Raw genomic sequence first — 144,179 nt, 5'->3', positions numbered from 1 at the left:
GCTGTGCCTTCATTTGCTGTGACAAGTGATCCTCAGATTTCTGGCAGCAGAAGTTGTCAGCTCTCCAGTATTGCAGCTTTTTAGGTCTTAGGGCTATCAGGCTGTCAATGCCGTGGGCTGCTGACCTAACAGCATTGTCAGCAGATGTCCCCACTGAATCCCTCCCCATCCTTGTGACTTCCTAACACATTTTCCTTTGGCTTCAGGATGCTTAACAGAGCTGCAGAACACTTCCCCAAATAACAAGGGTAACAATGACAGCAACAATAGCAGCAGAAGGAGAAAAGACTCATGCAATCAGTCAGGGAGGAAATTAGGACACTGAGGTTGGGAACTAGGGGTAAGGGGGAATGCTGCAACTGACAGGAAAATAGATTGAGTTTGAAAAGATTTTTTAGGTCTGTATACAAGAGGACTCAAGAAGATCCCACCTGAGGCTGTCTGTGAGCTCACCTTCTGAGATGGCTTCATTGTCAGCATGAGACAATGCTTTTTGAAAACAAGACAGCACATGCACAGGAAATCCATAGTTACCCAGTCAGGTGAAATCAGGCTTAGAGAAAAAAACCACATATTTCCTAGACCATCCAAAAGAGTTGCTTCAGCTTAGATGTAAGCCAGAACAATGTAGGTGCAAAAAAAAAAAAAAATAGAGTAAAACTGACCTGCCGTAGAACTGCAGTAGACTGATTGGTTAACTATAAGCCAAATTTCAGTTTCTCCAGGAGACACATCTGTAATCTTTATGTGTCACAGGTGGAAGTATGGGGATTTCTGAAAAACATTATTTGGGGATTATTTTAAGCTTTTTCTTTCCAAGTTGTAGTAGCTTGGCCCCTGCCTGGACAAGAAATAAAAAATGGTGCTTTCAGAGGATTTTTTTTCACCGCTGAGATTTGATCTGTCTCCAACAGCATGCCATGAATAAAGTCAGCTAGCAGCATGATCATCTGGAAACAGGACATCAGAATTATTTTTTTCCACTCTGGTAATGACTTGGGATTAGACCCTGAATAAATTATTGTATCCCTCTGAGCAGGTTTCCCAGAGAGACTGTGGATTTCCCATCCCTGCAGGTTTCCAAGGCAAGGCTGAATGGGGCTCTGAGCAACCCATTCTAGTGGAAGGTGTCCCTGCTCATGGAAGGGGGTTGGAACACAATGATCTCTAAGGTCCTTTCCAACTCCAACCATTTTGTGATTCTATAATTTCATTCTTCTTATCTTCTTTCATTTTCTATTTTGCTGTGTGAGTAACAAAGTCGTGGTAGCTCCAAGAATTTACAGCAGGTCTGGCTTTGATCTGAGATCCAGATTACTGCAGCATAGCTAGACCAGAGCACCTATGCTTGCTCTAGGTCTTGCATCACCCTGTTCTTATATGCTTCAGTGTTACTCATGATGGAGGGGTTTCAGACTACACACAAGCGCTGAATTTTTCTTTTTTACCCAATATACCCTCATCATCTAATAGAGTCTTTTCCAGGGAGTGAAAGCAAAAATTCTCCACTAGCTTCCTAAGGTTCCTAGGTTTTTTTTTCTCCAATGGTTCCTAGGTTTTCACTGCTGATTTATGCACAAGGTGCCTGGTCAATGCTCAGTAGGCTTTTTGGCATTTTAGTAGATGAAATTGGAATCATCTGATCCCTGTCTGTGCTTTTAATTCCCAATCTGTCTCTTTGGTTACATCCTGATTAATGAAATAAACAGGACCAGAACAGCACAGGACTGGAGCCCCAGCATTGTTTGAAATACAAACTTCTATTTTCCTGCATTCTCCACCCTCACAGAAAATGGTCAGGCTGGTCCAGGGAGCAGTGTGAACCAAGAAGCAATTTGGATGTGTTTTGGAGAAGGGAATTCAGCCCCACATACACAATCTGCAGTGTGCCAGCTCTCTCCATGGCCAGTTTGTTAGCAGAGACAACAAACTTCCATACTTCACCTGGCTTGAATTCTGAATTGCATTCTTAAAGCATTCTAGGAATGCTGGTGCCTAATTCTGACAGCCATAAAAGATTTCCCCTTTTCCCATCTGATGAGAAAGGCCTTCTTGGAACTCACATTTGGGACTAAAAAACCGTTCAAGAAATGATCTGCAATTCCTAATAACAAGGGACAAATGACTAGTGCACTTTCCATAGAAATTTTTGTCTCAGTTCCTCTAAGCATGTCTGAAAAAATCCCTTGGTTTCCCTATGAGATCTCTCCTGTCATGAAATGGAGGCTGTCACAGAAAGAACCTTAAGGAAAACTTGATGCAAAAGCAAAATACAATTATTGCTGAACAGCTTTTAGATTTTACATCAAAATCTTGGATTTTTATAAAAAAAGGTGAGAGTCAGGATCACCACACAGCTTAACACAGAAAATATTTGCACTGGCTTTACACCTGTGCGTCTCCACTCAGTTCTGCTGATCTACTTACAGAAACAAGAAAGAAGATTCTGGCCTAGAGAATCAAACATCAAAAACAAAAATAGGGGGAAAATTTGCATTTTGTTTTTCACTGTCCCAACTTTGTTCTTAATAAAACTTTGTACTATAAAAGCACAATAAATACAGAGAGCATATTAGAAATGCTTCTCCATATCAGGAAATTATGTTCTTAAAGCAATTTTGGATTCCCACCTGTCTTTACAATGGAGCACTAAATAACTTGTTTGTGCTGAATCTATTGTACAAACTATTAAAAAGCCACTAATTCCAAATTACATACTAAAATATGAAGTGATTTTAGGAACTAAGAACAGATAAGAGGAAAAAAATTATGTTTTTCTCTGAAACAATCTTAAAGCCTTTACTGACACTCATTTTATTTTCTCTACTGATTTTATTGAGACAATTTTCATAGGTTCTCTTTTTTGCCAGGTTTCAGTATTTCATGGCAGTTGTCTATCTGATGTTGACATAATGATAGGATTTGATACGACCCCCAACACGTAAAGGAAGTGTTTTGGAAGCAATAGCTGCCAACACTTTAAATAGACATGCACTCCTGATATATTACACCTTTCTTGTATGGGAGCAAAATATGATGTGAGGTGAGCCACCAAAATCTTTGCCTTGTTTTCCCTTGAATAAAGTTCTCAAGGGGGCAAATGGCTTTTTCTCTCTTTCCTTTGTGTTTATTTATGCATTTTTCCTGTGCTACCATAGCATTACAGGCAGCAGGTGTTACAGCACAGCTGTAAAGGGTTCCAGTGAGGGCACACAGGAAGTTTTGGGGTGATGCAGAGCAGCAGGGCCTCTGGCCAGACAAAGGAGAAGCCATATGTGCAGTGCAATCTTCCAGCTCCTGTTCCTAATGGTCTTCTGTCCTCATGGAACACAAGAAAAGTATGTGACTGAACAGGGAACTAAAACAAAGATGTTCAAATCAATCCTTCATGTTCCAAAAGCAAGAGGAAGCAGCCTCAAAATGTTTTTTTATTGGATATTAGGAATTTTTTTCACTGAAAGTGTTGTCAAGCATTGGAAGAGGCTGCCCATAGCAGTGGTGGAGTCACCATTCCTGGGGATGTCTAAAAGATGTGAAGATGTGTCACTGAGGGACATGGTTTAGTGGTGGGCTTGGCAGTGCCGTGCTGATGGTTGGAATTTAGGGGACTTTGGGACTCCAACCAAATGATTCTGTGATTCCATGACATGGGCTCTTAAGGACTGACCCAATTCTAATCCTTCGCCTTCTCTGCAGCAGAGAGGAATCCTTTGAGGAAAGGAGACTTCTGAGGAAATAACAAAGACATTCCTGAATACCCCTGGACTATGCTATGTCAGAGAAGTCCCCAAGTACTGAGCAAAATTTTGAACATTGTTCCAATTATAAACTGTGGATGCTGCTTCATCAGCGTCCACAGAAGCTTTAGTTTTAGGAAGACACGAAGATACATATTCCTAAGGGCAGCAGTTAGGACCATTTTATGGGGTGTGACTTATACTCTGACACTTCAGTTCTGTGCCATTCACTGCAATGAGGTCAGCAGCTAAACTACTTCTGTCGATTTGACTCAAAATCTACATAAGTACAACAATTAAAACCAGCACACCAATATCTAATTATTCCCTTATGTTCACTTTTGAGACATAAAGATCACATTTTTCCACATTCTTCCACTAGCCCAAGCTGCACTTGGGTGTCTAAAGAGCTGCTAACAAGTAGTTTATGCTACCTTTGCAGAGGCCTTGGCCAAGGCCAGAGGTTTTGGCTCCACCAAAACAAGATTTGCAACTTGGAAAACAAGGATATCTGGAGAAAACATTTAGGCCTTTTTTCTTTTAAGGAAGTAAAAGCTCTTTCCAGAAAGCCATCATTTCCTTGTTCCTACTGACTGTAACATTAGGGAGCTGTCTGAATACTAGTTATAGTGTTATTCATAATAACTGGTTTCCATTTAAGACCCTAACACAGCTCAGCTGATCAAACCAGCTATTACTGCACATCAGCTCAATGTCTATGGCAATGTTTTCTATTTGGGTGTCAGAGCTTCTCCTCCTGATTAACACATCATACTTCAGGTCACTTTTATAAAACAGGGAAAATACAGTTATGCCCATTTTGTGCACAGGAGGTGAGCACAGAAACACTGCAATGACTTACATGCAAAGTCTGTGCCCCAGATGTGAATCACACTCCAGAATCTAAATTGCAACACTACTGTAATTTCCTTTCCTATTCCATTAAATGAAATTTGCCTAAACTAATGTACCAGCAGATGCTCTGTGCACAAGGGTAGTGCTGCATCAAAGCTTTCCCCTCTGCCAGCCACAGAGTATGAAAGGCCAAGGAGTCACCTGAGCTAACTTGAGTGATCTGTGCTATAGATGTGCACTATGTCTGATCATGACAGTGCCATTTGAGATCTCCTAGAGTCTCACAATCTGCCTTTTAGCATCTGGTTTTGAAGACTGTCAGTCTGTGAAGTACTGTCTCACTTCAGACTTGCTTGTTCAGACACCTCAAGCCATCTCACGTGGCACTAGAAATCTGTTTGTAGGCAAACAAATTGAGATCCAGCTCGCATCCAGCCAGCCCCAGTGCCTTTAGTTGGTGCAGAGTCACACAAGGGAACAATGCCTCTCTTTCCCACCTGGCTAGTCCTGTCCCTTTTAAAGCCATTGCCCACTCTTTGCATGGTCAGCAATTTCCTACTCCAGTAATCTTTGAATGTTTCTCCTTGCATTGCTATAAAGGTAATCCCCAATGAGTTAAAAAACCTCATTTCTATGATTTTATGAGAGGCCATTTGAAGGAGGTCAGGAGAAGGAGTCCTCTTGTTTATTATTAGTAACTGTCAATTTAATTTTTCACATGCTTTACCTCCTTTAGCAGCTCTTGCCTTAAGTTTAAGGCAGCTGCTCTGGGATGTGTTCAGCTGTATGAATTATAACCTGACTTGGAGCAGGAGGTTTAAGTACACAAAGTGAGTCACTAGATTGATGGCTTATTTGATCAGCAGTGCAGTCAGGGTCCTTGCTGTGCTGCAAACCTGGCTGCACAGTCAATACTGCAGCATCCCTGGCTGGCAGGAGGATTCAGGGTCAGTAGCTGCACTATAATAAAATCTGCATCACTGTGAGCTGGTGTCTCATATCTTGCCTATCCCTTCCCCTCAGCTGCATTTCTTTGTTCATATACGAAGTCCAGGTATGGAGTCTTCCTTCTTGTCCCCCATTCTTCTGCTCAAGCCAGTCTGTCCCCTGTCAGCTGCAAAAATTCCCGTGGCCTCCTGTCTCCAACTGGCTGACCAAGAACAAGTTTTCTGCTGCACTGCTCCGTTTTCACAGGAGTGAATTTAACCTCCAAGAATGTCCCTGAGCTTGAACATAATGGACAGTGAAAATATCACCAGTGAGAGCTGGTCTACTTCTATTGATTTGTTTGGTTTTTGATGAAAGAAAACTGTCTGAAAAAGTTATGTCCTTTCTGTTTTTCAAACGGTAAAACTTACTGTTCAAAAAAAAAAAAGACACTGGATCACAAGGACAGCTCAGCTATCAAGAAAACCATGGTGCCTCAAGGGAAAGTGAATAGAGGTGAGGACACCAACCTGAGGAAGAGTGAAAAACTCTGGACTATCTTTTTAAGATTCACCACAGCAGCTTAGATAGACATAATTCAATGTCAAGCCTGAAAGGAGGAGGTTGTGGTGATATGAGTGTCACTCTCTTTTCCCAGGTAACAACTGACAGGATGAGAGGAAATGGCCTCAAGTTTTCCCAGGGTTTTTTCCCCTCAAGTTTTAGCTTAGATATTAGGAAAAAAACATTCATGGAAAGGGTTGTTAAGAACTGGAACAAACTGTCCTGGATGCAGTGGAGCCACCATCCCTGGCTGTGTTAAAGCTACTTGGGTTTGGCCCGTGAGGATGTGGTGTAGTGGTGAACATGGTGGTGGTGCTGGTTGATGATTGGACTCAATGATCTTAGAGGTTTTTTCCCACCTTAATGATTCTGTGCTTCTATGAATTATCTCTGGACTGCAATAATTTAAGTGCTTGTTAGAATGAAATATTTGGATGTGAGGTGGATGGACTTGAAAAGCAAAGTTTCATTTCTACTCTGCCAAGTTCACTCCAAAGGTCTGTTCTCTGGCCTCCAAGAGCCCTGATCCCACCAGCAGATTTTGTGGGAAGGCAACATTGACCTCTCCAGAGGGAGATGTGGGTAGGAAGCACTTAAACCAACTGAACACCTCAAGTCCATGGGATCACAGGATATACAAATTCGGGTGTTGGGGGTTGGCTGATGCCATTGCCAAGACCCTTTTCACTGTTTTTGAAAGGCCCAGGGGAGTGGTGGAATCACTGTACATGTGGCACCTGGGGACAAGGTTCAGTGATGGACTTGGCAGTGCTGGGTTAATGGTTGGACTCAGTGATCTTGAACAATTTGGAGTGGTGGTGTTTGTATCTTCTGTGAGTGATGGAGAGATGCTTTCTTGGGCACTGCTGAACTGCCTGAACTTGGGAAGTGGTGAATGAATTCCTTGTTCTGCTTTGCTTGTGTGCATGGCTTTTGCTTTACTTATTAATGTGTCCTTATCTCAACCCACGACTTTTCTCACTTTTACTCTTCTGTTTCTCTTTCCCATCCCACAGGGAGCAGGGGAGGACTGGAGAGAGTGGTTGTGTGCTACCTAGTTGCCTACTGGGGTTAAACCACGACAGTATTATATAAAACACATAATTATATTATATTAATATGGTTATTTTTGTACAACTGACAGTGTATTTGTTATGAATACCTCACATGTACTGTGTTCTATATATGTTGCATGAAGTGCACAGCAGTTCATATGCAGACACTACAGCAAAGGTTTTTATAGATATCTACAAATGTGTTTATGGAGTTGGCTATTACATAAAACCACCAGCAACAGCTTCTTGGGGAACCCAGTTCTGTCATTGCATGTTAGGGAATATCTAAAAACTGCATGGAGCTCCTCAGGAGACACCAGCCTTGTGCTGCCTCCTTCCTGCTCCCTGATTAGATTCAGACAAGAGGCAGGGGCTCAGAGAGGGCTCTGCTGAGGCTGAGGAAATTTGAATTGGCAGGAGAGTTCAGATGTCACCAGTCCTGAATGCCACCTAAAAAAAGTCATGGGAATGAGATTTCAGAGCCAGACACCTCAGTCTCATTTATTCCTTGTGCTAGTTGTCTGCATCTGTGCCCAGATCAAGCCCCCAGGCTGGGAAGATGACAGACAGTTTCATTCTTAAATCTTCCATACCTATACTGTTCAGGACCAGTCCCATGATCTCTTTCCAGGCTGCACTTTTCCAGCCACTCAAATATTACTTTACAGCCATATTTTGAGTCAATTCTCACTCAGCAGCTTCTTGTGGAGCTTGGTGATGTCATTGGATGAGGTATCTCTATCCACAAATAAAGTACTATTGGTTTGTACCACACCTCTTCAGAATCACTGGAATCTGTCCCACTTGCTAATGCAGAACAGAGAGGTCTGAGTAACAGGAAAACACTCTTAATATCACAGATCACTTCTTCATGGGGCAATTTGTCAGAAACAGTTGTGAAGGTTGTGATCCACATTCACTCCTGCAAGATCACAGCAAGGGAGAGTACAAAAGAGTAATTTCTGGAATAAGGAGCAGGTAAAGGGTGAAAAGAGCAGGATAAGCAATTCTCAGAAGCTCTTTGGAAAAATATAAACAATCTGGTAGAGGGGGAGGAGGTGTGGGAGTTGAGCAGAAGAAAATTAAAAGGATAATTAGAAGAGAAAAAAAAATGCATTGCTGAGAACATTTTAGCTGGTGAAGCCAGGGACTTCAGATGAATTCACAGCAGACAGATGGTAAAAAGGGGGAAAAAAACACCAGCCAACAGCACACCCTATAATCAGTTCCTTACCATGAATATTAGGGAGATTTACTTAGGGATAGGGAATAAGGAGCTGGCAGCCTTAACACACAATTATTTTGTTTTGTATCTTTGCAACGGAGCAAGAGGGATCAGAGCAACTAGAAACAAAAGCCAGAGCCCTGGTTTGTTGTGGGGTGTGAGCTGGAACACTCAAATAACCCTCACCATCCACCTATACTGATATTTTAGCTACAGGTTTCATATTCCCGTATGATTGCAGTTGGGATTCTCTTTTTTCCTTGGACACAAATATCTCTGGGCACCTGAAGATTTAATTGATGAACAAATGGCTAAATAGAGAAGTCTTTATCCCATATCAATAATCAATGTATGCTAAAGAAAAAAAAAAGTGGAATTCAAGAAAAAAAATATAACCAACTCAAACACGTCAATCCCCCATACTCTGATACCATCAAATAACAGAAGCCATGATAAGCAAAACAGGAAAGAAGGAAAATCATCTCCCCAGTGACTAAGAAAGCACAGATTTTCCCAAAGCAAGAAGGTGAAGGACACAGTTTTGAAAGCTGCTCTCACTGCAATACACCCTCATGGCATAGGGCAGAGACCAAGAAAGCAAAATTGCTTTGACTCAGAACCCCAAATGCTGTCTTGCTCTGGATGCAAAAATAACCCACACAAACCTGCTTGGAGGTCCCTTCACAGTAATTCTCCAGAGCCCTGGCTCTATGTCTCAGCCCTTTGGGGGCAGATGGGGTGTCCCCATGACATAATCTTTGACAGAAATGCTTCCCTTTGGGTTGTTTCTCTTTTTTTAGTAGCTAAACTGAGATGCTGTACAGAGTACCAGCTTTCTTGAGGGATATGCTTACAGAGGTGACTTGTTACTCCTGTCCAGTCTAAAACTGGGCTCAACCTATTCCCAAGATGACAAGAACCCTCATGCAGACATGGAGAGGCCTTAAAATTATGAAACTTTTCATTAGAAAAACCATTTCCCACTGAAATTACTAGCATAACTCCCATTGATTCAATTAAGGGAAGAACCACAGTGTTTATAGCCCCCAAACCTGCTCAAAGATGAGGACATCTGACTCATGGGGATAGTAACCAGAGGCAAGATATTCACACACTTGATTTTTCATGGAATCATAACTCAGGAGACCAATTGAGACCAAATTGATTTTAAATAGAGAAGCATTTTTATGTAAGGCCAAAGCTTTCAGATAATTTTGCTGATTTCGATAATAATTTAAATTTGCACTCTCACATTAATTTGGGATATCTCTGTTTTTAACAGAGATATTTCTGAAAGTTAAAGGAAATTAAATGGGAATGAAACTAAAAAAGACCACAACCTTTGTGATTCCTCTAGTGGAGTCTCTCTAATGGAGATGATTTGATTTCGAAGCGTTGCAATTTGCATGTTTTCAGTTCATGCCTGGTTGGAAACAGGTTATAGTTTGTGTGGTTAGGTTTGGTTTCTTTTGTTTCTGCTGAGGTACTAAAAACTGTATAAAACAAAAAAAGAAAAGGATTTTCACAAGCACACGTGTCAAAGACAGGTGGGAGATCAGGAGGGAGTTTTCCATCCCAACCATGGATATCCCACATTTCCCCTCACTCCATGTGGTGCTGCCCATGAGCTGTGAATCTCTGGACACAATCCTGGCTACAAAGACCACCAGCTCCAGGAGAGAGCTGCAGCTCCTCAGCCCTGGCCAGGGGGGCAAACAGAGACCGGGAAGGCTCTCCCAAGACCATCTTTGCATACAAAGCCCATGTTGTCCATAGGTTTCCCAGAGTCCCTCAGAAGCAGCTTTCCAGCCTTCTCACCCACTCCAGGACAGCAGTTCCACCATGCAATGGGCTGCATTAAACATCAGCAGCTGTGGGAAGTTTCATATAACATCTTTGACCACATTCTCTCCAAACCTCTTTCTCTCCCAGCTGTTGGATGCTCCAAGACTCTTTTTGCATGGCCCAATGTTATGAATAAAATGGCTTGGAGGACCTGAAACTGAAAGAAATGTCAGATGATGGTAGCTAACACTGCTTCACTGGAAGGACAAACCTCCTTTCAGAAGAATTTCTAAAGAATAAAAGTCTCCATTTCACCCTGGCACAAGGCCTGGCTTTGCAACAGCCATTTCCATATTTCAGTTGTTTCTTCTCAGAGGCTGTGATTCCTTGATAGATTGGAACTTGCATCACTTCATCTCCCACTTAACTAATTTGATGAGGAAAATGGAACTGCTGTGGTGGCAATTTAAGCATATTAAAGGAAAAAGTTAATCCAAAATTTTGATTCGCCAAATTTAAAGTCCATTTCCATTCCATTTAATAACTTCAGCCTCTCTTAGTTCATCTGTACTTATCTTTAAGTCTGCATGGCTGGGTGGCATTAGAAATAAGAAGATTATTCATAGTAGGGTGCTCTGCCTATGAACTTTTTCTTAGCTCTCAGTAGAGATAAAGAATATTTGCTCAACTGTATATCATTTCATAATCACATGGGTGGTCGGCTCTTCTGTTCTTATAAAATCATATCTCACACCATCAGCCACAGACCTTTCAAAAAATACCAAAAAGGGTATAATTAATTCAAAGAGAGTAATCATTAAAGTATGAGCATAGTCAGAGACATGCTTTTTCATTTCCCTCCAGGCACACGTGAATTATGAGATCCGAGTCACAGCTCTTGTAAGGGAGTAGATTTGTGGAGAGAAGGAACTTGCTGCATGAATTCTCACCTTTCCTCTGCAAATCCATGCACAAAGCTTTTGGGTCTGAGGGCCTGAATCATGATGTGCTTCACCACACCATGGAAGAGAAGGTGAGGAAGGGAGCCCAAGGGAAAAGCTCTGTAAGGACTGGCACTGGCAGGGCTGGCAGGGAGCAGGCTGGGAGGCTTCCTTGGGCTGGCAGCAGGTGCTTCAGCTCTGGAGGTTTTAAGGAGTGACTGGAGAGGGGAGGGGAAAGCGAGAGAAAAAACTTCCACACAATCCTGTAGCATCTGGTGCTTCCTGGCCTGTGGAGTCAAGGAGAGAGAGCGGAGCCCTTGGAGCCGGCGTGGGAGCAGGTGGGGGAAGGTGCTGCTGTTATTTGCAGCAGACGTTCCTTAGCAACAACCTGGAGCAGATGGAGGGCTGGGTACCACTGAGCAGAGCCTCCAGCAGCAGCCCCTCAGCCTCCTCAGCCTCTCCCATGCAGGGGGAGTTCAGGCAGCACAGCAAATTCTACCCGAGAGCTTTTCTCCAGACAAAAGGAGGGGGTAAGGAGATCACTTTGACTCACACCAGTTTGAAACCTAAAGATATGTGAGCAAATTTCATTAAATAAGTTTGATAAATACCAACAATATTGTTGTAATTATATAGCAGTTGCTACATATACACATGCATATATAAATACAAACATATCCTGGTACTATAGCTGAGTAACTTGGATTTCCAGGAACGCTAAGAAATCTCAGCGTTAAATTTAAAGAACATAAATGTGTTTACAAATGTCTTTAGGTTATACTAACCACACTTGATTAAAAAAAAAAAAAAATACAGGTCTTAATCTGTATCTGAAGTAAAAGGAAGATGTCAGGCCCTAATCTGTCTGAAGTAAAATACAAAGTGATAATCCACAGTTAAAAAGGTTATTTGAAAATGGACAGTTCACAGATGCAGAGGATTTCAGAGAAAGTCTGCATTGACATATGGATGTATTACCAAATTAAAGAAAACAGGAACTTTGTGTGGAATAACTAATTAATCTTGTACATGGAGAATGTGGAGAATTATCAAAGTTGAACATAGCTAACAGCAGAGGTGGGGCCTCCTGCAGAGTGTCCACAAAGCTATAAAAAATGCCACCAACTTCTGCATGCATCCCTCTTTTTCTCCAAAATCAGGTGTGAAGAATTGAGCACTCTGATATCCTCCATTATGATATTGCCCATGTAAATATTGTCCTATCATTAAAGGAAAAGGAATTCTACTGTTTGTGTTTGATCTGCCTACATGCCCTTGAGGTTTGGCTGTAATCTGCATGCAAAAGCAAGGGGGAACAAAAGAGCAAAAGCCATAAAATTTCATGATCAATAAAGAGCCATATTGTCTCTAGGGGGAAAGACAAAACTTCTTTTTTCAGAGTCTGTACATAACAAGTACCAGTATTTCTTGTGTCTTCTCAGGGCTAGGATGTTTGAAACACACCTGTGGCCATATTAGAATTATGTTGGTAAAACTCATGCCTTCAATTCCTCTTTTCTATTAATATCACCATCAACAAAAGTCTGATAGATTAATTGATTTATCTTCCTTGATTACCTTGATTAATCAGGACCTAGATGAACCTTTTAAAGCTGTAGGAAGTGCTCTGGAGCCAGCAAAAGAAGATAAACACTTGATTATGTATTCTGGTGAGTCAAGCTCACCCATATGGGATCTCATCTCCATTTCCCTTCTGCTAATCTACCTCTTAGCAACATTTTAGCAATTCCTGTGGGTGATACATCAGTGAACAGAAACTGGAAAATGGCAGATGAGTCCAAACTTCCTTCCATTAAAGACAATGGATGCTTTATCCCATTAACACCAAGGACACCAGTCTGAGCAATAATGGTATTTAATATTATTTCTTTGGCAATGGCTGGACAAAAGGAGAAGAATTCCTTTTTTTTTTTCCCTACTGCAGAAGTAGGGAAAAAAATTAGCAGATTAAAAAGAATGTAATCAAAGCAAGGCTGAAGTTTCCACCTTATCAGAATTTAGGAATTATCCAAAATTATGCAATTTTGAGGAGATTGTTAATTTTCCAGGTTTCTCATAGGTACCCTACAAGTACATTTAATTCTAACCTTTCAGCCCACTTCCTTGTCTACTATCTTACCAAATTTTCTGATAATTCCCAGTTTCCTGACAGCTCACCTGCCAGATAGGACAGGATCTGAGCATGGAGCTGCATCATGGATGCTCAAGAGGCAAAACTCCCTGGTCTGATAGCTACCAGACCACCATGCTCTCAGGCTTTCCAAAGTTTCCACAGCTCCAGAGTCAGGGCTCAATACCCTGTCACAGGTAATTTTCAATTGTTATTTTTCCCCTTGAGAAGCAGTAAAACAAAATTTCAGGATATCAGATCTCAGGTGACTGACTTCCCTACTCAGATCCCTCCAAAACCTGGGGGCAGGGTGAACCAGCTTTTGCACACAGGCATCATTTTGTTGTGGGTGTTGCCAGACAAGTGTCATCTCTTGGTCTCATATGTGGTCATTTCCTAAATTCCAATTACTGCCCTATCCGGTCCATTTCTATACAGTGCAAAGTGGGCTGGACTAAACCAGGGGGTGTTGTGTCTGTGTGTGTGTGTGTGTAATTTATTTATTTGTTTGTTTATTCAGCCCTGTAACAGTTACAGAGATTTCACAGGCTGAATTGCAGCTCTCAGGTGAAATGGCCCCACTCTGTAGCCAACAGGCACCACTGAGAGGGGAGCCCCTGCACAGGCCTGGCAGCATCCATCACCTGATTGTGCTGAGCCTGTGCAAACTCCCACTGAGCTCTCTGTGGACTGAAAAACAGTGGCTTTAGCATCTCACTAGATACTATTCCTAGCTGCCTTAATGTGAAATAAGTTTGATTTTAACTGTAGGAAGGTCCAGGTAGGGATTTGCAGTACTTTTGTTATGTTGATTGATATCACTCCTTTTCTTAAACAGTAACTGCAAGTACTGCAAGAAGGCAGGTAAGGGTAAGATGAGGCAAAAAAAGAGCAGTATTATTGTTAGTATTGTTAGCAGCAGTGTTATTACTGTTGCTGTAATATGAGCATATTTTTCAGTTGCAATCTTTCTCCAACCAGTAGCAGCAATTACAAGATGCTATCTTTCAGCAATCTGCTCTAGTGGAAGGTCCTTGCCCATGGTAATGGGCTTGGAACTTGGTGATATTTTAAGGTTCCTTCCAATCCAAACCATTCTGTGATTCTATGATCTTCTTAGCCATTATAAGGCAATAGTTCTCAAAATGCAGTATGGGCAGGAGCTGAAATTAGTAGGCAATCCCATACATGACATCCTTGCCTCACAGCTGCTGCCAGCATGTCCATTTTCTTTATATTTAATTAAGTAATTTAAAATAGCTTCTCCCACTCCTTTTCACACACACAAAGCAAAAGACATTATTGATATTTCCAGTGTTGTATCCTTTATTACTTTATCCTCCATCAGGGCTGATTCTTTTACCTGCTAGGAGAGCCAGCTTCACATTTTGTAGAATATCTCTCTTTTATGCAAAGCATTAGCAAGAATGACATTTCAGAACCAATCCTGAGAAAAGGACATTGCAAAGTGTCTTCATGGTGAGATAAATTCAGTGTAGCATGAATAAAAAAAATTTCCAATGCATTTACATTCTGATTGCATACCTAGATGGAAATCTAGATAGCTTGTTTCAATTGTCACTCTGCTGGGTTCAATACCATGGAAATTAGAAAGAAGTTCTGCTTTTCAGGACCTCCTGTACTGTATCTTGTAGAACAAATCTGAATATGCCTATGACCAGAGCAGAGAAATTTGATTGTGACATTTGTTTTTATAGGTTGTCTCACTTTTCATACTACACTGACTTCTCCAGGCTTCAGTTCAACAAGCTATGTCACTTGACTGCAGAATAATTAGTTTGAAATACATTGGGTTTTTTTCTTTATTTCTGTTTGGGTTTGAGTTTTGGGGGGTTTTGGTGTTTTTTGTTTGGGTTTTTTGGTTTTTTTTTTTTTATATTTGTATGAGCCTTTTTATAAAGGAGGCACATCTTGTAGAATTTACTGGAGTCTTATTGTTAGTCTAACAAAAATTATTATTATTATTATTATTATTATTATTATTATTATTATTATTATTATTATTACTGCTACTTCTATTTTCCACTCATAAAACTAATAACTTGGGAAACAGCTCCTTACTTTGTCTTGTGAAGATTCATCCTATTATAGTAATTCCATTTTTCTGGCTAATCCCTAAAGACAAAGAGGAAATTTCCCTGCCAATAATGAAGGTATTAAGTAGCAAGTGACGCATTTCTGGTGCAATCATTGAAATTGTCACCAAGCACACAGATGGTGACCCAGGGGACATGAGAACCTTGATGCAAATTTCTCAAATCCACCCTTAGGTTTACTTTTATTTCAATATGGTTCAGATATTACACAATGACCCAGGATACAGATACAGTGCTGAGGCTTAAAGGAACAATTGCAGAACAAACTTTTACATGTAACTCTGATTTAGAGGGAGGAAAGACTATAGTCTCAAAAATGCTCTTTAAAAAAGGCTTTCAAAGACAATAAAACCTAAGATGGAAGGGGTATCCTGATATTGCATAGTTATTTCATTCCATTTTGCTTTTGACACTGAAAAATACCATGGTATGAAACCCACTGTCTCTCATACTCCTAAGGATATTTTAAAATAGCTGTCTTTTTGTGTGCCTTCGCAGCATTTCTTTCAGTATACCTTTTCCCTTATTTTTAATTTTAAAATTTGTCTACTATTAAATATTTTAGCTGTACTGTCTCACTCTTATTTAAATTCTCCTGGCACTTTGGAAGAACTCCTTCCTGCAGGAGTCAGAGGCAGCTTTCACTCTAGATTGCCTTAAAATTCCCCAGTGACAGCTCTCCCTCTCCTTGTTTACCTTCCTGGAATTAATGTAATGCCACCTTCATGGTACAGGGGCAGATAGCAGCCTTCCCCTAAATTCTTGTGTATGGGCATCATCTCTTGAGCAAGGTAGAGAACGGGACCTTGGTGAAGCCAGCACACAGAGACTGGGGGATAAATTATCTGAAACTTTGCAGTCAGTTTGTGGGGTAGTCTAAAAGAGCATTGCACTAAACAAGGTTTTGCCATCATTGGCTTGTCAGGATAGCAGCACAGCTGTAGGTCCAGCTGTGTTCTGGACAATTTACACATGTAAATTGAGTCAACCCATCACTTCTGTTCCCTCATTCCCTTTCCTTAAAGCAAAACTCCATGCCCTTGTCCAAGCCTCCACCATCAAGAACACAAAGCTGTGTCTTCATGAACATCATGCAGACATCACTCCTAACCCAATGCTTTCTCCATCTGCACCTGCATCACCAACCTGTGTCTTATCAACATTAATGACCTTAGGCAGAGGCACACATGTCCTCAGCTCAGACACATCTCTAAAGAAACCACTAGGTGCAGCTGCCTTTCTCCTTCTGCATTTGCTTGAGCGCCGTCAACAGCACACTCTCCATGCTTGATAAACTCTGGAATAAACTATTCCATTCTTCTCAACTGCCTGTCTGTCTGTCTCTTCAGTAGCAATAAGGTCATTCTTAAAAATAAAGAAATACAAATTCTTTTTAGTAGAAGGAAATGACCTTTATTTTTTGCATGTCTAAGTAAGCTGCATTAAAATAAGATTAAGACTGTGACAGGAGATAACCAAAGATGGTAAATTTAGGCTGACGCTTTGTCCTTACCTTGGACTGTTCAACAAGAAAGTGTACAGTAAAAACAAAGATTTGGCCTTAGATTATTTTGGGATATGTCATTGTCTATGTCTTTAATATATTTTCAGGTACTTCTTGAGCAGCCTGCTGTAGGGAACAGAATCACTGGGAAGTCAGGAGTGCTGTGAGACCAGCACTGGGGGTCTGAGTCCCTCAGGACTGGATGCTATAAAGTTAAATCACAGCAACAGAGTCCCTGCCAGACAACTCTGAAGTTAAATGCCAGAAGGGATACAACAGATGAGTCATTCAGGCAGAGAGGGAGGGATAAGAAGAAAAGGCACTGGCTAAATGGATCTGATAACAAAAAGAATGAAGGCCAAAAGAAAAAGGCTTGTGAGTCCTGACAGGGCAGTTTCTCACAAAGGTGGGAGTTATGGGAAAGCACCAGTGAGCCTGAGGAAGAGTCCAAGACAAACATGAATGTGGGGCTGCTTCTGTTACACACCTACAACAGTCTTTTGGATGACTGTAAGTTTTAGAGTCTATCTAGTTTGAAGCAAAGTGTTCTGAGATTAAAATCATACAGCAAAAATTGCAAAATATAAAATGCAAAACCACATCAAGTTAGACTTGGGACACTTGGGGAACAAATTCTCACACTGATAAGTCAAGGCTGCTTTCCAACCAGGCAACCAATGAAGGCTCTACCCCAAAACTGCTTCCAGTGAAGTCGAAACTGAACACCTGGGTAGAAGTGGAAAACCAAGAAAACAAAGACAAAAATCCAGGTTGCAGAGGGGGTGGCTTCATAGTGTCAAATTCTTTGTAGGGCTCATGATGAGGATGGACTTTGAGGGTATTTAAGGAGGATAAGGCCATGAATTTTGCCATTTGTTATGGGAAACAAATGGCATTAAGGGAGAGGGCAACTAGTGGAAGCTGGCAGATCGTGGGTGGAGCAGAGGCAGGAGCTGACTCTGTGATACTGATTGAAAGAGGCTGGGGAGATAGTTCAGTTCAGTTCATTTGGTTCAGTTCAGGCAAATAGGTGCTTTGTTTTGGTTTTCTTGTAATAAGAAAAGAGACTCCTGAGGGAAGCACAGAGCGACGTCATGGTGGGATGATGTGGGCTCAGTAGGCTGGGAGATCACTCCTGACAGCAGTGACTTACACGGAGAAGAGGAAGCTCAGCTTGTACAGGGCAGGGTGACAGGCACGCTTCTTGCTTATGAAAACAAGAGCTGATCAAAAGCTGGGCAGGAATGTCAGAGTGGCTACAAAAGCCTTTAATTTGGGAAAGAGTGAGGCTTAAATTTGAACACTGCTAAGGAAATGAAAGTTCAACAGAACCTTGGGATTATCTGCAGGAAATAATTTCAGATTATGATTTTAGGCAGCAACATTAATAAGAGCAGGAGATGGACACGGAGCAGAAATTGAGAAGGAAAATAACTTTTTAAAATGTTTGCTTATGTTTTCTTTTCCTTTTTTATTTGAAGATATGTGAGATAAAAGAGTAGATAGGTCAAGGTAAATAGGTAAACACTTGCAAGATGGGAGAGTCACTGAGGCAAGAAAAGACAGAGTAGGGAAGTGGTTAAACTTTTCTATTGGTGGAAGGAACCTAAATTTAAATTACAAAATTTCTTTATGCTGTGATGAAATACATAGAGGAAGACCCAAGTTAGTGTAATCCCCAAGGAAACTCAACTTCAGCTATACGTTAGGCACCAAATGATCCATATGGAGGGGCATGGTATGGATTCTCCATCCATAGAAACACACTTAATTAGAAAAATTATGTTGTCATGAGAGCCAGAGCGGACTGTTCACCACACACATTTCACTGCTCACATCAGCACTTACTAGACCAATACTCAACTACTTAAAATATTCCTCAATTTCATTTTTGTATTGGTTCCTTTCTGATGTATATTTTATTCCTTTTAAATCAGAGAAGAGAGCTAACTGAAGCACACAAAAAAACCCCTGCAGCTAATGTTTTTAATCACAGTTTTCTGGGAATGCTGACCAGTAATCATGAGTTATTCAGGGTTTTCATTATTCTTCATGACTTCAACACAGTGTCATTGATGTCTTACTAACCGAATTGTGCTTGTTTCCTTATGCAGAATGAATCCTGACTGAAGAGTCAATGTTCCTGGTACAAATTTACAAAACACATCAGAATTTCCTCCCAGCATCAATAAGAAAAAATAATACTGATTGGTCTTTAGGACTGAGTTTCTTTCCAATCCTATTTTGAACATGGGAGAAATTTTGCTATTCTGAGCAGATGGTTTATTAAAGTCAGGAGGTAACTTCTTACATTTTGACAGTGTAAAAAGTTACCACTAGTTTAAAATTGTAACTGTAAACCCCACCTCATTGTAGATATATTCCATTGTGAGAATTAGCACATAAAGTCTTATGCAATACCTTATTTTTATTTATTTTTCTATTTTAACCAGAAAGTTTCACCAGTGGGGGCTTTTTTCCATCCATTCAGGCCCAGCTCCAGTTTCAAGGTAAAAAGTCGGGAAATATTGTATCACTGTGCAAATAAATATCAAAACAAAGCAGTAGTTCAGCATGACAAGACAACTTATCAGTGCCCAGCTGGGATGCCAAGAGGAAAATCAAAGCAAGCACTGGTGTCTGTAGGGTCCTGCACAAGATGACAAATGTACACAGTGATCTCAAGAGAAAGGAGGATGAGCTCAGGAAGAGTGTAATGAGCAGTGCTCTGTCTCTGGGAGTCAGCAGCACCAGGAGCAACTGCGGTTCCAGTAAAGCTCTGCTGCCTAAAACATTTTTATATTGAGCTGTTGCTAATCAATAGCAAGGAGAACTCCTGTTGCTGTGTATTCCACAGGAAAGACACCACAAAGGCCTCCTATGACAGGTTCATGGCTGACAGGGGCCTTGGAGACCCTTCTGAGAGCCAGCAAGGAAGGGCAGGACTGCCAGGCTGGGATCATCCATGGTGCCTTCCCTGCCAAGGAGAGTCTGCATCTTCTGCAGTCTCATGGCAAACAACCCCATTTCCAGTGGGAAAGGCGTATTTGAGGGGGGCCTGGTTCCATCATAGGGTGACTCCTAAGGGAGTTGCTGAGGGTCTGACACATGGTTAGGATGTGATTTCAGTTAAAAAGGGCAGTGAGATGGAGTGAAGAGGAGAGAGGGGCAGGGATCAGTACAGGTTGGTGTGGGTCACCTGTCCCCTTCCTCCTGAGCTATGCTGGTGCCATGAGGTGCCTGTCACAGTGCAAACAACAGACAGGAACTGTCACATATTCCCTCTAAAAGGTGTGTCTGATACACTCTCAGGAAAACATGTACCAAGTTTCGCAGCTGATCATCAAAAGGGAGAGGTTCCAGTGCTGACTGACCCCAGAAAAGGGCAGGGGAAGTGAGAAAGGAGGTTGTACCTGGCAGATAGCTGAGTTTTTCATCCCCAGCTATGTAGCAGGATAACATTAGCTCCTGTGATTGAATGGAGGCCTCTACATAGATATCAATAAATAAATCAAAACCACAAACATGAAAGCTGGGAGTGTTTAATTCAGGCTTGACTGTAACTTTCTTCTCTACACCAGGACTGGACCACTGTGAGATATAAAGAAGCATTGACTCTATTAGGTTTGAGCTATTTACCATATTAATCATAATCCAGCTCACCTTTCAAAAAGTAAATAACATATTTAAGATTATCAGACTCAGTTTTGAGCAACATTTTTCTTATTAAACAAGCACACAGGACTGGCAAAAATCAATAGGAGAGTTAGAGTAGCCTCCCTGTAGAGGGTGTTTGTTATCTCCCATAAGTCACAGTAAAAGATGACAAAGCTGCCACATCATCAGGAAAAGTAATTTTACAGGATTCAGGTGGGTTCAAGTTTCCATCTTCTCCCTGTAATCCAGTGAATCATGTGTTTCCACCAGCTAAATGAACCTGCAAGCCTGTCAGACACAGGTGGCCACAGAGCTCAGTGTGCTGATTTCCATTTCCTAAGCCGTCTTTCCTTAACTTTCCTCTTTAGCAATAAAGAATGGAACTCTAATTCTTCATGGGCAATTCAGATTGGTGTGATTGGGTGGGTGTAACAGCCCCCAGCTGCAGGTGGCTGGCTGACCACATCCATATGGGGAGAGGAGTGGAGAGAATCCTCATTTCAGCTGGCAAGAGGAAACTTGAAAGATGTCCAACACATTCGTCAGCCAGGTGACACAGCTGACTTCCCTCACTGTCCCTGTCACCTCAAATAACTGGAAATGGCCATGTAGAGTGAGTGAAATTGCTATAGTTTAGACTAAAATTATCATGAATAAAAAAAGTTTCCAGATAGTCTGATTTTTCTGTGCAGTTTCAAAAGTGTGAAACTCTAAAATTAAGAACTGACAGTAAGATGTTTTAGGGAAGGGATGTTTTTGTTGTTTATTTATTTGTTCTTTGTTAAGGAGGGGTTTAGTTTCTTCCAAAGTGGAAGTTAAATTCTTGTTTGGTATGTAAGAGCTATTATTCATTTGTATTACCATAAAGCATTAGATCTTGCAGCTGTAGTGGGAGGATCATCTGGAAAAAGATGAGGTAAGTAGCCACTACAGATAAATGTTTCTAATGCAAAGGAAAGGTGGTAAAAGCAGAGGATTAATCAAAAGGCCCGTGGTTTTAGAGCAGTTTTGTTTCAGGGAAAGGACCCTTATGTTTGACCTCTAGATAGTAAATTGCTTTTAGTGGAAGCTACTGCCAATTGGTGAAAACAAACCTATATATGTAGAGATGTTAAGGACACTGGAAACAATAATAACAGCATTAAAAAGTAAATATGTGGCTTTGCATTTCTACCTGTTGCAGTACCAATCTCAGACAGAGGAAAGACACTAATTTTCATTGTCCTCCACTCTTTAGCTACTTCCTGAGTAGAATAAAACTGTTCTACCAAGGACTTTCAAACTTCACAGTTTGCTTCTGTTACCCAGATTAATGGGCCATCATTTTCTGTGTTTGTCTCATTACCTTTGTTATTTCTGACTTGAAGTGTAGCTCCTGATGATCAATAGGGCTTCTAATATGCACAAACTCACACTATTAGCAGTACTAAGTCACGTACAGGACTCACAGCTGAGAGTTCACTTTGTTAGCTTTGTTCTCCAGGCAGTTTCATAACCTTTCCCTGTCCTCTGCATATATTTTGATAACTAGTATTGAGTGGCTCTCCAAAGTGAATACTGTACCCTGTATAATGAAATTAATCAATAATACCTGCTATCCTTGATATTACATTCTGGGGACATTGAATTGTACATCTCTGGAGCACAGAGTTGCTTTTACAATGTTTTAATATTAATAGTGGGTTGAATTTAAAAACTATTTTTGTTCCATTTTAATGAGAGAATAATTTCTCCTCATTTGATGTAAAAGAGAACTGCACATTCCATGAAAAGAAAATTTTTTGCAGGATCTTTCTAATTCTGATGTGAAATTCTAGGTTTTGCTGCAAATTTCCTGTCAACCACTGCAGCTGGGATATTTACAATCAGGTTAAGATCATTCCAAGCCATCACCAACTTTTGGTGTCAAGGCCACAACATCTGTATAAATGTGTAGTTGATGCACACCACAGGAAGGCTTTCACTGCCCAAAATCCCTATTCAAGGGAGTATGTGGTCACCTGAAAAAGTGATATGTGGAGCTGTAACCATGGGAAAGGAGCTACCTCCAGGCCTTCTGAGAGAAGGAAAGGACTTGGCATGAAAACATCTGCCATCTGATTAGTTAGAAAATCCCCAAGGAACTACTTGAATACCCCAAAAAATCAACCTAGATACAGCCACATATGATTGTTTAACAAAGACATAATTCCTGCCTCTCTTTCCTCCTTCCTTTTGATTAAGGAAGACAATGAGTCATGGTTGCCTCTTTGTAGCCCACTCTGAATTTGTCTACAACCAGCAGATACAGACAATGGCTACTTTTCTGAGGTGTCAAAAGTAAAAGTTTCTACCTTGGGCTATACTACTGGCTCTGAGCCTCTCACAGAGCATCTGTTGGGAGCTCTGCACTGGGTGAAGGGATAGTATCTAGTTCTTCAGTTCAGTACTCAACCATGCTCAGCAAGAATTCCTCATTTCCATCCCCATATTCTCTTTCTTATCCATCACATAACACCTCATTGCTGCCACAAGCCACGTTCTGGGCAGTGGAGCCCTTTCACTGCTTAGTCCTGATTCATCTGTGGAGCAGGTCCCATACACAGATGCAATATGTGCATTTATTTGTACAATCAATGGCTGGAATGAACAGCACCAATTCAGCTGTCACAGAAAGTTATAGTGATTCCCAATATATATGTTATACATCTATAAAAAAACACATAGTTTGGGGCTTTTGTTTTTTTTTTTTTTTTTGTTTTTTTTTTTTAAGTCAGTAATCGTGATTCTTTCCAGATAAAGAGGAAAAGGGGGAATCCAAACCTGCTTTTGAGTTACAATATGGCTAGATAATTATACTACATGTGTCTGGGATCATTCCTTGGCATAGATTTTCCTCTATCTGTACTGTTAAACTCTCCCAACCTTGGAAACAGGGTGGGCATCCAAACTGGTTTCTGGGAATGGTCCTGGGTCTGTGCTGACTCCCTGGCTGTGTCCAGGATTCGTTTGGGAGAGTGCCAGCTGGATGGGGCCAAAATCATAGCAGGAGCCATTTAACAGGACATTCTATCAAGCTCCCATTGCTGGGAACGTTCCCTGGTGCCATTCAATTAACCAGGATAGATGTGGTCCAAAAGTCTAAAGTAATTACCATGAAAAGAGACAGTAATTCAGTGACGGTGTTCCATGGCCATATGCTGGCATCTTTGGAGCCTGGGGAGGAAACGAAAACACCTTAAGGAGAGCTTTGCCAAATGAGAGCTCCAGATGACAATTGCAATAGGGGAAAAAAATATTAGGCGTTGACAAAGTGTGAGCAGAGTGAAAATCAACAAGAGAAGAACAGATGAGCCCATAGAAATAGGGCATGATAAAACTGCCCTCCCTTTGCTTCCAGGGTATTTCAATAGAAAGGAAACATGGTGAAGAACCAAAGAAGCAAAATACTCAATTATTTACAAAGTTGTGCTGTTTCATTTATAAAAATACTCTATAAATGCTGTGTTTGCTTTACTGTAGGGAAGAGTTAACCACAGCCTGTTCCACAGGGAGAGCCCAAATCAGCTTTCATTTAAACCAGATTTCAAACTCTGGTATCCTGGACACAGTGATGTGAGGAACATTTACAAGAAACAAAAGCACTTTGTCAAGTCTTAGGATGAGCAAGCATGCCATGTACATGCTGGAGCCTTGTAAAATTCAAACTTTCCCAATGAAAATGCAATTTTAAATGATAATTTCCTCCTCGAGTTGGACTGAAGAGGTTGAAAAATTATATGTGTTTTAGAAATATCAACTAGTCTTCCCCTGGCACAGATTTAAAAATGGGGTAAGTGAGATGAATAATCTAGTTGTACATGAGAGGAGACTGCACTGTGATACTTCATTTTACTACTGACCTCAGAACATTTTTTGTCAGACCTCCAGGGCTAGCAAATATTTGGATCATGGGAAGCTACTGCATCAGCAAGGAGATAAACTACTACTGCAAAGGCCATTTCTTGCACTGTGGCTCTGCACAGTATCAACTACTGGATGTACTTTGAATAAAGCCTCCAAAGGTGAATAAGGAGAGTAAAATCCCTCCTTGTTTTCTGGACCACCAGCTGGGTATGATAAATGTCTCTTCCTACTCTTGTTAAATGGAAAATATTTATCTACTGAACACCTCCAACTAAGCATGTCAGTGAAAAGAGGAAAGGAAAATGTACACATAGCACAAAAAACTAACCTGGTTGCATCTCAATAAGTTGTCTTTTATCTGGAAAAATACAACATTTTCTTGATACAACTGCATATCAGAAAGGCCTCATTCCCACTTGTAAGAAGACATTGTCATAACATGATGTATCCACCCTGCTAGCTTTTACCAACTTCCATCCACTAAATAGTGGGAGATGGATAAAGGTCAATTGGTAGCTGAGATAATTGAGTTTAATCATGAGCCACCTAAGTGAGGGAAGACATTACCACCTGGCATTATATAGTAAGTACATTAAACTGACTCTTCTCTGGCCTATAAAGGTCATTGTACATTGTATAGCAAAGGTTGTGCTGTGAAAATGCTAATTGATTTTTAATACTGGCTGCTGACTTTCCTGTAGAGGGTGTCAAGTGCCTCTTGGGAGTACTTACTGACACTCATTGCAAATTCAATCATCATTGTCATCCCATGCCAGCAAAAACAAATGGATTTTTGAGGTCCAGTCCAGCAAAGCTGGGAAAGGACTAGGTGACTCTGTGTCATGGTTTCAAACCAGGACACTCTGTCCCTGAATGACTAAAACACCTCTGTCCAACTTGGGTAATATGTTTGAATCTCTCATCCTGAAAGAAAGATAATCCTGTCCTCTTGCCCATGGGATTTGGAGATGGAAAGGGCAGGCTATCACCATTCACAGAACAGGTCTTGGTACCAGGTCTACAGGGGCTTAAGTGATTAATTTGTATTTCAACGGACTTAATTAAGAGTTAAATACAGAATCAATACTGAAAATATATCACCAATCCAGAACAAGTCCTGAGGAGGACTCTGAGGTGTTCAGGGCTGAAATGCCCCAGCGGAGACGCTGAGGGATGGGCTCAGCATGGAGAGGAGGTGGCCTTGGGGGACCTCACAGCAGCTGCCATGGCAAGGTCCTCAGGAAGGTGGAGCCAGGCTTTTCCCTGTGGTGCATGGTGGGAGGATATCAGAGTCTCACACTGAATGGAAAGAGGTTTTTTCCCTATGATGATGACCAGGCAGTGGAGCAGATTGCCCAGCTACATCGTGCCTTCTCATCTTTAGAGCTTTTCAAGCTCAAATTGATTAAACAGAGCCATGTTACAGGATCCCATAGCTGACCTTGTTTAGAGAAGGAAGTTCAAAAGAGGTCTCTTGGGGTCCCATTAAACCTGAACCCCTGTTGAGCCCATAAAATGGGCACATTGGTGCTGGATACTCCATTTGTGTGAGACACCTGGGAGAATGGACAGGTGGGAATATTCTTCATTCTCCACACTCAGCACACACAGCAACCAGTATGAGCCAGGTGATCTTTCAGCACAAAGCTCAAACACCTCTGAAAGGGGATACTACATGGTAATACTTTGCCTTCAGAAATTTCTTCAGTTCCAAAATGAATTCTGGAAGTCTGATCATCATTTGTATTAGATCACTACTATGTAGGAGCAACAACAATCTGTGACAGCAGGGAGACAGAAGTTAATGATGAAACCACTTTAACAAAAAAACAAACCACAGAAACCAACCAACAAAATCCAACCAACCAACCCCAACCAACCCCAGAAAAATCACCTCACTTCAAAAAGCAAAACTTCCCTATTTCATAACTGTGTATTTCTAGAAAAAAAAACAGCTCCAGAGCCTCTTTAAATGGCACCTCCAGTAATTAAGCCAACATTATCATTTATGCAGACCTTGTCACAGCTTTGGACAAATGCTCAAAATTAGGAAAAAGAAAAAACTACAACAAAAGAAAAAACCCAAACAACAAAAGCAGATGAAAAAGCCCTACCAGGGCTTAAAAGGAACAGGTGAAAACAAAATTTATTCCCAGTGCAATCCGAGCTCCTTTTGTCAGATTTAAAGAATTTCATCCAATTTCCCCATTAATCAGCTGATGAAGCAGACCCACATTCTGACATGCAGCATAAGATAATGTCAACATTATTCACAAACTGCTATGTTACGGTGACAGCCTAATGTTTATTATGATCAAATTACTGTCATTTTATTAAAAAGACCAAAAGCTCTGGCTTTGCTAAGCAGAGCTCCCAGTCCCAGCAGAGCAGTGGAGCTGCTCCCTCTTTCCCTGTGCTGTTGACTGTGATGGAGCACAGCATTTGCATCTGTCTGCACAGGCAACTCTGTGAACATGCTGGCTAATGAACAGGGCAGGGAATTTTACACTCCAAGACATCTTTTATCTGAATATCACCCTCTGGTTTTTGATAGTTTTTTGTTTGGAGGTTTTGACCTTGTTTGGTTTTTTTTCCCCCTGAAGCCTTCCTATGTATTATCCCAACAGTTTATTCTCCTAATAGCTATCCTCCCTGTGGTGTTTGTGTTGTTGGGGACAGATTCTACTTGACTTCCTCAGACCTTCTCTGCTGTGTCAGTTCTGGCACTTGTGAAGTGACATGCTATGAAATTTTAGAAAAGATGTCACTGTGTCACCTTCTAGAGTTGCATCTCCTAGTCAAACAGAATGTAATATTCTCATCACCCACACCTACAAAAGTGTAAAATAAAAATACTTGGTGGCAGTTCTGGGCTAATTCACTCCACAGGAGTGAAAGCATGCAAACACCCTAATATTTATTTTGGCATTGTTAACAAGAGCTGGAAGCTAGAGACTAAAAAACTTCAACCTTAAAGTCAGTGATGATACCCTAGAAATAATATTCTTAAAAGCTGGAATAAGCACAGTAATTACACAAGGAAAAGAAGGACATGTCTTCTGTGTTTTTTTTAAACAAGGTTTGAGATCCTTTTATCCAGCTTTGGAAAGAATTGTTGAATTTGCATTTTTTGAGGGGGAAAAGAAATTTGAGCCTATTCTACTGGATGAATACAAGCACCGGCAGCAGGACTGGAATTCCTTGTGCTGCACTCAGTGCAATCATAGCACAGTAATTTAGCTAAGGCTTAATAATTTCTTGCAGTTCAAGTTAATGTTATCAGATTAGCACTTATAATTTCCAGAAGGATTTCATTACATTCATAAAATACGAAGGAAAAGCGCATCAAATTCAGGTAATCTGTGCCCCACTTGGTGTGGCCCTTCCCTCCAGTTTGCTTGATGAGCAAACTGCAGTTACTGTTGGTTCAAATGGGAGTAAGAATGACCATTTCAACTTTTGTAACAGAGGAAATAAATGCAGGATGTGTCTCTCTGTACATATGGCAGGAATACACATTCATTAGCATGTCCCATAGCAACATAGGTATTGTGAGAGGTGGGAAATAGGATGGAAGTGCTGAGGGATAAAAGCAATTGGCTTTGTTTGTCACTGTTAAATCATCCCAGATAAAATACCCCAAGCCAAGCTCAGTGTCCAAACCAGGCACCACCTCACTGAGTTTTAGCAGCTGATTTCCAGATATGAAACTGGACATTTGTGGAATCCACCATTGTGAACAAGAATCAAAGGAAACTTTTTTAGATACCTACATGGGAAACTCCTGCCTCCTTTCACCACTTCTTACAGCCTGTTCAGCTCTTTGCCCAGAGAAGTTGTGGATGAACCATCCCTGGAAATGTCCAAGGCCAGGGTGGATGGGGCTTGGAGCAACCTGGGATAGTGGAAAGTGTCCCTGGCCATGGCAGGGGGGGTGGAATGAGATGGTGTTTAAGGTACCTTGCAATCCAAACATTTTTATGATTCTATGAATCAGAGAATCTCATATTAAACTGAATTACTTTTAATTAACCTATTTAAATGTATGTCTTTGCTTCATTTGGATTTGTTATCTGACATCCATCATTTAGGGAAGCACTCCAACTCATCATCCAACCCAGTCGTGACCATGACTTGTCCTATTCATGAGACACAACCCTTCTACCATGTCAAATTCTTATTATACATTGTGGACATTCTTTCAACCCTCTACTTTAAAAAAGGTAAAATTGCTGAAATGAAGGCGAGCTATGGAGCTTGCACAGCAGGAAAGTGAATTTCATATATGCACAGAGAATCTTTGTGTGAAGACTATTTTTAGGTGAGCTGTACACAAAGACCAATCCTGAGGGTTTGGAAAAATTAGCATCCTTGAATTTTGCAGGAGCTATTTCTAAGCTTAGCTTGGCTAGTCCTGAAAACCAGAAACAGCTCATGACTAGACTTTTCTCTGTGACAGGAAGGAGCTTGCACACCACACATGGCTAATTTGAACGAGCTGCATTGAGGTCACTTCACAGTCCTCATTCTGTGTTATGTGAATTTGCCAAGATGATACATCTTCCTTCTTTAAAGAAAAATATGTACTTGGTGTTTGGATGTGTTTTGTGGTTTGTTTGTTTCTTTGGATGGTTGGTTGGTTGGGTTTTTAACATCTTTTTTGCATAATAGATTGTTTACTTATTATCTAATTTTACCAAAACACTTATGTCAGATCTTCTGGTATAAATGGAGGAAGTCAGCTGAAAAACTACAGTAGGAATAAACACAAACTCAAATTAAATATAACTCATCCCAAGAACAGGCAGAAGGAGCACATCTTGTAAGATTTTAAGGCTATTTTTTTTTGTTTCAAACACAAATGACCTCTAGCACACTGATATTTAATTACAACTATTTACTCTGATTTGGTAAGCCTAAAAGACTTTCTGTTTCTTTTTTGTGTGGGGGGAGGTGAAAAGAAGTAATCATCTGCAAGGATATAATAATTTAAGGTTGCATCCTTACCAATATGGGATTTTAAATCTGCAGATGTTTGAAAAAGATTTTAAAGTCAAATAAGGTAGAAGATTAGGAGCTCTTTACTCCCAGGGAATTTCACATGCTTGAAGAACAGCAATTGCTTTGTCTTCTGCTGAAATGCCACTCTCTCTGGGGTAAAGAGAAGCAGCTGTGTAATAACACATAGTGATGCCACACAGGAACTTGACAGGAAAGGAAAAATTGCACGTGAAAGCACAGCAGCACTAGGAACTTCTCTAGACAAACAGTGCAGTCATTACCCTTTCAGATTTTTGGGACAGAGATGGAAATTAGGCTTCCTGTAGCACAGGGCCTTTGAACACTCCTCTGTGGCAAAGTCTGAAGTCTGATATCTTATTTGAAGCCTGGCAGCCACCACCTCACAGGGCCCTTTGCTCTGATGCTGCTGCTGCTGCAAGTGCTGTTCTGATGTCACAACAGCATAAACAAATTCACTCACAAGCAATCTCTTGGTTACAGACACAGTTTGCTGGTGCAAATGTCTTTGGCTGCTTTCAAAAGGGGGTGGTGGAAAACAAGGAAAAGAAAAAAGGAAGAAAAAATACAGAAAAAAAAAAACCCTGAAAAAATGGAAAGGCAGCAATCCAAATACAAATCAAAAGCTATACCACCTACTGAGTCAACAGGAAACTGAAATGAGATAATAAATACCTGGCTCTGGATGAATATTAGATGTGCATCGATGTGCTTTACTCACTTATTAAGGAGGAAAGTGCAGGATGAAAATTAACACTTTTGCTGGATATCTAAGAGACAAATAACAAGCTTCACCAGAGGCTTAGGAGGTGGAGATGGATTTCCCCATAAAAGGATTTAGCTACACCTAATTAAAGCATTTGTAAATGTAAAAGGCTCCCAGAGAAGGAGCACTGAGGCAGTTCTTGTGGGGCTCACAAATCAGTGCTCTAACCAGGAGGAGGGGAGGTGATCTGACAGTCACCAGGGTTTGGCACAAATAGCCTGAGCAGCCTGGGTGGGAGGAGTGTGGCACACTGAGCTAACCTACAGGCCTGGGCAGGGCAGTAGGAATCACTGGAAGGTTGGAAAATTGAGGCAGAAAACATTCACCCAGCACTGCCAGGTCCAGAACCAAACCATGTCCCCACAGTCACACATTTTCTGAGCACCTCCAAGGACGGGGATTCCATCACTTCCCTGCGCAGACTGTTCCAATGCTTGACCACCAGGGAAGAAAATTTTCCTAATATCCACTTAAGGTTTGAGTAAAAGATGGAGACACAGCTGAGCAGATGTTGTCAAGTCCCACTGGGGACCTGATCTGTATACCCAAAAATTGCCAGCCACGTCCAGTAATTTGTGATTCAGTTCTGCTCTTCCCATTCACTGCATAGGGACACAGGGTGCAACAACCCAAACAAATGAGACATTCAAACCATCAGGCTGGAAACTTCCATGGCAAGCAATGCTTATCAACCTCAATTAACACTGTGATGGTGATTGCTGAGTGACCACTCCCTACCCACATCTCCACACACAAATGAGACTTTCATTATATTTTCTTCCCTGACCATTTAGGAAGAAGACTAAAAGAGTAGCTTAATGGGCAGGAAAGGAAATGAAATCTTGTGATTTCAATGGAGATCAGCTGGACAAGGTTTGGGCCATTTCTGTGCATTTCATGTCACCTCATTCACTTTTCTTGTTTTTGCTTTTTTTTCAGCATTTTCTCTTGTCATTTTGGAGAATTTAATTTCTTCCATTACTACACCTGCCTTTTTGTTTACCTTTCTTGCCTGACTTTGGGAATTCAATGGTAATAATTTTGGCAAGTTTCTGTCCTTTCCACTGCTTTTCATTCTGTCTCAGTCCATTTGGTTGTAGTCACTCAATTTGCTTTCTTTTTTTCTCAATTGCATTTGATTTGATCATATCTTTTTTCCAGAGTGTTTATTATACTTTTCTTATTTTCAAGATTTCTATTCCTTTCAGCCCTGATTTGCAAATATGTACCTTATTAAAAAATTTTGAAATTAGCCTAAAGGTCAGCGACTTGTGCTCTGATGATTAGCTGTCTAAATCAAAGCTGTAAATCTTTCCAGCCTGTCTCCATTCTAACTAAATATAGTGTGGCCAGGGAATTAAAATTCTAATTTTTCTTTTGAAATATACTGATACATCATGAGGCATACCCTAATTTTTAATTTTGGGCTTTTTAAATTTTAATGCCTCTTACATGGAGCTAGTAGGAAAAAGACATTCACAGATAAATGTACTAATGCAGAGTTGTGTTCTGCTCACTAGACCTGAAATACTCACTAGGTGCTGAGAAGAAAATAAATAATATATTGAAGTCTGCTAGATATTCTGATGCTTTAATACTGAGAAGCTCCCTGAAAAATAATTGCCTGCATATTTTATGAAAATTTTGCCTTGTTCTCTAGATGTACCTGTAGTAGAACAAAAGATCTGCAGGGATAATTAATCTGTAGCACTGTTCCTCAAGCACCATCTGATTAACAGTATTTCCACTTGCACAGTCCTTCACTGGAATGAGCAGAACAAGGTTTCAGCAGCGAAGGACAATAACAGGCCTGGTGGGGAAGTAGCACAAGGAAATAAACACTTTCCTGCTGACATATGTAAACTTAGATATGTAAGCTTAGATATGCTGATCACTGTAAACTTATTTCTAATCAGCTCACTTAAAGTCTCTGTTTGCACAGTACAGAAGACAGAGCAGGGAGCACCAACTTCATATTTAGTGTGTTTACTCATTATTAAATTATTTTTTAACTCTATTAACAACTGCAATTATTTCAAAAGCCATTTCCCTCAGTCAGTAAGGAGGTGTGAGATAACCTGAGGCAAACAAATGAGGCTCTCAGCCTAGGAGCAGAGTTCCTGATGTTTCCCAGGGTAACCAAATCCCACCTAGCACTGTTCCCCCCTCTCTTCAATGGCTTTATACCACAACTGTCTATAAAGGAGCCTAGAACAGCTACAGGCCAGCCTTAGGGTCACATTATCTGGGTCTGACACACCTGAAACACATAGACCTCAACAGACACTGACGCTATGCAGAGGCTTCCAAACTATTGAATAAAAGTTGTAATGGCCCTAAGGCCTGCTGGCTGAGCGAGAAGTAAAGATTTGCAAACATCTCTATTTTACCTTGATGGATTTGAGAAGAAAAAGTAACAGCAGGAAAGCATGCAGAGTACTTTTAACCTCCTTCTCATGCATTTTTTTACAGAAGTGGAAGAAGGAAGAACCTGCATCAGTTTGGGCTCCTCTCAAGTACCTACATTTGGGTGTTGGGTAAATGCCGACTAGTACACTGTCCTGAAAGAAAGTCATCCTTTAAAAAGATTCATTTTTTAAAAAGAAATTTTGAAATAATTTATTTTAAAGTTAAACAGTAACTCTGTTCCTGATCCTTTTTCTTCTGCAGACCCATGTTTTTCTGGGAAAATTTCAACTTCCAAGGAATATTTTACTAATGCTAAACTTCAGGCTTGCTTCAGCTCTTTTTCTGTATAGTGCAAAAATTATCTACCTGCATCACCACTCCCTTAACAGAACAGTGTTTGAAAGTTAGTGAATTCCTTAAGTGTTATGAGCCACAGAGGTATGAAGTGTTAGATTTTCATTAACAGAAGTGCTGCATATTTTCTGTTTCCTAGTTAAAAGATACCCTGCACATATTGCAAAGGATGGATAATGTTATTTAAACTGCTCTGGATAACTGGATAAGTACACTGGAGGTTTTTATTTTCCTTCTGTGTAACATCTAATGGTTATTAGTGTGGACTGGATACTAATATTTCAAACACTAGACTGAAAGAAGAAAACTTTTACTTTCACATTGTTCCAAGTATTTATGCACAGAAATTCATACGCTTTTTCTGGTCTCTAGGCTTTCTTTCAGATTTTAAAGCTTTCTCTTAAACAGTGACTAACATTTACAGCATAACCATAAATTCATAGAATCACTGAATATCCCCAGCTGAAAGAGAATCACAAGGATCACCGAAATCCAACTCCTGTCCCTGCACAGGCTAGACCCAAGAATACAGATTTAGAGAATATCCTGAATTGGAAGGGAAATTCCCTCTTGTACAAGTCCTCTCAGCCAATATTCAACCTAATCCTGAGATTTAAGATGCTTACAACCAAAAACATGTGGCTGTGCTTAACAGAAGGCACTGGAAACAAATACTGAGTGTGAAAACCTCCTGATCAATGCATAAACTAAGAAGGCTGATTGAGAAATATTTGGAGCAGAAGCCATCAAAAAAGAGTCTGCCTTTCTTTGCTCCTTGCTGTTGTTTTAAAGGTATCAGCAAAGGTGATTTTGGAACAGAAATATGAGTGAGATTCATCATTCTTTACTTCAGACGTCTAAGATTTAAACATCCAGATAAGTTTAATCACCCACATGAGTCAAGGGGGAAGAGCCAGGTGCTTTCAGAGGGTGAGTCAGTCCCCTAAGCTCAATCCATTTCTCTCTCAAAAAGTTGATTTATCCTTTGAAATTGTTTCTCTTGGTCAATGATAAGGGAAGCCTGGGCAAACAGTCAAGAGTTTGTCATCTGAATTGTACATACATAAGTCAGAACTAAAAAAATCCAGCCTATTTCTTTAACAAAATTAAGAGCCTTCTGTTAATTCAAAAAGTAGATCGTTTCATTTAAAAAGTGTAATTTGTGAGGTTTGCACAGCAATACCCAGAACTTCTAGGTGCAGCCTGCACAAGGAGCAAGAGTTGTGTTGGTGTGTCACACCAGGAAATACCAACTGATCTCCCCTTCAGTTTGCAAAGACAGTAGGATGTGCAGTACACAGATCACACAGACAGAAATGGAAAATTCACCCCTGTGAATAAAAGGAATTTTGATCATCTTAACTCTCACATATTAATCTGAAAATCAATTAAAGAAAGTAACAGTGAGAATCATTATACAAAAATCATTGATCCATGACTCTCAAGCTCAGACACAGTTATGAGATCATCCAATCTCGCTGCTACGCAGGAAAACAAAGAGAAGCCCATTCCTTTCATGTAGCTTGCTGCTATGGTTAATCACTCTCATTTGAGCCTAATTTCCTATTTAAGACTGCAGGGTTATTACTCAGCATTAGTTCTTACTTTTTTCACTACTAGATTAGAGTAATTTAGTACTTGTTATTTTCTCCCTGTGTGAGCAATTATAAACCATAATCAAGCTTTTTAAGTCTCTCACAGTAAGATATCACCTTCTGTCCTTTGAATTATTCTTCTGAAGGGCCCTTACCAAAACCGTTAAATTATGTACACATGCCTATAAATATTATTCAGTACACAAAGTGACCTTTCAAAGGAATATTGATTGTGGCATTTACAAAAGTTATATGCTTATATTTTTGAAGTGTATCATCAAAAATTTGTGCTGCTGTTCCCACTAGGTGAGGAATTTCAATGCCAGACCAGTTACATATGGGCAGAAAAATTTAAAAAAAGTTGGTTATCACTGGCCATAACTGTGACTGTGTTTATCTTGCCCATCTGGACTATGATATATCACTTCAACTTCCTAACATCAAATACCTTTAAACTGAGAGTGAGCTTCAAGGAAAAATAGATGGAATAATCTAAACAGAAAAAAAAAAAAAAAGATTAGCAGCTATTGCATGGCTTCCCAAGCTAGCTTAGGGAAGATATGTTCTGGAACATGGTGATTTTCCTCTTCAATTCCAGATTTTGAAATCCAAATTGTCTTTTAGTATTTAGGCTTCTTTTTAACAACCACTTCTCAGTTTCTTTTTGTGTCATATGTTTGCACTATTTTTTACATTTTCATTTCCTCAAGCCTGTAATGAGTCTAATAAGGTAAATGCATTTCATGGTCACCACCATCAAACACACCACAAAACTTTGCCACTATCCCTTATGCATTCATCCTGTAGCTTGTTCAGGAAAATTGCCTGAGGATCAGCTCTGCTTTCTTGACTTATTAATTCTGTCAGTCTTAGAGTGATCTTATTTCTGATGTGAAAAAAAAAAATATAGTCTTACAATGAATAATGTAAAAACCACACACACTTTTCTTATTAGTAAGCTGTATGAGAAAATCATCACTGGAGTATTTTAAATATCTAAGGGAATTTTCTATTCAAACCATTTGAAGTTAGAGCCTCAAGTGCTGTAAAATAATGAAACTATGCATGGTATATGCTCTAATTTTGAATTTTGAAAGCAGGTTTGTTCTGTCTTATTCGTTGCTTATAATTGAGATTGGCTCAGTTGGCCAGAGCACCTTGGTGCTGGTAACCCCCCAAGGGTGTGGGGTCAGTCCCTGTAACTGCTGGACCTGATGATCCTTGTGGGTCCCTTCCAACTCTCTTTTTGTGAATCTGTAAACTTCTACTAAAAAGATTAAGGTCAACTTTCACATGTGGATAGTTCAGATAATCAACACTAGTCAGATGATTTCCAGTATGCAGGCAGGCAGAAGTCTATACAGTCTTCTCACTTGATTTCCAACTGTAATTAACTATCCTGAAAGATCTATCAAATTTTCTAAATAGTAAATACTTATATTGTAACATAAATGTTGCAAAATGGTTTAGCAAAAGCCCAGAGTCTATGTATGCAGGCTTAGCAGTCTCACTATCTGAAGCAAGAGCATCTTCATCCATGGATTTCTGAGCTGGTAATAGCACTATCAGAAGAATTAATTAATGGAAAAATGTATTTTCCTTTTTTTTTTTTAATATCATAATAATTTTAGTTAATTCTGAGATAGAGTCTACATATCTTTTTCAGTAAGAAAGACAACAAACAGCTATCTCCACACTATGAAACCTCAACTTTTAACAGAGGAACAAAAAAACCAAGGCAGGTATTCAAATGAATAAAAAGTGTTTCATCCTCCTGAGATGTTTAGGACATCAGGATCTTTGTGTTGATCTTCACAAACAGATCAACAGCAAGAGCACAAGTTACCACCAACTCTTTTGCCACTGAAGACAAAAAAAAATTGAGTTCCTGGGTTACTGCTTGAGTAAGCATTTGGAACAATTTACTATGCCTTGTCTAAGGGAGAAAAAAATCACTCTCTGGACATCAGGAAATAACCCACAACTTCCCATTATCTTCACAAAGGGGCTGGAATTTCACTTTGGTTGAAAACTGTTTTTTTATTCTAAATTTCAGTAGGCACATAAAGATAAAATTATTTATGCTATTTCATGCCAAATGGTTCTAAGCATAAAGAAGGGGTTTAGTATTTAGCTTTGCAAAAGCAGAAACTATACTCCAAGGACTGATTTATATTTGATTTTTCTCTGCATAATAAGATCAGAATCTTGTTTAGTCAGGATTTCTGGCTCAGTGGCTATCTTGAAAGAAAATGAGTTTCCTTGATTACTGGATATATAGATTCCTGATAAATTTTGCTATAAACCTGTACTAAATATAAATTATTTTAATTTCCTATTTGTCAAGTACATCTTTGACCAAAAAGTGAAAGTGTCCATTAAGCTTATTTCCTAATGCCCTATTTTTAGGAGTGTTGACATCTCACACTTTTTTAATACCTTCCCACTGATGGAAAAAAAGATCTAAAAAAAAGAACTATGCAGCAAAGCTGCTTTATTTTGGCCCCTGGCTACAGCTTAAACATCCTTAAAATCCAGGTTTGCCAGAGATGTTCTCTTGACTTGCAGTCATGTGGAAAGCCTGCCTGAAGACAAGGGTCAATGCACAATGAAGTATCTGAGGCTGCATAAACATTTATCTTCGCAATGTCTGCTTTAATACTAAATACCTTCAATAATTTCCATTACCAACAGGGTTTTTCTCCCCATTAAACAAATGCAGCTGTTTCAGACAAAACTGCTGAGCTTGTGAAAGAAATTCTCAGCCCCTTCATCCAATTAGTCTTTTTCATAAGTTATAAAGTCAAAGATATTTGGATTCTTGGTGTGTATTTACTTCAGCTGCCAACAATGCTGGTGTTCTTGGATGTTGTCAACCTGGAAATTCTTCTACAAATTTGGCCTTTTAGCACACACTTGTGAACTTACTACAGAAATCCAATTATAATAGCTAAAGTAGTTTTAAAGAGATTGCAAAATTCTTTGTGGGGAAATTCAAGCAGAACCACTCAAGAACAGATTTGATTTTATTTACACCAAATAATTATATATGCATTTTAAGTTGAGCTTTGCATTCTGATCTTTAAATTTTCAGTTCCTTTGTTACCAGAAGGATGAAGTTCCAGTATGAAATTTGTGTTCTTAGAAAGATGTCTGACCTCAAACTATGTTCTAATTCATAGTCATGGAACAAAGATATTTTCATAGATTTATTGTACCTCATAGGTGGGGTCATCCCCAAAAGAGCAGACACAGTGGGACAGGCTGTGATGCAGAGTGGACAACTCATTTGAAGTAGCAGGCTCACCTCCTTCCTCAAAACCTTTGGAGTAAATTGATGTCCCCTCTGGGAACAGAGCAGCAGGAGCGTCCCACAGCGCAGCATCACTGAGGCAGCACAAGGCTGCAGGTGTGCTCCTCAAGTGAGTGACAAATGAGACCCAGATTTCACTCAGAACACAATCACAAAAGCTTATATTTTTACCCAGTGATGATAATACCCAGCAGAAATGGAGCCACAGAGTCAGAGAATGGTTTGGGTTGGAAAGTCCAGGCCAGGGACAGCCAGTCCTTAAACTCTCAGTGAAACCAAGCAAAGTACCTGTAACCCCAACAGCTGGATGGCCACAGGCAGCCCACTTGGACCAGACCCCAGCGGTTCCTCTTAGGCCACTCAGCAATCAGACAAGACCCCAGGAAAGCCGCATTTTCTAGATAGCCTTGACAGTCACGTAAGTCATACTAGCCAAAAATATTTTAGTATTGCCCTTAAACAGCCCATGTCTCCAGAGTGGAAGGTGATACTTCACTCCTTGAGTAGTTCACAGCACTCCTCAAATGAACTTGTGCTGGCAATCCTGGTGTCCAAATTACAGAAAGTGAAATTGCATTCTGCTTATCTAAATTCCCCACGCAGTATCTATACACAGTTTTTATAGTTGGCCTGCATTTAAAATGTCAGGTGCTGTTCCACACCAGAGGCTCCTGCCTGTCAGTCTGAAGGAATCGTTATTATACATCTCTTGTGCTCATTCAAAGAAGTTTTTTTCCTTGATTTTGCTTTCACTTATTTAAATAATTACTATTCCTGGCTGGAGAAAATATTTTAGAAATGCAGTTTTAGCACAGTGAGAGATGAAGGCAGGGAAAACCTCTCCAGATGGTGAGATTAACTGACAAAATCACCTTAAATATTCAGAGTTTAAACATACATACTTTTTAATGGTCAGTTTACTAGTCTATTAAAAACTGCCTTACTCAAGATAATTTGATTGGTGCCACAGTTAATAGGAAATCTTATTTTTATCCACACCCCCACATCTTCAAAGCTATTTTTCAGTAGCCAGTATATGGAATCAGAAGTTATGAAAACCTGTTGAAGAGGCAGCATTTTGGTGTGAAACTGTCAAATGGTATTGTTTATGCTCAAAACAGCAACAACACAGAGCAAAATTATACTTTTGTTGGCAATAAATTGAGATTCAGTGAAGAAAAATGCATCTGATGGAACCATAATTGATGAATGAGGCACACATGCTCTGCAAGCAGTATTTATGAAAAAGAACAGAAGAAAATAAATTATCAGAACTTTATTTCTGTTACAAATTATCACAATCACAAGTAATATAAAACAGAAAGCACTGAGGAAACATGACTGTTGGATACAAGATTTATCAAGGTGTAAAAGCCTCATCCAAGACTCTACTACTAGAAAACCTGCGACTGTGTATTAGAGAAAAGATTCCTATGCATCAAACACCAAGTGAAAGAGAATAAGCAGCATAGTATAATTGACAGGGATTAAACACCTTCTTTTTATACAAGTTTTTGAAGGAAATGGAAGTTGGAGCATTATTTCTACCCAAGAATCTTGTCTGGAGCAGACTTGTTTACAATTAGCTATTAAAAAAAGCTTCAGCAGAAAACACCAATCTTCATTTTAACTTATCCATGTTGTTCATACATTAGACAAGCTATTTCCAGAAGCATTTAAGTTCTAGTCATGAGACTTCACACACTCTCTCACACTTGCTGCATAAGGCTAAAAAGAGTCACTAAAGGAAAGGAGGTCGCATTATTGCTTTGTAAGAGGATCTTAGATGGAAATTCTTTATTGAGCTCCAAATAAACATTGTTGCATCACTATACAGTTAAGAGTTTCAATATACAATTATTTTTAAAAAGTGTATGCTGTTATACACTTTAAGGCTTTCATACAAGAAATGCTGAGCAGGATTTTCATACTCGGTCTCGTCAGTGTCTGAGCATACAGATAAGTACAGTGCTCTAAGCAGTCCATAATTAACATGGCAGAAGTTCCTGAAAAAGAGCAAAATACACTTTATTTGTATATATCTTGAGACTAGAGATCATGAATTCTCTGAAGCCTGACAGACTGCAACTAGAGGAATCAGACCATTCTGCATATAATAAATGTATGTGGATCTAGGCAAGCATTGCAGAAACTGCTATCATTGAAATTCAGTGGAAATTTTATAAGAAGATTCAATAAAGGCAAATTATTGATATTATGACCATTAACATGACTTTTTGACCAGTAACATACAGTAACAGGCCAGTGTCAGAGTGCAAAACTCTACTAGAATAAAAACACACCTTTAAGTTTGTCACAATGGAAAAAAGGCTGCCTTCTACATTGCTTTTCTTTCATGTAGAGACCTTTTAGATTATTTTTCCCTCTGCTCAAGATCAAATTGATTTAATTTAAGAGATTACTCCATAGGAAAAAAAAAAACTACCCACAAGAGAAATGCAATAGCAGAACAATGTTAGTGCATGCTTTGAGGAAATGCCAAGATAAGTTTTGCACTGCAAAAATATAGTTTTGAAGAATATCCAATACCATTTGTTTGAACTGATGTAGTTTATTGTGCACACATAGGACATGAGAATTGATACTTTCTTTTTTTGAAGAGGCATGGAAACCCATTTTCTTAGGAGAAATAAGATGTAGAGCATTGGAAGAAGGAAGACTTCATTCATATGGTAATCATTCAGTGGCGCACTTAGAGCCTCTATTTTCAGGGAGACACTTTTTTCCACCCTGAAGGGAACCTAAAACAATTTAAGGTTCTCTAGGACTTCAGGCAGAGTAGCAGCGAAGTGGAAGAAATCACACATGCTGATCACACAGTCATCCTCCATACTGGAGGCAATAAGAAAATATTGCATTAAATAAATGAGAGTTGGATAAACAATACAGAACACTGAATCCACTTCTGATTCACTTATTTATCTACTAGCCACCATTGCTACTAGGTATTTTAGTTTCAACCCCTGAAGTTTCATTCTGTTTATTTAAAATAATACATGATGTTTGTAGATGAACACTTCCTATGTAATTCATCATATTATGTGATTTAAGATGTGACCAGGAGAGATTGTGCCAATGTTTATAAATATTTTTAAAAGATGTTTATATATTCCGTTTTGCCATAGCAATTCTAGCAGCTAGTATTAAATCTTTCCCCTCTGAGCCCCAAAGGGGAGAAATCTTCAAGCTCTGCTACTCTCAGAGTCCTTTGATTTAAGCCCTTAAAACACTCAAAACAGTTCTAAAGCCATTTTGTATGTACAAAAGGTTCCTTTAGCCTGTGACAGCAGCCTCTTAAATTTACTGCAGTACACAGAGGCAGGGCAACTTATGCAATATTTCACAGTATAAAGCTCTATTTATCTGAGCCTTGTCAACTAAAAACACTGAGATCATGAGGTTAGCAGGAAGAATTACCAGTCCAAGTAGAAAAAAATCTGTTTTATTTAAAATATACACCATCTGAGCATAAATACAGTTAAATTATTTCTTACTTTGTATATTGAATTGACCAGAAACAGTAGAGCCAGCTATTCTTCAGCTAATGTTTCTTAATGGATTTGTTCTCCTTCAATTAAAGCCAGAAATCAGTCTGCTACTTGTGCAGAAATGCCTGCTTTGAAAATCAGTTTACAAAATGTATTTTTCATATTTTAGACATGTTTGTTGACCAGATTAGAGTTTTAAATTCCTATTTGAAAACTACGAGCATCAAATTACATTTGCTTTCTTCAGCTTCCCTTGTCCAATCGAAGACTTAATTGTTCGAGATGTTGCCAAAGCTATGCACACCCTTCAATAAACTGCCAGGGGAGTGTCCAGACACTGTGACAGCTTAAGGTCCTGATTAATGAAAGTTTAAAACTATTACTTTTCCTACCAGAATTGAACTCAGACAGTGACACATAACTTAAAGCTTTCTGCAGAATTAAGCACCTGATCAAAAGTTCCATTATCTATCTAATAATTTCAGAGATGAGTAAAGATACCTACCAAAGCATCAGAAGATTAGGGTTTTTGTTCTCTTGGCTGTCCAAGGAGGTGAGTTTCCTGACAAGAGAGGAAAAAAAAAGATGTTTTAACTAAATTTCAAAGAATTTAAAATAAAAACTAAAGAAAACAATGTAAATCAAACTGTAATTAATAGAAGCAATGCTTAAAAAAAGGCTTTAGATAACATTTGCAATGTTTAAGTTACTAGAATTTATGGAAAAAGAATATATTACAAACTATTGGTTATGAGGTTTTACAGTTGTTTAATAGGGAATAGTTTGTCCAAATTTAACTAGCTAAGCTAAGGCTTTTTAGATGACTAACACAAACTAAACGTTTTAAAATGAGAATTTAGGTGTCCTCACAAGTCTTTCCTACATTCTAAAATGAAACTTTCTAAGTTGTAGCCTCCCTGTTTTTATTGGTTATATTAAGATAACTTAAGTGAGATTAAAATCTTATTTGATTTATTTACCTTTGGAAATGAAGACCGTTTTAAGGGTTACACATCCTCTGCCTCTGACGAAAGCGACCTCAATTAGTCAAGTCAGAAAGTCTTTAAAAGCTTTGTGTTTATTGCTTCCAGCACGGAGCGAGGTGGGTCATTAAGGTACCAAAATTCTCATAAAAATTCCAAAGTTGCACTAGTGAAAAAATGCTCAACAAGGTGAAAACTAGTCACATCTTTTTCCAGAAAATTCATTAGCTATTTTAAACCATTTTTAAACAAAAGTATTTTGATTTAATGTGGCACTCAAGCAGATCCATACCATTTGGATATTTTAAACAGCATTTATATCTAATGTGAGTATATAGAGAGATACATTTAGGTTTAAACCATTTTGTTTTAAAAGAAATTGCACAATGTTTAATATGAGCCTTTTATGCTGATCACTGTTAAACACTTCTCCCTGTTTACTACTATTTATGAAGTTTTATTGTAAGATAAAGCATAAAATTAATCTCACACACACTGATTTTCTTTCAAAAGTTTATTTAGTATCAAGCAAGGGTAAAACTTTGCTTAACACTACAGAACATTTCAAGACTTGAGTTACAAAATACCACATTATTCGCATTTGTAGTTTGCTTCCCTTTTTACGCATGTTTGCAAAGAGAAAATCTAGCAAATGGCTGAAAATAAAAGCTAAAAACTAAATTGTTGAAAACCTTTAAAATAAAAGGTTACACTTATGTTAAAAAGAATGGACTAACGTATTTAGTAAACCTATTTTTTGTTTAACACTAGTTAATCAAAGGTTATTTTTTTGATCACCTATTTTTTCAAACACAGTTTGGAAATAACAAAGTTCCTTGTTTTACATATCTTTCTGTCCAGGTTGTTCTTTCAACAAAATGTTTAAAGTTCAGTCCATCCATTCAGAATTTTATGCACTTTGAGTTAATAAAAAGGGTTTGTTCATAGAAAAAATTACTTTGAACAGTATACAGGACTGGTGGAGATTGGATATTTCACAACATCAGACAGTACAATCAGTATCTGGCATATGGCTGGTCTCTGTAGACTCCTTTTGTTGTCCTTGCAGAAGGTGTCTTGTGTCGTGAGTTGGTCCATTCTTCTTGCCCTACAAGGAAAAGAAAATATGGTCAGAGCCCTTCCAACATTCTCAGATGCTGAATGTAATTTTTCTTATCTGTGAATCAAGCAGCCACATTCTGTTGACAGAAACCAAGGTGTACAAGTCTAACACTTGAAACAAGAAATCTGGGTACAGCACATCTATCTGAGCTATCCCACAGTGATTTCTCAGCACACAGGAGCAGGGAACATGAGAGGATAATGGCCAAAATATCTACAGCTGGTGGAAATTCAGCTGGACCTGCTTGTTGCAAATGCACAGAAATGTCAGCTCCTGTAGCAGACACAGCAATAATTGCAATGGGATGAAATGAAGGCATGAATTATGTATGAGGAAATAAGCTGCCCTCAGAAATAAGTTTCTCTGCATCAGTGCCAATTTAGGCCTAATTCAAACATGCAAACCAAGCCTCAAGTATCACTACAAACACCTGTGGCTTTTAACATGCTAGGGCCAATATTCCATTTCTCTGGAGGTAAATGCACACCTCCTCTGAAATGCAAGAAATAGGAGCTATTAAAAAAATATATTAAAAGAACAAGTAACATTGGTTGCTTGAATTTTGGCTATAAAATAAGTCTATAAAAAAAGCTTGTGCTGTATTTAATGATTCATAACCCTACCACCTTTTAATGGTAATAAATATTTTTAAAAGTAGCAATAATTATTATCTTAAATGAGGGTCAGACCTACTATGCCAGGCAGTTGCAAAAGGGAAAACATATAATTAAAGGCAGAGTATAAGGAAACAGTACTTAGCTACACTTTAATGATGTAATCAAATCAGAGTACTATGCCACATCTGTGAGAACAAAAATAAAAAAGCAGCACTAAAGAAAAAGCCCAAAAGAAAACACACATTAAAACAGTGTATGTGTTTCCCTACTTATTTTTGCTAAACTGCCTTGCCCTAAACAGACAGGTGCTCCAGTGAGCCCAATGCAATCCAGAAACTAAAGGTGGAATCCAAATGTATGGCAGAATAAATGTAGACATCACTTTGTCTTAAAAAAAAAAAAAAAGAACTCAAAAGAACCCCTGCAATTTGAAGGCTGAGGTAACTTGCTCTGACATGAGATATCTGAAATTAGATGACAAGGATCCCATATGTCAAGGGTTCAGTTTCACAATCCCTTCGCAGAAGCCTCATCCTAACTACTTTTTAATAATGTAAGGTGGTAGGTGGCTGCCTGCAGAGTCCAGGCTATAAATCATACCCAGGTGGTCAGGACATTTGCCTAGGAGGTAAAAGGAACAAGTTCAAATTTGGTGTAAGGCTGAAAGAATTAAACTTTCACCTCAGGCAATTTCCAGGGGCATCTGGTAACAACCTCTCGTGCTTCTTCATCACACAGAAAGCAAGATTTACATTAAAAAAGACCCTGAGCATAATAGCACTGGTAGCTGACTGAGAGGAAGGAATTAAAAATATCCTAGGTTTTAAACACTGCTGCAAGAACTGATTAAATTGAAAGTCTTGGTTACAGTTTAAGGGGAATACTTGCTCTTCCTCAAGCCGTTGAACAAATCAGCACGGTAGAGTTATCTTACTGTTTCTCAGTTTTCATTTTGGTGCTGTTCAGGGCGCCAAATGCTAAAACCACTGATATTCTCCCTACATCCTCTGGATTGTCACCTCAGTTTCTCAAAGGAAAAGTTGAGATACCTCCTGGGAATCTGAATTTCCTCCCAGCCACCACTAGACAACTACCTGCTCACTAGGCAGTGTTACTAATTTTGTTCTTTACATACAGTGAAGATGGTTATTAATCTCTAACTCTGCTTTTAAGGGATATACTTAAGAAATAAAGTGTGTAACTATTTATATGTGCAAAAGCACAGTGGCTTCAACCCATAATCATTCTTCAAGGTATTTATAGTTTTTCTTTCAACTTGAATAAATACATCACTTATTATTCTGAGTGGCTGTACTTTGATAAATAGAAAACCAATTTTAAATGCAAAAGAAATGTGAAATCCATATTTTCAACCCTAAATATTGCAATCAATATCTCTCCCCATCAGTCTATCTACATTAAGCAGTTTCACACATTTTTCCCTCATCAATTTTGCATTACTGAAATAGTCTTAAAAATATCAGATTTATAATGGCAAACAGTTTATTTTAATGCTGAAATTAAGATTTAAGACATATATCTATCCAACACCAACTGAAAGTGCTGGGGGACAGGGGAATTTCAAGTGACCTCTTCTTTTGATGAACTTTCTCCTTAAGCAAAAGAATTAGTTTAAGCAGGTATATTGGGCAAACTACTGCATTAGGTGCATTTATCACAGCTTAGTTAAGGTCATTTTAGTTTCAAGCAGGAAGCACTTCCACATGGAGTTAAAGAAACAGACCTCAGAAAATTTCAAGTAGAGCTCTGAAGTTATTGAAGCATTCATTACTCAGAATCACATCTTTTACACAGGTTACTAACAACCCTGAAATGTTTGAGATTTGAGAGACCTAAATTGTATTTCTCTGATCTCTAGCCAGAGACTTAACATTTCTTCCTTAATCAAAGGTGCCTTTTAAAATGCTTTATGCTTCTAACCCGTAATAGATTTCTTTAATTAAACCTGTCACTATCACACTTGTATATTAAAAAAAAAGAAAAGAAAAAAAAAAGTGATCTTTACAACTAGCATATGTTTTTTTTGCTTCATTATGCATTGTTTTGTCTCTATACAGAGTAACCCCCTGCCCTCATGTCTATTAGCTACCTAAAGTACTTCCCTAACCTTTACATAATGACTCCCTGCTTGATTTCCCACGACTGATGCATGAAAATGAATTAAAACAAAAGGACCATACAAAGCTAAACCACACTCAATTAGGCCCTAGTTCAGCTGGGAGCTTCAGCAGATTCCTACCTTGTACCAAGTCTCAATGCAAGCTGTGCCACACCACAGGCATTTGCTTTTGGCAGCCAAAAGTTCCTGGAAAAAGGTCCTCCACCCCCATTTTTTTTCTTAAATCTTACTGAATGAGACATGAAAAGGCAGCATGCATCGTGATTTAAGTTTTATTTTCTCTGCATCTTTGGTTTTAGTTTCCCATGACTGCTTTAGCTAACAGACCACAGAGGGCATTTTTCTCAATAAGCACACGAGAAGCTCTGACATCTCAGGAATCCCTGAGCAGCCATTGCCTGCTGCAGGACTAAGCCTTGCTTGACAGAAATTATCCTTTCATTATGTTATTTTTTTTTTTTCCAAGAGTCTGTTGCTGCAGTGATTGAGCTGATAAGGCCACTCACCATAGGAGTCGTAGGTGTCTTCACTCAGTCCGTGGCCATAGTCGTAGTAATCTGCTCCACTGCAGGGCAAGAGGGACATGGAGAGAGCAGGGAAGAAAACATGAGAAGAAATAATTACACATTCTACCTCTGAAAAGAGAGCTTGAGGGATATAGCACATGCCCTAAGAAAAGTAAGTATCCATGTGGCAGTGACAACTGAGGTCCTGCTTGTTTATGGATTAGAAACTGTATTTAATTTCATTCAGGATTTTTTTTTCATCACTTGGTTACTCATCCACATTGTAAATGTGGATGTGGGAATTTTTTATTTAAAATTATAGTCGGGAAAGTTAAAGACCTTACAAATATTAATGAAAAAAATGGAGATGTAGGTACTGAACCAGTCATTCATCTATACGTTCCTTGTCATCACTTACTAGTATTTTGCTTTTATATCTTCAAAGATATATATCTGATAAGAATGCAATAAAAGGCAAATATTTGGTGATTGGAAGGTTATACATCTGCTGTGTGTACAAGTTCCAGTGTCTTCAAAACAAGACAGCAGAACACAAATATAAAGGCTGTCATTCTAACAGGAAGAAATGACAATAGGAACTATGTTCAAAGATGAAATCTGTAGTTGTTAGGATTCAAAAGTATGGATGAATGCCATAATCATGGCCTAAAACAGTCCTCCCTTTCATAAGGGTTTTTATATTTGTATTAAGACCCCTAAATGGAAACTGAAGAACGGCCCTTATTACACATAATTCCATTATGCTCTTGTATTTCATCCAAGTCTACCTACGTGTAGTCTTTAACACAGTCTGTAGAATATGAAAAACAAGTGCCTAAATAGTTCTTTTCCTTTTATTTCTAACCACAGCCAGACTCAGGGCTGACAATATTTGGAAAATACTCTATGACATGATGCTATCAGATCAGTAGACTCTTAAACTTTTTATTTCCCTTAATGGATTTATTCTGCAAGGAAAGACCTTTTCATAGCATCACCTCCTGAGTGAGAAGGAAATCACTAATATATGATCACTAGCAAGTAATTACTAATATTGACAAAATGTTCCTAACATTAGATTGATTGCTAACAAAATAAAGACCAGAGTGAAAATAAACAATTTATAGCCTTAACATGAATTAGTAGGTAAAGCATTTATATAAAACAAACAACACATCACAATTACTTCTGAACTGACAAAAGACTTTATTGTGCTTGAGTTTGTGTTTATTTTTGTTTTTGGTTTTTTTGTGTTTGTTTTTTCCTTAAACTAAACATTTTAAACTCCTCAAAATAACCAGGACAGAAAAAAAAAATACAGTCTTGATGTGTGCAAATGCATATCTAAAAAGTCTGGATGAGTATTTTTTCTTGCTGTTATAATGCTTCCTAAAAAAAACTTAACCAACTGAACTTTGAAGATCCACAAAGAATTAACCCTACAAATCCATTTCTTTATGGATTCTCAGGTGAGGAGGACCCCAGAATAATGGTAAAGTTTGAATAAGAAGCATTTTTTCCCTGCAGCAGCCAGTAATAAAAATCTTTATTCTGACAATGAACTGAAAACCGACATTCACTATCCTTCCACGTTGAACTTATTTATTTTAAGACTGTGATCGAGTTTAGAAGTCTAAAGCAGCTGAGCTCCATCCCTGTATCTGTCAATCCTGTCAGAATGATTTTGTGGAGTCTCATGTCATAGATCTAATACATCTATTAAACAAAAAAATGACTCACTTTACAGCACACAAACTGCAAAACAAATAAACATCAAAAAGGAAGGAACCTTTCACTTATACTGAAAGTATATATACAACTCATCTTTATTAACAGACAAACCCTTCAAAATTAATAATCTGTTTGAAAAGTACAAGGTACAATGGGAAGGAAACTTGTCCAGTGCAATTCAGTACTCCCTGCTCTACTTCATTCATGTTCTATGAATAATGCCAACATTCTCCAGTCAGCTCTGTGTTAAACAAGCCCAAAGCTTCAGATGAGAAAACCTCAAGACCCAAAGAAAAGGGTACATAGAGATGGTTGTAAGGAGGTCTAGGTGGGGAAAGAAAAAAAAAGAAAAAGAACAGAAAAAAAAATTAATTTGTTAAAGAGTCTGAATAAATATTCCATGATGTTCACAACTAAGACTGATGATAATGTGGTTGAGTTTTTTTAGAATTACAGAAAATTCTAGTCCTGTGTATGAACTCACAGCTTATAGAACTGTATTTTGTCTCCGAGCAATTGCCTTCAAAAAGCAAGGTTATTCAAAGCACCCTAAAGCAATACTAAACTTCTAAATTTCAACTCATTAACTGAGTTAACTGAGACTATTAAGGTAATTTCTGCTACAAAGACTTCAGTAGCTACATTAAATAATTCTTCCTGTGGACAGAAGATATGATATACATTTTTGCTTTAAAATCACCCTTTACATTTAGACTTTTTATATACATTCTCTGACATCTTAGCAGTCTGACTGAAGAATATTAAGCTTTTTACTTCACTTAACTGATTTATTCTGCAAGGAAAGGTCTTTTCACAGAAAGGCTTGGGTTGGAAGGGACCACAAACATCACCTAATTCTATTTGCAGGGACACTTTCCACTACCAGGTAGGTCAGGTTGCTGCTCTTCCTTTCATTTTGTCTCATAGAAATGTAAAAAAAAAAAAAAAGTCCACAAACTCAGTTAATTTTCTTCTTTATCTCAAGTGACTCCCTCTTTTCACAAAAAAAAGGAGAAAACATACATGACATGGATTATTCCCTTTTGAACTCAACACAACTAGACATGGACTCTGCTTGGAGTTCTTTTGTTTTCATACATGAATTGTCCTCATGAAACCACTTTATTTTTCTTCATTTCCTATGCATCTACTTTTTTAGATAAAAAAATTGGATTACATGCTATATCCAGCTCCGTCATCAAGCATCTTCCTAATCATCAAGTAAATGGTACAAGTGCAATTAGCACTGGAGTATCAGCTATGATTCAGATCTTTTGTACACACAGACCTTTTGCTTATATCCCTTCTTTTTAGCTTCTTTTGTATTCCCATTGCAGCATAATGGCTTTGGGCTGACAAGAGAGAAGACAGAGATGGCAAAGAAAAATTGCTTTGATTTTGTATGTCAGCATAAAAACTCGAAACCACTTAATGCTATGGAAGGATCAAAAAACAACAATAAATGTAAGTATGTTGTTTCTAATTGCTGAGGGCTAGGCAGTAATCCTACAATGTTCAGAGGAAGTGTGAAATGAGGCTTAAAGAGTGTAAGTAAGGCCAGGGGAAGAGCCTGTTTTCTGTGTTAAGAGAAAAAGCTTCAGACAGAAAAGAGCAAGCTCAGATCCTAGCACAGCAGTGCTGATGAAACAGAAATGCTTCTCTATGGCTTTATTTAGTAAAGAGGACTGGGAAGCTTCCTGCCATTTCTCTAGAATCACTGTGAGAAGTATCTTAAAATACTTTAATTTAGAGGTATTCAACATAAGCCTTCAAAGGCCCTATGAAAAATGACCTCAATTTCTCAGGCTTTTCTACTAAGCTGATTTGTTTCTGAAAATATCTTGATGAACCATAATAGAATAAATGTTTACAAAAACCAAATAGGAATAACTGCTCTCAACATGATGAAGTCTTAAGGAACTTTACCTTTTACACTTAATTAACTCTTAGGTTATTTTGCCTAGAGACACTGGAATATTCTCCTAGGACAGATATCAGCAATAGGTTCAACCCACCTCTCATGGGTCCCTCAGTACAAGACAGACATTGAGACACCAGAGTGTGTCCAGAGAAGGACAGCAGAGCTGGGAAGGGTCTGCAAAGTCAGTCCTGTGAGGGGCAGCTGAGGGAGATGGGTGTGTTTAGCCACAAGCCTGGAGAAAAGGAGGCTCAGGGGAGACCTTACTGCTCCTGAAAGAGATTGTTTCCTGGGAGGGGGGGGTCAGTCTTTACTTCCAGGTAACTGGAGATAGGATGAGAGGAAATGGCCTCAAGATGTACCAGGGAGACTCAGACTGGACATCAGTTAGAATTTCTTCACTGAAAGGGTGGTCAGACATTGGAATGAACTGCTGTGGGAGGTGGTAGAGCCAACATCCCTGGAAGTGTTCAAGAAATGTCTGCATGTGGCACTGAGTGCTGTGGTTTAGTTGACATGATGGTGTTTGGTCAAAGACTGGACTCATCTGGGAGGTCTTTTGCAGCCTTCATGATCCTATGATTCCATACCAGAAGAGGTCACCAGGCTATTTTTGGGACAAGCCTAAAACAGGCAGATCAACCACACAGTCCAAGTGTACTTCCAAAAATGCACAAAGGTAGTAAAAATATATTGCATTTAATTCACGTGATTGCCACAGCTCTTTACATTTGATACAGGCATCTTTTAGAACGGGCATTATGACATTTCTGTGTTTGAAATAGAAGCAGTATGGCAGGGAGCCTGCTTGCTAAGGGAAGATTAAAAGGTCTCTGACTGAAAGCTCCTTGTTTATTGGAAAATCCCAGACTTCAGCACTGACAAGCCCAGTTTAAGCACCAAGTGATCTGAAACTGTCTTTGGCTTCTGATGAAGAACAGCCCTTGCCAACAGTTCAGCCTCCAGTAATGCTTATTAGGGAAAGACTGACCAAAATTTTGGCTTTTTCACATGAGTATCAGAAGTAATTTTGATTCCTTTAGGTAGAAACCAGGACAGTTTCAGAAAGTGACAATAAAACCCTTGCAAACACCAAGGTTTCCTTTGTGCCAAGGGAAGATCCAACAAGCACCATCCTTTGTGCTTCCACCCAGAGTTGCACAGAACAGCAAAACATAAAAAGCAAATGAGGATTCTCTCTAGCAAGAGTTCTTATATGATAGACCCTGATTGATATGATCACATCTGAAGAGAACTCTTCCATAAGGATAAGCCTCTTTCCATCATTCCTGTCAGATCTTCAGGCCCAGCTACTTCTGACTGCAAAAAGCATCTGCCAACAGCAAACAGGAAGAGCACCCAAGACAACAATCACTGCAGTGAAGCTTCTCATAACTCTGTAATGTCTTGAACATTGGGTAGCTGTTCTCAATGCTTCTGTGGATCACTAGAATATCCTATTCTGGAACCCAGCTTACAGCAGGACAGCAGAAATCCAGAGTATCAAGAGGAGACCCACATCTTTTCTTGCATCTTGTAGATAAATTTTTAGTTAATCCCCAGTTCTGCTGCTACTTAGTAGTACATATTTTTATCCCTGCAGCTCAGTTTATATCTGTCAAACAGATAATGATCTCAGAAAACAACTGAGACCCCTAAAAGAATGCTTTGTAAAATACAGAAAAATGACACCATCTTCTTTGAATTACAGCCTACTGTACTCTCAAATGGATCATACAAACAGCAGATCTGTTACCTGTAATCCTAAAAGGTGACCAGAGTGCCCTCTCAATGATCCCCTTAGCTATCACTATTTAGGAATTACTTTTTATGGCAGAAATGAGCAATGTCACTTCTGAATTTGAAATGTCCTCAGAGGCATCTGCATTCTGGTGCTACCTACCAGGCACAGATCTATTAGGTATTTCTAGCAGAACTCTACACAGTTGCCATGGGCAGTTTCTGTGAAATGTCCACTTATTTCTGTCTCAACTCAGTTAGTCTTTCCTCGCTGCATTCTCACGCCACCTCTCAAGAGAGGAAAGGAAAATGGCAATTAAAAGAGGTGACTGAAGCGCATGGTACAAATAAGGTTTCTCAGGAACAGCAGCAGCAAGAGCTACAGCTTTACCTTGAAACTATGAACAGAGCAAAGCAACAAAACATCCCTCAACCTGAGAAATGTTAACCAAATTAATGTCAAAAATTCACTACATTAAATAAGAAAGTACCAGCAGAAAAACTAAAAACTCAGGTTGCATAAATTCAGCATTTTGGTTTGGCTGGTGAATTAGAACCAAGCCCCAGGCACCCTACACCTCATCTGCTTTGCAAAGCAGATTTTGAACTGCTACCATAGGAAGCTAAACTTGATGTTTTTAACTATCTGGGGGTGTACCAATCATATTTCAGCTGCTAAATGGAGAAAAAAGACATGACACGACATTAACATCAGAAAAAGATGTTTTCTCCCCTCTCTCTCCAAAAAGACAAATTACTCTGGGCAGTGCAAGCAGCCCAGTGAAGAACTGAGAGATATCAGCCAAAAATTCCTTAGACTATTCACTGTAATACTAGAAAGATCTGGGGTATTATTCCAGGTAATTCTTGGTTATCCGCCAAGTTCTGCATATGTTGTTGTCAGAGATCCAAAATGATGTCACTTGTCACAGACTGGAGTATGAGACAACACTGCCTCTAACATACTGCCCTCAAAAAGGGCACAGGTGGTTTGTCACAATTCCATCAGCACAAATACTGCTCCAGAAGATACACATCATACATTCTTGTACTTTTAATTTACTGAAGGAACAGTAAAACTTTCAACAATTTTCTAAAAATTTGGGGCCTTACAAGTTGAAATTGAAGAACATTTGAGAGAAAAGGTATCATTCCATTATGGTTTTGTAAAATTCAAAAATAATGAAAGTACCACCAAGGAACACATTTGGTAAAAGAAAGTTTAGGTTTAATTGTTTTCAGGGCTGCTTAATACTAAGCTTTACCATGTTCATGATCTTTCCAGTACTTCCCTAATATCCTTTGCACCAGCAGGGTCCAAACCTTGCCTCTCCAAGTACAGCAAGGCAGGACTTGTCTTCCTAAGGACAATTCAATCCATTTAAGTGCAAGGACTCATTTCCTGGCCTCACGTGAGCTCCACTACTTCTATCCATACTCATGTTTCAGGTGCTTTACATACAGCACTATTGATACAATTACACCAAGATAAATGTGGTTGTGATTGTTAGTAATACATTATTTTTCACCATCTATACCTGAACTATATCAAAATCATGCTTAAAAGCACAATTTACAGCCCTCAATATTTCTACTGAAATAAAATACAATTAAGACCATTATAAAGTTTTCCTGCAACCATCTCCAATTTTTAGTTGCCCGATTAAAGTAGGTATTTCCTTACCGACAGAAAGAAGATTTTTCTTCCCTTGAAAAGCAAACTGAATACAACAGGGTGCTCAGAGAGAAAACTGCACCTTTCAATTACTTCTAGTAAGCAGCCAAAGTGTGTTGACTGTCAACCAGCAAAACAGTGTCAAATCTTCCTCTACAAAAACATGTTCTGTGACGAAAATACGTTCTGAGCTGATGCAGCCTGAATTCTCATTCAGCTAATAGGCACTGGCTTCCAAGTGTGAGTTTCCAGGGAAGCTCCTTCTTCACCCCACACCAGGGAAAAAAGAAAGTCTTCCCTATATATATATCTATGTGTCATTCTCTAGTCTGCAAATGAAAATTTAAGATGTCCTTTCTCTAGTCTGGAGAGAATATGTAGTCTCTTTTCCTCAACTTTGTATCTCTTAACCAAATTGCTGGAAAGTTAATTATAATGTGAGATGTTTGAGAAGTCCTTTCTAAATAAATAACTTTAATTTGTAAGATTGATTATCTGTGCTCTGTCTCCAAAGCCCATATATCCAGCACATTTCTACAGCATCCTGCTGATGCCTGGCAACTGGGTATTCTCCTTTTCTCTTTGTTACCTCCATCCTCCAAGCTTAAAGAACCTTATTTTTAAAACAAACTGTAGTTAATTTGAAGCCTTTCTTTAATTAAGATTTTTTTTAGCTATGACTGATTCCACTACTTACACTAATGGATACAACACAGCACTTCAGGTTTACAAAATATTCCCTGTAAATGATTTTTTTTTCTATTTTGGATTATCCACTTTGACCCTTCCCTTCCTCATGTTCTCACTTCTGCAATCAGTCAAAGAAAAAAATTCAAAATCCTACCAACTACTAATCCTATTTAATTGTATTGTGGAATTCAACCACCAGGTTTAAGATGCTGTAAAATCACCATAGTAAATTTAAACCAATCATGCAAAATGAATACAGTTTTATTAAATAATGACTTTTCTTGATTCCTCAATACTTGTAATTTGATGTTACTGGTTTTTTTTTTTACTACTTTAACTCCTGCATATTAGTTTTTCTAGCCGTTTTCTAAGTTTATTTCCAAATGCATTTTTACTTGTTTCCTAAATAAGGAGGCACAGACACATTTAAATTTAATGGCAAAATTAGGAAAAAAACAAATGAATTTTTTTTTTTATAATTAGTAAAGATGAAGAGTAATCCTAACATTTATTAAACAGTGAAGCCATCTACCAATATGACTATGAGGATTCCATTTTCCAGTTTTATGAGTGCACCATGAGATATGCTTGTGTTTTTTCCATCACTGCAGTGGAATCATCTTAGTCATATTCCTTTTGACTGACATTTCAGACCAGATTTCTGTAAATCAATTTAAGAAAAATTAAAGTACACTAGATTCACAATTAAACCTATTATGCTACTAAGGCACTTCTGAATAGTTTACCTTGTCACATCTTAACATGTGAAGGAAAAGGAAAACATCTATCTAAATCTGAAAAATTAGATCTGAAAAACTGCAGTAAATAATCTCTTTCAATAATGTAAGGGCAAAAATTAAGCAGGATCCTACATGCCAGGATTTTCATTCAAAAGCTACATTAGCTTATTTATGCTAATGCTTTAAGGCTTTATTTTACAGAATTATAACCTCCAGTACACTCTGGTACATACCAGGTGTTCATAAACAATAGCAACACAGAATGCCAACCCTTTGCACAATCCCCAGAAATCAAACTCCTGCAGACTGATTTGATTTATAAGTCAAAGCATGAAATACAAACAGCTACAAGCATTAAAATGGAGAGAACTACATCTTGGAAAACTACAGTAACAGACACTCATTTGCATATAATGCATATTTATACATCCTGGAAATGCATGATTGCTGACAAACTCAACAATGTAAATTTAAAACACTGAGCATCACAAACAAACTGTTAGTAATTAACTTTCAAATACCAATAGCAACATCTCCATAAGCTAATTTCAAATCCATATGCTCAGCTCTTCATGAAAATCCTCCTATTAAACAGGAATGTCATAATCTTTTGTATGACTACTAAGCATAGTTTCAAAAAACACCTCAAAATTTGAGCTCCTAGTGGGAAATGAGGAGGGTATTTCCAAGAGCTACATACCAAGAATCAACTTCTCTTGTAACTAAAGTGCCTCTGGAATAATATAAAAAGCAGTACTTAAGGATCTGAAGGATTTTAGCAAATCAATTTAGTTGTATTCTTCAAGCATCAGTTGAACAATGGCCACTGCTGGCTTTCAAGGTGTTTTTCCAAGTCCTTTTCAACCCAACATCCAGTTTCTCCATTGTTAGATAACTACCATAAGCTACCAAACACAAAATTCCTCAAATCTTTCACACCACAGGGTTTTTGTGCATAGTCTTCCCCACTACAGAGAAATTTTCTGTCTTGAATCAGTCACTTTTGAAATAAATGGTAAATAAGATAATGGATGATAAAAGGAGGCTCAGGGGGAACCTTATCACTCCCTACAACTCCCTGAAAGGAGGCTGTGGGAAAGGTCTTCTGCCATGTGAGAAATACTGGATATTGGGAAAAATTCCTTCACTGAAAGGGTGGTCAGGCACTGAAAAAGGTTGCCCAAGAGACCTGAAAATCTTAAAGTGTGGATGTGGCACCTGGGACATGGTTTGGTGGTGAGCATGGTGGTGCTGGGTTGACAATTTTATTTGATCTTGGAAGTCTTTTCCAACCTGAACAATTATATAATTCATAACACCGTATTTTTAACATGCCTAGGACTCACCACAAGGGCAGTTATGTTTTTATACATTTAAGTAAATGATCTAACAAAGCTGCAGTGTGTAATTCTTACTTCCCAACACATCAGCAATAACCACAGAATGATTTAGTGGCACTGAATAAACTTAGGTATACTAAAAAGAATTTGCCAGCTCCCTCAGCTCAGATTAGGTTAACAGTCTGGCTCCAAGGCTCACAAGCAACTTGCAGGGATTTGAATTTATCACATTTTGGTATGATTGGAAGTGATAGTAATTACTGCTAGATATGCACAAAGAGCAGTTGAGAAGCACTGTTTAAGTCAACGACAAAATGGTTGCTGCCAAGAGAAATCTATAGCAGTATTAGGTAAATGTGGAAACCACAGAACAATGCAGAAAACTGTAAACAAATCCAGCAATTTTTCCAAGTCCAAATTTTCCCATTTTTATGTGTGTGTTTAGATTAAATTCTGCAACAGAGTGAAGGTGAGATCACCTCGACTGAAGATCTAAAATACTTTTAAAATTATGAACTATAATTAAACACAAAATGACATTGCTACATAAATGACTCATTCTTGTCCCTGACCAGGCAGTGGCATAGAGGTACACAGAGTGTTCCTCTTATAGTTTACGCTTTTGATCTCTGTTGTAGGCTGAAAATAAATCTAGAAAAACCTTTTCTTTTTTTCCTAGGCAAAGTATCCCACTTTAAATGCTAGCAAGACAAGCCTAAAGAAATTCTTTGAAACTTCTGAGTGCATGAAGCAGACAGATGGGGTTTGTCCACATTCTGTTCTGCACTACAGTAACTGTATTAGCCATCCTCTCTCAACAGTAAACTTAAAAGCACACAGTAAACTCTCTAATGCTACTGGAGAGGTAAGAAACCCAGCCCCCCTTTCTCAGCAACCTTGCCACATAATCTGGATTTCAGCACCAAACCTCATTCCCTGGCATGTTAACTCTCTGCAGCATCTGTCACTGCTATGAATGGTTGATCATAAGTACCTCTGTAGTCATCTCAATGCCATTAAGCAGATGGCAGCGCTAAATCCAAATGATGTAGTACATCTCCCTGGTGGACTTTGTTTCCATACACCACCATTATTCTACAATTCCTCAGTGATAAATCTTATGTATTCTAGAGAACATTAAACTGGGAGCTGACAGAGACAATTGATTTATTAGCATCCATTTCCCTTTGCCTCGCATTTCCTTTATTGTCCTGGCAAACACTTGTGTGGATCATGTACGGAGTCACCAAGGGACCAAAAGCACTTTGGCTCAATTTGAAGCCTATTTCAGAGATTTAAAATAACTAGGGTTTTTTCATGCTGAAAATGTTTAAGCTACAGTTTTAAATGAAGATTCAACTAAATCCTCTTGATTCCTCCACAATACTATTAGCTGAATTTTCATAAGAAAATTGTTCTAGCATTAACACCAGGCCATTAAAGCACCCCCAACTTTCTGAAATAAATCCAAGTAAATAATTAAAATTTTAGACAGGCTTGGGAAGTCCTTTAAGAGTGAGCTAAGTTGTGTAAGCATGCATACATGCTGGTGACAAGACTACATGGGTCTGACATAGGCAAATATCAGCACCAGGAGTCACGAGTTTGGCTTTCACAACTCTAATTCATATTTTACCATAAGATCCTGACAAGGCTTTTGGCACACAACTGCACACATGAAATTAGTAAATATGTATGTAGGAGAAATTTTATGAAGGAATTCCTGATTACATAACGTGCCCTTGACTGCACATCATGTAACCCTAAAGACACATTGCATATTGGTGCATGAAGTGATAGAAGAGGATATGGCTTTAAACTAAAAGAAGAGAGATTTTGATTAAATATTATAAAGAAATTCTTTACTGTGAGGATGGTGAGGCACTGGCAGAGGCTGTCTGGAGAATTTGTGAATGCTTCACGCCTAGAAGTGTTCAAGACCAGGTTGGATGGAGCTCAGAGCACCCTGGTCTACTGGAAGTTGTCCCTGCCCATGGCAGAGGGTTGGAACTAAAAGATCTTTGAGGTCCTTTCCAACCCAAACCATTCTATGATTCTATGAAGAATTTGCTACTCTGACTTCCAGAAAGTGCAATTTTTAGGAAAAAAATTTAGATCGTTTCGGTTTTTTATAACAAAACTAAAGAATCCAGTTTATTAAACATCCCAGCTTATACTGATAAAATTACCAACAATCCCTCTGCAAAAAACTATACATGTAATTTAATCTTCTAAAAATCAATTAGATATCTAGTAAAGCACAGTACAGCTTCAAGGGATGTTTTAAGTCTTTTCTACCATAAAAAATAATTCTGTTAAAGGACATCCTGAAGCACTATTTGGGGCTTTGTTCCATGAACAAGCAACAGTGGATAATAAAATGTTCTAAAGGAAAACAACATTTTTTATAGGATTACAGGGCATTAAGATAGATAACTCAAAATTCTCATGTTTCTCTCTCTTGTTAGTGCTGTGGCAGGTTTTAACTCAAACTTCAGCTTGCCAGGCACAAGGAAGGATTCACAGAGTGTTAAATAAAATACCATTAAACTTGTAACTGCTCATGATTTAGTGTCAGCAAGAAGTTAGTACATAGAATGGAATACTTTATTTGCAGAACAAAGTCTCAACTACCTTAATGCACACAGAAATACACAGTTTCCTACTCTTCATATCTAAACATGCCACTCATCCTAATCCAACTCACATTTGGCCATTTATGGGAACTACACTTGAAATGTCCAGATTAAAAGAGCGATAAAAGAGAGTCACACTGTGTGGTGCTGAAGACTGAATTTGGAGAATGCACTCCTGTGCACCTGCAGCAACAGATTTGCGGTCATGCAACCTCTTAGAAATCTCCAAAATTCCTAAAGATATTTGAGGTTCTATTCCAAGTTTCTATCTTTAACAGAGGAATTACTAAATAAGCCAAATATTTAAAACAAAAATGAAAATCTTAGCTGTTTCTGCCATATCAAATATCATAATTGTACACTTGTGAGCATTAAGCCCTGTTCCTGCACTCAAACTTTGTCATGTACTAAAAACTACTGCAAGTAATTTAAAGAGACAACTCATTTTCAGTTGACTACCTATTTCTCATATTTCCTCTTTAATACACAGTATCAATAATATCACAGTATTTCTACAGGAATCAGTATCAGAAGACATATGAGAAATACTATTACTTCAAGATTTCTATTTTCAAATTAGAAAAGGAAAGAGTAAGTTATTTCCACATGCTGGTCACCAAATTATGAATTTTAAACACATCACTGCTTTCCATATGCAAATGCAGTTTCTTTCAATTTTTTATAAGGGCAAAAATCAAGAATAAATAAGGCTAAACTATGAAAACAATGCACTTTGCCTAATTTCCTTCATAGTAAAGGCATTGTAATGCTCTTAAATATAAGTATCTCATTTTGGTTACAGAATGATATTTTGCAATATGGGCTACTACTTGAGATATTCAGATTAAAGACAGGAATTCTGGTCTAGGTAGCTCAGATGGCTGTTTATAGTTATTATTTTTTGCCTGCCAATACTATCCTAAAAGTCTTTCTGCCAAGCCAGAGAATATGCCAGAAAATGAGTGTTGATATCCTGTGAGGAAAGTGCAAGTGAAAATTTTCTTGTTTTCTTTTTTCACAGAGCACTAAATAAAATTCGGGGGAAAATGTCAAATAATCATCAAGATGGTAACAAATTTGTTATGATCTAACAATACATATTTTGTGAAACTATGGGCAAAATATAAGGTAAAGCAAACATTTTATGAAATATCTCCTTCTAGACAGCTAAGCATGTGCAAATGTATCTAAGAAAATTTTACACATTCTTATGTATTAATCCTTCACAAGAGCAATTTCATTCCTGGGGAGATTTGCTTTTTTCCTAATTTTAGTTCAAAGGAAGAAAATCTCAGTGAAAATCTTAATGTGGGGAAAAAAAAAAATCAAATCCAAGCAATGTTTAATTTTGAATCAGGCAAATGACTCTGTAATGAAGTCCAAGTGTTTGTGTGCAATAAACCCATTTACCTACAGCACAAGCAAGAAGGCAGAACAGAATTGCAAACATAAAAGTTGAGGACTACTTTGGCAATTGTCTTTTGGGGGGAAAACAAATCCATTACCAGCAACTGTTCTCGAAATGTAACACTCTACAGAGTCTCATATTTTGAAGTTTCTACACTGCAGATTTCTTAAGTCATATTTTTATCAAGCTTAGTGTCTGTACGAGCCAAGTATCAGACACAAAGTTAATTTCATTATTTTAGTTCTCAACAGTAATGACACTTGAACTTTCCACTATGCTTTTTCACATTGACTAAGCTGTTGAGCACAGAAAAATATTCATTTACACAACAAAACTGAAGTTGGGTGTGATAACACTACAGCAGAGCAGATGCCAGGTGTAAACAGCTTTGTTCTCAACTTTGCTAAGAACAATTCTGTACTATTTCAGATAAAGCTGCATTGTAAATCTTACATATTTAGCAGAAGGTAAAAGAAATCTGCATCAAATACACTTTTCAGTTTAATTCACTACAAGGGATTTATCAACAGAAACCTCAGTAACCCTACCTCAGAGGCAAGTCATAACTTTGCCATAGAATTTCAGGACATTGTCAAAGACTTTAAAACATCTACTACTGAGCAAATTATGAATGCTTGGTCTGAGAGAAAAAGAATGAAAATAAATTACAGCTCAGTAAAAGGTGGACAGAAGTTCTGTTTCCAGAAGTGGAGATGATCATCCAAGGTGCTATACTTGTAATGAGATTTTTGCCATGAAGTTCAAACCACATAAAAGAAGTAGTTTTACTTCACAGCGTGTTTCCCATCATTGGGTCATATTGTGTTTCATGGAGTTGCAAAATAATGACTCCTTTAAGAAATCAAAATTAAAAAAAAAAATCAAAAGTGCTTAAAAATACTTCTGAAAATGAAGTGGAGAAGGAAAACAAATGGCAAGAGATTCAAATTTGTCACACGGAGTCCCAGAGGAGTAAAGCAAACTGACAGGTGTATTTGTTTTACAGTCAAATACAGGTAAAATACTTGAATATAACTTTGTAAAAGTAGTAAGAAAATTTAATCAGTTGTGTTTCAGAAAATTTAATAACTTCCATAAAGTTGTTTTTTTCCTCCTCTCCCCTCCTTACCCATTTGTCCCTCCCACTGCAAATCTGAACTAAATTTCCCTGAATTTTCTGAACTTTTGAAAACTTTGATTTAGGATTTGGCATCACTAAAACTAGTACAAGTTTTCAGTTCTGTTTTTCAGCCTCTCAGAAATTTAACTTTCATACTTATGTAATATTAAAGACAAGTAACTTGGGGGTTATTTCTAAAATCCTCTCAAAGTTTTTGCTGTTTATGATGAAATTGAAAAACTCTAAGTAAAATTAACTGGCCAACCACAGAATTTTTCAAATGCAGTTACAGTTGATTTGGAGGCTTACCTTTGTGCTTGAGTGCTATAGCTGTTATCATAGGAATCATAGCTTTGTTCATCATAAGCAGCTCCATAGCCATCATCATACTCCTGAAATGATACAAAAGATGCAATAAAATAAAAGATGCAATATTAACTTCAAGCACACTCCAGAAACAGAGCAGTAACCAAGTTCTACATGTCAAAGACGACACTCTCCTGAACTGTATGTATAACATATGAACACCATGAAATGGAAAAATATGAATTTTGAGATTCCTCCTACCTATACATCTTGGACCATAATTTCTTTAAAGATACTTTAAGCTATTGGCAATGTGCTTTGGAAAGATTTTTTTTTTTTAGTTAACACTGGCTTGTGCAGATGACAGTACAAGCATTTCATGTCTCCATGTTCTTGAGATTGAGTGAGCCACTGATCTTCAAAAAAAGCTCTGGGAAGCATCTCAGGAGTCAAAACATGTGAATAAATATTTTACAACTGACTCAGGTAGCTGATTTATTTCTGGACAATAAATTCAATTCTATGTAACTTTGGATAGGAAAGGACTTCCCTAGAGATAAGACTAGCAAGAATGGTAATTTTACTACTCTGAATGCCCTCTGAATACGCTTCACCTTGTGGGAGTTTAGCACTGGAGAAGAAACTATGAGTAAGGATTTCTTACTTCTCCCCACATTACTCACACTATTTAAGTATACAATGTAACACTCTTCTCAAAGCAGTGCTGTATTTGAACACCAATTTGAAGAAACTACTGACCCCAGCCATATAGAAGTTTAAGATAAAAACAAGTGACAGTGATTATGTCTTTTCACAGAGAAGGATGAGCTATACAAATCTGAAGAACTGTCATCAATTTACTGTTTTGTCCAGTAATAAACCTAAGTGAGATAAACACAGGAAAAGCAGAAATGGCACATTGATTCCTAGGATATCCTAATACCTAAATCCTGTCTAAATATGCCAAAGACCTCAGTGGATATTTAGGAGTATGTTGCCAGACAAGAACGACCTAATGAGAAGACACTTTGAAGACTGGAAAATCATCCTTCATATACATATATATATATACATACACAACCATATACATATATATATTTATATATATACATTTATATATACATTTATATATACATTTATATATACATTATATATATATACACATACATATATATAAATGGTGTTTTCTGAATAAGTGTGTATCCAGCTCTAGCAATTAAAGGATAAAGCCTCATGAAAGAGCCAACATTTTAACAAATGGAATGTTTAAGGATCTTTCAGCAGTGACAGAGAACAAAACCAACAATCAGTATCAATCAATTTAGGTAGGAACGACAAATGATGGATTGTCTAACTCTAGTAGAAAACATCTCCAATGATGGGAATCTGACAGCTTGCTACAGCAGAAGGCAGTGACATCCTCAAAACAACTGACAGAAAACCTAATTTCCTATGAGTTTTTAGCAAATTTTCCAGTAATTTGAAATTGCTTCTATGGAAAACAGGCAACCTGCCTATCAATAGGGCTTCACCACTGCTAGATCACTGCACATGATTGTTTCCCAGCAGTGATTAGGAGAAAGGTATCTGTGAATATTTGCCAGCACAGTTGAATAAGTTTTTTTAGTGCTTTGGAAGAAGAAACTAGGATTCTTTCAACTGTCAGTTGCATGGGGATCCATGAATAAATAGTCACTCAAAAAAGGAAATGCATTTTGTCCTTCAGTAATTCACTGCCCTGAAACTAAAAATTAAAACAGATTCTTAGGATTTTCTTGCCCATCAGATAAGGCTTTTCTTGATAAGTGACAGACTAAACCCCAACCCCAGGGCCTCCTGGCAGTTATTCCAAACAGGCATTTTATTATTTATTGATGCAATACAGACCCTGACCAACAGCAGAAGCTGCCTGAGCCAATTTCTTTGCTCTGTTCCAGAACACTTATATGACATTCGGTCTCCTCTCATAGATCTCCCAAATGTGAACTAGCCATCCCTAAAACTTCCAAATCCCTTCCACATCCCTTCCAAAGTTCAAACTGGGCACATCCAGCAGTGGCAAGAAATAAAAGTGGAGGACTGAAATTAACCTTTTAATGTGTTAGGAAAGCTTTGTCCCTGAAGAATCATTAGAGACCTCTTGAGCAATCAGTCCACTCTTTCACATTTATGTTAAATATTTCACTGAAAAATGGATCATGAAAGAAAGATGGTAAGAGACTGCTTTGAAGTTATGGTGTTTCTATGACTTCTTGAAAACAGAGGAACAAAATAAATTTGAAAAGAGAAGATCCTTCATAAGATGTTCAGCAGAACAAAAGGAAAATTTGGGTGAGGCCCATTCTGTATCAGACTGAACAAATTCATTTATTAACACTTGTCTTCCAGAGAAGTTTTGCCCAGGATTCATCACTGTTCACCACTCCATGTGTTAATAAGCTTATAACTGCTGAAATTAAGCCCTGCATTATGATATTGCTGATGGTGGTTCTTAGAAGCATTGTATGGAAAGATATCTGATTTGTGGTTTATATGTGGGACTCCTGTCAGAATTAAAATTGTCAGCCTGGGCTTTTGAGATTACTATATTCTACTTAAATAGATCTATTATCTTTTATTGATGCATTTCATAGAATCACAGAATGGTTTGGATGGGACATTAATGATGACCTTGTTCCACCCCCTGTCATGGAAAGGGACACCTTCCATGTGTCCAGAACTGATGAGGTTGCTCAGAGTCCCATCCAACCTTGAACACTTCCAGGGATGGGGCAGCCACAGCTTCTCTGGGCAGTCTGGGCCAGAGCCTGACCACCCTCACGGGAAAGAATTTTTCCCTAATATTTACAGTTATAAACCTCAAAGTTTACACTAAAAACAAGATAAATATGTGCAACATGATCCAAAAATAAAATAGGTTTGCTCTCAATAGCTTGTGCTGTTAATAAATAAAATATTCAAATTCCAAAATATGTGTTTGCTCTGCACAATTCCTTTGAAGTAGCAATTAGGCAGGAGCAGCTGAAATATGTTTCAGAGCTTTCCCTGAACTAGGTCTGACAGTATTTGCTCTTAGTCATGCAGTATTTGAAAACTTTCTCTTTCAGGAGGTTACAAACAAGGTCAACCAAGACAGAATTTTTATAATTTTAAATTAAATTCATGCTACTTGGGTATTTTCTTTCTGAATCAGACCTCTAGTGGCTTCAGTGAATGTTTTCTTTAACTTTATTTAGTATTTAGGTGAAATATCCCTGGCCATCTGGCACATTTCAGTGCTATAAAATACCATGCTAACTTAAATGAAAATAACTGTAATTTTTACACATATATAATGAAAATGGACAGAACTGAACTTACACACACAGAAAACCTGTACTGAAGTACACCTTTGTACTAAGTACATTCTACTAAGCCCAAGCATTGCTATACAGATATCTTTCTATGTAATAACAAAAGAATTATACTTTCCTAAGAACCCTCTCATTACATTTTTCCTGCTGATTTTTGGGCATCTTTCAGTTACTTATAAAAGCATTCACTTTCATATTTAAAGCCATTATTCTTCTTCACATGGATGACAGTGTCTGTATTCCTTCAATCTATGAAATGTAATACAATGGACTTCCCTCTCTATTCATACTGCATCTGTCTATTAATAGCTTTTCCTAAATGTATTCAGATATCAGAGAGTTTACTGGTGAACCCATATTCCATCTCCCACTTCAAAACCCAAAAGCCCACACCAGATCATGGCTTCATGCCACGAACAGAAGCCTTTCCACTGTTATTCATTCTTCTGCTTTTCAGGATAACCCAGAAAACCTTAACTCTTATCAGATTAGTCTGATCAAAAGGCAGCAAGTGTGCTGAACATTGTGCTTACAACAGAAATGTGGGGAAAAAAGAGCTGAAAATGCTGAAGTCCTTTTAAACTACAGGTATTTATCACCCAACATTTGAAGTATCCACCAGGAAGGTATTAAGAGCAACTGTCTTGACTTCAGGCTTAAGAATCTTCCCCCAAAGTAACAGAAAAGCTGGAGTTACAACAAAGATCATCTGAAAAGAATGAAATTACTCTGTAAAATCTCATAGCTTAATAATAAAGTCCTTTATTAAGCCAACCTATAAGTGTTTCTACTTAAAGAGAGCTTCTGCCTGCAGTGGTCTCACTGATGGTGCCCACAGGTGAAATAAATCCAAAGAGCAGCACTGGTAGCTGTAATTGCTCCATGTAAAGAACAGACATTATTCATTAATAGAATCAAAGGCAATGTGTAAATATGCACCATTTGAATATATTAAGTTATTATCATGGGTCAAAAAATGATAAAAGCAATCTCTGCCACAACTTCTGCACTCCCCAAAACATTATAAATCATGCTAAGCCTTGCTCATCAGTGCTTTTTAATTAAAATAGTACTCTGAACAAACCCTTGCAAGTGGAGAATAGGAAATGGTGGTTTTAAATTGGAAGCTGTTGGCAGTGACAATGACAGACTACTGTTTGGAACCTCTTTAAGGAAAATGAACAATGTTTCAAAGAACAAGACAGAGAAACAGAAAGAAAGAAGAGGGTAAAAGTGGCTTTTAACAGAAAGGCCATTTGCAGAGCTGGGAAAAAAGATCATGAAATCAATAAGAAATCAATTTTCCAGCAGTTCCCATCTAAGGAAATCCATCCAAGGGAAAAAAATAAGGACACTACCACTACAGCTAAAATGTTTTCTTTTTACATTGCTTCTTTTCCTCATCATTCTCTGAAATTAATACTTACACTACTATACTATCCCAGAACACGAGGAGCACATTCACATATTTATTTTAGATAAAAACTATCAAATTAAAAGAAAAAAAAGTTTATGCAGAGATTGACATGAAGGAGACAACACAAAACAACATCGGTGCAATGAACTCCTTTTGGCAAATTAGAACTGTAAAGGGAAGGAACAGGCATTTTGTTACATGGTAATAACATCCCCCCCCTCATTTAATCAACAGGGAATATGAGGCAATCAGAACAAATATGGGTAGCTACAACCATCTTAAGTCTGAGCACCAACATCAAGGACATTAGCAGCAAACATGCACAGACTGTAAGCTCTTGTTTTGGAGATTTTCATCTGTTTTCATCCAGAAGGAGCCTAGTGCATATCCAACCAGAACAAATAAGGTTTTCATAGAATGAGAGATGCAGGAGTGGATTGTTTTTCACGCACCTCAAAAAAACCCTGAGGAGTTGCTAATGAATATAGACAGCAACATTTAAACCAAATTACTATCAGACCAAAACAAGTCTGGTTTTCTATACACAACAGCAGGGAGCAGTGCCAGAATCAGGAGGACTCATTCAATAATACCAAGTTTCAGATAAGCAGCTTAAACTAAAATACTAAGAAAGGAATTTTATGGGAACTTTATAGGTGAACATTGAGTTAGGCAAGGGGAAAAGCTGTCCAGCCTTTTCTCCAAAGCACTCCACTTTTTCCACAGCCAATGTCACCTCAGTTCCTGGGAAAATAGGAACATCTTGCATTCTCTCTCCATCTCATCCTGAAAACCCCAGAGCAGATAAAAGATTTGAAATTAAAAAAAGCAATCATTTGAAGGGCTTAAAATATAAAACCTTCCCCCCCCCCATTTATTTATTCTTGCTTGTCCTATTTACTATGAAAAAGAACATTGTATTGGGAAGAAAAAGCCAAGAAATACTGTTTTCATGTTATGAACTTGCTTTCCAAAAGTCTTACACAAATTCCCCTGAATTTAAGAACAGTGTTAGCACTTGTAAAAAGCCAGAACTCAGCGAACAAACTGCTTAGAAAATGGCACAATACCTAAATGGAAACCACAACATTATCCGCAAACGGGAAGAACGACAGCATGGACAAAAGATAATTTCTCTGCTTCTTAGAGACTGAAGCAAATTCAAGCCCTTTCCAGGAACCCAAACAAAAAGCTTCACATTCAAACAACTAAGCAGATAAACTCACTGATTTAAAATGCTGCACATCATCAGGAAGCTATCAACATTCACAAGACCAAGATAAATTAAAACATGGTGTAAATCTTGCGAAGTGACACTGAAATTATACTTGAACTTCATTCAAGAATTTAAATTCTTTTCAAAATCTTATGCCATCTGGACTAGCCCTTGCTTTCACTAATATTTTACTACCTCAACTTCAAGAAGCCTTTATTTGTAAATAAAAAAATGGGTTTTTTTATATGGCATACAGAGATTTTTCTCCTTTTTTTTTCCTACAGATCTTACCTTCTTCAACCCCAAACAGCAAGTGAATGTTAATGAGAAAACTTCACTTTAAAAACAGTTCACCACTCAAAATCAGCAGTGTATTAATAGCTCCAAGAAATTGCTTCCACATTAATCCAAATTTTCAGTTTTTCAAAACGTAAATTAATTATGATCTCAATAGGGAGACAGGGAATTCAAGCTTAAGGCTGGAGATGAAAACAGAATTTGCACTGGTTTTCTAAGGAAGTGAACTAAATAACAGGATATAGGTTTTTCAATGGAATGGGCTCTCCCCTGTAAACAGTAAGACTGCAATTATTCTTTTATCTAATGGACACCTACATTCATATTTGTAATATTGACTGGATCATGAAATTAATTTCTTAGCCATCCAGACAAACACTATTTGTGAATCAAGTTTCCCTAAGGCTTACCAAATTTGTAGATTTCCTACAAAACCAAAAGGACAGAAAAGTGCTGCGTATGCTGGGACAGTATCCTGGTGGTCAGCACATCATCTCCAGAGAGACCCAAGGGAATATGAATACCTGCAACAGGAATTTGAACCACAGGCCTTCCAGTACCAGAAAAATACTGAGATTTCACGCACAAAGAGAGACAGAGGAACACGCCATCTGCTCATTATTTTGGGTGAGATTTCATTAGACAGCAGGTTATGGTAAGATTTGGGTCTTCCCCATTTTTCATGGGAAACAGGACAAGCATAGTCTCAAAGTATTGTAATATCTGTAATACACATGTACTTCACAGTACACATACAGTGCTAATTACAGTCTCACAACACAGACCTAGTGTAAGAACTATAATCTTGAGTCTGAGGTGGGCTTTGTTCATCAGTTAAAGCCATGTTTTTCTGGAAACATCCACATATGAATGCTTCAGGAACTATAAATCTTATAAAAAATCCCTAACTTTTATGGTTTTGCAGAAAGAAGAAATAACTAATGTAGACTTTAAAGAATAGGTTTTGAAGTTTCTTGCTATCAGTAACTTTTTTCTATCCAATTGTTTGTACACCCTTTTGAGTGGCCTGTATCTGTATCCAAGTTCAAATAATTTTGAAATCTAAATAGAAATAATGCACAGTGCTCTTTTTTAAGTTACAATTTACTTAACATCAGAAAGCCTCCCTTGGTCTCCTATTTGTAGACATTCCATCTTGGTTCCATTTCTTAATACACAAAGCAATGTCATTGGAGCTTTAGCTGCTAGAAATTACACATGTGGTCAGTGCATCAGAAAACTCTGCTGCTGAGTTAACCCTTTCTGAACACAAGAAAACATAAATAAATTGGCCAAAACCACAAATAAAGCTCTGACACAAATTTTCCCCAGAACAGGGAGGAATATTCAGATCTGACAGTCTTCCAAAGTAGTGTTGAAGCAAGTCTTGGCCACAACATGCTGGACTGATGAGTTATTTTTTTAGTGTAGACATTCCATACTGCCAGAGCAACAGTTTTTAAATTTAAATTCACGTTTAAAGTTCTTAATGCATAAAAATGTGATTATGAACTCAGATAAAATTCACTTTGCATTTAACACAATTAGGCAGCCAAAACAGGACTTGACACAGCATCATCACAAATATATTCATGCAAAGTACAGAAGTGAAAGACTGGTAGAATATTTGCAAAATATTTGCCTTTATAAAATGAAAACAGCATCAAATAAAAATCTAGTCTTAAAAACCTTCAGTCCCACTGCTGTGTTGCTAATTTGGAAAAAAGCCTCAGAGGTTGGAAGCTGAGAAGAAGACAACAGCAGGACAAGGCCAAGAGCAACAAATGTGATGAGGCAGTAACTGAGACTGAGCAGTTCTGTTCTAACCCATGTTTGACTCAACATTTGCTAAGGAATTGACCTTACACCACTACAAATTTCCTGCTTCTTGGAAAATTGTAGAAAAGCTTAAAATTTTCAGCTAGTATTTAAATACAGTTTCTATTTCTTATCGGAATAAGTTGTCAGCTAAAAATCCATAAAAATTTTTTTTCTCTATTATACAGCATAGTTCAATGAGTAGAGAAAAATCCCACTTAATTAAGAGAAAAATGTTCCTGAAACCATCTGTAAGTTCTTCAACAAATGTAGCACCCCGTAGTATGGTTTCCCTCATCCAACTGTTACAAAAATAATCCTGGCCATGCTTCACACGTCACAACATGCTTTCTCCTGACCTAAACAGTTGAGGAAAGAAAAATGAGAGTCCTGCTAGTCTTCAGAGAAAGTTTATCACAGCAACCAGAGCAGTGAGTTATAAAGCTGGCTGGCTGTAGAGGCTGGAATTTTTCCTATATAAGCTGATGCTACAGCTATTAAAGAGTCAGTCTTCAGAGAAAATGATAAGGAACTGTCATTTAGTGGCTTCAAGAGCTTCATCATGGTACTAACAGTGTGGTGGGGTCTCAGGAGGAATGAGTCCTGCAGCTGAGACTCATATATAAGTGAGACTGGCAACAGTGGAGTGGGAAAACTGCTTATATTGAACTGGAAAGACGTGCCACTATTGCTGCTAGCCCAGTACATTGTGTGACTTCTGCAGAGAAAGCCAAAGCATTCAAAGGCCCCCAATGCACAGAGCCCAGAAAGCTGACAGAAGACAGAGGCAGCTCACTCTGAGCAGAGCTTTCTGTAATGGGCAGATTCTGGAACACTTCCCTGTGGGCTCTAAACACAGGACAGCAATGTTCACAGTTTTCTTGATCTTACATTAAAATGCATCTCAAATTAATGACTTTTTGTCTGTGATATTTTTCCTATGTGAAATACTGCCTCCAGAAGTAAGCCTTCCAATTTTTTCAGAATGAAATAGGCATTCTCTTTCCCATTTTGAAGACAACTATGTATAAAAAACCAATCAATTAATCAAGCAGAGGAAGGAAAGATATCAGGATAAGCAGGAGGCAGAATTGAGTTCCTCATAGATATTACAAATTCATTGGTTTCAAGGACTACACAGAATTAGCAAAAGGAGTGAAGGAAAAAGGAAGCTGTAATTCATTGTCTGTAACAAGGTAGATTTAATAGCACTCAACAGAGGAAATGGACAAGGACTTTACATACTGAAAGCCCTAAATCACCTTTGAGATATTCAGTTACAGGAGTGAGTGGTTCAAAGCTTCCATCCACACACAGTTTGCTTCCTCTTGGACTTGCACAGTTTCACATTAGTTTAATGAGTACAAAGCAAAGGCTTGTAAGCCTAAGGAATGAAAAGCTTCATGAATCCTCAGGACTTTGCAATCCTCAATAGAAAATCTTGTGGTGGGTTGACACTGACTGGACACCAGGTGACCACCAAAGCCACTCTGTCACTCCCCTCCTCAGGTGGACATGAAAGTCTCATGGCTCAAGATCACTCACCAGTTATTGTCACAGGCAAAACAGACCCAACTGGGATAAATTAGCTTATTACCAATGAAATCAGAGTAGGATGAGGGGAAATAAAAACTCAATTGAGCAACACATTCCCTTGCACTCTTCCCTTCTTTCCCAGTCTCAACTTCACTCCAAAATTCTCTACTGGTTCCCTTACAGCAATGCAGGGGATGGGAATGGGGGCTATGGAGAACTCACCACACCTTGTCCCTGCTTGTTCCTCCTCAGGGAGAGGACATCTCCCACTCTTCACCAGCTTCAGCATCAGATCCCTCCCACAGGGACAGTCCAACACAAACTTCTCCAACATGAGCCCTTGCCCTGGGCTGCAGCTTGTCATGAACTGTTCCAGTGTAGGAACCTTGCACAGGGTGAAGTCCTTTAGGAACAGACTGCTCCAGACTGGGATTTTTTCCCCTCCCTTAAATACAATATCCCAGAGGTAGCAGCACGATTGCTGGTCTTTGGCTTGGCCATCAGCAGGACCGCCTTGGAGCTGGCTGGCACTGGCTCTGCTGGGCACAGCAGAAGCTTCCAGAAATATCTCACAGAAGCCACCCCTGCACCCCTCTGCTGCCAAAACCTGACCACAAAAACCCAGTACGCTTCTAAAGATTTCTCTGTAACCTCTCTGGATATCTCAGTCTCCAAAGCTTTGATGGTGATTAAAATAGCTTTTGGTACCCCCCAGTGTTTCTGATGTTATTCTACAGACACTTCCCAATCAACAAGACCTTCTTCTGCTCAGGTTGGCAAACTAATGCTTTAGTATTAGATATAACTAAGCAGGAATTAGTAAAGAAGTCACAGAAATACTACTAAAGACTCATACCATGCTCCCTTAACCTGTAAAAGACAGAGATGAGGCACTTAGATAATGTACTGCAAGTGGACAGGTAAAAAAATACCAAGCATCAAATTTAACACTGAACATGCAACACACCAATGGCTTATGTCCCTGCTAAACATTCTTCTAAAGAAAAAACAGACCATCTAGGACTGCTTTTTCAACTACAGCTTTAAGTACTATAACTATCTAACTATATCTATCCCTGCTAAGGTATCTTTTTTGGAAGATAAGTGATCCAGTTCTAAAGGAAATTCTTTTTAGAAGTTATTTAGCACAGCACTATTTTCCGTACAGCGCTATGTTCTAATTATTCTCCCAGAAGTGAAGCATACTTCAGGATACTGAGGCAAGCAGCTGTTAGTTCCACACCCCTTCTACAGACACATTCCATAAATAGCAGATGATAAAGAAATATGAAGTTACTCAAAGAGGTTTCTATTCTACCATCTCTCTATGTGTTCTAGAATGTATGACCTGGAAATAGGTGTACAATGAGGACTGATTCCTTGGAAGGCATTGTGAGAGAACCACTTATTTGCAGTACCCACTTTGACTAGTCAAGTATAGCCAGGGGAAATTTAGGCATGTTGTTAAAGTATTCTTCCTCAAAATTAATGAACTACATTAACTTCTGATTTTTTCAATTATATGCATAAATGTTTATATTAACAACATTGAACTTCTTCCCTTATAGAGCTACAAGTGTTACATAGAAAACTGGTTTTCTGCCCAAAGGGAAAAAAACCTGGTATTTTATTTAGATGGTTTTGGTGGGGATCTTTGGAAGAAGAGAGGTGAAGGTAGGTGAAAGAAAGGTTTAGAGTAAAGCAAAAAATATCTAAATAGCAAATTTTTGGGAACACAGAATCTCCTTTTTTCCTAGTCTAAACAATGAAGTCCAGACACACTTGGCTGTAAAGAGGGCACATTAAAACCTTTAGTATTAAAAGCATTGTCCTTGAAGGTATTATTTTTCTATAAGACTAAATTCATTTTTATCGCTATAGTTTTGACTTAATGATCTTTTTTCTCTATCTTACTGCTCTGTAAGTTCAATTTAAATTTTCCTTAATTCATAACTGCATAATTTTGTCATATACAACATAAAAAGTATTTTGATATGATTCTAATGTTTAATACAATAAAATCAAGATGAATATGTATGGCTTATTGAGGTGCATTGTTAAAATTTTAGGATTAGTTCTGAAGCTTTCATAAAAATACTTTACAAGTCCGATCATTAAACCACTATATGACCACAAAGATAGGCTTAGGAAGGAAGATTAGAATATTATTCTGTTTTAGTTGAGAATTAAAAGCCTACAACAATCGTGATTTTTCAGATTTTTTGGAAAGCAGAAACCTAATATTAAACATTCAAGAGACACATAACTATTTTGCCAAATGCACTGTATATGTCATTATGATGGTATATACATATAACACGATTATTTTTTTTTAATTAAGCAGTTCAAGCCTGGAATGATAAAGAGAGATGAACACATTTGTCAGGGATGTTGGGCTAGCACTAAGGTGCTAATTGCAGAGTTCTGAAGGGCTCTGCCCTCTCCAGAACCACCCAGGCTCCACGCACAGCACACCCACAGCTCCACTTACATATTCCCCGTAGGTCTCCTGTGCCGGGGGCGGCGGCAGGGGCCGGTACCCTGCCGGGGGAGGAACTCCTCGTGCTCTGGGTGCCAGAAGTCCCCGGCTCCGACTGACTGGTCCTCTGCTGGGAGGGACTCCCCGGGGAGCTGGTGCCCCTCTGGGCACTCCTGCTGGTGGCGGAGGCACTCCCCCACGGCCCCTGCGAACACACGATCACTGACCATTAGACACGACCCAGGGCCTCCCTTCCAACACCTCCCTCCCCCACATCATGGCAGGTCTGCCACAAAAAGTGGCAGAGAAGAGATTGAGAGTTTGTCCTTTCTCTGTAGGCTTAAATCCGATTACACGCGCTATGCAAAAAAATGCTGGCAGATACAAACTAGACATGGGATTCAGTGATGAACAATGCACTGACTTGAGTCATTCTCACACACTCGGGCACACCCAAAACAATCTGCTGGAATCAGTCAACTTCACTGGAATTTGACGTCAAGTATGTGAAATCACAAGCACAGAGTAGCAGCTTCATTGGAAGGTGTCAGGCAATATCATACTCAAACCCTGCACAGAGAAATCTGTGCCACTCCCTTCTGATCCCATGAAAGCTTCTGAACGCAACCCAAAAATCACACTGGTTGTGAGACACTGAGTGCAACACAAAAAGTACATTTTCTTCTGCTCCTGAAGAGATTTCCATCTATTTCAGAAAACATCCAAACGTAATAAAACGTGCAGGGTGATTATAGGATATAACCTGATGTCCTGTATGTATTTAAGAATACTAAATAACAGTATATTTGGTCTAAAAATTCTGAAAGCATGATTGGCACTAACTTGCATTCCATTACTTTGGACACTTAACATTTAGATGAAAAATATAAGACTTCAGTTAAACCAATTTTCAAAAAACATTAGATCCATTTAGAAGTGGCTTTTCCTCCTACCTCCCTGTAGTGAAGGCAGAGACTTAAAGAGAGAAATTTTCATCAATTACTCTTTTAAATAAGAAATCTAAAACATTGCTAATAGACATCTCCTTTTTAAGAAGATAATTTCAACCCATGAGCTATAATTGAGTCTGAAGGACTGCTGTTGGCAAATAGAATTGTTCCAAAGAAGTCAGACCCTTATCATACACTCTAACAGATACATAGAAGGAAACAAGGCACAAGCTCTACCCTATCTTTCTACCTACCAAGCTATTATCTAATCAATCTCAAGACCAGTAATTGAGTAAAAATGTCCTAATTTCAGTAGAAATTTCCAACATGAACAGCATGATAAAGATCCAGATTTGGCCTTATGATTTCCTATCCCATTTCATACAAATTGTATAATTTCACATCAATAAACAAATCACAAAACAAGACAATCATTTTACCACAAATAAGCAGTATTTCAAAAACTGCATCACTGAATGAGGAATGCAAAAAATGTAAAAATACAACCAGGATAGATTTTATTAATTTTATTACTGATCCAAACACAGTCACAAAGTATTTTAAACAAGCCTAGAGAGTAAATGATTTAAAACTGTCCTTATTAATTGGTTTTAGCTAATCTCTAGAATGTCTCCTCAGGACAGGGTACAGCTGCTTATCTGACTTCATTGTAGTGGGGGCAGGGGTGAGCAGTGAAGTTTCCAGACACAGCCTGCTGAAGTAATAGAAAGAAATAGCAAATGTGATACTTTCCAGGAGAAGCCAGAGAAAGGGAAATGAACCTAGTGGCATAGAATATAGTCAATACCAAGTCAAAAAAAAAGAAAAAGGTCAGTAAAAAGATTCAAGAATCATTAGGCATAATCATGACAGCATCCTTCAGGCAGGGTGAATGATGTGAAAGCAGAAAATGCTCAAAAACATGGAAAAACATTTAAGGGAAGAAAAAAGCTACAGTTTTTCAAGCTAGCATAGATTTATTCTTGAGAAGTAATTAGAAAACCAGATCCATGTGATGAGGTCTTTTCTGCATTTCAAAAAACAGTTAATAGGATTGGAATGGTGATGGGTAGGAAATAATATTTATTTTGTATTATGAGATCATTTACGATCTTAACTTTTCATAACTTTGTTCATTCCTCCTAGAGGACCTCTTACTCTGAGTTGTATGGTTCTCATGTTACTGCATCAGGCTGGAGGAGACTGGAAAAGCACCGAGACAGAAAACGCAGCGACAGGAGAGTTCAATCAGCACCACACGGGTTATGATGCTAAGAGGAAATTTTTAGAAACTGTAAATTGTTGTTTCTTTTACTTGTATAAAAGTTTGTAAATTGTAAATCCTTTTAATTTAAGAATTGCTATCTTTAAAGAAGCTATAGGGGAACCAAAGAAGCTTGACGGACATTTACAATGAACAGACTCAAAATACAGAGGAACCACTTGAACAGGAACCTTTGCACACCTTTGCAAAAACAACAGATCTGTTCAGGTAATGCTTAATTTGAAAAGGGCAGCTACACAAATTATGTTTAAAAATGCTTAAAAGAGTGAAATGTGCATATATGATATTGGGAGACAGCAATTCTGTGGGAAGTCAGAGCAAATACACAACAATTATCAAAAAAGAGTGCCTGAGAAAGGGCAACAGGAGCTCAGTAAGGCTAGAACAAGTTTTAAAAGAGGTATCACTTGCAAGGCTGAACCCAACTCTAATCTCAAAGGAAGAATCCTAACATAACAAAATACTCAGAAAAGCAGGTCCAAGATAACCGAAGTCCTTCAATTGTCCCAGAATCAGGAAAGCTCTCAGAGCAAGCCTCAATCACCAGAGCAGATCAATTCACATATATGAATGTCTACATGCACATGCACATTAAGGTTTTGCTACACAATCAAGAATAACTGAACAAGTTCCTCATGGTAGATTTGTTCTTACAGTAATCCACTGGATAGTGCTGCCAATGGTTTAGAAACAAATTACAGAACAAAAGGAACAAATAAAAATACATGCACTATTTTTCAATAAATTGCAACAGAGGTTCAGATGCCTACTCCAAATTCTAGTTGAATCCCAACCTAAATGTTTTAGAAAATTGCTAAAAAAATTGAAGCTACAGGAGGGGACACTTAGGAGTTAATAACTACACATGTATAAATTTATATATCCTACCATTACACAAACCAATAGGTTCTGCACTGTAACTGCCTACAGAACATCTAGAACTAAGATTGGTCCAGAGGTCAGGACACTAAAAAATACAATTTTAGAAAATATAAGAGTACACACAAAACTTCACTACTCAACTGTGTGTATTCACAGACTAGTTTCCTAAATCAGCTTATTTCCTAATTAAAAAAAAAAAAAAACAAAAAACCTATAAAATAACTGGATGTGCATCAGAAACTGTGTCAAAGATGACAGCAGTCTAGAACTGCTCACATACCAAGAACAATTAAGTAGATTAAGGCACTTCATACCACCAATGACAACTGAGGCTTATCTGACGGGTCCAACAGAAACATCAGAGGAATGGAGAAGGCTGAGGGGTGCCCTCAGCACAATCTGCACCTTCCTCAAGGCGAGCAGTGCAACAGGAGGTGCTGAGCTCCTCCAGACACAGGACTGAACAAAACTGAATGAAGCTGATTTTGAAATTTCCTTCTTTCCTGGACTTTTCATCTCCTAATCAACTACTTTTGAGGGGTATCCATCTGCTTCCAAAGCATCTGAAGAAACTGCCCAGAGGGTCTGTTCTCCACCCTTTCCCCTCTACAACTATCTCACCTATAATTGAAAGAATCGTTGCACAACTGATAATAATTACAACAGTTATTTTACATATTTTATCTCAGCTCTGTTTTATCACATTAAGAGATACCTTATCATTAAATCAAACTTCTTATGGCTCTTAGATCACTTCCACTGCTTGCTTCTTAGTCCAAGGATATCCTTTCAAGATGCCAAATTTCAGGTGCCACCAACTCCCCTTGTCTTTTCTATCAGACTGCTTAGTAGTTTTATTTCCTTTATAAAACCTTTGTAACAAGTTACACATTATCAAAGCTGGTTTGTCAGCCCATTGTCAGCCTTGATTACCAGTTCACTTTCTAAAATATAAGAAAGGTATTTTTTCGTCTTTATTTTCTCTCCTCTCTACCATGGTGTCACCTCTGTCCCTGTAAGAAATCTTTTGAGTGTCCTCAATAAGAACATCTTTTGAGTAAGAACCCATAAAAACTTCTTACAATGCTGAGTCCATATATCCAGGCTGATTTATTGCATGCACAAATAAGCACTGGAACTCCACAGACCTGTCTCCAAACTTTTTGAGAACTTTGATAGTGCAAATACTTTGGAACAAGGTTAAAGTGTCTTATTTTCAGAAAAGGTGAAATAAAAAGGTTCTTGCCAATAACCCCTCAGAGTATGATACTGCAGTAAACAAGTACTGGAACATTACAGGGGACTTTAGCATTTGAATTTCTTTTTGCTTTGTTTTTGAGAAAAACTTTAAGTACCTATTAACTGCAATTTCTATCAAACACACTCTAGTATTTGGTTATTGGCAGTAAACACACTCAGCAAATCCTGTTGCCTAGCCAGGTACTGTTATTGTCACTTCCAAAAAGGCTTCAGCAACAAAATGCTCACCTATGCACTTGAGTCCGTTGTGCCCTGCTCTCAAAGAAGCATTTTATTGCCAGATTATTACTGCTTCAAGAAAATTTAAAGTATTTGTTTCATCTTCAGAATCACTTTGGGTTTGACTTTCCTGAATTTATTAATCTGGCAGTGGTGAATCCAGTGAAAAAGTTAACCCTTCTCCATTAAACACACAAGTTAACAATTTAGATTGTTAAATTCTGAATAATTTTACTCCCAAAGCTGGGTAATTATCTTGTAGGCTCTGCATTAAAAAAAGGCTTTGATATCTGGGTACCATGGACTAGACTAAGTAAAGCAAATCTCAGTAACTCATTTAATATCTTTTATTTCATGACAAAATGGGAGGAATAATCTAATCTAACTCACATACCACATCATCCCTTGAAGATACTGTTATGAAAGCTGCTTTTGTTGGAACCTAACTCTCCTCTCGTGACATTATTTCACTACTTACACTTGCAATTCAGTGTATGAGGAAAAAGAAAATACAAGAAAATACAAAGTTAAGCACAATTTCTATAAAACCATAAACACACTAGGAAAGGGGAGAAAAAATCTCAAACTAAAGTGTCAGAAGGTGCTAAAGTGATTTATAAACACTGTGGAGTAATGATAGATGATGGTTAATGTCTAAAAATGTGCAAATGCAAAGTCTACCTTACTGTGTCCACTTACAGCATTAGTAAAGTATTGAATTTTGTGATTAACATCTCATTGGTTGAATCCTGAATTTATTGTTTTACTTAAACATTTTCAAGAAAATCTAACACCAAAATCTAATGCCACTTAGAACTATGCTACACAATGTTAGACTCAAAACATTTGTGAATGCTCAGAAGGAATTTACAAGTACTGATCTAATCATTGATTCCCACTGAAATAGTATTTTCCCAAATTATACACTTCCTCTTTGGACTTTGTTAGCAATAATATTTGACATTTCTACTTTCTAGTAGTCCCACAGTGTTTCTAGGATTTATTTCCAGCACACTTACTGCCCTTGCCCACGGTAGCAGGCACGGCATCTCACACTCACACTCATCTCCAGCTGCCCTCAGCAACAGCCACTTCCATCATTTCATTTGGCATTTTGTCTGCTCCAGAATGACACTGATTTTTATTTCCAGTTTAGCCTATCACTGGATGGCTGAGTTAGTAAAATTATTCTGATCATGAAACCCCAACTACAGTCAGTTCACAGTTTTCCTTCACTTTTAGTGAAACAAAAAATTGGAACAGTTAATGGTATGACGATCCTTTTCACTATCTCCCCCCAGAAACATTAAATGGAAGAATAGCTTTAAAATAACAATACTTACAAAATTTAGGACTAGTTCTTGAACACTACATTATTCAATGAGCAAACACTTGAAGTTCTTTAATTTTAGCATTCATAGTTCTATATTTCTGCAGGGATTTACACTCTTCAATAAACAGATCTAACAAATTTGGTTACCAGATGTGGATATATTATCTTAATTTGAGCACAGACAGCTACATTCAGTGTTCCTCAAACTGTAAATATTTTTGTTTTATATTAGACATCTGAAAAATAACAGACTGGTTATTTGGTGCTGGCATTTTAAAATACTAAAACACTGATTTCCAGATACAACTCAGATTTCTGACCTTTCATCCTTCCTGAATAAAGAAACAAACAAAAAAAAAGAGCCACCATTGAGTTAACACTCTTACACAAGTTTTATTTCATATTTATATTTCAAAACAGTAATACATATGTTCATGGTTTAATTTTGTGGAAAATGGGAGATCAAAAACTAAAACAAAACAGTGAACATTATTAATAATCTGCCTTTGGAATAGATTCTGAGCTGGCTTTGTCAAATATTTATTTTGTGCTACAGAATCTTTTGCACTTCACTACCTACATGTTCTCAAGAAAAAGTGATTCTTAAAAAAAGAAACCAGTTCATGGCAGGAAAGCAGCTGGAAGTTGTGAACACACTGCAGCAGTGATCCACATCAGCTCATCTTACTTCTAACATATAAGACAGCAAGTTCTGACTCACAACTTCTGTAGAAGTTTTATTTTTCCCCAGACAGTGACAGTCATTCAACCATTAGGACCCAGCCATGCACAGACTGAAATGTGAATAATAAATTGAAAAGAAAAAACCCCTCCACACCCTCTTGAAAGCATAAACCAGAAATCTACCATTTATTTAATGAGACTACTGTGTTCAAATACAATCTTTCTTAATCTGGGGTGTGAACTCAGCCAGCTCTACCTTACTGTGGCCTTTCAATAACTAAGTGGAGCTGCTTATAAGAAAAAGAGAGTAATTTTATCAGGGTCCCTATTGATAGGATGAGGAACAACAGCTTTCAATTGAAAAAGGCAGGTTGAGATTTGAAATAAAAAAGAAATTTATGATGAGGGTGGTGAGTCAATACAGAAGAGGTTGCCCACAGAAGTTGCAGATGCCCCAATTCTGGAAGTGTTCAAGGCCAGGGTGGGACTTGGAGCAACCTGGTATAGGGGAAGTTGTCCTGCCTATGGCAGGGGGTGAAATAAGATGGTCAGTAAGGGTCCCATCCAACCCAAACCATCCTGTGCCTTTTTTTCTATCCATAAGTGACATGAAATCATTCCCTCCATGCCACTCCAAGGTATCAAGGAACTTTTAGCCAAATTCTTACTTATTACTATCATCCTCTAGAATTTAGCTTTTCTAAAACATCTCAGTTGGAGTCACAAATGAGTGATCCTTGAATCTTACTGTTTTTCTTAAAATAGTGTGAAGTTTTAGGGAGAAATGCTGCTTTAGTTGCAAAACCTCCTTAGAGGTGTACATTAACATGTATACAGTCACAGAAAGGTTTGGGTTAGAAGAGACCTTAACAATCATCAAATGCCAACTCTGTTTCCATGGGGAGGGACACCTTCCACTAGAATGTTAATATGTGTATTTTAAGTCTTTGGTTAATCAGAAATCAAAATTTAAATTTTGGTTGCTATCATTTATAAAGCCCTGATTCAGGATGGCAACACACATGCACTAAAGAAACACGGATTCCTAAAGAGTTACGTTTTCTGGTTTCACACCTTCACACCATCACATTAAACACCATGGGTCTTTCTAAGCTTGCTATCACAAAAAATTTAGAAGCAACTGGTATGATCATGTTATACAGTTGCCTCCAGAAAATAATTTAAGATCATAATAAAAACAATGGAATCAAAACCAGACTTTCACCACTTTCCCTTCCTGTTGTACGGAAGAGGAGTTATGTCAACATAGTTAAAGTGCTCAGCATGAACACTACAGAAAATAGAAATGCTGTGATTACATCTGAAGGTCATCTTGAACAGTATTAGGGACAAAAACTTGGGGCAAGGTGGGGGGAAAGGAAATATCTATAGAAAGCAGCTGTATCCTCTGAGATCAATGATGAGAAAAGAACATTCCTGAATGTAAAGCCTGCAATGCATAGTTCTTTCAGAACAAATTTCATCCACAAAACGTTACTTGGCTCTAGAGTCATAAAAATTTAGTCAAGAAAATCAGGAACAACGCAGAAAAAAGAATATAGAGTTTCCAAACCACAACCATTAGGAAATTACTTACCACACACAGGAATGTCTGCATATGAACTACAATTTTTGCATGCAAACACAAATTTACTGTTTTCCACAAAATAAAATTTTGTTATGGAGCCAAAAATAGATTTAATAAGATGCATTATATCCAGTTCTCACATGTCTGATAAGGAGCAAAAAAGGCATAAATTAGTATTTTTTTTTTAACTGAAACTATTCAGGAGTAATAAAGGTTTCAAAAGTGGGTACTTAAATACACTCAACAGGATGTTTCATGTATAAAGGCTAGTATCATAACACCATTCTGCAGATTACAAAGAAAGGTTAGGATCAAGGTTTTAAACTTCATTTTGCAAGTCTTCTGAGGCTTTGCTTCAACTTCTCCTGGATATCTCAGGGATGCTGCCTATTGAAACTGTTTTATCCAACTCTGAGACAAAGCCTTTAAAGCTTTGCTTCAACAAAAGTATTATTCATTGAAATCCATTTCTGCTAAAAAAGAATCAGAGCTTTATAACTGTGTTTGAGATCTTCAGCTCAATGGCTGTAGAATCTCAGTAGCAACAGAACTGAACTTCACTTAAGGAATATGCTAACAGAGCACTTCAATTTGAGAAAAATGTGTCTTGGAGTTTAAGACAAGCCTTGAAGTAAGGACAAGTCAAACAGACACACTTTAACTTTCCTTTAGAATATATGTGAAAAATGGTGATGAAAAAACCACAATCTTTTACTGTCATCTCCAAATCAAACACTAATGGAATTTTAATTTACATTGAAGACACTTCCCTGAAGGATTCTGTAAGTTCTGTAACAGTTTATCTCTTGCATAAAATGCAGATTTGAAAAAATCATTTACCAAAATCCAGTGGATTGAACTCGTGATGTTAGAAATGTAGTACTCTAAAAAACTATTGACATATGCACATACTAGGTATTAACAGTGTAAATTAGTTATCAAGATTTGGTGATAGGAAATGACCAAACAATAGCTTCTGTATCCCAGAAATATTACCTGAAGGGCATGGAAAATGAAATAAACTTTAAAAAATACTGAAAATTTATCCATACTCTGAGTCTGTAGCAGAATCATTACAGGCAACTGTGGCAAAGTTACAGACAGCTATTTAAAAGAACAAAAAAAAAAAAATTTGCAAAAAAAACCAAAAAAAACCAAACCAAACAAACAAAAACAAAACAAAAAAACCCCACAAAAACAACAACACAAAAAACCAAAAACAAACCAAAAAAAATCCCCAAAAAACCCTCCAAGACCAAATAAGGTCTCTAATCTGAAAGAACTCTTGTATGGCTGATGATTACAAGATTAAAAACCCAACAGGTGAATCTCAATATATAATTAACACTACTCAGAACATGAAAATCAAGAAAAGCAGTATATGTATTTACACAATATTACAAAATACAAGAACAACAATTTGATAATTGAGAGAACTTTTTCTCCCAACACACAACCCACAGTAAGAATATATTCTTTAAATTAAGATTCACTCTGCATTGCATTTGAATCATTTTCAGGATACATGTAACTAAGCAGATCTATATAAATGGAATATTTCCTTAGTGCTGCTTCTTCTAATATGCTTCATCATCTGAGGTAAAATGCTTCAGGGTATTATTAAGAAATTAGTTCACAAGAAATGCATTGAAACAAGAAATTAGTTTACAACTTGCATTCAGAAATGCAAGTTTCAAGTTGCATTGACAAGAACTGTACACAAAACAGAAGAGAAGATGACGACAACTAACAGTCACACTCAGGTGCTGCAGCCACAATCCCTGTATTCTGTAACATAAACAGTTATGAACTTTATTTAGGTTTTGTTTTCACACTTCTGAACTTGAAGGAGTTTCAACTGTCATCTCAGTACTGCAGTGAAGATGGGGGATGCTAGAGTAAAAACAATACATCTCCTGTGACAAAGAAAAACAGCAAGAGCAGTGGACTTTGCCTACTCCCAAATCAAACAAAAGCCACTTTTCACAAAATGCCACTCAAACAAGAAAATCCAAATTCTACCTCCAGAGCATTTCTATATCATTTCATCATGACTATGAAAACTTGGTAGTACCATAAAAAAGAAAAGCATACAGTATAAGTTGTAGATACTGCCTGAAATTCACATCAATCAAGGTAAGAGATTTACTGCTGTCAATTCCATAGGGCCCAAACACAGACTGCACCTAAGGAGCAACTCAAGACTAGAAATCAAGTTGCTCACAGTAGGACTGAACATCTCCTGTGCTGTGCACTGCTTCTTTCCAAAGGCAGCATTCCAGTTCCACAAGGGCATTGTTGATTCAGTCCAAATGAACTAAACTTCCATCAATAAATGAAGGTTGTTTCCTCAATCTTTTGCTCTTCTTTTGGGAATCCTTCATGTCATACTTGGGGGAGAAATTGTGTTTGAAGGGAAAAGCTTGAAATGCATGGATTGCAATGAAATTCCACATACCTGGACAACGCAGGAACAGGCACTCCTCTTGCTCGAATCGATGCTTTTCCACGGACAACTGGAACTTCTGCAGTTTCTGAGCCACCATTTAAGTATGTTAATTCTTGAAGCTGTGCCTGTCTGATTTCATCATTGTAGTCCTAAAACAAGGGGGAGGCAGAGTGAGAAAAAAATTTAATTGTTTACTCACCACTCTCAGCAAACACTGCTCCTGAAAGTCTCCTCTTAAAAAGTTGAACATTCCATTGAAAAAGTTTAATATACATTATAAGATAGGAATAATATTCAGTCCAAACATTATTAGAAAATTCTACGTAATAATTCTACATAATTCTCCCATTTTTCGCTCGGGCATGTTTTTCTTGCCTTTGCATATATTTTTATGTAGCTTAACCAATTAAAATAGCAAAGTTAAAATGCTGCAGAGATAGAAGGAAACCAGAAAAAAAAAAATCAAGATCCCATATTCTGAACTGAGATCTAGTTTGTAGCTCCAGCTGTAGAATGACTGTGTGCTAAAAGCAGGAAAAAGAGGAGAGAGAGAGAGAGAGTTGCAAAAGAGTAGGGAATAAACAAACTGTTGAGAGCAGCACATGAAAATGAAGGAATAGATTAGGAATCCACACTTTTAAAGTCAGGTGTTACAGAATGAACACAGGAATTCATTCAATACACACACACACTGTTATCTAATAAGAAGAGCTCAAAAAATTAAATTCTATAACGTGCAATGGTAAAAATGCCAAGGACATATGGCTTATTTCTGTCTGCAAAAATCCTCTACTCTCAAGGTCTAGTAAAAGGAAAGCTCATGCTTTTACAGACAGAATTAATATGGTACTTCTCAAGCACAGTTTTCAGGGACCTTGAGTCAACCTCCAAAACAAGCAGAGCACACAGGAATAAAACAGACCCAGCACTGAACTCTGGAGATACAAGTATTTTTCTATCATTTCTCCTCCACTTAAAGGGAGCCAAGCAGAATGCAGCCATAAAGGTGAATTAAAGATAACTATTTTACCCAAGGTGCATCTGTACTAACTGAGAATCAAAATATTAATAGCTGCTCACATAGGAACAAAGGGATACTTCTGATACAATAGCTCTTCTGCAAATCCTACCATTTCAAGAAGGAAGGCTTGTTCTAACACCACCCATTTTGCAATTCAATGAAAAAACAAAGAATCTGCATCTCACTGCAAATCTGAGTTTATTACATTTATTCACTAGACAAGGACCAAAAGATTGTCAGGGAGTCTTAGAGACTCTGAAACATAACCCTGCATTGAAAGGAGATTAAAACTTCCATGAATTCAAATCTCTCAATTATCCTTGAAACATTCTGCTTCTCCTAGACTTCTATAAGTGGAAATAAAAAAGCTGTCCTTTATACACCATTGCTGAAGGAACTTACTGGTGTTAAAAGAAGAAGTACCATAACAGCATTTTTTGTCCAAATAACATTAAATAGGTTCTGAAATTTAACTCCCAACTGCCCACCTGAGATCATCCTCAATTTAGCAGCAGAAACAAAATAGCAAATATGAAAAAGGTCTAAAAGACTGAAATAACTGTTTCAAATGGCATAATTGAAGCTTTTCAGAAACAGAGTCCATTATTAAATGGCCAGGACCCAATACATAACCAATCCATCACAGGGAGAAGACTAAAAACAGGAAACTGAACACTATTCTGGCCAGCTACAGTACAGAAATCCACTTTGTATTTTTTGTTTGTTGCTGGATCATAGCTGGCTGCAAATGCAAAATTCTACGTCCTGTATAGAACAAAACGGCAAGACACTGTACCACCAACACACAATATCAAAGTTCTGACAGCCTGTATCAGATGCCCTTTATAATTTCTTCACAAAACATCTTTATCAGAACTGTGCCCCTGGAAAAACACCTTTGATCATTTTTTACTCAATTAATTTAATCTCCTAGAAAAGATGTGCTCGGGTTGCCACTGTGTGTGTTGGGTCCCTTTTTCTTTTCTCCCTGATGCTTTCTCACTTTCCTGCAGCACATTACCAGACACAGCAGCAGCCTTAGGTGACAGAGAAGGGCTCCACTGTGCACAGCACAGAACAGAAAGCATGGCCCTTATCACAGAGGCAGCAGGAGGATGCAGAGTGAAGGGGCAGTACAAGGCAGCCACGATAAGCTGCAGTGTTAATCCATTAGACTCTGAAATGGATTCCTCAATTAAAAGTAGCAGACGGTCAATTTATGAATACTCACTGCTGGAAACAGTGCACTTCAAGTCAAATTAAGCAGACAATAATCTTTTCCTCACCTAGAAGACAGACATGGAAACCCTTTAGAATGCATCCCTCCTCTGAACAGCTTAGGCAGTGGCACTTGAATTTTAGTCAAATGTTGCTGCTGAATTTCAATTGAACAGATGTACTCTCACTTTATGAATAAATTGACTACCCTGACTAACTACAGTCTTATCCAACCATGGAGGGTGCATTTTCATCAAGATCCACGCAGGAGATTTTCATCCCACAAGTCCCCACAATTACAGGATCTAACTAAAGTCTTTCAAATTGTATCTATGATTTTCACCCAGCCAGATCAACGCATTGGCAGCAGCTCTTTGGGATCACTCTAGCTTAAGACCTTATTTCAATTTATCACTCAAACCATTAGCAAAGCTATTTATTTATATCATGTTAGGACAGGTCCCTACAAAACCCTTTGTAGCTTTGCAAAGCACTCAAGTAGATCTTTATCCTGACAGTGAGCAATCAATAATTATCAGGTTTCCAGCCACCTTTTTACACCTTACAGTTACTTGCCAGCTTAGTTAAGGAACAGTCTGTGAGAGCTTCCAAAGGCCACAGACTCTTCAAAATGCAATTAAAAGCTATTTCATCACCACATTTACAAACCAAATATGCAGAAGGTAGGACAGGCTACAGTAAAAGGTTGTGAGTCCTGCTCACATTGTCATATAACTGGTATAGATTGTTCTCTCAAAGACATTTCTATACTTGGCTTTAAAGACAAGGAAAACAAGAATCTCTGGTAACCAAAGGCAAAGGGTAATTAGTGCTCTCTGTCAGAAAACAAATGACTGCCACTGCTCAAAAATTAAGCAAAACAGGCTAAGTTCTAATGGCCAAAACTGCCATAGCCATAGAAACACAGAATGGTTTGGGATGGAAAGGGCCTTAAAGACCATTTTATTCCAACTCTCCAGCCATGGGCAGGGACACCTTCCAGGAGACCAGGATGCTCAGGACTCCATCCATCCTGGCCTTGAAACACTGGTAGAATACAGGGGCAGGTGAGGTTGAAAGTACCTGGCCTTTTGACCTGACAGAAGTAATTCTGAGATATCCAGTATCAAGGACAATACCCACCAATCTAATACTCAAACAAGAGTGCTGATCAAAGAGTCTGGCCAGAATAAGGAGAAGAACTAAAGAGTCTGGCTAATTTAAAGGAAGGTAAAAGCATATACTAAAAGAAGCCACAATTCCAACTGCAGAAGAAAGGCAAGACTCAAGGCAACATAAAATACCAACAGCCAAAAATACCCTCAAAATCAGTTTTTATGTTTTGGGTTGAGTCATGTCAATAGTTTAAATGAAATTGCACCACTGCAGCTGCTTGAGGTTAAATTTCAATGCAAGGATGCTTGCCCATGGATCCAAAGATCCAATAAGAGAGGATGAGGCATTTTTGCTATAGTCAGCTACCACAGGGATATTCTGTATTCTGCATTCTAGCACCAAACATGATGTTATGTTCAGCATTGATCTGCAAAATGAACAGTAACCATATTCATAAATTGGGTCTAGCATCAAAAATTGTAGGAAGTCAGAGTGACCCTACATTGTAAGGAGAATGCAAATTATTATCATAATCATATATACTCATAGCAAGACATCTTTCCTGAAATAAAACAGGTAATTTCTTAAGAAAGGTACGACAGACCTTGGAGAAAAAAAAAAAATTAAAACCAAAGTTTCATTTGGCAGCAGTGAACTAAACAGTTGTTCTAGAGAAGAAAAACTTGCTCCTTATTCCTTCAGTGGCTGCTGCAAGGGGGGGCAGGCGAAAGAGATTAAGGCATTTAGAGCAATTCTGATAAGCTTACATTTGAAAAGCCAAAGGGAAATTAAGACAGTGTTGGCTTGATCCCACAGTTCAGGAGAGATTATGTAGCATCAGTTCAGCTCGGTATAATAAAGATGCAATGATCAAAAAATAAAGATGGAAAAGTGTATAAGCACCAGTCAATGAACTGCTCATTATCAGTCTGTAATTCTACTGGCTTAACACACTAATGACCAGGTTTTGATAAGCTTACTTCATTTATGGCAACATTAGGGAAATCAAGCTCAATGAAGAAAAATAAGACCTCTGATGAAGGGGGGCATAAGGATCAGGCATATCCTTCCTATCAGCACGTGCAAGAAGCATTTATCAAATTAAACATATTTCTATCTAAAAACGGCAGCTGTTTGCTGTCTAGAATAGCCAAGAATTTAATTCTCCTTATCTCTCCACACCATTAAATCATGAATCGTGTAAATAGAGAAACCTTTGACATTATGAAAGCCCAGCATTCCTACAAATATCCTGTTGAGTATCCCCTGTCTGATGTGTTAGGATGTCTGAACAGCAGTATGCTCATTCAGCTCTTTTCACATGCACCAAGAAAAAAAGCAATTTGGAACCCGCAGACAAATGTACAATGTGAAGCTTGATTTTTTTATAAGATGAGAACATAACACCCAGGACATCTTTGCTTTTTAACTGTCCTAAAGTGCATCTACATTAGGGTTATTTCACATCAGGACATATTCCTACAGAACTTGCTGACAATTGTCATTTAGCATCCTTTGGTTCATACCACAGTGTAGTATTGGGGCACATGAACTCACTTCATTCAGACAAAAACAAGTCAGAAGAAATACTCAAGGAGCACACAGCTCCAGTCACCTGGAGACCTAGTTTCATAAAAAAGCTTAAGTTGGAAAGGACCAAGAAGGATCATTTAAGTCCAAATCCTGGCCCTGCACAGGACACTGCTAGAATCCCACCATTGCCTGAGAGCACTGTCCATTTCTTGAACTCTCGCAGGCTTGGTGCTGTGACCATTTCCCTGGGGAGCCTATTCTGGTGCCCAACCACTCTCTGGGTGGTTACACAGATGTGGACTAGGTTTGGTACAAACTATAATTCCCAAAATACACACAGCAGCACTGTTTAGTCACCAGCACCAACTGTACAAGAGACAACCCCAGCAGGTCCCCAATACAGCCACTCTGGCCCCACTCAGACATTTCCAAGCTGCTGTCACTCAGAAAAATGCCTCAGGAAGCTTTCTTTGGCCAGGTCCCCACACTTCCCAGATCTGACACAAATAAACACTAACACTTGGGTAACATTTTCAGCAGTAAAAATAAACAGAAGTCAATGCGCCTTGAGAATGCTTTGCTCTCTATACTATTCCTTTGATCACCAATAGAGACTGAAGAAATGTTCCCTTAAGAGCTAAAACAGTTGGGAACTTCACACAGAGAAACATCACCTCAAGTGCTCCAGAACTTCCTAAGAGAGGCTGGATTTTTTCAAGCAGTTTAATATTAAAAAGAAGTAAGGTTGCTTCTTACATGAGAAGCAGATGAAGTTATCTTCTTATAGAAGACATTAGAAATCCATTAACTAGATATATCCCAAACGTGGAGTACAAAATTGTACTGGAAACCAGATCTCATTTTATACACCCATACAATGGAAGCTGAAGTATGCACCAGAGAACAAGTATAGCTCATGTATTACTAGTATTGTGATAAAAATGAAGATGCAAGATAAACCTGTATTGATTCTCAGCACTCAACACTAAACCAGGATTACAGGTGAGAGAAATACTAAAGCTTCAAATGTATTAATTCTTAAACAGAACTGATGCTTCTCATGTACCAAGAAAACATTAAAGGCATGCATTTTACAGATTTTTACAATTATTTGTAGTCTTTGATACTTTGCATGTAACTAGTTAAGCAAGAATAAGTTTCTCTTTTACTGTACATCAAGTCATGAGATTTGTGTGGACAGTTACAGATTCACCCAGTAACTGCCTCTATCAAAACAAAGTATTTGACAATCATCAGCTCTTTCATAAAGGACATCAAGCAACATGACCTGACCAATGCTGTGCGTGTTCAGAGCCATAGAACAGTTTGGGTTGGAAGGGACCTTAAACATCATCTAGCTCCAACCCCCTGCAATGGGCAGAGACACCTTTGCTAGACCAGCTTACTCAATTTTAGAAATAACAATTCTCACTCAAGACTACCAGAATTCTCATTAAAAAAAAATACTAACAGGGATGAGGAACTTCTTGATTTCTTCCAATGCATGTCCCATTCTGGCATATGCTTCTGCAGGTGGAGCAAATACTTCAATTAAAACATGTAGATCATCATTTAGGTGGAAATACTTTGCCTCTCCACTTTTTCTCAACTCTTCCTCCTAGGAGATAAAAAAAAAAGATTGTTTTTACACATTCTTGTTTGAAACAATGCAAGTGTTGAAGTTTCTCCAGAGGAATTTGCAGACACTTTTCACTCATGTTCAAATGTCTGAAAATAAAAAAGTAACATGAAGTAAGAGCCAACAGCTTCTGCTCACATTCAGAAACTGTAGCACAAAGAGGAATGCCTCCAAGAGTTTTCCCAGTTGCATCAGTTTCATGAAGAAGACACTTTTTTTCTTGAAAGTGAAGTCTACAGAAACAGGTTTGATCTAATATTCCACAAGAGCAAGCTTCTTTAACCAATATTATTTCAATCTCAGTATTACTGTGCTGTTCTCACTGAAGTTTTTATCCAATGAGTGCATCCTTCACAGAACTGTGCTATTTGGAGATAAAGCTAACAGCATATGAAATGAGGGAGGAGAATATTAGCAAAAAGAGTTCACTAGCTATTTCAGTAGCAAGGTTATTTCTTTCATCTTTCTTCACCCAACCCACTTCAATGACTGCAAAGCTGAGTTCAATGGAGTAAAGCAGAGCTCAGTTCTCAAATACTGACATTCACATGCAAAATATTCACAGACCAAAAGGGCAGGACTTGCTTTTTTCAGACTGCCCCTCGCCTGTGTGTACTTGACTGGTCCAAAGGGATGAAACTAGCACTAAAAATAATTTCATAGCTTTACCAGATAATATTATAGCAAATAATTAGCAGTTCTGTTGTCTAAAAAACTAACACGCCCCTGCAGCTTCCTGTATTTGGCAAGCACCAGGTAAACACTTCACCCTTAAGATTACTAAAATTGTAAATTGCAATGATAGTTGAAATCTTCCCTGCACACACCTAATTTTGGGTTGAGGTTTATATGTGACAATCCATTTCTGCTCCACATGAATAACAATCTTATCAACATGATTTGTATTTAACTATGAAGATGTTTAAAACAGGAAAAATAACCAAAAAAACACAGTCTAAATCACTGTCAGAGCACCCAGACCGAGAATATTCGGAGGTCAGTCAGCAGGATTAGACTCTATCAGTAAAATCATTATTTTGTCAATAAAAATAAGAGATCATAAAAATAGAAAGTAACCTAACATAAACATCACAGCTCAAGTATTTAGTTTTAATAGGAACTGCTTCTCAGTTAAATACTTTAGGCACAGTTACTCAAAACATATGAGTCACCAGCCCTGGAAGCTAGTTGAGTTCTCCATATACTGGTTTTTAGTATATACTTGCACCACATGTTCCCTGTCCTTTTCTCCTAAAGTGGAAAAAAAAAATCACTGTGCAGTTAGTTTGTGCAGAAAGCAGAGTGCTAAGAAACTTCCTTTCTGTGTTTATCAATCAAGTTGGCTGATATAAGCAATATAAGAGCCACCATTTTCTGCATAGGATCTGGTAAAAAAAGCATTTCAATCAGCACCTTCAACAAAACATACAAAATTTCAATGCAGGTTTTTTTAAGATCATTCCCATAACCAAACGTTTAAGGTAACTCTGTGCTTTTTTTGCTAAGTTCACTTTATTATTGTATTTTATTTTAGTTCTGTAACATGACTTAGCAATGCTTCCGTTACTTTCTTCAATACTTGCAAGGCCAGAAACTGGACTTTGATGATCCATGTGGGTACCTTCTAGCTCAGGATATTCTGTGGTTCTATGAAAATACTACACACTAAAACTCTTATAACAGCACACAAATGAAAATGAGCTCATTCACCCACTGGCTACATCTCACAACCTTGGGAACATATTATGCATTTCAGGTTTTTTTCATTTCCCATGAAGACCAACACAAAAATCACAACTTGTTCCCATTCAAGTATCCCTCTTTAACAGCAATTTAGCTCCCATAAAATTCTCTGCCTTCCATTATGTGACATGTATTGGCTTGATTCCACTGCATGTGGAATCTTGGCTTGACTGGCTAAAGAGAGACATTAACCAATAATCCACATTAGGATCTCCTATGCTTTTGATTTGTTCCAATTTTCATTACAAGGTTTGTTCCCCTCCTCAGAAATTTAAGGTAAGTATCAAAACTCCTCTGGCATAGTCTGGCCTTACCTTTGTCTTGTCCCTCATGGAACCTTTTCCCAAAATAGACATTTTTGTCAGTGTTTCTTCCTGTAAACGCTTTAGAGAATTACCACGTGGACCCAAAAGTTTTCCCACAAAGTTGAACTGTAAGAAAACAAAAAAAAAAACAACAAACAATACATTAACCTTGTTGGATTTTTGATTGTAAATTAGTGAGCAATGAGTAAATTAAAAGGGATATTTTGCTGAAACAGCTTTTGGTCATAGGTGCAAATGATTAGATCATAAATTAAAAAATATTCAGTACAATCACATAGTACAATTAATAGAATGTCAGTGGCTCCAGCAACATAGAAGTATCTGAACTCAAGGATAACGTGGTGTCCAATACAGGCTGCCAGGTCAAGAGGAGCCTTGACAAAGCCCTCTTGCTCCAGCTAAGAGGAGGCATCGTGCCCAAGGCTTCTGTCCTTCTGAGGGACTCCAATCACCCCAACATCTGCTGGAAACGTGGCATGGTGAGCTGCAGGCAGCCCTGGAGACTCCTGAAATGCATGTGGGACCATTTCCTGACCCAGGTAACAGACCTGCCAGAGGGTAGGCATTTTGGGATCTGCTGGTCACCAAAGCAAATGGGGACATCAGGATTGGAGGCAGCGATCATGCATTGGATGTGGATCAGGTTAGGAGTAAAGTTGGGCTCATGAATTTTAGGGAAGCAGACTTCCAGCTCTTTGGGGAGCTAGTCAGTGGGATCCCCTGAGAGAGTGCCCTCAGGGATGAGGGAGTGGAAGAGAGCTGACAGATCTTTAAGGAAGTCTTCTATTGAACACAAGAGTTAGTGATTCCCAGCAGCAAGAATTCAGGCAAGAGACCTGCGTGGCTGAGCAGGGACAGGCTGGTCAAACTAAAGGGCAAGAAATAAATATACAGACAGTGGGAAGTTAAGACAGGTGACCTGGTAAGAGTACAGAGATGAAGTCTGGTTGTGTAGAGCTGGGGTGAAGAAGGTCAAAGCACAGCTGAAACTGAATCTGGCAAAAGACACAAAAAGCAACAGAAAGGGCTTCTCCAGATGTCCCAACCAGAAAAAGAAGGGTAAAGAAGGTATTGTTCCCCCTTTGCCCCTGATAAACAATGCTCGAAAACTGGTTACAACAGATAAGGTTGAGGTACTCAACAACTGAAGTGATGCAATCACATTAAAAATATAGTTTTAGGCAGAAATAAAATATACTGATGCTGAACAGCAAATGAGCTTAAGCCTTATGGCCTCAAATTTATGAAATAGTTTGTAAGTTCTTTCTTGTCCCTCTACTACCATGTCACTGAAGAGCCAAGATGGGCTGCACTGATCTCCCTGTTCATCTGGAGTTACTTGAAAGGACCTAAAAATGGAGCAATGGCAGTCGCAAATCTCTTGCTGCTCCACTGGAAGTGCTGATGGAACAAAGGCCCAGCTGCACTCACCCTACAATGCAGAAAGTCTACAGCTCCAGTTTATTTCTTTCAGCTTTGGACAAAAAGAATAACAAGCATTAACGGTCAACTAAATATGGAAATATAAGTTTTTTCTCCTTACTAGTTAAAAATTCAATTCTCAATGTAGACCTGACACAATACTATTGAGAAAATGGCTTACAGATTACTAAAGTCCACAAGGCTTATTAAATTTAAGGCCTTGTATGAACCAGTCTTTTCTGAAATTATCAGGTCACATAAAAAAATTCTCAGGGAATTTCTTTAATTTTTTTATTAGAGTTGTCCATTTTTTTCATATAGCTCCTAAGATACAGTCAATAAAAATATTAATCAGAAAGATTGAACAGATACAGGCAGAAATTTCCCTTACTGAGAATATTCAGGACTCAAGGCCACTGATGGGGTCCTGTAATTGAATTTACAATCATTATCTCAACAGAAAGTTGAACATCTGAAGGCACAGATGTTCTCTAGAGATTCCTTTATCTTGGACTTCTGATTTTATTGTTTCTGAAGATATAACTAAGGAGAGCAAACAAATTGAAACAATTTGTAACAAATTTGAACCTCGAGATGTCAATTACTCCTTAGCGAGAGTTTCCTTAAAGGAAGCTCATAGTTCAGCTCAAAGTAAAGCTTTCATGTAGAGGAACGCCATCTCAGTTTTTCAAGCATTACTTAAGATTACTTATGTCTACTTATAACAGCCTTTTAAGCTACTGGGAACAAAAATAAACATTTACTCTTTACTGCAGCTATATTCTTTCAGTTAAAACTAAGTAGTTTAATGTTGTGTAAATCTAAAACTTGATGTACCAAACTTAAATACCTCCAAAAGTTGTCATTTTTAAAAACCATGAAATCTCTAGTGCCAAAGTCAGACACTACAGAAGCTATACAAGGACTGCACAGATGACATGTTCTAGACACATTTAATGAACATAAAAATGTATTGTCTGCATCCTGAGATCCACTGAACTGTTCTTTTCTGTGCACTGAGGCTCCAAATATTTGATTTGACAAGTCTGAAGCATAAGAAACTTGTGTTGCAAGTCTGAAATTCTGCTGATTTAAAAGCACAATGCTTCTAGGTGGAGCTTAAAAACACAAACAAAGGTTAGTAAAATATGGCTTGAAACGCACTCACAAATTTTTGCTCCCAAATAGCAAACTGAGAGGCTTTGGAACATTTCAGTTGATTATTCCATAAATAAAATCCATTTATGATATTGAAGGAATCCATTCAGTAGAAAACAGATCATTTACTTTGCACAGGTAATGCATTTTGTTCAAACTATTGGTTTATCTCCCTTTTACATCAAATTGGAAACATCTGATCAAAGGTTTATTTTGAGCTATTTCGTAGATACAGAAACACTCAAAGTATCAGTCACTAAGTTACTATTATTACTTATACACTGTTTTCAATCAAATAATAGAATATCTCAAACCTAAAGGTACAAATCCAGCACACAGTGAAAGAAATGTTATTTACAAAATTAACAAATCCTGTTTATCTGCTGGTGTTACAGCAGCAAGTAAGCCTGGCAGATTCAGGTTAGCTCTTACACACGATTGCTCACATACAAGTGCATGGGTGCTTCCCATGTTCCACATTTGGGGTTTATTTGCCCCAAGATCACAAGAACAAAGAATAAATTCAGGTTTACTATGGAACTCAAGCTTATAAACTATCTCTGAATTAGATACAGTGGATAGTAACAAACAGACATCTGAGCTGCTCTGCCTGAGTCACACCAGTCACATTCACTAGTGCTGGATCAGAATCAGACATGACAGATTCCCCTCTTTACTCACCCCCCTCAAACAGCACAATCGCCTCCAAACTGCTCTAAATACTAAAAATTGTCCTCACCTTCACCAACTTCAGCTTAACATTGTATTAAAGCAGTCACACTGTACTCCAGTGCAAGCTGGAGAAGCTTTCAGTTCTACAGGACAGATGAACTCTTAAGAGTCAACCATAAATGTCACTCTACACTGGACCTTTGTCAAATCAAGAATTGTCTGTGCACCAAGACAGCTTCTAATGTATAAGGTAAGTACCAGTAAACTATGGACAATGGCATACAAAAGGGGAGATGAAATCCCCAACTCAAATTTGCTTCTAGAGCAGCTCTGAAGGATTTGGCAAATATGGTATCTCAAGCAAAATTACAGACATCTTTGCAAAAACAATATCAAGACTCAGATTAACAGACCAGGGAGCAAACAATTAGACAAAATGGGAAAAATTAGCACCTCAGTTACACTTCTAACCAAATAATATTCTGCTGTTGATAAATGGTACCCTCTGAACAAAATATCATCCAATAATACATTTGTTTGAGCAAAAGGATGCAAGATTTGAGAGATGTTCTTATTCCTAAAATCTGCGATCACTGAAACCTGTACCTCTGGTTTACTTTGTGGGTAAAGATACAACAGGCAGTGTAACAGCCCTTCCTCAGATTCCTGGGACATGGGATTTTTCTCTTGACCATGGTGTCCATTAGCTGGCAAATACTGTACTGAAGGAATGTATCTGTTTCCCTTTTACAGATTATCCTGAAGTCTGTAACAAAAATCTCCAATTTAAAATACATTTTAAATATAAAACATCTTTCACAATAGAAGCAACAAAAAATTATTATAAGGTTTTTGCTTCAAAATAGTCTCCTTTCTTAGCTGTTCATAAATACTCATTTTAAGAAGCATTTTTTCAGTTATCATAGAATGGAGTGTATGGGCATCACTTTGTAGCACCCATTTCCTCAGAATCACCAAATCAAAACATGAGTTGAACAGTTGTCTAGAGATCTGCCTCCTTACCACAGCACTGCTTGAAACTATTCTCTGAAAACATTTCTGGAGAAACACAGTTACAAAGAACATTCAAAGAACATGATATTCTCTTCAGAACCATTTGACCTACTATATGAATTATAACAAAAAAAAAAGTCTAATGCCAGTGCTACTGCATTTTTAAATGTATATATTACAGAAAAGGGGATATAATAGAAGAAGTAATCCTTGTTTATCCCCAACCAAGGCAAGTCTGCTAAGAATGGTTCATCCAGCTTAAAACACTTAGTGAAAGTATAAATGCTTGACCAAATGCTTTCCTGCAAAGCTTTAAGCACTCCATTGTTATTAAAGCCATGGAAAGCTTTCTTCACATATTAGTTTTCTGCAATGGTTTCAATGTGACAGGGTCACTAGAAAAAAAAAAAGTTAAGATTCAGAGCACTTTCCCCTGAAACAAGGCAAGCTTCAAGGTTTTTCCTATTCATCTCAGAAAGATAAAGTTTTTATAGAAAGCTAAGTGCTTCAAGCATCAATGTTACACCACAAACTACTCTCCTTCATGTAACATGGTAATAGGTCTTTAAACATTTATTCATAGCAGAAAGCTTGGTCAATTTTGCTATAAAGTTGCTCAAAAGTTATCTCTGCTATTACTCTTGATGTTTGTTCCTCCACATTACTTCTGGTTATGCAATGACATTTTCTCATTTCTGCTTTAAGAAATGAGATATTATGAAAAATTGCTTTCTAACTAGTCATGTGATTAAAATATTAATCTCTCCATGACTTTACATAACAATGACAGATATATTGTATATGACAATTATATTTTAGAACAGGTATTTTCACTTTAAAAGTTGAGCTAAAAGGCTTAAATGGATACCAGTTCCACAGGTCAGTAACTTTTGAGGAAATATATTTAAAGTATCACTTTGGGGAACAACAGACCATTTCTTCCTAACTTCTGAGATTTACCCAGTATTTAACTGTAGATCTATGAGCAATTTTTAAAATGGTAGCCTTTCAAAATGGAAATAATTATTCCCCACAGTTCTGATCCATCTCAAGGAAAGCCATCATGATTCCATTTACCACCCATGGAAGCTATTTTTTTCACCTAATTCAGAACACCCAAGTTCAGCAAACTGTCAAAGCAAAATCAGGGTTCTGAGACTAAACTACTTCACAATGCATATTCATTAAATGTATGGGAGAGGGTAACACCTTCCTGCCTCACAAGTACACAACAAAGCTCTAAAACGCCTTTCCTACGTGATGGCTCTTCATAGCAGAGCTGGGACAGATCCAGAATCCCTCCACAACTACATCAGGACCTTCCTTGAGTGGCCAGCTCACTTTTTATGCCTTTAAGTCTGTGCAAGTTTGAAGATTATTTTCAAGCATGAAACACAAAAGAAACACAGGTATTAAGCACCACATTCTCACAAACAACCCAGAGTCAGTTGAGGTATCCAGCAGATCAAAGAGCAAGTCACTCTAACCTCAGTGCCCTAAGCTGACAAGATCTCATTCCACTGTCTGCAGTTTCAACACTCAGCATGCACATGGACTCCTTTCTACAGGTAACTTGATTTAGAAATCAGTTCTACCTCAAAAAATTGGCCCTTTTCCTATAAGGTTGCATAAGCCCAACCTCACTAATCCTTACTTGTAGTAGATGTCCCAGTCAGAACAGGATTGCAGACAGCAATACCAAAACTTATTCAAGCTTCACCTAAATACCTCAGATTAATTTCTGTATCACAGCTCTTCAGGCCTCTTGGAGGCATCTGCAGAGCTGGACTAAACCAAAAAACTCTAAGACCCTGCACAACCATATTTTGAAAAGATATGACTGGGCCTGCAATCTATAAAGGAGTTTCCACAAGGTTTTGTCTTACCAGGTAGGACTTTATGTCACCATATCAAGACATAGTAAATCAGGGACTTTTTTTACAGGAGTTTGTAAATAACACAAAGAAATTTATTCAAATGCACAACCAGCTTCAAGGAGAAACTGAACATAGCTCCAGGGACTAACCATCTTGAGTTATTGCATAGCACAGACAAAATTCAGGTTGTCTGGGTTATTCCATCACCTTCCATCAAGGCCCAGAGATGAAAAAAACCCCTTTAGACCAACTATCTATAGCATAAGATTAAGCATGTTAACTAACACTGCCAGGGTTGAGTAAGAAAAAGGTTCCAATTAATGATTTAATTACAGAGTATCACAAAAAGAACCAAGAGCTCTTAGGCAGGAGCCCAGTTAAGCACATCACCAGGAACATTCAACCACTTGTGCACTAAGCAAAAGACCAAAAACTCATCATTTCTCAGGGTGAGCAAAGATGCCCAAGAAAGTGCAATACACACTTTTGAATGTGAGGTCTACCGGTTTCTTTTCCAACAGAAACCCAGCTGCTCTGCACTTGAGTTGAAGAGCTTCTGCTGCACTTAACCTGTCACCTTGCAGGGCTGTCAGAGGTAATTGCACAGGACCCAGCCATGGGCTCATGAGAATGGATCTGACAGGACAGGAAATGTGAGCAAGCATTACCATGCCAGGCTGATCTGATCAGAGCCTGCACTGCCTGACCTGTGTTGAGACTATTATGATTTATTCAAGGAATCAGAGTTACAGAAAAGTTTTTAAGAAGGAAAAGGCAGTGTAATATACATTTCAGGTCTAGCAAGCGGTCTTGTTTGGGGGCAGTGCACTGAGGGGTTCTTTTGGTTCACAGATGTCTTTTATAACAAAAATTAGGATAGGATTAATTAAATATCAATATACATAAACAGCAGAGGCATCTTTCTTTCCCAGAGTCATCCCTGGCAAATATAAACCAAGGAATAATTATCTACCAACCCTGTCAAGGGAGTTCACCAGTTTTGTCATGCACAGTTTGTCCTTAGTGAAGCCACCTTGGCTGTCACCAATCAGCCAACATGGATAAATATCCAATACATGCACTCTTACATACAGTTCAGGGGAACCAAGATGATTGGAACAGCCCCGTATCTATTCCACAAATCTTGACAAAGTATCTCTAACTCCTGATCCCCCCACTGAACATATGAAATAGAAATAGGATTAGCACCTCAAAAATTTATTGCTGCAAAAAGACTTTGCTCTCCCATGTTCAGGCATCTAAAACTCATGTCACTTACTGAAGACTAGAGTATCCCAGGACAAGGTTCTTTGCTTGCCATGTTGAAGCTATGTCACTTCATACATTATATCATAATTTATTAAATCTCAAAATAAAACCACAAGCCTGGTTCTAATACCAAATGACAGAAAATTGCAGTGACTTGTTGTGGTTTAGGGCAGGTGCTTTTCACAGGTATCAGGAGTACCTATCATAATTCTGAACTGATACTCCCTATACAGTGAGAAATTTTTTGTTCATTTTGACTTTACAGAACCTTTAATGAGCAACCTCTATCAAAAATCCATCTATATGCAATAAAATGGAAATTTCTGAGAGAAGTTGAGCCCCCAGATATTGGGGTAAAAATATTCTTAAATATTAAGAATCTACGATTTTATTCACTCAGGCAGAAGAGAGATTTATGCGAAATAGAGGTATTTTCCTTTCTGTGGAGCAGTCCTAGTAGAGATGCAGGAACTCACATGACATGTCTGTTCTGCACAGCTGTTTTATTTTGCACCCCTGGACCTGCCTGGACATAAGTTCAGGCTTCCTTCCATAGCACACACCAGGCTTTATTCCAGCTCAGTGTTTTTATGGGTCAGAATCAAACAGCAGAGCAACTCCAGCCACTCAAAATATGGCAAGGACTTTCCTACTAGCTATCCTAAATAAATTCAGTGTTTAGTCCTATAAGGAAAGTTGACACTAGATAAAGAAGCAGAAGTATCTTTCAGAAGGCAGTGCTTCCCTTTTTAATAGCCAGTTTGCTTTCTTGCCCCTGAGCTCAAGTACCTACATCTCAACATTCAGAGGAAAACCATCCTGTTTGCAAACACTGACCATGGAACAAGGGGTTCCTATATTTTACCTTCCCATCTTCATGTTTCTGCATGCTTGTATATAGCTCTACTTAGCCATAAAGATGACTTAAGTCAGAGTTCCCAAGAGGTGTCCACATGATATGCAGCCTTGCACTCACTCAAGGAATATTTAATGAAACTTTGAACAGCAGCAAAGAAATCCCTGCAAGTTATCCTGCACAGGCCTGTGAGAAAAACACTGTTACTGTGCAGAAAAAAAAAACAATTATAAAAGGTTTTCCTAAATAGAGGCAGGAATGGTGACTTTTTTTCCTCCATGAACAGATAGTCTCGAAATTTCTAGTAGGTAGAAAAAGCCATTTCAAACAAATTAAAAAATGCTAATCTGATTGTCATAACATTAACCTTAAAATTTTAAGCAGTACCAAAATAATAAAGTTCCACAGCCTACTGAATGTTGCATAAATGCTTCCAGGCAGCAATATTTTAGTGCAGGATAATACTTGGCAGTAAAGAAGTGTTAAGAATTCATGGTGGGCAAAGATATTAATGAAGCAGTCTCTACCCCTCCAGAACAGACTGCATAATTTAGCAGTCAAGCTATAATTCATTCAAGAATAACAATGGCTGAAACTTAAGAGGATGAGAAGAAAATTTTCACAATTAGTTCCTTAATGGTGCATTTTAAGCTGCACTTCCAGCTACAATAAGAAAGTTTCGAAGTCTGGCATCAGATTCAACTTCAAAATTTGTTTTTCCTTTTGATATTCAGAAGAGGAGGATCCTGCTATCCCAGAAATATGGTTCAGTTATTGCTCTCAACATACTGTTTTGTGTGATCAGCACCCCTTTCCTGCACATTTATTCCAACAAATGCAGAATGTAGGAGCTCTAAGGTAGAATCACTTCTACCTTAGTAAAAGTAAGGTAATAGTTTCAAATGTTACATTAAAGAATAGTTAAATTACTAGTGAAGTATCTTTTATAAGAACTTAAATTTATCAAATATGAAAACTGGGCTTACCTTTGGGAATTGTTTTACTGGAATCAGAACTTTTTGTCCCAACTTCATATTCTTATTGATGACTACATCAATATACTTTTCTTCTTCCTTTCCTTCCCCTTTTTGGAATTTTTCAATTTCTGTTAAAGAAAAAGTTATTTTTTAGTTAAATGCAACAATCTAAAACCCAAGAATCTTCAAATTCAGTATAAATAAATTTCAAAGCTAATACTGTAGGGCATACTTATGACATATTGTCTAATCAACACATGAATTGGTTATACAAGGCCAATAGGATAAAACATGTTTCTCTTTTTTGTATATTCATGTTTATACCAGCACCTTGAATTAGCACTACAAACACTGTGCTCACTTAACACTTAGGGTACTTTTTTTTTTAATATGGCTTTTTTATATGGCTTGTGAAAACTATTCCTAGATACCTTTGAGCATGTATAAATTAAAAAACATAGCATAGTTTAATATTGAACAATTTTCTTCCTCTTCTATAAATAAAGTATCAGTTTTAATGGTGGCTTTCTACAGTGGACTTAGGAACAATTGTCAAGTTAATCTTTTGGAAATTCAGAAATGTAATTGAGGCACATAGATCATACCCAAAAATCCGAGATTAGTGTTATACCAACAATGACATTATTAGGAATGGGATTTAGAAGTTCAAACCCTGGCTTGCATGGCTCAATTCATTCCAGAGGTACACACAAAACTGACTCTTGATTATACTTTTCTCCAAATATTGACTCTCCAGTGTGCTAATGAAAAACTGCAGATTTCATTTCATTAGAGAGGATTCATGAGGAGCATACAGGGAGATGAAGTGAAGCAGTTCTGCTGGGTTGGGTCCATCATGCTGCAGCTTTAAAGATGTTAGAACACACCAAAACCCAGCCCATTGCACAAGTGCCAGAGAAGTTCTCCTGTGGGAATCTAGCACTGGTCCTCCACAAGTACCTCCATATATCTTGTTCATCTGTTACAACAAGAAACACCCTTCTACTCTACTGGACCGCTAGAAATTAAGGACATTCATCAAGACCCTGCAGTGTCTTTAATGGGAATGTGATCTTAGGCTGAGAGGAGAGTATAAAGAAAACTTGAACACAAAGAAACCAATCAAAAATATAGGAGAAACCAGCCTTTAGTACACTTTCAAAGACAGTCTGGTTTGAAATTAGGTCCATATTGAAATTATGTCCATATTCTATTATGGACACATTATCCATATTCAGTTATGTCCAATAATTGAAATTATTTTGTATTCTTAAAAACAGAATAAACAAAAAAATCTCTAACTACAAAAAAAAAAAAATACATGCATTATTAGGATATTTTTTTAATGAATACCAGTCCATTTCAATTTACCACTACAGAAATTAAGATGCCAGTGTCTTTTTTCACAACTGAAACTTAACTTCCATTCAAGTTTTAACTTCACTAACACAAAACAGGAAATAAACAATTTATCCAAGTTACTGTTCAGTCCCTGAAAACTAAAAAAGTCAAACCAGCCTCAGACTATCTGAAGGCTTCTTGAAGGAAAAGAATTCCCCAGCTGTAGTTTCAAAACTTCTTGTCAAGTCTCTATGAAGTTTTTGATTCCTATGGATTGTAGCAATGTAAAAATTCTGGAGAGCCCCTATCAAATCAACCTTGCTCCAGCATGTCCTTTGTTTCATCATGCTCAGTTAAAAAAAAAAAGTCTCTCCAGCCCCATTATCCCACCAGCTAACAACAACTGAAGAATATTCAATATTCAAGAATATTTCAATATTCAAAATCTATGTCAAAATGGAAATTTGGAAATGCCACATTACAGACTAGGGAATTATGGGCAATTAAACAAATGTAAAGTTACATCAATTTAATTTGGAACTCAATTCCAGGTGAAATTGAGACTAAAATTTTAGAGGGTTTGACGTTCCTACTCAGGAATCAGGTGACCATTTAGAAGTCAGTTTCCAAATATCAGATTCAGGTGTAAAAGCATAATACTGTCACAGCATTCAAATACAGATATACCTCTAAAACTGCTCTTTCCTCATATAACAAGGGCAGCAGTGACAAAGCTCTTTGATTTCTCTTGAAAAACAAGATTAGGTACGTAGAGGCTTTTATGTTATACAAGTAGAAACACAACACTACATTTTAAGGCTGCTGTTGGTATTACACTGTTAGTATAAACATTCAAAGCTTAAAACTGAGCAGAAATTTGCTAATCGTTAGCAATATTTTACACCATGAAATGCTGATTATTAAAACTGTAATAAAAATACATCCATTTTTAATGACTGAAGCAAATGCAGTTTCAACAAAACTTGATACTATTTGATTCAGTATTGATTTTAAATGTTAGGACTAAAATTTTTTCTAAGTCAGAAAAGCACAGTTAAACTCCATTAAATATTAAATTCAATTAATACATTTTGCTGTATTTTTTTTGTGACAGAGCAATGCACCAAGACCTCCCAAGTAGTTCAACTGAACCCAGCCTGATGCAAGACATTTATGAGTTCTCAGTCACTGTAATTACTGTTACAGTAAAGGACCTTTTCCTGAAGAATCTAAACTTACAAAATAAAAGTACCTTCAACATCAAAGCCCACCAAGTTTTTATGAACTGGTAAAGCTAAAAATTTGTTTGCTCATGTTGAGTCATATGCTGTTATCCCCAAAGGCACAGCATGGCATACACTGCAAACCCCCTGCCCACCTGAAAGTGAGAATCACAACTTGATGAATCAGCAGTGGCTTAAGGAACTTCCTAGAAATTACCAAAAAAATATTACACCTGGAAATGAGTTGTTTCAGACACCTCAGATGCACTTAAAATGCAGTTGAGTTAAGCACAGAGTTCAACTTCAGTAACACTCTTCAGCTGAGCCAGCTGCATAAATCCCTTAAGAGATCAATACAGTGCTAATTGTATTTCCTAAATACTTTAGCTCAGAAAAGTTATTTGAATTGGTATTTGAAGGACTTGGTTGCAACAATGTGATTAACGCTAAATATGCTCATAATATGGGACTACTTTGAGCTGATAAAAAACATAAAAAGACCATTCTCTTCTTGCTCTAGTAGATACTGAACTTCAAGTCACTAAAGTAATTATTAAAAGAAACACATTACTTACTCCTTAAATCAGTTTTTCTACCTCAAGTATCTACACACTTTATTGACCATTTTAAGCAAAACCCCTTTATTCTTTTACTTGCACTGTTTAACAACGTTTTTTTTCTTGAAGAAGCTACTGAAACCCATTAACAGGCTGCAAATCAGCTCTCAGCAAAATGGATCACAATTTTCCCCATTTGTTTTAAAGACAAATTACTTTACTAACAAACAGCCATAGCCCATTGCCAAAGCAGTACAAAGCAAGATTAAGTAATTTCTTCCTGCTATGGTCTAATGTTAATCAAACTGATTTAAGACTTTCTGCCTCTTCATTGCTGTTGTAAAAGACTTGGGTTTGTATGAACAAAGTCCAGTCCACTGATCACATTTAATCTCAGATTTTACTCTTTTTTTATTTCTTTGCACTTGAAATCTAAAATGAACATGAAATACAGCTAAGCATTAGAATTTTATCCATATCTGCACAGCTCTTGAAATATCATTCACATACATCAAGCTTTAGATAATTAGGGAAAATCATGCCAGATCACACAGGAAATCCAATCAGATTTTCAAGGTCAAATGGATAGGAAGATTTGCCTTTTCTTAATCCTTAGATTACATTCTGCACTGCTTTGCTATATGAAGCAATGCCATTTCCTAGATCACAAACAGTAAATAAACATGTGATTAAACTTCCCATAATGCTAGAGATTAAAATCTCATGTTCTCAGACCAAGGATGCAGCTAATGCAACAGGAATTTACCTGCATGCAGTAATAACTGCATGGATGGATTTTTTTCTTTAGATTTAATCATAGCAGAGATCTAAGCAATGATTAGTCCTCAGTTAATTCACCAAATAATAGTGGTAGATACATCAGATAAGGACGGAGTAGAATTGTTTCATATTATTCTTCAATTAGAATTAATCTTCCTGGGGCAGAAGTACAATCCAGGATTCTAGCTCCCTCAGCTAAGCCAATATAAATACTTGTGTTTAATGCTGAGCAAAGTGATGCCCTATTTATCTGTAGTAAATCAATATAATAGATATAAGAACTAATGTCAACCTCAAAGTAAACAGAAATGTTTACTGCATTTGTCCTTAAGGCAATATTTCCTTTAAACAAGATCAGGAGAAACAGAAACCAGGTCAATTTGCCTGGAAATCCTTAAGAAAGTTTCTACTTTATTTCCTGAGATTCAGATGTCTTACCAAACACACCATTATATCCAAATTATTTTGTACTAACTTTTTCCTGCTTTAGATGGAAGAAAAAGTGAAAAATGCAAGGCTCATTCAAGGACAGCCACATGATCACAGCTTAAGAGAACAGGGCATTGATGGAACTGCACTGCAATTGCACTAGAAGTAGTTTCCACATTCATTTTGAAAGTGAAAATATTCTAAGAATTGCATTATCCTTTAAAAATGCTCCTAAATCAAGTGGGTTTGAAAATTACTAACATTATACAATAGAAGCAACTAGATTTTGCTTTATTTGGGCAATTTTATTGCCTTGTATCTAAGAAAAGGAAACATCAAAATTTAGACTGACTCAATCAAGCATGTTGTACAACTACTGAAGCATAGCCCAACAGCAATATATTTCTCAGTGAATTCTCACAACTTCACAGTTGACTTAGAAAAGTCACACCCTCCTCAATTCAGAAAGCTCTTTAGTCAAACTGAAGGCTAAGTATCTTTACATATTTTCTCTGTCCTTTTAGCTCTTGAAAACTCACTGCTTTTGCCCATTGATGGAGACAGAACGCTGAGCTCGATGGCCATTTCCCCTGGCAGCATGATTCCTTTTGCTTTCACATCAGAAACAAATCAAAGTGATGGTACTACAAAAAACTGACCTTAACTTAGTAGTTTGCATTTCATGAAGATCCCCCTTTAAGGAACACAGTCAAGCTTTGGTAAGAGACAAGCTCCCAGAGGAAAAGGAGGCTCCAAGTCAGTTGTAGAGGAATTTCAGAAAAAAAAAAGTTTTTCCTTAATGGACAAAAACTGACAGTATCATCAGCATTCCATACTGTTTATTTGGAATTTTTCACTGTGGCAAAACCCATAATTATATCCAAGAAGACACATCTTAATACCTATTCTTAAAAAAATATATTTAAATTTTCCTAACGAAGCCAAGTCATAGAATTCTGCTGTGCTGGATGCTAATTGCCCACAGACCTTCCAGGAGTTCTGTAAATCCAGAGTACACAAGGGGTGAACTCAATTACAATTCTAAGTTTAATTAAATTGATGAGAGCTTAATCTCATTATTGTTGTAGTAAAATGGTCTTGATTGTGCTTTAGATTATACATCTTTTACCCTGGACTCCTTTATTCCCTGTCCTAGTAGGGGATGATTCAAAGTTCTTTGAATCAGTACCTCTCCAACCAATATTTCTCATCTTTTGAGCTGAAAACAGCACTGCACAGCACCAGCTTGAACTAAAATCACCACACCAAAGCTTTAATGCATTCCAAAAGGCTTGCTGAAATCAACCTTATAGACTTCTTTGCAACAGACTCTAAAAGACCTACTACTCATTCCCTGTCCTCTTGACCAGCATGAAAGCTGCACAACCTTCCCAATTTCTGCACTAAACAGAAGATGCAACTTTAGCCTCCTACTTTTGAGTATCTTAAAACATGTCTAGTATAGCCTACTTTGCTTCAAAGTAGTTTCTCTGTGCAGACACACACAAAAAAAAAAAAAAGCAGAATTTCCCAATTTCAACTGTATATGGCATCCCAACACCCCAGAAAAACACACAGTTAAGTTCAGCAACTAAACATTTTCTGATATGAGTAAATGCTTGGACAAATATCCCTTTTTCTACCCTCTAAGATGTTTCCAAAGTAAATACTAATTAGTGTGTCTTCATAAAAAAAAAAAAAAAAGAGGGAAAATTAGGGAAAGAGGGAAAATCAAACAAAAATAGCCTCAAAATATTTAAAATAAGGAAACTAAATATATGTGGTATAGCAAAATTTAGACTCATCCTGAATGTGTCTAAAACACAAATAAAAAATGCAACAGAATTTTCAATTTTTAATGCTGTTTTTCTATTAATGTACCCACCCCCATTCCTTTAAGAGCCTCAGAAAACTTCACCTATTCTCCTCAGCCAACATTTTAATCCTTTAAAAAGTCCTTTCAAAAATTGCAAATTTTGCATCCATAATAGGTCCTAATTCTGAACTGGTAGAGAAAATAATGCATTAAGAGTGTGAATTGTGCTTAAAAAAAACACATTAATTTGTTTCAACTAATGCTCATTATTACAATAGTTGAATTCCAAATAACTGTCTTTCATATACCACCTTAATTTTGTAAAAGCAACTGACAATGAATCTAATTTCAATTTACAATAAAATAAGCAGTTCATGGAGAATGATGTCTACAGCATTCAGAACCCTCAAATTAATAATAACATCCCTGTTGAAGAACTCAAACCAATCTTTATTTAAATTGCATTCACAGGCATTATAAGTTCTATTTTACAGTCTAGGTACTACTATCTGCACTGATCTGAAAATACATTTCAGTCACCAATATGACAAATATTTTGAATGTGCTTTTTTATTTAAGCAATTCAAAACTAAATGAACACCTATTACCTTCACATCAGAAATGACTCCACTAAAATCTGTTTGAGCTGATTAATACTAGCAGTAAGGGAGGAAGTACCATAGTAGGAACTGTCAAAATCATGTATAAGGTATTAACAGATATTTAATCAGTCTTGCTCAGGAAGAAAACAAGATGTAGACAGACATCAGTCCCATATCCTCAACCTACTCCACTGAAAATTATTTATCTCAGTGTGAAGATAACTTATAACAAAATGCTAAAATCAGCTCTATTATTTACCCACTGTACCTACTGTACATTTACCTACTGCAGATCTTTCTTTAAGCATGAATATTTCTAAATTAGCAAGGTCAGGCATTCACTAACTACAAAAAGTCAACTCATTTGTTCTTTAACTTAAAAATAAAATCTAATATACAGAGCATCTTAACACTGCTTGGTGCATAGGACCCAGGCAAAATGAAATTAATATTCTGTATCAAGAGTCCTTACAAGCAGCTGTTCCACCTTTTTCATTTCAGCATATGAACACAGCCAGGTAGCTCTTGCACAAGATTTCACTTGACATTTTGGTGAGAGACCAAGAAGGGTCTAAAATCTTCCTTCCTTATCATGTACACAGCACTGCTGAGTACTACAAACTTTCTGTGACTCCCCTGACAACTTTCACAAGAAAAGGTGTAAATCAGATCTCAGCTGAAAAATGGACACAACTTGCAGCTCTCCATGTGCAAATATCACATTTTAAACTATTGCCAAGGTGAGGTAGTAGCCATAGAACATCCAGTTGTTGACCCTTACAACAGATAGACTTGAGCACTATTAAGACAACACTTTAAGGCAATGCCAAAGACTGCAGTCTAAAAATCTGCCAGCAGATTCAAACAAACCATACTCAATACTAGAAGATAGCTATGCTAACAAAACACATCCCTGTGTTTTGTATAACTGATACTTCCATAAATAAGTGCACAGCTGTTTACTTACATTATGCAAGATTTATGTAGCCATCAGCAAGACCAAGAAGTGTTATCTTCTACTTCTCTAAAAATCATTTTTAGCCAACTAGAGTTTTGCCAAGGGCCTCCATCCCAATGACAAAAGGCCAGGGTAGAGCCTCACACTCTGGCAATCCTTAATTCAGGAATGTGTCATATCCCACTGACAAATACCAGTAAAACACAACTTACAGCTGCTGTAAGTCACAATTTACTTGAAACCATCACTACAGCAGAAGTTTCAGGAAACATGCCCAAATACTGAGGGAGCTGGCTGATGCCATCAACAGGCCACTGTTTTTGTAAGGCCATGGTCATCAGGGAATGTCCTTGATGCCTGAGGCAAAGCAGTCCTATCTTCAAGAGCAGGGAGGAGGATCTGGGACACCACAGCAAGCTAAGACACCTTGATCTCTTGGAAGGTGATGTAGTAAACAGCTCTTGAAAACCATTTCCAAGCACAGAAGGTCAAGATGAGAGTAGATTGCACAGATTTATGGCAGGGAAGTCACACACACTAAACAGCACTATAAACAATGTGAGATGAGACAAGAGCTGATGTGTCCACCCCATCTGTAGTAGGGCTTTTGATAAGTTTCCCACACCCCATCCTCATGTGGACTGATGAGGCACAGGACAGAGACATGAGGCAGACTGAAAACTGAAAACTGACCTGCCTGGCTCAAAGGACTCTGTCAGGGGCATCACAACCAGGCCAGCCAGGGGCCAGACAGCAGGGTGAGCTCTGAGGGTCAATGATATTTAACATGTTCATCAGTGACCTGGCTGATGGCACAGAGTGCAGTTCCAGCAGCTTTACACAGCAGAAAACCAGGAGTGATCCAAACACCAGAGGGATGTGATGACACTCAGAGTGCCTGGAAGAGGTGGAGGAATGGGCAGCAGTCCTGTGCAGTTCAAAGGGAAGTGCAAAGTCTGTGCCTTTGGAGGAATAACCTCATACAAGAGAGCCTCATGCCTGGAAAGCAAACAGCCAGAAAGCAGCTTTGCAGAAGAGGACCTGAAGCTCAAACAAGCTGAGCTCCAGCCAGGAAGATGCACTTGCAAAGGCCACCAGCACCTGGGCTGCACCAGAACAGCACTGCCAGCACTGTGGAAGTGGTGATCCTTCCTCTCATGCAAGTTTTGGCAAGATTTCTGCCGTTTTCTTGAAGAGTTTTGAAATTCTTTTTTGGAGGAAAGATTTGTTCCATCTTCGGTATTCAAAAAAAAAATACTAGTTCTAATAAATCCTTACCCCAGCCCAAGATTTATTTCTCACTACATACTGGAACATAGAAAGCCATGATTTGTTACCTGAAAGCATGGTAGAAATCAATGTTATTCATTCATCATAGAAATGCTAAAACAGTCCAGAGAAACAGATATGGACAGACCCAGGGTACAGCAGTCCATTGTTTTCCCTCTCCATTGTGCAAGGCTGAAAATGCACACAGCATGCAGCTCTTCCCACTGCTCCCAGAATGCAATATTGTCCAAAACGCATTTTCTGTCCAATAAAAACTTGTCACTGTCCATATTTCACCCAGGGTTAGGGAAAGGAACAGAGATAAAGCTATTGGAAGTATCTATAGTGCTTTTATATTCTTATGTTTAATTCAGCTGAAATTCAGAGTTAGCACCAGACACTGCTATGACTTAAACTCACACCCACTGATCCTACACAAGCTCTACCAACCAGTATAACCTCAATCTTACTACAGAATTGATAAAAAACATCTATCTATTCTGTGGCATTGCAGTGATTGAGTGAACTCAAAGTGAATGCAATCACTGCTTAGAGGCTCTAAAAGATGAACCATTGAAAACAGTATAGGCTGGAGTAATCTTCATGCAAAGTCTCTTGTTTCAACCTACTGTTTGTAATCTTCTCATTTTGCTGATTTTTAACACAAGCTTCCTGCTCCTTTGATATAAATTTCTCAGAATCTGAGAAATTCTGTGTCTGAAACTTTGTTTACTAAAGCACAAACTACTGATCTGCAAGTGTGCTATGAAAAAAGTAATCTTGTACAGAAAGAACACAAAACCACAAAACAGGTGTATGTCATGGGTCATAAAATAGATGAGTTGCATATTTTACTCTGCAAAACAACCAAAAAAAAATCACAAATTTTAAAAATGCTTTCATAATATTTATGAAAAAGGTAACAACCTAAAGCATTTGAGCATTCTGACCCACAGATGTAGGAAACAAAACTGTGGACTGTGGTTGGCACATGTAGAAGAAAAGGGGCTAATTCCAACACACCATCCTGGATCAGGTTAACACAACCCTAATCCTCTAACCTCAAAGCCAGGTTGGATGGGCTTTAAGCAAGCTGGTCCTTGTTTGTGGAAGGTGTCCTTGCCCATGGCAGGGGGGATTGTAACCAGATGACCTTTAAGGTCCTTCCAACCCAAACCACCTCAAGATTCCTTCAGGAGGCCATGACTTCCACTACCAGCAGATAAAAGAGGTAAAGCACCTTTTGACAAAACTATTGTAAGCAGTACCTTTATATTTTGTCACCCATTACAGTCCTGGGCTGCAGTAATGTAACTTGGCAGGAAAAGGCAGCCTGCATATTTACTGTCCTATGGGAAAGTGCAGCTTAAAGAAATTTGTGTGGTAATTTTTTGTATGAGCTTCAACATAAATTGGATGTTAAAAACTTCAAACATCCAAGTTAAAAATTAACTAGCAGAGGGATAACATTAATTACAATCCCTTTCACATGCTCAATAGCAGGCAAATCCAAATTATTTTCTGTGTATGAAGACATATATTACACAGAATAATGCATATTGCTACCACATTCAATTTTTTTTTCCCAAACATTGCTACTAAACTTATTTCTATGAAATTAGTTGAACCACTTTGCAGAATTGTAGAACAAGATCAGACTCCCCTAGAAGTGTTATAAAACTTGAAAGTCCATCTTAGGGACTCAATCCAGCTGTAAATCTTAAGGAAAGGACCAAAGATCTTTCAACAGACCAGTTTTTGCAGGAAAGCAGCCACATCTACAGCTCTAGATAAATCTCTGCCTCTGTAGGACCATGTGCCTATCCATGCAGCACCTTCCCTGAAAAAGGCAATCTTCCAACTTTCATGGCATCTATGAAGAAGATTTTTTTTCCTTAAACTAGTATTTCTAGCATTGACCTAGTAGAACATTATGCATCTTTCCAAATTTAAGAAAAACTGCAACAAACCATGTTTTATACCTGCACAAATATCTGAAGTAACTACCAACTTATGCCAGTAAGCTTTTGCAGAAACACACCTTACAAAGCTAAAATACACTACAGTTTTAGTAGTATTTATGGTGGTTTTTTTTAATTTATTTTTTGGTGGGTTTACTATGGTGTGGTAAGAAACAGTTCTGACTCAAAATCTTTCTCTAAAGAAATTATCTTCATGTTTACCTTAAATGTAACTAAGCAGTTAGTTCTGGTTAAGTTATATTTTGACCTAGTAAATTTGTTTACAAAAAGCATCTTTCTTCAGTAAAAAGTATTTTTAAAGGTCTGTTTCTTTCCAACAGACGTGGTTATGGTATAACTGTAAGAATCAGGAAAACTGCATGTTCTGTGCAACTCAGCAGTCAAGACATTACAAATTCATTTGTCTTAATGGTTTGTTTTGAAGACAGTTTAAAATCAAATGCTTATATAGAAATCTAAAATGTGATGCCTGAGTTTTACTGCAGCCAAATTATGTCATGAAGTTATTTGATAAATTTACTTTAGACATGTTACTGTTTTAGTTTTCATCCAGCTAATTTCAGAATGCAAACGTTCACTGAATACTTTTCCCAGTGACGAGCACATGGGTTCTTAGGGGAGTAATTCCTATATTCAATAGTTTAAATAGCATATTTCAGTACATTTCTACAGATTATACACTGAAAATCAACGACTACAAAGTGTCACAGGCACAAAACAGCTAACACCTTTAAGTGCAGTAGAACAATTCACAGGGAAGTTCACCTACATTCAAGGTGAGACAGCAAAAACAAAACCAGTCATATTTTTAACAGTCATGCTGGGAACCTGCAGAAGCTGCTTCTAACCAGACACCTGCCCTGCCTGTCCCCCACCTGCCTTCACAGCCCCATATATTCAAGTTTCGGCTCCTTCATCACTTCTGTCTGCCAAGAAACAATAAGAAAAGTGCCAACGCAAACTACCTGAGGTGCCATTACTTCTTGATTCAGTGATGCTTAAATTGCTTTTATATGGGAAAGAAAATGTTGATGCTCCATTTTCCAAAAGTACAGAATGAAGTTATCTTCTAGATGTGGCAGAGGACAAAGGGAATGAATTTTAAAAAAATACAGCTGCTTAAAAAATTTGGAGTCTGGGTACCTAAAAGATGAAGGACAGCTGAGACAGCAATAACCAATTAAGAGGTAGACTTTTCTATTGCTCCTTGCTACTTGAGAGAAACAAAGAAAACAAAGAGCATTTGGGAAGAAACTCAAACAGTTGCAATGGGTATTTGTGCACCCCTGAAGTCTTCCTAGAGAAAAGGTCATGTGTTACTAAGTCTCAAATCTCAAATCTCACTTCCCCCTCTCCATTCATTGACTTAGAGCAAGTGCAGGAATGACATGTCCAGTCACATACAGAATAACCACCTGAAGAGGCTGGAATGTGTTATTTTGCATACACCCAAGAAATAAAGGTGCTTCACTGAACTGAAAAATCTGACTGTCCACTAATAGGTCTGAAAAGGACATTTAACCACAAGGAATAGAAACTCTTTCTCGTGCCAACAGGAGAGACACACTCACAAATCCCTCTACCAAATCTGACATGTAGGTTTAAAGACTCAATCATCAGTGTGTCATAGAGACAGAAAATACCAGAAATGCTACCATGAATTTTCATAGATCATAGATGGAACTACATTCCCAGACCTGCTCTTTTTGCAGGATCCCTTTCTAAAGCAAGACACAACTAATTTAATAGACTACTACTAATACTTGCTATAACTGTAACTTTAAAAATACGAATATAACACTAAATTATCAAAAAGAGCTGGGAATGAAGGAAAGCTTTTATCACTAAATTCATATAGCTTATACTTTATCCTTGCATAATAACTATATATTGGCAGTACCCCTTGACAAGAAGCATGAGATTAACTATGTAGCCGGCCAGGAATATCTGTTCTGTTTAATCTATTTTTCTGAAGGGGCCATCTGCTCTTATTTCTTCATTTTGTGGCTTAAATTGATATTGCATTCACTATTCTGTTAGGATTTCAATTAGGTACATGTAAAATTTCTCCCACGTCAGGATGGCTGTTTTGAGGATGAAGTACTGTAAGGGGAAAAGGTGTTATTACAAAAATATTATTGATATTATTGATACAGCTCAAACAGCTGATTAGTGATCAATAAAATGAAAGAAAAATAATGCTAACATTGGTTTTATTACAGCACAGCTTGACATCCATTATTAACAGTATGCGTAGCCATGTTTAAGGTACCAATCCTGAATAAAGGAACTACGTTTGCTTTCTGCATTCCCTCCACTCAGCTCTTTTCCAATGAGTCTGCAGAAAAGCTTCAAATCTCTGCTTTGATAGCAGCAATGAAACCTTTCCAAGTGAGAAGCTAAAAAATACCTCCTAGAGATGCTGACAAGACATACCATAGCATCATTTGCACATACTTCGAAATAATGAAGTCACTGCTAAAACACTTACTGAAATACAAGGTAGAGCTCCAGCCAGTTACTACTACTCCAGTGCAATAATACAAAGTTCAGCAAAATAGTCTGAAAGAACAGTAAAGAATGAAAACTACAGTTTTACCTTATACTTTATCCAAGTGGGAGAAAAAGTACTTTTGATTCAGTTATTTCCTATCCATTTCACTGCATTCCCCAGAAAAATGACCAAGCAGGAGGCTATCCAGCAAGTTGAGTACTTTAGTTATTGTGTAGAGTAACTAAATAATCAGCATCAGCCTCCTGCAAGGCATCAGAGCAAGCAGCCTCCTAGCCCAGGCAGTCATTGGAAGCTTTGGTCATTGCTTTGAACACAGGAACAGGAATAAGGGATCGGTACCTTCAGGACCTACAGCCTACTCAGAAGCAGAAAATACATTATGTTAGCACAATGCTCAGCACACCAGTGAAATCTAAACTATAACCTAAAAGTTAAGAGAGCAAATCACATCCATTTTCCACTATCAGGGCATTAATCTAAAGGATAATTCGCTTAGAGTTCTTTATAGACCTGATCCCACAGCCAGCTACTTGCCACTTATGTGGTAATGAAATACACACCAGCATTTTTAATTAATGTTATACTGAACTATGTGAACTATTACTTAGGGTTTCAAACAAGGCCTATTATTTCAGGTCTGCAAACTATATAAGTGCACCTATAAATAAATAATTTATAAATACCATCATGGTAATTTCCCTGTACTCTCCATTTAATCAGCTGAAAATAAAGGAATATCTTAAGAGCTTAAAATTTAGGAGTCTAGGAAAGTTGCTTTTAAAATTTTATTCAAGATTTTTCAAATTGGACTGACAGCAGTCTTAATAGTTCAAGCATTCATGAAGAAAACAACACAGGTCAAAGCTACTTCAGGTCATAGAAGGGTTTGGGGTGGAAGTGACCTTAAATTTCATCTAGTTCCATACCCCCTGCCATGGGCAGGGATGCCTTCCCCTAGGCCAGGCTGCTCAGAGCCCCATCCAACCTGACCTGGAACAGACTCCAAGGGATGGGGCTTCCACAGCTTCTCTGGGCAAACCTGTGCCAGTGCCTCAGCACACAGAGAAGAATTTCTTCCTAACATATAATCTACATTTCTCCCCCTTTAGTTTAAAACCACCCCCGTGTATGATATGGTGTCACCCTCAATATATAAAGAGAGGGGCAGAAGGAAGAGGTGGACATTTGGAGTGGGAGGAATAAGGAAGGGGGAGGATGTTCCAGGTGGAAGCGTTTGTCTCCTCGAGCCACAGTCAGGTGTGATGGAATCCTGCCTTCCCAGAGATGGCTGAACACCTCCCAGCTCATGGGAAGCAGAGCATGGATTCCTTGTTTTCATTTGCTTGTGTGTGTGCAGCTTGTACCTCGCTTATCCAAGTACCCCCTATTCACCCAGAGTTTTGTAGTTTTTACTCTTCCGATTCCTGCCCCCGTTCCCTCGCGGGGGCTGGGGTTACAGAAGGACAGGGACACACCTGCGCCTTGGGGACAGACAGGACACATCTGGCTGCGGGAGCTGCTGCGGCAGGCGAACAGCGATGGCACCGCCCGCCTGGCGTCGAGCCCGCTCTCCGGAGGGGCTGGCACCCGATCCCAATCCCGCCTCTCCCGGGAATCACACCCATTCCTACAGCCCCGAGCGCAGCTCCCCCGGGGGGATGACACCCGAGCCCGGGAGCCCCAGTCCCGCCTCTCCACGGGAGTTCCTCTCCCGGTGGGCTGACGCCCGACACCGGGAGTTCCGATCCCGCCTCTCCCGGGGAATCACATCCGATCCCACAGCCCCGACCCAGAGCAAATCACACCCAATCCCACAGCCCCGATCCCGCCTCTCCCGGGGATCACATCCGATCCCACAGCCCCGATCCCGCCTCTCCTGGGGATCACACCCGTGTTTACAGCCCCGATCCCCGCTCTCCCGGGGGATCACACCCGATCCCACCGCCCCGATCCCGGCTCTCCCGGGGATCACACCCGATCCCACAGCCCCGACCCAGAGCAAATCACACCCGATCCCACAGCCCCGATCCCGCCTCTCCGAGGATCACACCTGATCCCGGGAGCCCTGCAGGGTCGGGCCGCTGTCGCCCCCTCCTGGCACCGCTCCAGAAATAATTCCCGAAACACTAAAACCCTCCCGAAACGGGTCCCCCCCAAAAATGAAACATACAGAATGCCTTCTCTAGTAACTAGTGCCCTAATCATAATAGAGTTGTCTGGCAAAGATGCATTCAAAAATCGTTCTGCAAAAGCTGCATCGTCAATAGCTCTGCATCACTACATGTAAGATGTTGTATTAGAATCTTGTCAGAAAACCCACTGTGGAATGCTTCCAATCTTTCCAAAGTGTGCGCATATTAATAACTTGTAATCACCCAAAATCCTAAAATTCACAGACGTTATAAGGCTGGAAAACTTCTTCAGAGGTCATTAATCCTCTGTCATGGTTTAGCCCCAGCTAGCAGCTAAGCCCCACACAGAAGCTCCCTTCCCCCCCCAGGAGGATGGGGGAGAAAATTGCAAAGGTAAAATTAATAGACTTTGTGGGTCGAGATAAAGACAGTTTAATAGTAGGTAAATCAAAATCCATGCACATAGGCAAAGCAAAACAACTCATCCACCCCTTGCCACAGCCAGGCAGGTGCTCAGCCATTCCCAGGAAAGCAGGGCTCCATCACACATAATGGTGACTTGGAAAAACAAACACCATCACTCCAAATTTCCTCTCTTCCTTCTTCCCCCCAGCTTTATAGGCTGGGCACAATGCCATATGGTCTGGAACATCTCTTGGGTCAGCTGGGGCCAGCTGTCCCAGCTGTGTCTCACCCCATTCCTTGTTCCCCCACAGCCTCCTCACTGGTGGGGTGAGGAGCAGAAAAGGCTTGAATGAGCAGAAAAGGCCTCTGTGTAAGCTCTGCTAAGCAGTAATGAAAACATCCCTGTGTTATCAACACTGTTTTCAGTCACAAATGCAAAACAACCCCACACTGGCTACTGGGAAAAAAAATAAATTAACCCCGGCCAAAAACACCACATCCCTCACAAGCACTTTATGACTACACTTACATCATCCTCAGCATTTGTTTCACATGGTATTAACAGGCTTCTGTGAAGACTCAGGTGCCTGCAGAAACAAAAAGTTCTAAAGAACAGCAAGCCTTAAAAATATGATAAATCTTTCATTGTATGCTTTTATACAGTAGGCCAATAAAAACCCAATCATTTTTCCAGACCACGGATGTATGGTGTAATAAAAAGGTCAAGGGTATATGATAAGCGAAAAGAATCTTTAAGACTAATCTGTGTAACACAAGACAAGTTGGACCACAAGAGCCTTTTCCAGTCTAAGATCCAGTACCAAGGTGCTGCATTTCACCTTGCAGACAATCCAGCCTAGGATATTACTGGGATAACTCTACATAGGGAGCAAGTGTTAACAAGGGCTAAAGGTATCACTGCAGCCCATTTGCAGTGAAACAGCTTAGCTCCTCCAGACACACCAGGCTTTAAATGGAGAAACTCAACCAATCATTAAGAACAAACACTTTTCCTCTGAGAAACATCTCCAACTACCACAAAGATTTTGGGGAATCCTTTAAAGGAAGGCAGAAAACTGATCTGTGACCAAGTTTCTCCAAAATTAGGACTACTTGAGCCTAAAATAATAGGCTGGAAGTGGTCATGAAGCAGTTGGATACTTAATAAAGTGAAAAAGTGCCTTCTGAGCTTTTACAACTCTACAAATGGATCAAGAACATCATACTCAAACTGTGCTTCTATAGCTGAGAAAAATCTGTTTTCCTTCAAGCTCAGGAGGGGAGATGGGGTACAGTTAAACACCATAAAATGTCAAATAACCAAAGAGACATGAAAACCATAGTGCCTTTCACTTTAACAGAAGTGAAATTTATCATTTAGCATTAGCCTGGAGGTGGACAGGGAAGGAAAGGGTGATTTTTTTTACTCCACTGCTTTACCCCATGCAGCTGTATCACTGAAGTCAGCATGCAGGGCACCACAACATTTCTGCTTAACAGCAGAAGAAAGGCAACAAAAATCACCTTAACCCTCAAATACTGCAGGGAGCAGAAACTGGGCTTCTTACCATGGACACATCAGGATTGGTATTGACCACCTCTAGCTAATTAGGACATGGATCAAAATGAACCAGTAACAAAAACCTTTGTCCACTACCAGCAAACAGAGAAGGACACATGAAAGGAAGAATGACCACATTAGAAGCAGTCCTTCCATTTCTACATCTGAAAATCATCATTTTTATCCCAAAGCAGTAGGAAAAATTGGCTGACAACATCTAAAACCTTTTGCTTTCAAACACATCTGCTTCCCAGAGTACTGTCACTGAATGGTTTGAGGCAATAAAAGGCTACAGACACATTTCTTCTCTAAGCATTCAACAAATGCAGCAGCAGTGAGAGCAGTAGCAATTTATAGAATCATGGAATATCCTGACTTGGAAGGGACCCACAAGGCCTGAAGTCCAACTCCTGGCCCTGCACAAGACCAGCTCAAGAATCCCACCATATGGCTGAAAGCCTTGCTCAAATATTTCTTGAGCTCTGTCAGGCTTGGTGCTGTGACCACTTCTCTGGGGAACCTGTTCCAGTGCCCAGCCTTCCTCTGGGTGAAGAACATTTCCTCAACATCCAACCTAAACCTCCCCTGACAGAGTTTCAGGCCTTTCCCTCAGGTCCTGTCACTGGCCCCCAGAGAGAAGAGATCAGTGCCAGCCCCTCCTTTTCCCCTCAAGAGGATGTTGCAGACTGAAATGAGGTCTCCCCTCAGTCCCCTCTTCCCCAGGCTGAACAGACCAAGTGACCTCAGTCACATCTCATATGGCTTCTCCTCCAAACCATTCATCTTCATATTCCTCCTCTGAACACCCTTTAATAGTGCTATATCTTTGCTATATTGTGATTTATATTGTGGGGTCTGAAACTGCACACAGTACTTAAGACATTTTCCTATGCTCTTTGTCTTGTCCACATAAAGGCATCTTACTCAGACTGTTCCTTTTGAACAATCCTGATGGATTATTAAAGTCAAAGAAAATCTGTAAATCCTCAAAGGATTTGCAACTTCAGGTTTTCACTGTCACTATATTATACCAAGATCAGCACAGCAGCAGTTGTTATAAAAAATTTCTGTTGGCTCAAGTACAATGGGTTTACTGAAATGATTTCTAATATTTTAGGTTTCCAATTACTTTGTCAACAAATTCTTCCTAGAAAATAAAGATCTATAAAAGAACACCCATACAAGCCAAAAAAGTGAAAGATTTACCATCTACAAGAATTAAACTGACATTTTTTTTGCTGCCTTGCAACTTTGTTGAAGTTGAGTTGCTACCTGCAGCCAAAAGTCTGAAAAACACATCAAAATAAGAAATGAAAGGCATCCAGCAAATAGTAACTAGAGATGGAGAATAGAAAGGAAATCCATTTAACTGCCTAGTTTCTTAATAAGTTTGCCTTGACAATAAGGAAAAATGCTGAAAAACAACAACACAACATAAAAGAACCGTAAGTGATAAATATGACAAAGGCAAGTTTAAGCAAAGGAAAAATTTAAGATAGGATAAACACACAAGAATAAAACATGCACTGCTCAGCTGTGGAGGTACAAAATACATCAGTCAGTCTAACAATGCTTCTTCATGCTACCTCTCCAGTTACTGCTCTTTAATTTGTTCCTTGGACTAAACAGCCAACCTAGAGCTACTGTACAGCCCAAGTCACTGACAGTTCAAAGAGCTTAACAATTTAGCAGGGATCAAATATCCATAAATGCAACTAATTCTGAGGCAAAGATGTCAAGACACACAAAATCTACTGCTTCTTATATCTGGTTTAAGAGTTAATCATCTATTGCTAAAGCATTGTGCATTTTTTCATTTCACTTCTTGGCCAGACATTTCACCATTGGTTTTCAGGGCCTCTTTACATCTTTATTCACTCCTGAAGGCAGTCAGGCTCTCAAAACACAAGTCAAAGATCCTTTTCACATACCAATCAGACTAGCAAGAGGCCTACAGACCTTCTCAAACTTGCAAAGCACTGTATTTACCCATGATTTCCTCAAAGATTAAGACATATGGACTTCTGTAGGTAGAATGCCACAAGAAAATTAAATTCCCAAGTCCATATGCCCTTATGTCCTCAGCTTAAGGCCATAAAGATCTTAATTTTCTAGCTACTGTTACACATGGAAAAAAAAAAAATCACACTTGGCTAGAAATCTATGGCTCTAAAATAATTCCCAGAACTATCACCACCCCTATCAAACAGCTTCTATGGCATGGGTGAGACTTGCCTTCCCAGGACTCAGGGGTAGACTACACCACTTTATCAAGATATTCCACATGCCCAGTATAGAAGCCCTGTCCTTTGTTATCTTCTATTTGTAAAACAGTATTAATAATGTAAACATTATGCTTGCAAGATTCCTGCAGAGCTCAGCTTAGAACAGTCAGTTAATTCACCATAAAATATTAGGTGTGTCACTTACCAGTTTATCTATCTAAACATGCTTTTTACTGAACCCTGCTAAATACTAATTAAAAAGTCATGCAGTACCACACTGAATACTTTACAGACTCTTCTCAACTCTGAACTTTGATACCTGATTCTTTCAAAGAGAAGTGCATCCTAAATTATTTTGTTTCTTAATTATACTTGAAGTCAGAGGGCAGAAAGGTCACATACATAAATTTTAAATATACACAAGAAAAGTCCAACAAGCCACAGGCCAGAGGAACAGTGCTGTGACCTTCTTTCTGATTCCCCCCATAAATAAGTACTCAGAAGGTTACAGCTTTAATTTGCATGGCTGGTGTCAAAAAGGATTGAAAGTGACAAACCATGTCAGCCTGCATTTGAAACCTTTGAATTTAATCTCTCTCATTGACTGCCAAAGTGAGTGTGCAAGTGAATTAGGAGTCAGCTTTACACTAACTGTGATTGCAGTGAGTGGCTCTAAGCTCAGTCAGGCTTCAGAACAGATGAGCCCAGGGGTGAAGAAAGTATGATTATCTTCAGCTGCATTTTGCAGAAGCCCTGTTAACATGACTGGAATATCTGATAAACCACTTCCGCAGCCTTTTAAGAGAGCAAGATTGAGATCTAACTTTTAGGAAGCCCTTTGACTGCCCCAATATAGTTTCACTGAAGTAAAAGCAAAGAGCAATCATAACAAAAATGTGAACTGAAGTTTTACCAAATACAGATAGCTGAGATGAGAGACAGACCCAGAAATATCCCTTCAGCCCTCCAAGAGTTACTACTCTTCATGCTGCTTTAAGAAAACAGAAATAGAAGCCAAGTCAGCCTTCCCTAGCTTGATGGTGCAACCATTACATCATATCCATTCCCATTACTGCCATTTGACTTTCTCATCACACTTGGCCTGGGAAATACCCAATTCCACCTAAACATTTTGCTTACAGTGCTGTCTTCTAGTAATCAGACTAAACCCAGAAGAGTTTATTTCTGGTTAGCTTCTAAGAATAGCAACTAAAAGTGACCAGCAGTCTGAAAAAAACCTGAGGAGCACAAAACTTACTGCATTTCATACGATGCACCGAGTAATTTTAAAACACAGCTTTCTACAGCCATATCTCATTTTCAAAACACCTATAACCTTCATGAAGTGCTCTGAAATCTTCAGAGAGTAGGACACTTGAAACAAGTATTGTTTCTGTGATTGATAATATAACAACAAAAAAGGAGAGTTTGGGCATTACACTGATGGTGATTCAACACCATTAGTGACTGAATGAGCAGTACCACGTGTCTGTGCCATGCCACGAAACAGGAAAGTGGATGCTACAGTGGCAAACTGATTACTTACGTTACAACACAGCTTTGTCACTCCACAATCACATTTATTTTTGATAAATTAAAGAAAAGCACAAAACCCCCCGCAAGCTTACACAGATTTATTGAAAGTTGTCCTGGTTGGCTGGGATAGAGTTCATTTTCTTCCTAGTGCCTGGTGCGGTGCTGTGATTCAGACAACGCAGTGATGTTTTGGTTGTTGCTAAGTAGTGCTTACTCTAAATCAAGGACTTTGCAGTGTCTCACGCTCTGCTGGGCAGTAGGTGCACCAGAAGCCCAGAGGGAGCACAGCCAGGAGAGGTGACCTGAACTGGACAAAGGAATATTCCACAGCACAGGATGGACATCCAGTACATAAACTGGGGGGCAGTTGACTCAGAGCCACTGATTGCTGCTCAGGGACAGCCTGGGCATCAGTCAGCAGATGGGAACAACTGTATTGTGCATCACTTGTTTCTCTTGAGTTTTAGTCCTCTTTTTAATTTCCAGTATAATTACTATATTTTACTTTATTTCAGTAATTAAACCCACAAGTTGTACCTTTTTTTCCATTCTCCCCAGATTCCACAGGGGGAAAAGCAATGAGTGGCTGCACAGTACCTACCAACCAAGCTGAGCTTAAACCACAACAAAAATCAGTAATATATATGGAACCTTAATTTATTGCTTAGCTCCTACTTCAACCATTTTTACAAAGCCATCTCTGCTGAAAAAAAAAATTAGACCGCTAATATCCTTCACAAAGCAGAAAGTGAGTACACTCCCTCAGACTCCATTCTCCCTGATATTTAGGGAGGTACAGCTCTGATTACTGAAGTCCCAAGCAAAATTTGACACAAGAAACAGCAAGCCCCTGCTGATCACCACTAGCCACGGGCTCAGGGAAGCCATTCAACACAGTCAGCACATACAGCCATCTTCTGATAGGAAGGCTTGGTATTCCTGTACATCATCTCATCAACATTCTAAAGGAAGCCTTGCCAAATTCAGATACTACCAGTCTCAAAACAGCTAAAATGAGCTTATAGGGAAATATTGCAGAGGTCCAGTCTGCACAAGAGAGTTGTCTTTCAGCAATGGAAGCAACTCTAACTTTCATTATGTACACATTTAATTATCCACACAAACCAAACAACTGCCAAGCACCCATTTTCACATCTCCCCTGTTGGAAATGTGTCTGGTATCACCATGTTTTATTAACAGTTTGCTTCTTCCATCTGCAGTTTCACATACTTCATTCAACATTCACTAACTGCTCGTCTTGAATCACTACTATAAATAAACGTGAAAGAAGGTAAAGTAACTTTTCTGTCACGGATCTTTCAGTACTTTTAGAGCATCGCTCATGAACCAAGTTATGAGGATCAACACTACACTTGCACATTTACCAACATTTACAAACAACCTCAACTGCAAAAACAGCCTTCAAAATAAGGGTGGATTTCAGAACTACCATCACTCGCACAGACAAATATTTTTCAGATTTCGCATAAAGATGAGCCCATGAGAGTTGAAAATAGGAAAACACAAATGTACTAAGCTCGTGTTTCTTCAAAGAAGCTCATCTTTCCCCAGATTCCTCATTTACAGAACTTACTATAAACTAATAACTGGACAAAATTCCAGTTCCCACTGTCTGATAACAGCTGCAAATTAATCCTATTAGCATGGTCATCTTATCACACGTGCAAATAAGTCCATTTCCAATCTATAACATGCTTAAGGGTTTATAGGCAAAAAAAAAAATCCCCTTTTTCGGATGGTTTAATGTTCAAGTATATAAATACATCTTTTTAATTAGAACAAGGGATAAAGTCTAGTCTCCTGGAAAAGATTCCCACTGTTCTACAATTTAAGCAGCAGTTAAATGTTTCAGTGACTGTTTAAAACAAAATTTAAGCACTAAGTATTGTATTTGTGTCCCAAGGAAACAGGGCAACAAATCCTTGAACAGAGTTCTCAACAAGAAAAATCAGGACTTACTATGCAGGAACATTGAAGGATACTAATATTTGATTTTTGTGCTTTCAAAACAGTATTTCAAGGCAGAGAAACTCCTCTCATATCTTAATTCAGAAAGACAGATTAATGATACTGCCCCAAAAAATATTCTTACAGCATCTTAGTTATTTCCACATTGTTCTTTTTTAACTGAAATGTTACCCAGGAACTTGAAGCAGGTCAAGCTTCACTTTTTAAATTTAAAATTATGTAATTTGTGTGTACACAAATTATAATGTGCAATTATAAGTATAATATGCAAATTCATCCACTTCCATTTGAAAACTATAATTACCACATTTCAGAAGTCTAGACCCAGGATTTTCCCTAGAAACCAAATTTCAACATGATTGGAAATTTTTTAGCCATTTGGCTCTTTTGTGTAAGCAGCAAACACACCTCAATTACTTCAGCATCTCAAAAGGATTCTACTTCATCCATACAACTCTTACAAATTACTCTTGAGTTTCTGAAGAAAGCCAGCTGATGTACAGTATTTCAGTTTAAGTAAATACAGATAGCAAATTTAATGCCACTAAGACACCAAAATGCTATTACATAATTAAGCTGGTTATTTAAAGCACTTAAAACCTTTGCTAAGACATTCTCTCACAGATACCCAAAAGAAGCCAAACTTAGAAACCTATTTCATTCTAAACTTAAAAGATAAACAAACCTAGTTAAAAAAATTAGACAAGCTATTTCATTTGCCTCCCCATGAACTAATACAGAAAATACTGAGTAGACCTGGCATACAAAATCCAAGCCAGAACCATTACATATACATTTGCACTAATAATTATCATTCATTTAAGTGCATAGAATTATTACAATTGAGAAAAAAAACAATCCCTGATAAAGTTAGTGTCATGGCAGGATGAGTTAGTAATACATCCCCTCCTGAAGTCATATTTCCCACCTGTATTATATAGAGACTTCATCTGATCTAGCTCTTTGTTGATTCTACAATTAAACTATTATACATAGATATTATACAAATTTCCATTTTAAACTGTAGTTGCCAGTTGATTAGCCACCCTCAATCTTTTTTTTCTCCACCTCTAACATGTGAAACACTTCAGATATAATTCAAGACTTCACTTTCAAAGTAAACGAAAAAATCAAGACACCTACTAGATTACAGAGGTTGGATGCACATACAGGTTCTTTTTCTGGAGCTGAATATATGCATGCAGATACTGTGATGAAAGGCAAAAGTTTCAGTCCTCCAATTTATCATTTCAATGAGAACCTCAAAAAATATCATCAACTCAGCCAAAAGAACATATTTACTTTCTTTAACACTGTTTACAAAATAGTAAATCACATGGTTCTGTAACTCCCTGGATTAATTTACACATGCAAAAAGATTTTTCACTACCTGGAGAGGAACCTCAATAATTTATAGCCATCAAGTTTAATTTTTACAAGCTTTTTCATTTACAGCAAATAACTGCTTATTTAACATAATTCTCCTTTTCCCACAATGATCAGGGACATTTTTACAGTTTCAAAGTTTGGAAAAATGCAATATACCAAGCACCCATGGACATGGACCTTCAATTCACTAAGCATATGCATTCCACAGTTGAAACTGACAGCTTCCCCTAACTCCAGAGTACTTCAGACAACAGTAATTCTCCTTCTGATTCTGAGACAGGCATTTGCATCTACTACACAGCAAAACCTACAACATATTAGAAGAACCCACATCAACTTAACTTGTTTCTGTTACAGAAGGAAAAGCACACCAAGCACGGCTTTGCAATCACTGCAATTGAAGCCAAAATAATTTTGGCTATCACTATGTTTGGTGTGTTAAAGGATCAATTCATAGCGTATTTCACTTGAGCATCCTAAGCACTAGAGCAAGCATTTGTCTCTCCAGAGCTGTTCTTGAAAGTCACCTGCCAATTATACAGTATATCCAAATGCACATTAAATCGTACTTTAATTCACACAGAATGACTTTTCTAGTCAGTACTGCATCACTGAAAGAAAAAGCTAGCACTTTAAAGCACATCTGACTTGACAGATGCAGAAGGGGTGGGAGTAATTTATTATCTGGAGTTATATAATTGCAAAACAAAATATGCTTTATGTTTTTATGAAGGTTTACTAAAACGTAGCAGAGCCCAAAGTTTCTAAGAAAGGCCATCGGCAGCAGGTTCGTTCTTACGAAGGCTCACACACATGTAAACAATTCAATGTTCATTGTTCACAAACGGGGTAAAATAGGAAAACCTTCTGGGGTTTTAATTGACATGCAGCCCGAGCAGAGCACGGCAGACACAGCCATTCAACTCGGAATAATCTCTAACTCGAGTAGCGAGCGACGGCAGAGAAAACACGGAGGGAAGAGGGGCAGTGCGGGCGGGCACCCAGCGTGCGCGGCTGCCCGGGCGATGCTGCCCGGCACGGGAAGGGGAAGGCGCCCGGAGCCGGCAAACACCGCCAGCCTGAACACAACAAAACCCCCCAGGCGGTGCCAGGCAAGGGTGAACCCCGCACCGAGAACCTCCACGCAAAAAACCCCTCCAGGCGGTGCAATAAGGAAAGGAGAACCTCGGGCTGAGCATCCGCGGCAGCCGCCGCTCACTCCGGCCCGTCCCCACGGCGGGACAAGGAGCCCCGCTCCGCCCCGCCGCCCCTCACCTTGGTTGACCAGCCGCAAGGCGTGGGTGAAGGACGGGTCCAGCGAGTCCTTCTCCGCCATCAGCTCGGGCAGGTACTTCTCGTCCATGGCAGCGGCGGCGGCCCGGAGCGGCAGCGGAGCCGGGGCGCCGGGTGCGCCCTCGGGGAATGAGCGGGTCCGAGTCCCAGGCAGCGGTAAATCCTCGGAGGCAGCGCTTCCCCCTGGCCGCCTCCCGCCCGGGGCTGCGGGGACGCATCCAGAAGGAAGCGCCGCAAGCCCCCGGCCAGGAGCGGGGAGAAAAGGGGCGCGGATTGGGGGGACGCCCCCCTCAGCGGACAAGGGGCGCGGACAAATCGCTCTGCGGAAGCGCACAAGGAGGTAAGACGGGAAAGAGACGCGCCCCAGGAGCTGCTGACCCAGGCAAGACGGGAGCCGCGCACACAACAAAAGAGACTGCTAGGCGGCGGCAGGTGCTGCGCACAGACCAACGCCACAAACAGCACTGCCAACCACACTGCGCCCACTGAGCGCGGAAAACGCGCCGCACCAGCTTTATATACCACCTCAGACCACGCCCCCCGGCGGCCTTTAGCCCCGCCCAGGAGCAGTGCCCCGCCCCGGCTCCTTCCAATGGGCGGGGATAGCAGAGCCCCACGAGTGTCCCCTCCTTGCTCAAGTGAAGGCTCCTATTGGATGGCGTGGCTTGTCAATCAGAGAAGACCCGTCGCTTCTCGTTGGTGGCTACTGCTGGCCCCGCCTCCCCGCGGTCGGTGAGGGGCCGGTGCTGAGGGGCGCTCCTAGAGCGGCTCCGCACCGCGAGCCGAGTGAGAGCGGGGCGGGAGAGGGGCGATGTGTACACCAGCGAGACTCACAGAGCTCCTCAGACCCCACAGCGACCCTTCCCACACACGAGTCCTCTCCGGGGCCGTAGGATCTGTGAGAGAGGTCGGGGATCCAGGACGGCGTCCTTTCAGTCCTTGTTAGACCTTACGGAGAAAGGCAGATCTATGTGTTTAAAGTCGTGCAAACGCTATTTTATTTTCTTTTTCCTCTCACAAACAGCGTACTCTCTATCCAGTGTTCTGTGCTTTTGCCTCTAGTAATACAAACCACTTCATAAATACCAGCCAAAAACCCGTATTTCTGATGAGTTGCCCAGATGTGCGGCTCTAGTGGGTTTGGGATTCACCCTGTTCTAAACCAGGAAAGAGAAGCAAAGTTTAAAAGATCTTGCAAGACCTTTAAGACCTTAAAAAGACCTTTTTTAGAGGATGCATTTGTTGTACTAGGTCATGATTGGCTCTGTTCTTTAGCTTTGAGGCTTTATATCGCTTCCTTATTAGTCCTTAGGTGTCTCATCAATGAATCTTGGGTGACAAAAGCCCGGAGGAAGCCAGACCAGCTCTTCTCTGTCACAGAGCACAAGGGCAAAGCAGAGGAAAATTACTAAATCACTGAAGCCAAATCCATAAAGTAACATTTTAAATCAGTGTTTATTGGGTAAGCCAATAAGAGACTTTGATGATCTAGACTTAAAAGACCACGAAAAAATATTCTTATATCTGTGAATTGAATAACCATATGTGTACTTCTGTATTTCGTGAAGAAAAAAAAAATCTGCAATATATCTTACTCATATCCTTGCAATACAGGGAGGAAGAAACTGTAAAAGTAAACCAGCATGAGAAATGCTCACTCAAAGCTTGGAAGCAGAGGTTAAGGCTCCCTTCTCAGAACTGCAAGTGCTCTTTCACCCTGAAAACCAAAAGCTTATATTTTAAGGTGTCTTATTCCTTGTTGCATTTCAGAGATTGCAATGCCCCGTGAAACAATGTCTGGTATGTTACAACATGAAGCATACTTGATTTATACTCTCTGTACAACCATTCCAAATAAATCTTGATCCAAAAGGAACAGAAACAAATCTGCAAAGTTCTATTTAAAAAATTCTTTTGCATGACATCAAGCTCAATGGATAGAACTAAAGCATACAAGCAGCTGGAAGAATTTGAATTAAAATGAATGTTTTTTTCAACCTTCCATATACATCTTCTATATAAAAGTACTGAAATGCAGCCATCTGTTGTGAAGCAGGCAGGCACATACAACTCTTGACACAGAACAATATGTAGGAGTGTAATCTTTATTGAGTGACCTGGAGCAAAAAAATCCTTATTTTTCCAGTTAAGCCTAAATGTGCTTAAAGTTGTACTAAAGCATGCAGGACCTCAGACAGAAAGGTAGTTATTACAAATTGTGTAAAAAACAATGCACTTTTCTTGGAAAGAGTCATATTCTCCCCGGTAACTGATTAAACAAACATTTGGTGTTTCAAGAAACCACAGTATTTCTTCCCATATTATACCAATTCCCTCTGGCTTTCAACAAAGAAAGACTTACTGGAAGTCTGAAGACTTGGTTCTCTCCAGGTCTGTAATAATATAGGAATTATAAAATTATCCATGTTGTACCCTATTGTTCAAACTGAAACCTGCACGTAACAAATGCAGGATATTGTTTTCTCCAATGAAATTCACTAGGATGCAATAAAGTAAGATGAGGGCAGAAAGGATGGGAAATTACAAGCCTTGGGCCCTAGAAAGCAGCCCAGGATGTGGTTAGCTGGGAAAAGCCTTCTGAGCATCACTTCTACTGTCCAGGAAAGGCAGGAAATACCATCTTCTTAAGGAATGATTGCTTTCCTACTGCTGAAATCTATGCAGAGCTTGAAAAGCAGCCTTGCTCAAGGAGCTGCCCAGTAAGTATTAGCTGTAAGATTCATGAAAATTGAAAAGCCATGTGTCCAAACTTCTAAAACTCATGATTTAAATGTGTTTTCTCTCTAACAGTACACATCTACTTTTCTGTTTAATGCATGTGGTAGTCTCAGGAAGTTAGTTTGGTAGGTGGACATCAGTCAGGAGCCATGTCAGACTAATATCCATTGCTCCCTTTTTAGCACCAGTTATCTGACCTGACAATGTGTCTATCTATAAGATAAAATTGTAGGTGCCAACATTAATACTCATATGTGCTAGAAGCATTAGGATGTGTTGGTATCTTCACTCTCAGGAGTGAGATTCACTTTCTTGTACCAGCAAGATGTGAGGGGACCAGGTGTAAAGAGGCAGAAACTGAGCTGTGTCCTCTCTCTGAAATACAGATTCTGTACAAATTAATGCACTTAGATTTTCTTTATTTGTTGGATCAACGTAACAAGCAGTGATTACAAGCAGTAATTTCATCAAAGTCTTTGTTCTAAATATTTCAAGTACAACTAAATATTTGTCATTTCCTTGGAATCATTGAATGCTCTGAGTTGGAAAGGTCATGTAGTCCAACTCTGCTCCTGCAATGAGCAGACACAGCTTCAACTAGATGAGGTTGCTCAGAGCCCCATCAAAACCGACCTTGAATGTTTTCAGGGATGGGGCATCTATCACCTCTCTGGGCAGCCTGGTCTAGTGTTTCACCATGCTCATTGTAAAGAATTTCTTTATATCTAGTCTGAGTTTACTATCTTTTACTTAAAAACCATTACCTTACCCCTTGTCCTATCACAACAGCTCCTGCTAAAATGTTTGTTCTGATCTTTCTTATAAGCCTCCTTTAAGTGCTGAAATGCTATAAGGTCTCCCCAGAGCCATCTCTCCTGCAGGCTGAACTGTCCCAACTCACTCTGCCTTGTTTTCACAGGGAGGGTGTTCCAGACCTCTGACCATCTTGGTGGCCTCCTCTGGACGTGCTGCAATAGATCCGTATCTTTCCTGTCCCTGAGAGACCCAGAGCTGGATGCAGCACTGCAGGAGGGGTCTCACCAGAGCACAGGGGCAGAATCACCTCTCTCACTGTGCTGCCCACAAGGCTGTGGATGCAGCCCAGGACAGGGTTGGCTTTGTGGGATTTGAGCACAGCAGTCAGTGGCAGCTTGGTGTGGTCATTGAATAGATGGAACACTTGTCACAGGAGAGGAACCAAACAGAGTGGGCAGTAATTTAGGCAAAACCAACCTTGTGGTTGGGATCTACTACAAGGCACCTGATCAAGGGGGGCCCGTTGCAGCGCCCTCACTGAGGTACAGAAGGCACTGCACCCACAGGCTGTCACCCTGCTGGGGTGACAGAATTTCCAATTCTGTGGCAGACTTTACATGCCACTAATGTAGTCCTTGCCTCTGATTAACTCCTGGGTTCCTGATTTAAATCTCAGACCACAACAGACTGTTACAGAAGCATTATTTATTTGAGACTTCAACTCTCTAAAGTGCACACAGCTGAAGACCTGTACAAGCAGGGTCTGTTTGGATAAATGGTTTGTCACAAATACCATATTTAGTGATTGATGTGACTCACCGCAGTTCTGACTAGCATGTTGCTAAGTGGGTTCTGGCTTCCTTAATATTGCAGTCTGTTACTTGCCAATTTCTATTAGGGGTGATGAAAGTACCATTGCACTCCTTTCTCCAATATTCCTGTGGCTTTTTTCTTTTTTTTTTTTTTTTTTCCAACTTGCATGTGTTTCAAAATATGAAAAAATCAATAAGAGTGTGCTGTCATATCAAAACGCCCATGACAAATTGTTTTCAAAAGCTTTTCTCTAAAAATTTACATCTTTCTCTTTTATACCTTTTGCCTCATAATTCAAAGTTTAGGCTTTTTTTTTTTGGACCTAATCAAGGTAATCAGCCAAGTTAAGGTAGAACACAGTACATAGAATGTATGAGACCTGTAGAGAAAAACAATTGCATCATCTAGAGCAGATAAATTTTATCATTCTACTTTACTTTCTCTCTAGGTCTAACACGCTGTATCAGAGCAGTCTCTCTGATTTCTAGTGCAGTAATTGAGTCAATACATTGCAGTGAGTTCACCACCTTTGTCATTATATTCAATTATGCCATGATCTGAAGGATTTTTTTCTTTCCTCTAGATATTTTGCTAATGGCAGCTGCAGCAGTGGAGCTGCAGTGTAGTCCTGTAGGAGCACTGTAGTCCTGGAGCTGCAGACATTCGTGTCTTGGTCATATGATGTGCCTGTAGGCATCTTTATGAACTTTGTATTGTCTGCTCTGAAGCATTTTGTACTATTAAAAGGGTCTTTCATAATCTTGTTTTGAATAAGGTGCAATGTTTTTTCAGCCCATTATTTGTTTTGTACAGGTATTTGTTAAAAATCTAGATTTTTGTCATTTTCTATTACGTATATAATGCTAATACACATTTCCTATAGTTCTAATGATGCAAAAGATATGAACATTATCAAGGCAAGAAAACTTTTTCTAGATAGTCTTTTTCTCTTGTGTCATATTTGAATATAAATACATTTTTAGTAATCCTTTCTTGATCTTACACTGTAGCTATAAAGGAATGTTGTACCATTGCTAAATTCCTCTGCTAGGAGCTTTTGCAAAATTGTACACTCTTTAATTCCCTATATTTCTTCCTAGTACACTTACAAAAGTGGTTTGCTTTGAGCACTTTGTGACTGCCTTCTCTGGTGCTGGGACAATCAACGTGTATTACAAACCTTGATGCATCTGGTCCTCCCACATACCTCTTTTATTGCTCTGAACGTGGGTGATGCCAAACCCAGTACACCCTTATCTCTGTTATACCTGTCCTCTTCCTGCTTTCACATCTTTTAGCACATTGTGTTGTGTGCTAATGAATGTTCTCTTTTGTTCTTAGGACAGCTTTTTACAGGGTGAAATTGTTTGTGGCTAATTTTTTCTTCTTATATTCAATCCATTAAAAGCTTGTCTCTCACAGATTGCCTTTCCTAGCTACCCAGGTTTCATCAGCCATAAGTTATCTGTTGTCTTGGTAAGACCATGATGTGGCTCCCAATATTTATCTTTGTATGGTGATGTTTTCTTGAAAAAGAAACAGAACTCAATTCAAAATTACAATCTGTGTTTTCCTGTCTGCTTGCATGAGTTTACTGGATACTTGAGCTTTGAAAATATCAGTGCCTTTTTCCTTGTTACTGACTGGAACCAAGGTGAAGAATATTAGCTACTCCAATCCTGAAATAAATCTGCTGCCCTAATATCTTCTATATACCACTATTTTCTGCAATATTTCATTTCTGATTTACCCATAGCCTATTTCTTTCATTACTGTGCATGAAAACCACAGTTTCTTTTCTTCTGATAATATATCAGAAAATAACACTTTTCAGACCACTCAGATCCTCAGAGAGTCAGAGTAAACTAAAGTTATTATATAATAGAGACCATTTGGTGATGGTGGTTTATTGTATTTACTTTTAAACTTTAACTCTACACAGTAATAGTAAAGCAGTCTTAGAAAAAGCATTTCTTAAGCTTCTCTTAAGAGGGAGGAGGGTTGGCAGTAAAATGTCCATTTTTCTCTTGGAATAAAAAATCTTATTTAAAAAGCTGGAGGGTGAGCCAGAACATAGTTCATGAAAGACTTTGCAGACTATGCTGAGACCAAGTGGGTACAAAAGTAATGCTGCTTTTAAGTGGCCTTGCATACTTGAAGTGAGATTATGAAGCAAAGCAGCAAAATAAGGGGGGAGAAAACAAACAAAAAAAGGCATAAATATTTTCTGTTTGGAAATGGAACCATTCTCCTTCTATACCTTCTACAAGGCAACATGTGACAGAGGAACTCACCATAAAAGACAGTGAGACTCAGCTCCTACTCAAAGCACACATGCAGATCAGTCTGTGAAACGTGGATTTTATACATGCACCCACTCTGCCAGGATACAGTGGAAGGATCAAACAATGCAAAATGTTCTCAGCAACCTGTTCTTGGTATCTTTGTGATGCAAAGGGTTAAGGAACAGAGAGAGTCATCAGTCTTTGCCATCAGAGTTTTTCTCAGCTCACCAGCAGTTCCTGAGAAGGATGTTGTATTTTATATCCAACGCCAAATAGTGTAATTTGCACTTTTAACACAAAATAGGTCTAAATGTTTCTAAATAGGTCTGATGTTTTCTAAAGTAAATTCTTTCAAACTACGCATCAATACCACAATGTTGAGCTGACGGTTGCATATGTATCTCATTGCTTAATTTTTTACTATCACAAAGCCAGGTAGAAGATATATGCAAAACAATTGTTTTTGAAAATATTTCAGCTGTGTATGCATTGGTAAATGCTAATAATTTTAAAAAATACCTTGGATAGCAAGGCAGAGTTTTGTCACCTGCTATATTTATGAATTTTATCTCACAAGAAATCTGTTCCTTAAATCTGTCACATAAGTTTAGATTAATTTCTGTTGAAACTTCTAATCATTGTGTTTTGGTCCTATATTTTGAAATCAAATATTTACTTACCTAAATTTACTTTAAATTTTTGCAGTAAGCAAGTATTCAAGTTAGTAGTTCTTTAGCTTAAGACAGTAGATAGACAGAATCATAGAATCACAGAATATTCAGAGTTGGAAGGGACCCAAAGGGATCATTGAGCCCAAATCCTGGCCCTACACAGGACACCCCAAGAAGAGTTGGCACTGCAAGATACAGCAAGAGGAGCTGGGAGAGCTGTTGCTTTGGGGGATGTTAAAGGAAACGTGGCTGTAAGAAGAAAAATAGGAGTCACTTGGAAAACAAAACAAAACAGAGCAAACAGAAACCCAAAAAAAACCCCAAACACCTGTTTCTATAAACTGTGCCTGAGAATTCAATGGATGATAATGGCCTGATTTCAGATTTTTAATTTAGAACTCAAATGGAAAGAAAATAGTCCTGACCATACAGTCACAAGTATCGCAGCACTTCCATCTATTTATTAAGTTTTTGCAAAATGAGGGAAAGTAAGAAGCAGGACAATTTCATTATAGCAGGACTATTTCATTATAGATCAATGTATAAAGTGAAATGTTAAGGCAAAAATATATCTTTGCTTTCCTGCTGGAATATTTTCATTAGATGCAGTGTCCTTCCCTCATTTCCCCCCCCATCATTTCCCCTATTAATTTGGGATTCTGACTTAATGCAGTTATGTGACTTATATTGAGAAATAAATTTTTGTCAAAATAAGTTACTAAAAATCCATAGTTTGAATTTTATTCATGCACTGCCTTATTTTGGCAGTGAACAGCCGCAAATGTAAACTCAGGTAAGAAGTGCTTAGTAAGGCTTAAAATATATCCAAGCACACAATTCCTTAAAAGTAATATCTCAGTAGTCTAATATCTCAATCCTGGTCTTATTTAGGGGCCTCTAGATATTTTATCATCTTTTTTCAAATTAGTGGAGGATTAAAACATAATATTTCCCAAGGAAACCACTTTTGTTTTCATAAAGAAACTGTTAAGTTTTATTGACTTTTGAAGAGTTTTACTTCTTACAGAGTTCAAGTAAAAGTGCAGTGCTTGAAAAGTAGGCTGTGAATGGGTGTATGAAATTAACTTGAGAAGGGAATTATATCTTTATAGCATTAGTATTTGGTAATTGATGCCTTCATCCTAAAATCTCTACTTTGCTGCTCCAGCAAGTCCCAGAAATTAGCATAAAAATCCTAAAGAACAAATGGGTCCCTTGCTGTAAGTTTCTCAGCCACTGATTTTTTCATTCATTACTGTGATTTTTTTTTCCTGGTGCTTTGCCACAAATCTCCTGTTCCCATGATACCATATGCAGTTAAAATTATCTCATCTTGGATTTGTTTTTCAATAAACAGAATGTGTTACACAAATGTGCCATATTCATGGTTGTATTATAAAACAAATACTATTCTCTAAACGACACAAATAATTAGATTTTTAATATCCATTATTGTTTGAGTTTGTGAGGGTTTTTTTATTTCTGATTGCTTATGTTGTAGCTATAAGTATAATAATGTGATCTCTTATGTTCTGTATTGCATTAGATTTCCACAGCAAGATTAGGAAACAATACTAAAAATATCCAATGCTAAGTATAACCAGATACATTTCTATTTTTTTTTAATATCATAGAAATAGAACAGCTATAATTTTACACTAGTAACAGATCTAATTTCAGTAAAAACACTTCAGGTAGGCTGGGACAAATTAAAGCATAGAAGTGGGAATGTGTGAAGGAAACATATGCTTTCATTTCAAGATTATGGTATTTATCTACAGCGGTGTTAAAAGTCTTGCTGGTTTTTCAATATGGAAGACTATTCAAATGTCCTTAACACAACAGGTTAGTGGTCAAGTACAGCTTTATAAAACATTGCTTTGCCAGATGTTGTTGTCTTTTACATGCAGGAAAAATATCAACATGAATATTTTTTTCTTGACAGCACAAACAGCACAATCTTAGAGGGAGCTGCATGATACAGAATATAAGAAAAGGAGAGTGAAAAAGACCCCACAAGGTGACCTGATCCAACAGTTTGCCCAAGGAAAGAGTCCAGGGAACACTAATACCTGCTGAACTGTCTGGCCAAAATTTGGATACAATGCCCCCAGTAACAGCCTTGTCTTGCACTTTCACACCTCCTTTTATGTAAAGCATTGGGGGCTGCAAGTGCACCAGGACAGAGCTCACTGCAGGACCTAAAGCTGTAAGACAAAGTTTATCCCCCTTGTTCAGGTTATGCAGGGTGATTTTATGCATCCTGCATTGTTGTAGTGCTCTAAATCAAGTAATATTCACCCAACCTAAAGATTGTGAACAATTATGTGATATTTTTCAAACCTAGAGGTGCCCAGTTAACCTTTCTTATATCAAACTAAAGATAAAAGCCTAAATTTACCTGCCAGTATAGTACCCCTCACTATATATGGAAAATATTTTCTGTAGTCTCATTATGCTAAATCCTTTAGACCTGAACTGCTGATCCAGTCTCAGGCTAAGTTTGGCAAGGCCATCCACTCTGAACTTTGAGAATCAGCAGGAGGATCTCTGTTATCCATTGCATTCCTTACTCTTTTCCCTCCTTACCCATCTGTGTCCCTGGTCTCAGCAAAAGTCTTCATAGGTTACTCCTCAACCATTTTTTATTTGTGGGCTTTATTTATATAGTAAGTAGTAGAGTGAACCTTGCCATCAAACTTTGTCATGCTTTTGCAAATTTATATCAAACCTGCTTTTGCTGATCCCTTGCTGGCGATTCTTTAAGCAACCTAAACCACTCATTTGTGGCAGCAGCAGCTAGCTTTTCCTTATTTACATTGAGCTCTCAACTTCTGTTTTCTTTTGGGGCTTTGTTTGGTTTGGTATGGTTTTTTATTAAAGAAAAAAAACCTATACATCATTTTGTACTGATTACTTTTATCCAGATCTGCTGACACAGCAGGAGTTTTACTGGAACTATTTCTAACCTGGTTTAAAAAAAGCTATCAACATCCACCCTTAAAACCCACAAAACCCTAAGGCCTCACACACAGCTATTGCTTTTTATAATGTGTTTCTTTATCCAAATTGAGAAAAAAGAAGCCCTGAAGTTTTGAATTAATTTCTGCTTCTCCAGTGTCTTAGAACCAACCCACCAAAAAAGGACATTAGTACCAATATAAGAAATTTTGGAAGAAATAAATGTTAACATGCATTAACATAATGCATATTATGTTAATGCATACTAATAATGCATATTAAAATAATACTATCTCATATTAAAAAACCCTTTGTGTATTTAAAAAAAATATAAGGCAGCCCCAAAAAGCACACAATGTAGCCCTAGATGTTTCCCGTGCTACATGTCATTTAACACTTCCTGAGCTGAGGAAATTCTTAGAAAATTTTATTCCTCTTTTAAATTTTGTTATGAAGTAATCAGTTATAATATAAAGAATTGTACAGATGCAACAGTGGAGTAAGCTGGGACAAGATAGGGTCCCTGTAAGAACCTAATCTTTTGTCTTCATTTACAAATACCTGAAAACCCTGAATTGAGAACAGCTTTACAATACCAATTGTATTGACTGATTCAATTGGGTCTTAAAATCCATTCCCTGACAAATGTTTAAGAAAGTTCTCTGTTATATGGATCTTGACAGATATTGAAAAATAACTGCTTTGCAAAAAGAAAACCACTCTGGGAAATGTAGTTCTACTGTAAATGATTATTTTGCTAATTAAACCTTATTAACACCTTGGGAAAAAGGAGATGAAGAGTTGGTAGTGTGTGGTTAAACTGTGTCTTACAGTTAACAACGGTGGCACGAGCAAGGGAGCCTTAGAGTGCAACAAGGGTCCATAGCCTTGTTTGTGGTCCATTTGGTCAGGGTTATCTGGTGGGTTTAAAGCCTATATTTTGATTTCTTTCTGCAAAGAAGATTTTATTAACATCATGTAGGACCATTTGGTTTGGGTTTCATTCTTTCCTTCATAATAGGATCTGAGAGCAACACGCAATAAATCATCTGTTGAGCTCCTGTTAAGATAGGTGGCTTTTTGGGAGGTTTGGTGGGTTTTGGTTTTTGCTTTTTTTTTTTTTTTTTTGGTAGTAGTAGTTGGAATCGTCAGTTTTATGCCATTATTTCAATATTCAGTGAGGTGATCCAGCTTTTGTTTATACCCCTCTGTTGTCTGCAGGGTGTGGTTTTAGTACAATGTGTAAGTCAGTTTCCTGGAATGCTCCCCTGCAGGCAGGTGTTGCTCTACCACTGAAACAATTTTAGTGTGTTGAATCTGAACAGAGGAGAATTTCTAGGAAAATGAGACTTGCTATTTACTTTGTGAAACAGTGATCTCTTACATTTTCTATCAGGGTCACCAGAACTGTGTGACATTTTTTTAAAGAAATTCTCAGTGAATTCTTTTTGCTGTCAATCTGAGCCTAGTAATGGATGTTTAAATCATAACACTCATTTCTAAACTAGATTTTGCATGAACTGTGTCCGAGAAATAAAAATGTATAGCTTAAATTTTGTATATGAAAAAAAATTACCTCTAGCTGACATCTTAAAGAGGTGAAGGAGGGAGAATAGAGGGCAAGTAAGAATTGCTGACAATCATGGGTGTAGTTCTGGCTTCTTTGTTTAAATTACTGACCATCAGTAAAGGTGGGCAGCGAGGTCACCACCTGTGCTTCAGCACTGAGTGCACAGCAAGGACTGAGCTCTCTTTCAGCATAAAAGTGACAGAGTATTCACTTGGCAGGGAGGCAGGGACCAAACACGTGTCTGATGTAACATGTGAAATCTGGAATTGCACACCTGACCTCCAGCTTTATAGAATATATACATATAATTTATATGTGCTCCCTAAGGTGCATATATATATATATATATATATATATACACACACACACATATCATCTATCTATCTATCTATCTATCTATCTATCTATCTATCTATCTATCTATCTATCTATCTATCCACACCATAGCATTTAGTAGCACTTGGTGCTTGTGCTTACACAACTGAATTGAGCCCTTTCCCATCCATGGGGAATTTGTTTGTAGCTTATGGAAAGTCCCTGAAAAACACCGTCTCCGTTTACAGACAAAAATGGTTGGAATGATTGGGATTTCTCATCTCAGTGAAGGACACAAATATATTGATTTCAGACAATAATTATTCTCCTCTAAATGGCTGAGGTGTATCCAATGGCAACACATTGTTTCCTTGATGTTAACCCCAAAGAAATCTATCATAAGATGATTTTTTCTCACAGATTAAGTCTACTCTGTAAGGCTAGTGATTTCAAAAATGTTTAAAAAATGTAAATACTTCTTCCTCTATGGCTTAGCCATATTTTTTTCTGTGGGGATTGAAGTTCTCCAGCAAGCTTTTAATGTCTGGATGGTGTTTAAGGACATTACAGTTCTTTGGTAGCCTCTTATAAACAAACTAGGATGAGAGCAGATAAAAAATAAATACCAGCATAACTGGTAATAGCTATGACCTTGTTGTGCAAAAGGTTGTGTAGGTGTTTAACTTCAAACATATTTGATGGCCTCTTATGATGGACTCTAATGAGCACAGTTATAATGGGAACAGAGAGCCACCAAAATTTTAGCTGAAATGAACCTTCTGTGTCTTCCTGCTTTTCTCAAGATTGCGGAAGTCTGTGGATGACTATCATCTGCTTCAGTGAGCAAAGTTATCCAGGAAGAGCTGATCTGCTCAGCTATTTTCTATGGCAGTACTTCAGTTAAGGACTCCATCAATATGAAGAACTTGGAGTGAAATTGTCTCACACCAGCACACTAAAGACAGATGGATAAAGGACTGCAGGGATTTTTTGCAATGTTTTTTTTTTAGGTGCCCGGCCCCAAGAAATGGAAGCCAGAACCTACCATATGCCTTCTCTGCAATGCTCGAGGAAGAATTAGTTCCCTTGAGGAGACAATCAAATTCACTAGGGCACTGCTGGTACCTCAGCAGTTTCCAGTGGAAAACTCTGAGTGTGGGAGAAGTCATTTTTTCTGTCCTTTTTGCAATTTAGGCACCATACAGAGTTCTGTTAAGGACATCCTAGATAACCTTCTGAGAGTCCAGAGTTAAAGCCAGTTGCGAGGGATGATGTCTAATCTAAAAAATGGAAAAAAAAATTGTGCTAAAATCATTGTGATGCTCTTGTGCAAAAGATCCTGCTGGGTTTAACACTCAATCAGAAATCCTTTGACACCAGTGCTTAATGCCTTGAATTTAGAGTGTGGAGTCCTGGAGTCTGAACTTGCCCTCAAGATTATTTCTTGTTTAAATCCAATGTCTACTGAATGCAAAACACAGGAGCCTGTGGGTACATTCAAAGTGTTTACCTGTGTTGAAAAGGAGGAAAGATTCATATGGCAAGGGGAGAATGGATGTGAAAGAGTGAATTGCTGACTAGGGTAGCTTTCCAAGAGAGGAAAATCTTCCCAAAGCATACAAGTTAGTTCTCAACAGTTTCTGGGTAAATATTGTGGCTGCTGGGCTAATATAATGGCAGATACTGCTGCAGCTCAGGTTTTATAAAGAAAAAAGTTACAAGTGTATTTTGGCAGCTTTTGTCCCTTCTGAGTATGTCTCCTGGCTGATCTCAGAAGACATCTTCCAGACTGGGTGTCTGAATCTTAGGCACTGCTCTACATATTTTCTGGATCCTGACAGAGCTCATGCTTTGGGCTGTGAGGGAAAGAAGACAGGATTACATCTGTTTGAAAAAAAAAAAAAAAGCCATATTTACCATAAAGAAATATCCTCAGATTGTTTTTTTTTTATTTGCACTTTTCTCTTTAATTGTGCATGACTATTCCAAAATCCTACAGGTAATTTAGTTATAAAATTAACTTAAACAGCCAGAGAATCCATTTTCTAAGTATATAATGAATGTAAAACATCTCACTATCAATCCTGCAGGAAGGTAAACTTTTGTGTTCAATTTTTCTGTGGATGGAAAGATGCAGAGAGGCAGCAACTTAAACACATCTCAGTGTCTCCAACCTAATAATATTTGGGTTTGTGGGTTTTTTTTGGGGGGGACATAAGATATTGGGGTTGAGATAAGTGGTTTTGTTGATAAAAATGACATAAATAAACAGGAAAAGCATTTACAGAAAAGTCCTCAGAGCCCTGTTTATTACAACAGAAATTCCAAAGCATCCAAATTGAAATAAACAATCTTTGTGCATAATTCATATCATTTGAGGAAAGATGAGAGGAAAAAGCATTTACTGAAGAGTACTTTTGATTTTGTTAAACTTAGGGAACCTAAGGGAACACCTTGAGAGGCCTTCCCTCATTTATCAGTTCTCTTTGAGAAGCAAGCTCAATGTCTATGAGCATTTCTGGTTTGTTCAGAACAGAGTATCATCACCTCAGAGTTTAGGAACATCTATATTTCTTCATTGTTCATGTGTCTCCTTCCCCCAGTTAAAAATACTTATCTGCATGATTTATAGTACATAACTAGGTGCATGTTCTATTTATATAACCTAGTTTTCAACATTGTTTTTGTTTTGCCCTTTCCCATATGAAAGTATATAAATCCTGGAAGTCTCCATGGAGTAAATTTTAAAACAAATGTCCTCCAAGCCTGTCTTTTAGCTCTAACAGCTACATTATCTACTTGGAAAAAATCAACAGCAATTTCCAGACAATAAGTGTATGCAAGGGCATATTTTCCTAACTTATTTTTATATGAAAAAACTCTAATTTTCCACCTTGGTAAAAGCAAGAAAATCTTTAGTTAAGGGAATCTTTAAAATCTTTAGTTTAAGGGAATTTTCAGGGCTTATGCAACTGTGTTTTTATTGTTCAAAATCAAACTCAAAATTTTGCTGTTAATGAAATTAGACTCATGTTAGCAGTTAAATAGATAAGCAGAAATACTGTCATTCCTTTTTCTACCAAAAAAAAAAGCCTATCCAAAATGAGGACTATAATTAATTATAGATGAAAGTTTCTGCCAGGTCATGACATTGTAGTGGATATTACTAAGTTATTAATTATGATGACTATTCTATTCAGTTCACAACCCATCAGCAGTTGTTTATAGCTTTCTACTCCCACCAGCTTGTAGAAAAATTATTATCATTTAGGGAAAAAGGACAAAGAATTCTCAGTCCTGTACAAATTAATCTTCCAAATAATGAAGGTAGGTGAATTTAATTTGGTCAAATTTCAGATTTTTCTGGAAGTATCTGCCTGGAATGGCTTGATTTGTAATAACAACATTAGAAATATAACCTTCTAAATGCCCTCTGAT

At 38.3% G+C, this 144,179-nt stretch overlaps 1 protein-coding gene across 3 annotated transcripts; it reads right to left on the bottom strand.

Moving 5' to 3' along the window:
• Nucleotides 1–39,100: 39,100 nt before the first annotated feature.
• On the bottom strand, nt 39,101–129,105 carry KHDRBS3 (KH RNA binding domain containing, signal transduction associated 3). Of its 3 annotated transcripts, none has more exons than XM_036403187.1 (11): nt 128,614–129,105; nt 102,638–102,756; nt 93,372–93,488; nt 91,147–91,293; nt 84,797–84,936; nt 74,150–74,342; nt 62,025–62,107; nt 46,718–46,776; nt 42,329–43,439; nt 41,854–41,910; nt 39,101–39,845 (listed from the first exon to the last, which is right to left on the bottom strand). In XM_036403187.1, the coding sequence occupies exons 1-9, from the start codon at nt 128,699–128,701 to the stop codon at nt 43,348–43,350; spliced, it is 1,038 nt and encodes a 345-aa protein (XP_036259080.1). In that variant the 5' UTR covers nt 128,702–129,105; the 3' UTR covers nt 39,101–39,845; nt 41,854–41,910; nt 42,329–43,347. The 3 variants fall into 3 exon arrangements, with proteins under 3 accessions (XP_036259080.1, XP_036259088.1, XP_036259097.1); XM_036403195.1 differs by having other exon boundaries at nt 43,290–43,439; XM_036403204.1 differs by having other exon boundaries at nt 43,346–43,439.
• Nucleotides 129,106–144,179: the final 15,074 nt, after the last annotated feature.

This window comes from Molothrus ater, chromosome 1, assembly GCF_012460135.2.
Source record: "Molothrus ater isolate BHLD 08-10-18 breed brown headed cowbird chromosome 1, BPBGC_Mater_1.1, whole genome shotgun sequence".
In the NCBI taxonomy this organism is placed as follows: Eukaryota; Metazoa; Chordata; class Aves; order Passeriformes; family Icteridae; genus Molothrus; species Molothrus ater.
Note: the sequence above shows the minus strand (reverse complement) of the source record. Positions and strands in the feature narration are given on the sequence as shown.

Coding starts and splice junctions, on each gene's coding strand:
- KHDRBS3 (XM_036403187.1), bottom strand. CDS start 128,701: ATGGACGAGAAGTACCTGCCCGAGCTGATGGCGGAGAAGGACTCGCTG. Junction 102,757..128,613: donor CTTGCGGCTGGTCAACCAAG/GTGAGGGGCGGC, acceptor TTTCTTTAACAG/AAATTGAAAAATTCCAAAAA. Junction 84,937..91,146: donor TCAAGAAGTTCCTCATCCCT/GTTAGTATTTTT, acceptor CCCTTGTTTTAG/GACTACAATGATGAAATCAG.